Source organism: Prunus avium, chromosome 5, assembly GCF_965620075.1.
Source record: "Prunus avium chromosome 5, drPruAviu1.hap1.1, whole genome shotgun sequence".
Classification (NCBI taxonomy): domain Eukaryota; kingdom Viridiplantae; phylum Streptophyta; class Magnoliopsida; order Rosales; family Rosaceae; genus Prunus; species Prunus avium.
The window spans coordinates 14,270,496-14,408,557 of NC_142288.1; the positions used below are offsets into that span (position 1 = coordinate 14,270,496).

The 138,062-nt window shown below is 38.5% G+C and overlaps 16 protein-coding genes, 1 long non-coding RNA gene, 1 other non-coding gene and 1 pseudogene across 31 annotated transcripts; 3 read left to right on the forward strand and 16 right to left on the reverse strand.

Moving 5' to 3' along the window:
* Positions 1-349: 349 nt before the first annotated feature.
* LOC110755088 (HSP20-like chaperones superfamily protein) lies at positions 350-3,326 on the reverse strand. The gene is made up of 3 exons (XM_021956248.2): positions 3,170-3,326; positions 948-1,160; positions 350-798 (listed from the first exon to the last, which is right to left on the reverse strand). Exons 2-3 carry the CDS (start codon positions 1,114-1,116, stop codon positions 527-529), a joined length of 441 nt encoding a protein of 146 aa, XP_021811940.1. The 5' UTR covers positions 1,117-1,160; positions 3,170-3,326; the 3' UTR covers positions 350-526.
* A 7,629-nt stretch (positions 3,327-10,955) lies between these two features.
* On the reverse strand, positions 10,956-14,498 carry LOC110755087 (HSP20-like chaperones superfamily protein). 3 transcript variants are annotated; one of them, XR_015835862.1, is made up of 4 exons: positions 14,272-14,498; positions 12,010-13,006; positions 11,755-11,885; positions 11,401-11,536 (listed from the first exon to the last, which is right to left on the reverse strand). XR_015835862.1 is itself a non-coding variant. In XM_021956246.2 (3 exons), the coding sequence occupies exons 2-3, from the start codon at positions 12,953-12,955 to the stop codon at positions 11,301-11,303; spliced, it is 1,182 nt and encodes a 393-aa protein (XP_021811938.2). In that variant the 5' UTR covers positions 12,956-13,006; positions 14,272-14,493; the 3' UTR covers positions 10,956-11,300. The 3 variants fall into 3 exon arrangements, 1 of the variants encoding a protein (XP_021811938.2); XR_002526434.2 differs by having other exon boundaries at positions 11,698-11,885; XM_021956246.2 differs by lacking the exon at positions 11,755-11,885 and having other exon boundaries at positions 10,956-11,536; positions 14,272-14,493.
* A 2,133-nt stretch (positions 14,499-16,631) lies between these two features.
* TRNAM-CAU (transfer RNA methionine (anticodon CAU)) lies at positions 16,632-16,716 on the reverse strand. Its single transcript is given in 2 exon segments — positions 16,632-16,667; positions 16,679-16,716. It is a non-coding gene; the product is annotated as a tRNA-Met (tRNA).
* A 1,694-nt stretch (positions 16,717-18,410) lies between these two features.
* On the forward strand, positions 18,411-19,586 carry LOC110755096 (heavy metal-associated isoprenylated plant protein 44-like). The gene is made up of 3 exons (XM_021956258.2): positions 18,411-18,802; positions 18,944-19,016; positions 19,239-19,586. Exons 1-3 carry the CDS (start codon positions 18,797-18,799, stop codon positions 19,439-19,441), a joined length of 282 nt encoding a protein of 93 aa, XP_021811950.1. The 5' UTR covers positions 18,411-18,796; the 3' UTR covers positions 19,442-19,586.
* A 1,066-nt stretch (positions 19,587-20,652) lies between these two features.
* On the forward strand, positions 20,653-23,642 carry LOC110755095 (NAD(P)-binding Rossmann-fold superfamily protein). The gene is made up of 5 exons (XM_021956257.2): positions 20,653-20,948; positions 21,122-21,464; positions 21,861-22,138; positions 22,295-22,491; positions 22,986-23,642. The coding sequence occupies exons 1-5, from the start codon at positions 20,759-20,761 to the stop codon at positions 23,436-23,438; spliced, it is 1,461 nt and encodes a 486-aa protein (XP_021811949.2). The 5' UTR covers positions 20,653-20,758; the 3' UTR covers positions 23,439-23,642.
* Positions 23,643-24,289: 647 nt separating this feature from the next.
* LOC110755083 (AT hook motif DNA-binding family protein) lies at positions 24,290-28,412 on the reverse strand. 2 transcript variants are annotated; one of them, XM_088253589.1, is made up of 6 exons: positions 28,237-28,412; positions 26,973-27,617; positions 26,159-26,211; positions 25,815-25,946; positions 25,172-25,333; positions 24,290-24,893 (listed from the first exon to the last, which is right to left on the reverse strand). In XM_088253589.1, the coding sequence occupies exons 2-6, from the start codon at positions 27,520-27,522 to the stop codon at positions 24,660-24,662; spliced, it is 1,131 nt and encodes a 376-aa protein (XP_088109715.1). In that variant the 5' UTR covers positions 27,523-27,617; positions 28,237-28,412; the 3' UTR covers positions 24,290-24,659. The 2 variants fall into 2 exon arrangements, with proteins under 2 accessions (XP_088109715.1, XP_088109716.1); XM_088253590.1 differs by lacking the exon at positions 28,237-28,412 and adding an exon at positions 27,895-28,039.
* Positions 28,413-31,295: 2,883 nt separating this feature from the next.
* On the forward strand, positions 31,296-33,579 carry LOC110755094 (Photosystem II reaction center PsbP family protein). Of its 2 annotated transcripts, none has more exons than XM_021956255.2 (10): positions 31,296-31,451; positions 31,567-31,639; positions 31,727-31,830; positions 31,923-31,988; positions 32,082-32,159; positions 32,241-32,323; positions 32,453-32,528; positions 32,625-32,743; positions 32,914-32,958; positions 33,318-33,579. In XM_021956255.2, the coding sequence occupies exons 1-10, from the start codon at positions 31,391-31,393 to the stop codon at positions 33,342-33,344; spliced, it is 732 nt and encodes a 243-aa protein (XP_021811947.2). In that variant the 5' UTR covers positions 31,296-31,390; the 3' UTR covers positions 33,345-33,579. The 2 variants fall into 2 exon arrangements, with proteins under 2 accessions (XP_021811947.2, XP_021811948.2); XM_021956256.2 differs by having other exon boundaries at positions 32,094-32,159.
* A 606-nt stretch (positions 33,580-34,185) lies between these two features.
* Positions 34,186-38,622, reverse strand: SWI3B (switch subunit 3). 2 transcript variants are annotated; one of them, XM_088253564.1, is made up of 8 exons: positions 38,234-38,622; positions 37,781-38,104; positions 37,518-37,663; positions 36,156-36,770; positions 35,214-35,600; positions 34,821-34,959; positions 34,494-34,624; positions 34,226-34,422 (listed from the first exon to the last, which is right to left on the reverse strand). In XM_088253564.1, exons 4-8 carry the CDS (start codon positions 36,741-36,743, stop codon positions 34,411-34,413), a joined length of 1,257 nt encoding a protein of 418 aa, XP_088109690.1. In that variant the 5' UTR covers positions 36,744-36,770; positions 37,518-37,663; positions 37,781-38,104; positions 38,234-38,622; the 3' UTR covers positions 34,226-34,410. The 2 variants fall into 2 exon arrangements, with proteins under 2 accessions (XP_088109689.1, XP_088109690.1); XM_088253563.1 differs by lacking the exon at positions 38,234-38,622 and having other exon boundaries at positions 34,186-34,414; positions 37,781-37,804.
* A 4,870-nt stretch (positions 38,623-43,492) lies between these two features.
* Positions 43,493-48,890, reverse strand: LOC110755090 (RNA-binding (RRM/RBD/RNP motifs) family protein). Of its 3 annotated transcripts, XM_088253542.1 has the most exons (8): positions 47,828-48,884; positions 47,506-47,629; positions 47,098-47,227; positions 45,872-45,908; positions 45,510-45,747; positions 44,878-44,982; positions 44,645-44,741; positions 43,493-44,065 (listed from the first exon to the last, which is right to left on the reverse strand). In XM_088253542.1, exons 1-6 carry the CDS (start codon positions 48,050-48,052, stop codon positions 44,891-44,893), a joined length of 846 nt encoding a protein of 281 aa, XP_088109668.1. In that variant the 5' UTR covers positions 48,053-48,884; the 3' UTR covers positions 43,493-44,065; positions 44,645-44,741; positions 44,878-44,890. The 3 variants fall into 3 exon arrangements, with proteins under 3 accessions (XP_088109668.1, XP_088109669.1, XP_021811943.1); XM_088253543.1 differs by lacking the exon at positions 44,878-44,982 and having other exon boundaries at positions 47,828-48,889; XM_021956251.2 differs by lacking the exon at positions 43,493-44,065 and having other exon boundaries at positions 44,649-44,741; positions 44,878-44,920; positions 47,828-48,890.
* A 2,750-nt stretch (positions 48,891-51,640) lies between these two features.
* LOC110755085 (Translation elongation factor EF1B/ribosomal protein S6 family protein) lies at positions 51,641-52,733 on the reverse strand. The gene is made up of 2 exons (XM_021956243.2): positions 52,571-52,733; positions 51,641-52,484 (listed from the first exon to the last, which is right to left on the reverse strand). Exons 1-2 carry the CDS (start codon positions 52,654-52,656, stop codon positions 51,908-51,910), a joined length of 663 nt encoding a protein of 220 aa, XP_021811935.2. The 5' UTR covers positions 52,657-52,733; the 3' UTR covers positions 51,641-51,907.
* Positions 52,734-56,648: 3,915 nt separating this feature from the next.
* On the reverse strand, positions 56,649-60,160 carry LOC110755091 (uncharacterized). 3 transcript variants are annotated; one of them, XR_002526439.2, is made up of 5 exons: positions 59,884-60,160; positions 59,564-59,692; positions 59,216-59,402; positions 58,980-59,105; positions 56,649-56,846 (listed from the first exon to the last, which is right to left on the reverse strand). It is a non-coding gene; the product is annotated as an uncharacterized LOC110755091 (long non-coding RNA). The 3 variants fall into 3 exon arrangements; XR_002526440.2 differs by lacking the exon at positions 56,649-56,846 and adding an exon at positions 58,247-58,511 and having other exon boundaries at positions 59,610-59,692; XR_002526438.2 differs by lacking the exon at positions 56,649-56,846 and adding an exon at positions 58,247-58,511.
* A 6,645-nt stretch (positions 60,161-66,805) lies between these two features.
* LOC148294371 (uncharacterized) lies at positions 66,806-67,475 on the reverse strand. Its single transcript, XM_088253725.1, has 2 exons — positions 66,925-67,475; positions 66,806-66,821 (listed from the first exon to the last, which is right to left on the reverse strand). The coding sequence occupies exons 1-2, from the start codon at positions 67,473-67,475 to the stop codon at positions 66,806-66,808; spliced, it is 567 nt and encodes a 188-aa protein (XP_088109851.1).
* A 75-nt stretch (positions 67,476-67,550) lies between these two features.
* On the reverse strand, positions 67,551-69,611 carry LOC148294372 (cinnamoyl-CoA reductase 1-like). 2 transcript variants are annotated; one of them, XM_088253450.1, is made up of 6 exons: positions 69,372-69,611; positions 68,976-69,145; positions 68,561-68,743; positions 68,303-68,465; positions 68,014-68,206; positions 67,551-67,888 (listed from the first exon to the last, which is right to left on the reverse strand). In XM_088253450.1, the coding sequence occupies exons 1-6, from the start codon at positions 69,487-69,489 to the stop codon at positions 67,759-67,761; spliced, it is 957 nt and encodes a 318-aa protein (XP_088109576.1). In that variant the 5' UTR covers positions 69,490-69,611; the 3' UTR covers positions 67,551-67,758. The 2 variants fall into 2 exon arrangements, with proteins under 2 accessions (XP_088109576.1, XP_088109575.1); XM_088253449.1 differs by having other exon boundaries at positions 67,551-67,891.
* Positions 69,612-83,622: 14,011 nt separating this feature from the next.
* On the reverse strand, positions 83,623-84,292 carry LOC148294373 (uncharacterized). Its single transcript, XM_088253726.1, has 2 exons — positions 83,742-84,292; positions 83,623-83,638 (listed from the first exon to the last, which is right to left on the reverse strand). Exons 1-2 carry the CDS (start codon positions 84,290-84,292, stop codon positions 83,623-83,625), a joined length of 567 nt encoding a protein of 188 aa, XP_088109852.1.
* Positions 84,293-84,367: 75 nt separating this feature from the next.
* LOC148294374 (cinnamoyl-CoA reductase 1-like) lies at positions 84,368-86,428 on the reverse strand. Of its 2 annotated transcripts, none has more exons than XM_088253423.1 (6): positions 86,189-86,428; positions 85,793-85,962; positions 85,378-85,560; positions 85,120-85,282; positions 84,831-85,023; positions 84,368-84,705 (listed from the first exon to the last, which is right to left on the reverse strand). In XM_088253423.1, exons 1-6 carry the CDS (start codon positions 86,304-86,306, stop codon positions 84,576-84,578), a joined length of 957 nt encoding a protein of 318 aa, XP_088109549.1. In that variant the 5' UTR covers positions 86,307-86,428; the 3' UTR covers positions 84,368-84,575. The 2 variants fall into 2 exon arrangements, with proteins under 2 accessions (XP_088109549.1, XP_088109548.1); XM_088253422.1 differs by having other exon boundaries at positions 84,368-84,708.
* Positions 86,429-96,106: 9,678 nt separating this feature from the next.
* LOC110755082 (uncharacterized) lies at positions 96,107-96,776 on the reverse strand. The gene is made up of 2 exons (XM_088253727.1): positions 96,226-96,776; positions 96,107-96,122 (listed from the first exon to the last, which is right to left on the reverse strand). Exons 1-2 carry the CDS (start codon positions 96,774-96,776, stop codon positions 96,107-96,109), a joined length of 567 nt encoding a protein of 188 aa, XP_088109853.1.
* Positions 96,777-96,851: 75 nt separating this feature from the next.
* Positions 96,852-98,913, reverse strand: LOC110755086 (cinnamoyl-CoA reductase 1). 2 transcript variants are annotated; one of them, XM_021956245.2, is made up of 6 exons: positions 98,673-98,913; positions 98,277-98,446; positions 97,862-98,044; positions 97,604-97,766; positions 97,315-97,507; positions 96,852-97,189 (listed from the first exon to the last, which is right to left on the reverse strand). In XM_021956245.2, the coding sequence occupies exons 1-6, from the start codon at positions 98,788-98,790 to the stop codon at positions 97,060-97,062; spliced, it is 957 nt and encodes a 318-aa protein (XP_021811937.2). In that variant the 5' UTR covers positions 98,791-98,913; the 3' UTR covers positions 96,852-97,059. The 2 variants fall into 2 exon arrangements, with proteins under 2 accessions (XP_021811937.2, XP_021811936.2); XM_021956244.2 differs by having other exon boundaries at positions 96,852-97,192.
* A 10,161-nt stretch (positions 98,914-109,074) lies between these two features.
* LOC110755080 (cinnamoyl-CoA reductase 1-like) lies at positions 109,075-110,944 on the reverse strand (annotated as a pseudogene). Its single transcript, XR_015835726.1, has 6 exons — positions 110,771-110,944; positions 110,374-110,543; positions 109,991-110,168; positions 109,733-109,895; positions 109,440-109,632; positions 109,075-109,310 (listed from the first exon to the last, which is right to left on the reverse strand). The product of XR_015835726.1 is annotated as a cinnamoyl-CoA reductase 1-like (transcript).
* Positions 110,945-115,917: 4,973 nt separating this feature from the next.
* Positions 115,918-118,455, reverse strand: LOC110755081 (cinnamoyl-CoA reductase 1-like). Its single transcript, XM_021956239.2, has 6 exons — positions 118,119-118,455; positions 117,724-117,893; positions 116,819-117,001; positions 116,573-116,735; positions 116,283-116,475; positions 115,918-116,153 (listed from the first exon to the last, which is right to left on the reverse strand). The coding sequence occupies exons 1-6, from the start codon at positions 118,234-118,236 to the stop codon at positions 116,018-116,020; spliced, it is 963 nt and encodes a 320-aa protein (XP_021811931.2). The 5' UTR covers positions 118,237-118,455; the 3' UTR covers positions 115,918-116,017.
* Between the last annotated feature and the right edge of the window lie 19,607 nt (positions 118,456-138,062).

Sequence of the window (138,062 nt, forward strand, 5' to 3'; positions counted from 1 at the left end):
AAGCTGGCCCAGTAAATGTCATATCTTCATGATAATTCCAATTTTCTATAGCAAAATGCTATAGAATTTTGTTATATTTTCTTTTTTTATTGAATTTTGACTCGAAGCAAAATTTGGAGGGGTACCCAAAACTCAGCCCAAGTCCAAGTTTATATACACTGCTCCTCAACAAGTTTTGACAATTGCAAGCTCTTAGGTGAGGCTCTATCTCTTAACCGTTGGATCAAATTGGTTAGTCCAACGGTTCAGAGATAGGACCTCACTTGAAGGCCATACATAAGGCCCTCACTATAGAATGATAATTAAAAAGTTGCATAATGGATGATCTGGGTCAAAGCTTGACCCCAGATTTTGAGTTTGCAATTAATTCTTTGTATTAAACAATCTAGCTATTTGAACTTCATTATCCATTTATATAAAGTCTGATTTTCTCCTCAAACTGACTCTATGCATCACTGCGCCAATTAAAACACACTGCTTTTTTTCCAAACAAGACAGAACCTAAGAGAGTGCCCTTCCACTAACCTCACAGATTTGGAAACCTGCCTTCTCCGGGTAGAGGTACTTTGCCTTTCATAACCACCACTTCCAGGATTCCATCATGCCGGAAATAAGGAGAAAACAAACGGGGGTCAACAGGTCCAGGAAGACGGAAAGATATGCTAAATGCTCCTGGTGGGCATAGTTGCTGGACTCTCGAATGGTACACAGTTGACGAGTTTCTCAAAAGTCCAACACCTGTCATGATTCCTTCTATATGAACCTTTCCATCACGTTGGATATCACATTTTACCTTACCTGCTAGAGCAAAAGTTACCTACTTGGTCATTGCTATCTTTGACTACATTAACTCAGCATTTAAAAAGAGCTCCATGTGCAATAATAGCACTTCATATATACGCCAGCATGAGAGACATGCATATCCAATGAGAACTGAGGTAACTTACATTCATTCTTCCGAATACCAGGAAGTGCAACTCGAAAAAGGTAGGCAGCTTCACTCACGCCAATGTCAACAAGACCACTAGGAGGTCCAACATTACCTCCCTTTGCTGTTCCAATCAAAACAACAGCTGGATCCAGAGGTGGAAGATCAGCCACATTTTCCACTCCCATGCCACCAACTTTGCTTCTTTACCGTTGTGATCACTCAGATACACCTGTTAGTTTAATTTAAATAAGCAATTGGTGAAGCTTCATGAAGTAAGGAAAATCTATATTAATCAGCAGAATTTAAGTTCACATGTAATCTGAGATTTAGCATACTCACATGCAGTTCAAAAACAAGAAAATAAAAGCTTTTACGTAAACTAATATGAAAATACATAAAAGTTGTTCAATGTGTTAGTGTGAAACTATGAGTTACAGATTGAGTATGTTGAAATGCCTTGTGAAATTTATGTCCATTACAGCATATTATTTCTTCTTTTTGGTGTATGGCAGCTAGTAATTGGTGTCTCTCTTTTTTTCAGTTGTAGTAATTGGTGTCTTGACAGAAAATAAAAACGAAAAAGCAGACGAACAGATTTGAGGAAGAGTGAGAAAATCATGATGATGAAAGAAAGACTGAATAGAATACACATGAAAAAAGGTTTATAAAAAGGAGAAGAAGAAAACCCCGCAAAATGCAAAATACATGCCTGAGATAAATACCATAATAAATGTAAAATATTACATCCAAGCGAAACTGACATGAGATGAGAGCATCCATCATTAATCAAACAAGTCATTGGTTGCTCCACACTTCTCAAGATAAAACAGGTTTAGGAAGAACAACTTGTATCAGGATCCAACACTTTTCTGTCTTTGGGCTTAAGGCACCAGTAGGCTAACCATATGCTGCAATTTGTTTTTAGAAGAACCATACACTACTATGAAGACCATATCATTTCTCACAGCTGATACAGACATCTTTGGAAGGAGAAATAAAAAAGATTCAAGGCAAAATACAGCATTCTGCATTCTTGTAAAGAATAACTTGGACCAAAAAATTACATCAGGCACAACACCACTGCGGTAATGAAATTGGCTGCCTGTTTGACATGGTTGCTAACCTGTTTACAACAATTGATTCAAGTACCAGAACAGAATTATGATTGGAAATTTTACTGTCTCTTTGGCTCCTGTTGTTCTTTATTTGTGTTTGGTTGGGCCATATCTCACCTTGTTCAGGAAGCATGAACTATAGCACAAATCACTTTTCAATAAGCACAAAATTTCATGCTATTTTTTCATAGATACATGGAACTGATGATTTTGGAATTAGGTATTGTTTTAGGTTTTCTGATGATAAATTTGTTGAATATATACTGTTTTCTTATATATTTATAACAAACACAAGATTTATTAAGAGAAAAGACAAGATATACAAGAAGCATGGACAATTAGTTCATGAAACACCTAAACGAATAGAAGAAACGGAAAAACCCAAAGAGAAAACCTAAACCAGCAGAGAGAACACCATCCTGGAAAGCCCTCAATACAAAACTTCCCTCCAATCAAATTGAATATTTACTGTTTTCTAATAATTTTCTGAGAAAAGCTATGTCTTTGTTTCTTCCTTTAACTTCTCATCTAGGTTTTAGTTTCTTTTATGTAAAAAGTAGTTATCTTTGTTTGGTATTGTCTTTTTTTAATCCCCTTCCAGTTACACACTCATAGAGCTTTGAGGCTAAATATTATGCTTCTTTGAATATTCCCTCTTTTGGGTTTACAAGTTAAGCAAGAGAACCAAAATGGTTCCTAAAATTTAACCACAAAAGAAAAAATTCTTTGATTTCAGACTTAAGTTTCTGTATCTTCACCTCTCATGCTCCGCCACTAAACTTAATCGCAACCCAAAAGAAAAATATCCTGAGAGCTTCAAGCTTCGAGCTCTAAGAAAGATTTTCACAGTTTAAAATAACGAAAGCAACACCAAACCCTCTACTCTACTTGAGCAAATTCAAGAACCAGATAGCAAAATAATGAATCAAATAAACATTCAGTAAATGGTCAGTTTGGTTTCATGGATTTGGCAATGCATTTTGCCATCGGCCCTTACAGTGCCGAATTCGCAATTGATGGATTTCAAGCTGGAATTAAATTCCAATGCCAAAGTGCCCCATTTATCAAGAAATTCAAAATTCAAAATTTCTTCTGGATGATTGTTACAACCAAATCTGCTTACCTCAGTCCTCCTTTCCAGATAAACAGCGACCGCAACTCAAAGGTGCAAGCCCCAGTAGTTCAAACCCCCTCTCTCTCTCTCTCTCTCTCTCTCTCTCTCGCTTGCTCTGTGGAAGCTCTAATTGTAAGAAGACGATGACTATGCAGGTGGTGCACGCTCAGAAGAGGGTTTTTATATTATTTTACGCCAAAAGTCACAAATGGGTACTGTAGTTTACCGTAACCGTCATCTTAAAACATATTTAATTCTTTTCAATTTGCTAAAATTGTCATGTACCTTGTAAGTTGTAAACATAGGGATCAAAATAATCACTTACTTGTCCATATTGCTATGATTCTCTCATTTTTCTCTTCCTATACGATTATACCACAAATTGATCCTTGTAATTGTCACGTATTTTGCCTTTGTTGTTTACTTATGTTATCAATTTTAGGCCAATGTTTTTTTCTTTTCAAATTTTTAGGCATATGTTCAATGTCCATCAATTTATATAACTTGGCATCCACGTCTAGGTCACACACAAGGGTTTATAGTTTCTTTTTGTCCAATCTTAATCAGTTGGAAGTAATGCTCGTTTTCCTCCAAGTAAACCGAAAAGCTTGGTTAGAAATCCATGCATTCGATTGTACCACGAAAAAAGATAAAATAGCTACCATTTAATCAAGTAGTTAAATGTTGTTGGATTTATTTTTTTTGCAAAATCTACAAAGAATACCTAAAATAATGACAGCTCATATGGTTAAGCTACGTACATAATGTTCCTTACAAGGATGTTCTCAAATAATTATTTTACAAATTTAGTTATATACCCAATCTTAGACATAGTCTTATAAAGAAGCCCTATACCATTTAAAAACTATAAACACTTCAATTTAATAACTATTTTTTAGTTTATTTGTGTATGTAAAATACCTATATTAATACCTATATTGCCCTTGTACTATGAATTTGAGCGAGAAACATCAGATCTGCCAAAAAACCAAATCAGATTCATTTTCTCCTTTCTCGCTGGTGCTTTCTCGATGTTGGAGCAAGAGGAGCTTCCATTGAAGCTTAGTCTCAGGTCCAACTACATTCTTCATCTCTGATCTACAATTTTCAATATTTCACCTTTGATTTCTTGTTCTAAAATCATGCTTCTATTCTTCTTCTTTTTTCTTCTGATTGTTCGGAACCTTGGATGCTCCTAGCTCTACTCCTCTTTCGCCACGTCATCGTCGTCGTCGTCATTTGGTTTGGACTTGAGATTTTTTATCTTTTGCTTCAATTATGTGTTTCTCTTCGGATTTTAGTTGATTTTCGAAATGTATTTTAAGCTTTAATGATCGATTTATCTTTTGTTACTATTTCAATTATGGATCTCATTTTGGTTTACCAATGTACTTCTATGACTGAGTATGAACAATGTACTTATATGATAGAGTATTAACAATGTACTTCTATGACATAGTAGTATTAAGAATCTGGGCTCGGCTTGTTTTTAATACTCCGCAAATTTTTTTATAATAAATTGTTTGGGCTTGTTCAAAAAAATTAAGCTCGGCTTGTTTTGAGTTGGTTTGGTTTGTTCTTTCTTCATCCTTTCTTTGGTAGACATGTATTAGAAATAGCAACATGACAGTAAACTAGCAGTATTGTTACCCTAGACTAGAACATTACAGAGGTAGATATGCATTAGAAATAGAATGTCATAAGAAACTAGCAGTGTTATTACCATTGACTGAAACATTAAAACGGTAGACATGCATTAGAAATAGGATGTCATAGAAAACTAGCAGTGTTATTACCCTAGAATGGAACATCACAGGGGTAGATATGCATTAGAAATAGGATGTCATAGGATACTAGCAGTGTTATTACCCTTGACTGGAACATTACAGGGGTATGCATTAGAAATAGGATGTCTTATGAAACTAGCAGTGTTATTACCCTAGACTGGAAGTCATTAATCAACATGATAGTAAAGGCGTGAAACATTACAGTCATTAATCAACATGACGCGTTAATGAAGCTACGGTTTTTGAGACATTTTGTTTGTAATGAATTGTTTGGGTTTTTTTTTATAAGATTGGGCTGGGTTTGTTTTGGGTGCTTTTTAAGTTTTTTGTGTTGGGCTTCTTTTAAGTTGATCAGTGGCAGTCATGTAATTTATAGGAACTTCAACACCAATTTCTCATTTAGTAAATGGGTTTTGGGTGTGTTTCTAAAGTGCATTCCATATGGGTTTTTTAAATAATTTCAGCTCCTATTTTGGGTATATTAGTGAAGCACCCTAATTATTTTATGTAGTGTGGTTAAATACCTTTCTTTTTAAATATGGATGTCATCATTAAACTCGACTAAACTTTATATATAAATATGTATATATATAATTCAACCTTAATGTGTGTGTATATATATATATATATATATATATATATATATATATATATATATATCAGAGCGCTTAAGTACTCGTTAGTTAGTAAGTTAATATGTCAATAACCACTTGTTTAAGTTAACTTTAACTGTTCAATTTTTATGTCCTCGTTAAAGGGTCATCCTTGCAAATTTTATCCAAATTATCTATCATTTAGTCACTTGATTATTATCATGAATATTTTCTTGTTTATTAAATATATTGTGTTCCTTTATTTATTTGGTAACAATTAGATAGTTAAATTCTTCTTTATTTGAGTGAATTTTTGTAGGAATGATCTTTCAAGTATGACCTAAAAAGTAAGTGGTTTGGATTATGAGATAGATTGTGGTGTGGGGTACCACGTGTAGTTAACGTCGTATTAGCTTACTAACGTGTTAGGTCTTGACCGCTCTTATATATGTGTGCATACTATATTTATCGACAACGAACCTACAAATGAAGATCTATGAGGACCTCTTTAATAAAGGCTCTTGGATTAATCCAATGGCACATATAATTAGTAGTTTTAACATTCACTAGTGCTCCTTGTTTTACTCAAACAACACTTTTAATTATTCTAACCAACAAAAAGAAAAAAAGAAAAAAAAAGAGATACAAAAGGTTGTTGTCGTCCTTCCTCCCCATACAATTGTTGATGTTTGGCTCACTTAAAGATGCAGAAGGAGTGAAGGAAACATACTATCAAAAGAGTTGCAGCAATTTGACTGGGCTCTACTCCTCGAGCGGAAACTACAGTCGCTTGAGCGGCAGAGTGGTACTTCTCGCCCAGACCCAGACCCAGACCCAGGCGCTCGAGCTCCTACTGAGTGACAGTGCTTAGACTCGAGCGGACACAGGCGCTTGAGCGAGACAAGTGAATCCAGCGCGTATCCCTAGCGAATTTGGACAGATTTTCTCCTATTTTTGGAGTCCTTTAAGTTTCCTATTCCTTCCATAATTGTATTAAAGCCCTATGACATATAAATAGGCACTTTAGCGCTAAGTTATTAAAACGTGAGAAAGCTAAGGCATCAAATTGGGTTTGAGCCAAGGGTGAGGGAAAAAAGAGCTAGGGTTTGTGAGAGATCAAATGGGGTTCTTCATTGTAACCAAAAGGGTTCTTTCATATTATTGGAATTCTCGGGGATCACAAAGAGGACGTAGACACAACGCCATACCTCTATAAATTCTTGTGTTCTTTGTGTGTGTGTTTACTTTGTGGTTTCATATGTGCTTTATCTTTGTGTGGCTTGTGTGTGATAGTTGCGTACTTCATCAACAATAAGGTCTTGGAGTGTTTTCGCACAACAACATCTTCTCTCCATCATCTCCTCTCTTTCTCGCTCTTTCTTAGAAAAATCATCAAAATTTATTGCATAATAGCGTCCACAATGGACTCTCTAAACCACTTGCTTAGATAAAATTTAGGGAGGAAGTGAGAAAACCTACCTCCAGTCATCCTCCCTATCCAACTCCTAAAATAGGGAGACCTCTAGGGGCTCCTAAATCTGAGGAGAGAGAAAGGACTCCTAATGGCTCCTTATAATTACATGATACTTTACTTTACAGTCCCGATCTCTTGGACTACAGGGGTCCAAGAGATTTGTGGTTACTCACCGTTGGATGTAAATTCAACGGTTCACTCACTCTTGCACTCCTTTTAAGAAACTTTTTTGAACCATTGGATTAATATCCAACGGTAGGTGACCACAATTTCTTGGACTCCTATGGTCCAAGAGATCAAAACTGCTTTACTTTAATGCTATTTTAAGTATTTATTTCATGCTAACTTTTTTTTTATAATTATTTTATATGAAGAAGGAGCAATTATGCTAAATAAAAAAAGAACTAAATCATTAATGATTCCCTAAACTATAGAGCATGGTTGGAATTGAAATTTTATAAGGAGCTCCAAAAATAGCTTTATAGTGTTTTTAGCTAAATTTTAACTAAAAAATAAGGAGCATGATTGTGAATGCTCTAGACTAAAAATATATAAAAGCTATTTTAGGAGATCTCTATAAATTTTAACTCCAATCATACTCTCTAGTTTAGGTCCTTAGGTGAGCATGACTCATAAACAAATATCCCACTTTTAACTCCATGATCATTTGGACTAGTGGCATCTAGGCTTCACTTTGTTGGAGGAGGTTTTCTAAGTTCAAATCTTATAGACTATTGTTGGATAAAAGAAAAACCAATCACATTCTCTCTTGTACAATTTTCTATAATTGTTGAAACCACTCACATTCTCTTTTCTCACAGACACCGGTGTCATAGGGTTCGGACATGAGACCACTCATCTGCAAGTCAAGACCCTTTTTTATTGGGCTAAACCATTGATTTGGACGAAACATAAGGAGAAGTGCATAATGAATTTTTTGAAGTGTCAATAACAACTATATATATTGATGTGTCAATGACAGCTCTTTTTTTTTTCCTAACAACCAACATGACATTATCATTTTGAGGTTTACAAAATGGTTTTGTTTTGAGAGCAAATAAGTGCATATTAAATTAGGGAAAAATAATTTTGAAGAAATAGTTTTGCTCCTTAAGTGTTTTTTTATTACACCACAATCTAAAAGGAAATAAAAGTAAAGAGTTAAATTTTGCACCTCAAACCCTAGAATGCAAAATGCTGCAACATCAACTTAAAATATGCAATAAGTTATACATTGTACTCTAGAGTACAAAATCTGCAATATCAACATTAAATTCATTTCAACACAATCCAATTGCTAACTTGTTCATTAATTTTGAAAGTTCTAGATGATGTGTTGCATGTAGGCCTAGGTATGGATTGATTTGATTCGAGAAAGAACTCAATCAGTTAGTCAAACCGAACTTTCGATAGACTAAAACTCTTCAATTAACCGATACTTTATGCATGGAGTAAACTTTCGGTTTGGTTTGGTTCACTTCATATATTTTACCACTCCACATTTTTTGCTCTCTTTCTAGCTTCAATTAGGCCAATTTTGATTAGTTATCCAATGTTTTCAAGCCAAACATTGAAGTTAAAACTTAACATTACATTCAAAATATCAACTCATCGCATTTCCAATCTCATTGCCAATAAAAACCTTATTATTATATGACTTATTATCAAAATAAACATATTACGACTTATTTGTCATTATAAACTTACACATACAAAATTGATAGAAAAAAGGGAGAGGGAGGAGTGTTGGATTTTAGATGTGTGGGATAATTTGTTATGTTGCAACCCACTAATGGCTCATCATCCAACCAATTCAATGTTGACACATAGATTAATACAAAGCGGTTGGTACTCTCTCTCTCTCTCTCTAGTTTGAAGAGAGAAAAACCCTAGGAACCTACAGCAGCCGCCGCCCCCTTTGGGGGTTGGTGGCTGGCTCCCCCTCCTCCCCCGATCCCTTCTCTTCTACCATCGTCCCCTCATCCCCTCCCCTACTCCTTTCCCAGCTCTTCCCTTTTCCTTTCCTCTCTTCTTCTCCCCATCTTTCTCCCCTCTCCTCCCTCCCTTATACCCGTCCCCTCTGCTTCTCACCCGCCCTTCCTCCTTGTCCCTCCTTTCCTTTTGCTCCTTCCCTTCCTCGCAGTTTTGGGCTGGGATTGTGTGACTGGCTCTTTTGGTTTTTCGGTTTTCGTTTTTGCAGATCCGGAGTTGTCAATTTTTTGAGTTGCTTTGGGACCACTTTGCTGCCTCTGTTGGTTACTTTGCAGATCGCCGACTTTGGTTGCTGCTTTATTTCGTGTTTTTGTTTGCAGTTTCGGTGTTGATTTTAGTGCTATTTGCAGTTTCGGGTCTTTCCCCTCCCCCCTCACCCCCCCTGTTGTGTTTTGCTGGTCTACCGAGTTCTTCTCTTAGCATCTGGTGTCCCCATTTTGCTGGTCCCTTCGCTCTCTCCTTGGATGAGAGCGGGTGACGTCGTTCGAGCATACCCTGCTTGTATCGTAGGCTTCATGCCTCTTATCTATTTAGATCCCTCATATATCCACCGTTCCATCCTCCTCAGAGCTGTCCTGTGGCCGTCGTCTCTTCGGTTGCTGGTTTCCCCTTGGTGCGTCGGTGTCTACGATTCCGGTGAAGATGCGATTTCTTGGGTTGTTGCTGGTCAAAACCCAGATCCCCCCACTTCCCTTTCTAACCGACTTCATCACTTGGAGACTACGGTCAACCCAAACCGCGAGCTTTCGCGTACCCCTCGGAAGGTGTGTCGAGCCGCGACAACGTTCCGACTCTGGTGCCTGCACCACCTCCTTCCTGTTACTTGGTTACTACTCTTGTGCCTTTGGACTGCTCTGAGAGTTACTGGATTTTGGGTTAGATCTGTGTTGTGGGTCTGTATTATCTGTAATTTTTATTGTTTCAATTTGGTGTTACTACCACATGTTAGGTGTGGATTTTGTTTTACTGCTGGCTTTATGCCTGTTTAATTTTCTTTCGGACGGGATCATGATCTTCATGCTATGCCTATACCGGGGTTTTAGTTAGATATGGTCCTGTTTGGGTGCTGTTGCGTTAGTCCTTTGCGGGTGCTCCTACTTGGCCCTTTTGTTGTGTTCCTTGCCCTTTTGTGGGTTTTCAATGAATTTGCATTTCGACCAAAAAAAAAAAGACACATAGATTAATAATTAATATAAAAAAATTAATTAAGTTTGGTTCAGTACGAATTTGTAATGGTTTAGGGATTAATGTAACCAGCTCATTTAACCATTACTTTGATTCGGATTAGATTGAAAGATAATTTAATTAAAAATACTAATTTAATCAAACCAAATCAAACAATCAGTTTGCATGGGGACCCGCTACCTAACTAACATGGCAAATAAACTACTAAGAATTTAAAAAGAAAAGACAAGTAGTATTTCGTTTATTTTTCTTTTTCTTTTAATTTTTTTTTCATTTGGCATAGGTGTAAATTTGGGGAACTCAGATCTGCTGTCCTTGAAGTTACCATAGGTGTAAATTGTCACGTATCACTATACTCATGCCACCCAAGATGAAGAGTCTTCATTGGGAAAGTCTGCACTGCACTAGGACACCAAAAATGGATGAAGGATATGGCAATCCATTTTCTGAGGATTCCATGGCTATCAGTGTTGACTCCATGAATTTAGGAACTGAACGCAGTAACAACTCAAATGAAGCCTACGCTATTCTCATGGTCAATATGGTTATAGGAGCGTAATTGCATTCCCATACATGCATTATTGGGTGATTGAATATTTCTTACAGTTTCACCCAAAGTTTCCAGGTTTTCCAGCACATTTCCAACATTTCCGCCTACACTCAACAATATCGATATTTCCGTAAATTTGAGTATCGATTTTTCCGTGAAAACAGATATTTTTCATCACTGAGTATAACTAGCCACTCAAATAATGTCATGTAGAGTACTTAAAAACAAGATTTATTATTCGATAATCCGAATATGAACGAATGTTTTTGTTTTTCAAGTAATTAGACCCACCAAATACGTAGAAGCATGAAGTGTCCCGCCAAATTGTACATTTCATACCTTATGTTGATGTATGTGCAATGTGCATGCACATGCCTGAAAATGTGTGAGGGAAAGGATGGAATAGCACACTCGCTTCACCTATATCCTACCAATACTCTTTCTACAACATTTACAACATTCCTGCTAGCAGACTATGATGTTAGTGACTGGACTAGTCAGAAAATCCTACCCCTTTGTTGACCCTTGCTACATCAAGAATGTAACTCAGCAACAGATATCACTCGTCTTTTATGATAACTCCTTCAAAAATGCCATCAGGTCCAAAATTAGGTGCAAAGAGCCTTGGATCAACAGGTCCCGGAAGGCTGAACGAGAGCGTGAATGGTCCGGGTGGGCATAATTGCTGCAATTTCATTTGGAATACACGCGAACGTTTCCTTATGGGATTTCCACCACTTGTGACGCCTTGGAGATGAATCTTGCCATTAGATTCAATCTCACAATTGAATTGACCTGTTACCACAAATAAAATCAACTTGTAAATGTGAAAAACATGAACATTTAGCTGATGAAAAGAATATATGAGATATGCTTTGTGCCTAGCATGAACGTGTGAGTACAGGCTTGCACGTATACTTCATGGGTTCAAACAAATTCCCCAATACCGATCAGACCTAGAATGCGGGGAGGTGGGATAAGATACAGCTTCCAAGAGGCTTTCTTGTGTTCACCTTCTCAGGAGTGAGAATCATTAAAAAAATGCTACCTAGAATATACATCCGCCCTATATCTTGGCAGCAATGGGAACATTAACTGCATATAAACTCTGTTCCACTCGATGATGCATTGAGAGACAAGTATCCTATTCAAGGTAGAGGAGGTGCCTTAGAAACTTTAAAAACATAAAGGGGACACCAAACTATAGGCATTTTAATAGCATATGTCAGCAAGAATAAATGAAAAGATGTAACGAAAGGAGAACGTACAAAAATCCTTCCTGACCCCTGGTAGAGCAACCCGGAAGTAATATGCAGCCTTGCTAACACCAATGTCCACAACACCAACAGGTGGCCCAACTACCCCTTTCCTGGCAGTCCCAGACAAAACAACAGAAGAATCTGAAGTACATTCTTCCAAATTAGGAACAGAGATAAGGGGCATGAACACAGGTCCATCTGGTTGGCAGGTCATCCATGAAGCTCCATATTTGCTTAAATGTTTTGATGTAGTAACAACTTGGGGAAATGCTGGCTTTGATGGAGAATGAGAGAGGCACCTTCTCTTATATTTTTGCTGAAATCTTTCCGACCAATTTCCATTTCCATTGGAAAAAAATTCTGTCTTTGTGAAATTGCAATCATCATTCAAGCAATTCGTCTTACTTTCCCCATTATCCAGGTACTCGTGTTGATATCGTATGGCTTCATCTATATCAATTTTCATGTTATTTATACCAGATAAAGATTTGAACTTTTCCAGATCGTCCTCTTTCATACATGATGAAACAGGATCATCAATAAAAAGAATCCCCTTAACAATTCTGAAGCTTTCAGGGTACCATATCTGTTCATGAAGATCCAAAGGGAAAAAATTTGTGAACTGCCAACTGTCTTTCGTCAGCCCTGAACTTGGCAAAGGTAGGCTGCCCTTCAAATACTTATGCAATATTTCTGGTCTCAAAATGAGGCTAGGGTGAACATTTCTCAAGAGATAGTAATATAAACCCTCCAAAAGAGACACACTAACATATGAAGGCCCCAAATAACTTGACATATACGGAGGTGAACCTTCAGTTATCCTTTGAAATGCTGAATATTTGAGGTTATCAAACGTGACATCAGGACCCAAATAATTGCCCATTATGAAGTTCAGTAGAAAAAGCTGGTCGGCAAACGATGGATTGACTGACGTTTTAGGAAGGTCATCTTCCATGCTTCTAGCTTATTCTTTTCCAATAACAAAATTATTGACACCCACCTACACCTGTAAATTCACCTAACTTCAGTGCATAAATAAATGACTCGAAACAACATACTAAAATATATTGCTCTTCATGGTTTCAAGATAAGAAGATTCACTGCATAGAATTTTTTTTTCTTACTTCTATAAATTTTAAAAATGAAAAACTTAACTTTTAACCGGTGGGTGCGTTTACAGTGTTAGACAATGTCACTAGGTTGATACTCACATAAAGATTTAGTAATCTTGGCTAAGAAATTTAGAGATGAGGTTTTCACATCACATAAATTAATATTCAAAAATCAGATTGTGGCTAGAGAAAAAAAAAATTCTATTTCCTTCAAAATGTAAGTTTGGATACTGGGTATCATATGTAACTGATGATTTTGGAATTAGGTATTGTTTTAGGTTTTCTGATGATAAATTTGTTGAATATTTACTGTTTTCTTATATATTTATAACAAACACAAGATCTATTAAGAGAAAAGACAAGATATACAAGTAGCATGGACAATTAGTGCATGAAACACCTAAAACAACAGAAGAAACGGAAAAACCCAAAGAGAAAACCTAAACCAGCAGACAGAACACCATCCTGGAAAGCCCTCAATACAAAACTTCCCTCTAATCAAGTTGAATATTGACTGTTCCAATAATTTTCTGAGAAAAGCTATGTCTTTGTTTCTTCCTTTAACTTCTCATCTAGGTTTTAGTTTCTTTTATGTAAAAAGTAGTTATCTTTGTTTGGTATCGTCTTTTTTTATTCCCTTCCAGTTACACACTCATAGAGCTTTGAGGCTAAATATTATGCTTCTTTGAATATTCCCTCTTTTGGGTTTACAAGTTATGCAAGCGAACCAAAATGGTTGCTCAAATTTAACCACAAAAGAAAAAATTCTTTGATTTCGGACTTAAGTTTCTGTATCTTCACCTCTCATGCTCCACCACTAAACTTAATCGTAATCCAAAAGAAAAATATCCTGAGAGCTTCGAGCTCTAAGAAATATTTTCACAGTTTAAAATAACGAAAGCAACACCAAACCCTCTACTCTACTTGAGCAAATTCAAGAACCAGATAGCAAAATAATGAATCAAATAAACATTCAGTAAATGGTCAGTTTGGTTTCATGGATTTGGCAATGCATTTTGCCATCGGCCCTTACAGTGCCGAATTCACAATTGATGGATTTCAAGCTGGAATTAAATTCCAATGCCAAAGTGCCCCATTTATCAAGAAATTCAAAATTCAAAATTTCTTCTGGATGATTGTTACAACCAAATCTGCTTACCTCAGTCCTCCTTTCCAGATCAACAGCGACCGCAACTCAAAAGTGCAAGCCCTTAGTTCAACCCCACTCTCTCTCTCTCTCTCTCGCTTGCTCTGTGGAAGCTCTAATTGTAAGAAGACGATGACCATGCAGGTGGTGCAGGCTCAGAAGAGGGTTTTTATTATTTTACGCCAAAAGTCAGAAATGGGTACTGTAGTTTACCGTAACTGTCATCTTAAAACATATTTAATTCTTTTCAATTTGCTAAAATTGTCATGTACCTTTATTTATTTGGTAACAATTAGATAGTTAAATTCTTCTTTATTTGAGTGAATTTTTGTAGGAATGATCTTTCAAGTATGACCTTAAAAATAAATGATTAGGATTATGTGATAGATTGTGGTGTGGGGTACCACATGTAGTTGATGTCGTATCAGATTACTAACATGTTAGGTCTTGACCGCTCTTATATATGTGTGCATACTATATTTATCGACAAAGAACCTACAAATGAAGATCTATGAGGACCTCTTTAATAAAGGTTCTGGGTTTAATCCAATGGCACATATAATTAGTAGTCTTAACATTCACTAGTGCTCCTTGTTTTACTCAAACAACAATTTTAATTATTCTAACCAACAAAAAAAAGAAAAAAAGTGAGATACACAAAGTTGCTGTCGTCCTTCCTCCCCATACAATTGTTGATGTTTGGCTCACTTAAAGATGCGAAAGGAGTGAAGGAAACATACGGTCAAAAGAGTTGCAGTAGTTTGACTGGGCTATACTGCTCGAGCGGAAACTACAGTCGCTCGAGCGGTAAAGCGGTACTTCTCACCCAGACCTAGACTCAAGCGCTCGAGCGGCAATGCTCAAACTCAAGCGAACACATGTGCTTGAGCGGGACAAGCGAATCTAGCGCATATCCCTAGCGAATCTGGATAGATTTTCTCCTAGTTTTGGAGTCCTTTATGTTTCCTATTCCTTCCATAATTGTATTAAAGCCCTATGACATATAAATAGGCACTTTAGAGCTTAGTTATTAAAACGTGAGAAAGCTAAGACATCAAATTGGGTTTGAGCCAAGGGTGAGAGAAAAGAGAGCTTGTGAGAGATCAAATGGGGTTCTTCATTGTATCCAAAAGGGTTCTTTCATACTATTGAATTTCTCGGGGATCACCAAGAGGACTTAGGCCCAATGCCAAACCTCTATAAATTCTTGTGTTCTTTTTTTGTGTGTGTTTTACTTTGTAGGGGTCATCGACTCTTTGTGAAATCTCATGAGGTGCAAGTGTTAACAAGTCAGTTGGTGGCAAAATAAAATTTGGTTGCAAATTGTCAGAGTAGTATAAGGAGATTGAAAAAGGAGAGGGCAAAGACTTTGGAGGAGACACGACACCAGCTTGAAATAATGCAGGAAGAGAATCAAAATCTATCAAGGATGGTAAATTTTTACTCTAAGGACATGCAAGAGCATCTGGAGGCCTTGGATCGGCTGGGTAAACGTGCGTGAGGAGATCCAAGTTTTGCTAAACCTAAGAAAGGGATCTTTGGAAGCTCAAGTGATGAGCCCTAAGAAGCGGTGTAAGAAAATCCGAGAGAGGAGATCTAGAGGGCCAAACTAAAGTCTCCTATTGTGAAATCAAGAAGTGGCCCTGATGTTTTTTTTGTTGTTTAAAAAAAAAATTAAAAAAAATTAATGTAGTCTCCTGTTCCTCTTCTTTTTTTTTTCTTTTTTTTTTTTTAAATTAATAATAATGTTAAGTAAATATTTTTCTATTTATTTATTTTTCTAATTTTAACTACACAAATTAAAATGCTAATCATCCAACTATAAATACCCACAAGTGTATGAATCTATTGGAAACTAGGAATAAAGTAAACAAATTATTAACCAGGTAACTTGTTTAAGACGACCCAACACGACACGTTTATTAAATAGGTCGAGTTTGGGTTGAGTAGTCTTGACACATTTATTATCCTGACACGACACAACCCGTTGTCACGCTTAAATAAAGGGCGTTGAAGTTGGTCGTCGGCTGGAGATGGTGGTGTCGGTGGGCAGTGATGGCCGACTGCGAGTGGTGGCTAACGAGAAAGGGTTGCCGGAGGTGGATATGTGGCATTGTGATTGATTTAGAAGGAGTGACAATGTGTGAAATTTTGAGGTTTTTTAATTACATTATTGTAAAATTAGATGCTATATTTTAGTTATTAACCTTATTCAGATTAAGTGAAATTAAATTATTATCTACCACAAGAATAAACTCTCTTTTGAGTTTAAACAAAAGCTGCATTTATATTAAGGTATGAAAAACTGGGCTTTATTGCCAATTGGCCAAAGCAATTTGAGGAAACAAAAAAAATGGTACGAAAAACAGAGCTGGGGTGAGAGAGGCTCGAACTCTCGACCTCAGGATAACTCAGAAGCTATGAGACCTACGCGCTAGCCAACTGCGCCACCACCCCGGTTGGTTTTCTAATCGCTCCAAATGATATATTAACCTGTTAAGGGAACTAGTATCTTCATTTCTTCTTTTATGGACCTTGGTTTAACATTAACGATTAACCAACCAAATAAGTTATAGTAATTTGAACCAATGGACAGGACCACACCTAAGCGTCGCTTCAAGTCTTCCCTTTAAATTGTAGCATCTAATAAAAATGAAGGGTTATTTACTCAAATGGTCCTTAAATTTATACACGAATTGCATTTTGGTTCCTCAACTAAATTATTCTTTCAAATGGTCTATCAACTCTTTATTATTTGTCAAATTGATCCCACCGTCTAATTTTCTATTAGATTTAACCAAATTTTAAGGTAAATATGACTTTTCATAATTAAAAAATAAAAAAGAGTTAAAATTAATACAAAATTTGAAGAATTTGAAGAAAAAGAGAAAAAAGTGCCCCCCCTCCCCCGATTTCTTCTCCCCCATTTCCCTACAGACCCCTCCTCCTAACCCCCCCGCTCCCCAACTCGGAGAACCCATAACCCATCCCGCGACTCAGAACTAGTGTAACAAGAAATAAATTTGATTGCTCTATTTTCACTCAAGGACTCAAAAAGCTAGTGACTAAGGGCTCGTTCGGTAACGTTTTCGAAGAATGTTTTCTTAGAATATTTTCAGAGAATGAAAACAAGAAAACGAATTTGCATTTTCAAGAAATGAAAATGCGTCTGGTAGATTAATTAGAAAACATCTTCAGAAAACAAAAACAATGAAAACGTGTCTGGTAGTACAATTTGAAATAATAGTATGTGAGTTATTTTTATAAAAACGTTTCCCATGAGATACAAGTACACATGAACTTGTTTTCATTTTATGAAAACATTCTCAGTGTTTTCTATTTTTGGGGCACCGAACGTGTTTTTTCCTCATTTTTGTTCTTTGAAAATGAAAAGAACCCTTTAAAACGTTATCAAACTGGCCCTAATAATCGTATTGGTGGGGGGGGGGGGGGGGGTGGAGGGAGAGAGAGAGAGAGATTAAAAGCTTTTTATTTCATTTTTCAGTATTTATTTATTTTTAATGCATGAAATGATTAATTTACCCTCATATTTAATGACAATATTGATAGAATGTAACGGTAGACCAATTTGCCAAATAATAAAGAGTTGATGGACCATTTGAGCGGATAATTTAGTTAAGAGACCAAAATACAACTCAAGTATAAATTTAAGAATTATTTAAGTAAATAACCCTAATAATGAATAATATGGGCTAAGTAAAACTACATAGAAGAGAGAACCCAAAAATACCAAACTTGCTGGGAAGTTTTTTTCCTTGCATCAAGTTCTTTTTTCTTTTTTCTTTTTCACTCTTTTCCTTTTTCCCACCTTGCAATTTGCGATATGTACAAGTATATGCTTGGTCAATAGAACACAACACTAGAAGCAGATCGAGGGATCGCTTTTTTGTCTTTATGAACTAAAGATAGGAGGGATCGCTTTTTTGTCTTTATGAACTAAAGATAGGAGAGAATGTCCCCACCAAGCAAGATCATGCAGTAGACGGCTCAGATAATCCACTCAATGATTGCAAATTCCTAAGGAATTGACTGCATTCCCGTCAAAGAAACACAAAGGGTAAGTTGGACCGTCAAAGCCATTCATTTCAAAATGCTTGAGACTCACACACATTGCTTTGCGCAGACGGGAAGCCTAGAAGCTTGAGCTTACTCACTGTTCTGTCTCCTTATGTTAACCGTTTATTTCCTTGTTCCAGGGTATATGTCTTGTGTCTTTGAAAAAGCAAAGTATAATTAATTAAAAACAAAGCAGATCAGATCATATAATTTCTAGAAGTTTTGTCGAGGCAGAGACAGTCCCAGAAACCAAGATTGCTTTACTGTTTATTCCATCTTTTTCATGTCCCCACTCTATAACCCTCTTATATATGAGTGACTGAAAATCTCTATCTGTTTCATTCATCCATTCTTCATTGTGTTCATTTTTTTGCTCCTTTAATTCATTCCAAGCCTCTGTACATACATACACATACATACATACATCATCAGTTGATCATTTCCAGTCCAGAATTCTCTCATGGAGGTAATATTATATTGGATTCATGCATTAATATCTATTTTCTTCAAGTAATTAACCCTTTCATTTCTTGCAAGTGTAGCGGTTGTGTTTTCCCTCACAAGTTATGTTACATTGTTATATCTAATATTGTTGGTTAATTTGCAGAGTGTGGAGTTGAAGGTGGAGATGGTTGGGATACATGAGAAGCGACTTAGGAAATGCCTGTCCAAGTTGAGAGGTACCTTGTGTTGAGGAAAAAAACTTGTCTATCTCATGTTTCATATACCTTTCTCTTTTAGTGAACTGTGGTTTAAGACGAGTCAACTTCCATATAACATGTTTCATACACCTTTCTTTGTGGTATATGAAATATGCTATATATAGAAGTTGTCATGTCTTAAACTACAATTGATATATATATATATGGATGGTAATGACGGTGGTTTACAATTAATTACAGGGATAGAAAAAGTGGAAGTAGATGCATACAGTCAGAAGGTGATTGTAACAGGATGTGTACACAGGAACAAATTACTGAAAGCAATCAGGAGAGGAGGATTGAAAGCTGATTTCTGGTCTCCCCAAAATGAGCTCCTCACTGCTTATGCCAGCGCCAGTTATGGAAGCTTGAGATTCAACAACTTCAACTTCAACTTGTTCTAGAAGATATTACAACTTTCTTCTTCTTTTTTCTTTTTTCTTTTTCTTTTTTCTTTTTCTTTTTTTTTACCCATCTGAGTCACTGAGTTGTTTCATGTGTGGGACTGGGATGGCATACCAATTACCAAGGTTGTGTTTGTGATTTTCAAAATATATATATATATATTTTAACTCTCTTTTCCTTTTCTGTATTTTGCATGTCACATGGATTGTCCTTGTAATGATTAGCGGCCCTTACCATTCTTTTCATAACCAGTAGTTCATTTTGTCATCACCAAGGGAGGCTTTCCCCTTTTGTCAAGTTAGGGCTCTTGATCCTTTTCATCACAACCAACCAACAAGCTTTATTTTCTTTGACCAAAAAAACAAACAAGCTTTGTCTCCTTTTGACAAAGAACACTTGGTCCTTGATATGTAGTTTCTCACAACCAAGGGGGCCTTAGTTCTTTTCCAAGAATAAAAAACAAGTAACGATAGTAACCAAGGGGAACTCGGTCGTATTGGTCATGATCGAGTCCCCTTCATCACAAACTATGGCCATGTTCCCTTCATCACAAACTATGGCCATGTTCGTAGTGCCTTCATCTAAGTGATGGTCGTTGGTATGTGTGTGTTTCAAATGACTTGTTCAGGGCCTAATTCAAGAGAATGAGATAACACACTATTTTGCTATTTCCAACTAATCACATTACGTCATGTGAAAAAGGTATCACGTGTGAAGCAATGTAATTGGTTGGTAATAGCAAAATAGTATTACCTCTCCGTGATATACAAGTTTTCGCCTAATTGAAATTGATTATGACTATAGTGTTGCATCAAGGATGACTCGTCAAAATGGATCATAATGACAATGTTTTTGTCCAAAGTGGATCACGATGGTGCAAACATGAATAATAACGTGATGTTACCGTTCTATCCAAATACCATTTATTATACCGTTCTACTAAAACATCACTTATTTGTACCGTTCTACTGAATACAACTCATTTCACAGAGTCCGCATGTATCACAGCTCCGCTGAAATATTACTCGTTAGGATGCGTGGTGAGATCTAAAACACAGATCTGAATCTGATTAAAGAACAAAATCTGAATTTGAATTTAATGTAATTTTTCTTTTTAGGTGAATAATTAATTGAGAATTTAAAATAGACACGTGTCATGGCCACTAGTGCGTGCACCAACGGCACGACAGATCAAATTCTTGTACTTCCTTATCCACCATTTTGTTGTGACCTGACTTGTGTGTGAGAGTCTTCTTCTGAGTCGGTCTTTAAGTTCGATTCGAGTAAACAACAAGAACGAAGGAAAGCAAGAAAAGATGCACTTAAGTGAAAATGAAGGCATAGAAGGTAACACTTTTGTGGTGACGGGTGGGTTGGGGTTTGTGGGCTCCGCACTCTGCTTGGAGCTGCTTCGAAGAGGAGCTCACCAAGTCCGAGCCTTTGACCTCCGAACGACCTCCCCTTGGTCCACCAATCTCCGCCAACACGGCGTCCACTGCGTCCAAGGTTCGATCCATCTTCTCAATTGCTCATTACCCCTTTGCTACGCTTTCAAATTCATCCACTTTCTTCATTTCTTTTGCGTTTTCTCTTTCAAGTTCAATTTTTTTCACTTGGGTATATTGAATTTTTCAATATTTTTATGTAAATATTAATAATCAGTAGTAATAATCATGCAGGGGATGTTACCCATAAAAAAGATGTTGAAAAGGCTCTGCGTGGAGCAGACTGTGTGTTCCACCTTGCTTCATATGGCATGTCAGGGAAAGAAATGCTGCAGTTTGGTCGTGTTGATGAGGTCAATATAAATGGAACCTGTCATATATTAGACGCTTGTCTTGAGTTTGGGATCCAAAGGCTTGTTTATGTGAGCACATACAATGTTGTGTTTGGGGGAGAGGAGATTGTCAATGGGAATGAGGCCTTGCGCTACTTCCCCATTGATAACCATGTCGACCCGTATGGCCGTAGTAAATCAATTGCCGAGCAGTTGGTCCTCAAGTACAATGCTCGTCCCTTGAGGTAAGTACTTTTAATTGAAATTGTTCCTATGCCTTCTTTAAGTAAGCATTCCACAATATATGTTACTAGGGATATTCTAGTGTACTTGGAATTGGTGTGTCGTAGGATATGCGTGCGAGCAAACTAGTGAGGGAAAAGTGTTTGTTAATAGGGTCATTCTAGTGTACTGGGAATTTGTGTCTTAGGATACATGGGCTGGATTCGTACAAAAACTTTTGTGTATGTGAGCACAAGTGTGAGTAGTATTAAATCGTGGTATTTATACCAGCCGAAATGTGGAGTTATCTTTGTTGGTAATGACACTGGCTATTGTTTATGGGTTCTCATCCGCCATATTTAGTTTGTCTTCGCATTAATTGTATATTATTGAGATGTGGTTGTTTCTATGCTTTATAGGAAGAAGAGTGGGAAGTGCCTTTACACCTGTGCAGTTCGTCCAGCTGCTATCTATGGTCCAGGTGAAGAAAGGCACCTTCCAAGGATAGTGTCTCTGGCAAAGTTAGGCCTAGTTCCATTCAAAATTGGCGAAGCAAATGTAAAAACAGATTGGATTTATGTCGATAACCTAGTACTTGCACTGGTAATGGCAAGCATGGGACTTTTGGATGACATTCCTGGGAGAGATAAAGAAAGACATCCCATAGCTGCTGGTCAGCCATATTTTGTATCCGATGGTAACAATGCAACCCTTACTTTACCTTTTTGAATTTAGTTTCTTTTTGTTGTCATATTATTAACTGGAATTTGCTAGACACAGATTATCGAACTATTCCTTTGACATAAAGAGTAGTATCTGAAACGTAAAAGGTGAAAACCAACCTTTCTTACAGGGTCTCCAGTCAACACCTTTGAGTTCATCCGACCTCTGCTGAGAAGCTTGGATTATGACCTACCAAAGGCCTCCTTGTCTGTACCTCGTGCTCTTTCTTTAGGAAAGGTTTTTTGGGCAGTCTATACTATCTTGTATCCATGGTTAAATCGATGGTGGCTTCCTCAGCCATTGATCCTTCCTGCTGAAGTATACAAGGTTTGCTTAATCCTTCCATTTTTAAGTTTTGGCTGTATTGGAGATATGCATGTGGCAGTTCTATCTTTATCCATTCACTGTTTTCCCCTCTCAATAGAAACAAAAATTTCTGCAATGTGGAGAGTGAATATAATTACAGTTGAAGCCGGAAGGCTTTCCATCTAGCATACATGATTTCCCTTTTTTTTATCCCTGTAAATCAAGATATCCTTGATCAAAGTTCCCGATGCACTAGACCGTATTTACTTGTTTCACGCCTTGAGTGATATTGTGGCCGAGCTCTTTTATCTCACTGTTGTGGTGAGCTCCTCTATTCCGATTCACAGTTTCTCTGAGCTATATGGTTCCTCTGGGAGAGAAATCAAGCTTCAAGAAATAATTTGATTCTAATCTTCTGAGAAAAACCATCAATCATTGCATTTTTTTTATGGATATAAAGTAGAGCTTCATGTCATCTCTGTCAACATTTGTTGAATCTCTTGTATAAATTACAGGTTGGTGTTACCCATTACTTCTCTTTCCTTAAAGCAAAGGAGGAGCTTGGCTATGTCCCAATGGTGACTCCTCGAGAGGGAATGGCTGCTACGATCTCATACTGGCAGGAGAGGAAAAGGAAAACTCTGGATGGGCCTACAATATATGCATGGCTATTTTGTGTGCTTGGAATGGCCACACTATTCTGTGCTGCTTATCTGCCAGACATTGGACCTGTGCCACTCTTCAGAGCTATTAGCCTCTTCTTTCTCCGGTCAATGAGAGTAGTTAGGATGACGTTTCTCCTAGCTGCAGCAGCACATATTGGAGAGGCTGTATACGCGTGGAAGCTGGCAAAAAGGGTGGACCCTGCTAACTCAAGAGGATGGTTTTGGCAGACCTTGGCTCTTGGGTTTTTTTCATTACGTTTTCTGTTGAAGAGAGCACGGAAGGCAAGAGCTCCTCGTCACTAATGCGTGCCTGTAGTAGTGTTCATAGAATTTTATAAGATAGTGGTTTTATGCATGTTCTGTATGAGAGAACATGGTTTTATGTACGTACAATACAATACATGTGTCTGTTACAAAAGGGTTGAAGCGATGTGATTCTCACAGTTTCAAAGTTTCCAGAGATGGAAATTCATACGTTTGATTATAGTTTGGTTCCTTGCTTAAATATCCCAAGCGATTTTGGCACTCCCACTTAAATTCTAACACTCTAATTGAGTATTTTATTTTAATATTTTTATACAATTTGGAGTGCCAAAAGGTAAGGGCCTCGTCGCTCAAGTGGTTAAAGAGCAATTACCCATGCACTCCAGGTTCTAGATTTGATTCTCCCTTCCCCCAATATAACTTGTATTCAAAACCAAAAACAAAAAGGTCCCAAAAGATAAAGTGAAACATCATTTTTGTTTCTCATGGTTATGGAGAAACATAAGCAAATTTATTTAAGTGCAAAACTCAGTTGCGATAATTGCTGATTTAAGTTCTGATTTGGTATGCATTTAGAGTATCGCAGATAAATGCTAAGGGCAGACGCAGGCAACTTTTAACCGTAGATGCTTGTTGATCTCACTGCACGAAAGACTATATACTACAAAAACCAGAAACCCAGAAACAATGGCGAAGACTTTCTCTGAACTCAGCACCATAGGTGATAAACATATCCATATTTGCAACAGTAACAAATGGAGTTACATGGGCATGAACCAAGCAAGACAGGAAAAAGAGAAAAAAGAAAGCAACACCATGACCCAAAAGAAGAGATGGTTCTACAAAACAGAATGGTTAGAATCAAATTGGCACCATTTACCATCTTATCGTTAGAGAATAAGGTGAAGCTGAGCATATCTGAAGGAAGGGTCTACAAAGATTACAACAAGCCAACACATGATAAACAACTAGATCACCAACTCATCCTAATCCTACCAAGTCCTAAAAGCACAAGGCTTAATCTAATTTCTATTTCACACACACCTCTTGTTACCTGGTTGACACTTTCAGCTGCCCACATCCTATAAGGTCAAGCTGTAAAGTATTATACAGTTCTTATTCTACTAAACATACATTACACAAGGTTGAAACTACGACGGGGTGCCCTCGAGACTCCGAATAAAGTTAAAAAACACAACATTGCTGATCCTGATCTTGCCTACTACACAAATTAGTGAAAAGGCTGGAGTTATGAAAGCTTCACTTCCATGGCATGCTTGACATGCCTTGCGGGTTACTGTTATTGCAGCCTCCTGTACTCTGGTTAAGCGGACTTCCAGGTCCGCCTGAAGATTCACTGAGCGTTCCGCGTGACTGGGGGCTACTGGCCCCTGTTGGCCCACTACTCGGTGCAAGTTTCGGTGCTACAGGCTCCAATTGGTTTGCTGTCTTTGATTCTTTCCTACCATCTGCAACAAAGCTCCCCACTACTACCTGCAATGGATTTTGCAATCGTAAAATCATTGTTTCTATTACGTTCAATCATATGAAGACGCTGTATCTGGCAGTGCTAATACTGCTGATAAATTCCCTTTTCTCAAAGAAACAAATATAGGGCCTGTCCAGTGTTAACATCACAGTTCATAGACCCACACATACTGTGGAAAATCTTCTGAACTTAAACTAATAATTTTCGCATCACAAGTTAAAAATAAATAAATAAAAATGCGCACACACAAATAACTGTTTGGGAAAAGTTAAAAGAAATGTACCTGAACAGGGGAGGCAGCTGTCAGAAGACCTGCCACACCACCACCTAAAACTCGACCATCTGGGCCAGATAATGACACACTTAAGCCGCCAGTTCTACTCCGCTGGCCACTACTTTCAGATAGAAGAAATGAGCCAGAAAGTGTTAGAATTTCAAACCTCCCCTGCATATGAAAATTCATAAGAAAACAGGAATTAGCAGAGAATAATTCATAGGTAGAAAATATACATAAAATGAAGCCGACCTCCTATCGTAATTACCAAATGATTAAGTAACAAAAAGTTCATGATAATTACTCGTGTTAGGTCAAGGGAAATTTAAACTAGTAAAAGCCGCAATATGAGAAACAACAAAAATCACTACTGTAGCCCCCTAGAGTGCTTTTCTTCACAGCGTTGTGGAGTATATGTAAACTTTAGCTGTTACCAACTTCACCACCAAGCTTTTTCTTTTCTTTTGACACAATTCAATTTCAATCCTAGAAGGACTTGGAGTAACTTTTCATCCTGTCCATACTCCCAGAGGATAACTATTGAGGCCCGACATACTTTCAATACAACCGCATGAAAGAGTCAGCACATCCTATGCAACAGTTCAACTTCAATGCAAGGGAAGGCCAACAGACAGGTAGCAATCTCACAAACCTCATATGTTACAGTTCCACCAGATGTGGCCGGTTGGCGAAGAGTCACATTAGAAATGGCTCCATTTGCAGACAAGATGCAAACAGCCCTAGGACCATTCTGAGAAAATGACATTATTTTTGCCGATACATCCTGAAAGATTAAATGCAGTAAAATAAAATTTCAACACTGTAATCAACTAGAAAAATGATGAGTCAAATTCAAAAGTTGATAATATGAAACACATAAGAAGTTGGAGAATATGGAAACTGCATACTATTCAGAGTAAGAGTGCAGTGATGTTCAAACAGGGAAGAGCAGTAAAAATAAATAAAAAATTTAAAGAAAGAAGGGGAATTAGAAACCTCTCCAGCTTTTACAGTGATAACATGTGGCAAAAATCCAAACCCCGCAGATCCTACAAAGAGGAAAACAAATAAAAACATAGCACCGTTATTATTATACAGTAATTTGCAGGGGGGAAAGCAACATCAAAATTGAATTCTTGAAAAGGAAACAATAAAACAAGATCCTTGCCACTGCAAGCAGGCATCTATGAGTTATATAAGGAATCAAATAAACAATTTTGTCTTACCACTTGATGGTTGAAATAATAAGATTTAAGCATGGAAATATCATGAATAATCAAAGGTTCAATATCTTTGAGCTTACAGCATCTGATTGCAATACAAGAACCAAGGGCAGATAAGTAATTTTGAAACATAAGAATCTCAAGAGACACTGAACAGAACCTCAGTTCCAATACCCTTTTCTATTTCATAGTCATCCACGAATATATCCCTTTCTCTTAAATAAAAAACAACGACCACTTCATTTTCTGTCAGAAACCCAAATGGGTGGGAACAAGAACCTCCAATAGAGAAGATAGTAAGTAAGAAAAAAAACTAAGACAAAGTAACATAAAAATAGAACTTAGTTGATCCCGGTATGGGAATAAGTCAAAGCCACTGTTGCCTTAAAACCCAACGGCTCACTCAAACGTAGAAAAATCACCACGCGACAGACATGGGTAAACGCAAAAGAAAAACAATAGCAACATCAAAGACACAGAAGAACGCAGGTTTAAAACGCAGCCCACAAAAAATTAAAGCAAACCCAATTAGATTCAAAAGATTTGTGGAAAACCCAATTAGAATAATAAAAGGAAAGAAGCGTTACCGAAAGCATCCAATTGTTGCTTCTTGGTAGAACCAGGTGGTCTGCCTCTGGCTTTCTTGATGGAAGTGGGTGAAGCAGAACCTACAGATGGAGGAGGAGGATGAGGAGGAGGAGGAGAAAAGGCTCCACCACTGGACTGGGTTACGGTGACAGACGCAGCTGAAGGTGAGAGAGCCAATGCCATGGTGCCATCTGGCCCATACTTCCTGGGCCTCCCTCTCTTCCGCTTCATTGGCTCGCTACCCATGTTCATGTTAAGCCCAGCAGCAGCAGGAGCAGGGGCCATAACAGCAGCACCTTGTGAACCCTCGCCGGCCGCTACCGGAACAGGAGCAGAACCGCCTGCGGCGGCAGAGGCGGCGGCGGAGGACTGGTAAGTGGGTGAGTTGGCGGCGGCGACAGGCTTGTAGAGAGCAGCAGCAGCGCCGTCAGGACTGAAGTTCAAGCGCATGTTCTGTATGGCGGCCTGTGACTGCAGCGGACTCTTCTGCAGACCACCGACGCTGAACGGCTCTCTACTCGTCATCACTCCTGTCTCAGATCCCGACATCTTTTTTTTTTCTTCTTTTTTTTTTAAAAAAATTTAAAAATAATAATTATTATTTGCAGTTTTGCACTTGTACTAAAATCCCATCAAACCAGCCTCTGAAACACCATAAGAAAAAAGAAAAAAAAAAAAAAGCTCAGTACAAAGAAATTTACCATTTCTCAGATCATCACAATTTACAAACCCTAATCCATAAACAAAACTAACCAAATTTAAAATGGTATTTACAAAATGATTATTCATTTTTGTGGTATCTTAATTCTTAACCACCAGAAAAATAAAAAAGAAAAAAAGAGAAGAAGATGATGATGCTAGATTCCAAGTAAGCTCATTCTGCAACAAGTATCTAAACCCTAACTCTGACAACATACTTACCCACGAATCTGGGAGTAAAATCCAACCCCAACTGAACAACAAACCCTAATAACTGCGACGAGAATTACATTCAACTTACAGACCTGGTTTAAAAACCACCGGAAAATTTTACATTTGCTTCTTCTTTTTTTTTTCAAATTTCAGCATAGATCATGCAAAATATTTTAATATTAAAGCTTAAACCAAACAAAAATCAGCATTTTACTTCCACCAACGAACAATTTGTTTTAAAAAAATAAATCTTTTATTTTTCGGAAATTCAAAGTAAAAGAATCATAAAAGAAAATACAATGAAAATTGAGGAAAATCGTAAAATAAGCCCAAAAAATACGTTCAACTTACCAATAATTCAGGAAAATTACGCCGACGCGGAAATTCTAGGGTTCCGGAACGAAAACGCAGAGCGGCTCCGAAGCCCTTTTTCTGAGAAATGCGAGAATTCTGAATTATTAGTTATATTTTAATTAGGATATTATATTTTCTTTTTATTTCGTGCCTTTCCGTCTACGGGCGTATATTAAAAAAGCGAGTAAAAGCCAAGCCCTAATTTGCTATTTTGCATTCTTACAAAAAATATATTAATAATTTAATTTGCATTTACTCCAACGCCTTCATTGCTATTTGCTTTTTTAATTGGGTCGACTGTCGACTGTGGCTTAATATTACTCGCTGTTACAATTTTAAAATTCAAAAACAAAGTTGGTTGCCGTCTACGTGGTCCTTCAAATCAAGCGAGTACATTGCATTTGCTGCTCTCAACCCGTTTGGATAACATTTCTTTTTGTCAATCTTGTGTTTGGCCCTTTCTTCTTTTCTTCTCTTTCCTTCTCTTTTCCTAAGTCCAATCTTTCATCACAGCTCTCATGAACGTTACTTGCCCCCATCTGCACTGCACAGTGCGCTTTGTACTTTTGTTTTGTCATAAAATTAAAAGAATTTTTGCTTATTTAAAAAATTATCCAAACTAAGAGAACTTTCTAACTTCACACATAATATTAGCAACCATTTGATAACCATTTTATTTTCACTTTTATTTTCACATTTTTTGAAAAATAAAAACTGAAAACATGTTTAGTAACGGTTTTTTATTTTCATTTTTCAAGTTTCCAGTTTTTAGCTTTTCAAATATGAAAAATTGAAAATTGAAATGGTTATCAAACGGGCCCTTAATAAAATAGAGAGAATTTTTGCTAGATTATAAGCACTTGTTTAGAAGTGTTTATCTTATAACAAAAAACACTTAGTAGTGTGTCCTGAATGCTTATGTAGAAAGCATTTTTATGATCCCACCCAAAACAACAGCAAGTCCTCCTCCCCTTCTTATTGTCAGCCAAGCCAGTTTTTTAGAAGTGTAAGTTTGTGAAATCTGAATTGTTATTCTTCTTACTGTTGGAGGAAAGTTTATATACAACCAAGCTAACGTTACAATAGGAAATATATATAAAGGAATTCCTAGTCTTTAGGGATTGACAATTAATATAATTGACTGGAGAGATATAAATAGTATACATCGATTAGCTATAAATCAAGGATGCTGTCTAACACTCCTGCAAATCCGACGATGTGGAAGAGACGAGATTTGAACGAATGAATTGAAAACGATGCCTAGAAAGGCCCTTGGTGAGGATGTTAGCGAGTTGATTGGAAGAGAAAACAAATTGAACTCGGTGAGAGCCAGAAATAATGCGCTCCCGAATGAAGTGGTAATCGAGTTCAATATGTTTAGTGCGAGCATGAAACACCGGATTGGAAGCCATGTAGGTAGTGCTGAGATTGTCACACAACAATAAGGTTGGTCCAGAAGGAGGAAGCGCCAACTCATGAAGGAGATAAGAGATCCATGTAGTGTCTACACAAACATGAGCCTGAGAGCGATATTCAGCCTCAGTAGATGAGCGAGGAATTGTCGATTGTTTCTTAGCACACCAAGAAATAAGGTTGGAATCAAGAAACACACAAAAACCAGTGGTCGAACGACGGGTATCAGAACAACCAGCAGAATCAGAATCAGAGAAACCACGAAAAAGCAAGGGGGTTCGGAGATCGACAAAAGGAAAGACCAAAACCAAGAGTGCTCTTCAAATAATGAAGAATGCACTTAGCAGCAACCAAGTTAGGAGAATGAAGAGCGCTCATAAACTGAGCAATATGATGAACGGCAAAGGAAATGTTGGGTCTAGTGAAAGTGAGATATTGGAGGGAGCCCACAAGCTACCTGTACTCAATTGCATTAGAAAGCAACTCACCATCAAGAGAGGATAGTTGACAAGATGCACAAATTGGAGTACTACAAGGGTTACAATCAATCATGAAATGTCGTTTGAGAAGATCAACAATATATTTGGTTTGTGAGAGAAGGAGGCCAGAGGTGGTAGAGGTGGCTTCAAGCCCCAAGAAATAAGAGAGAGAACCCATATCAGTAAGTTCAAACTCTTGACCAAGTGTAAGAACAAATGAGGAGATTGAAGGAGATTGTGTGATCAATTCGGTAGAATAACACTTCTTAAATAGACAAGAGAATGAGATGACCCACATGTTTGAAAATAATTGAATGAAGATAGGAAAAGATAGGGAAAGATAAGGAATCCAATAAAGTGAGATGAACAAAGATGAGCAATAGTTCAGAACATGATTGAAACAAGACAAGATGAGAAATGGTTCAGAAAATAATTAAATGAAGATAGGAAAAGATAGGGAAAGATAAGGGAATCCAATAAAGTGAGATGGACAAAGTTGAGCAATGGTTCAAAACATGATTGAAATAAGATAATAGGGGATGGGAAAGGGTTCTGAAAATAATTGAAGAACACAAGTGGAGGTGGGCAAAAGTTCATAACATTATTAAATTAGAATAAAGGAATCCAATGAAGTAAAAGTAAAAATGTAAGACAATTATGACAATGGCTTCAATGAAGGGTTCGAATTATTCCGGGCACACGCAAAAGTAGCAACTCCAGGGATTGTTGTCGCTTAAAAAAAATCATGTGGTTCCATTGCTTTTAATATAAATCATGTGCTACTTGTTTTTACTTTCAAAGTCCATGAAATAAAATGTTGTTGTACTTGTTTTTATTTTTAAGTGAAGTTCTATTATGTTTTGGAATTTTAATTTTTTTAGGTTAAAATGTTAGAAAATTAAATCACGAATGTTGAAACAAAAATAATATTAAGAAAAATTAACGAGAAAAAAATTTATGGGTTAATTATTCTTAAATAATTTAATAAAGTTGCGGACTCAAATTATGAGTATGCAAGATTAGAGAAAAAAAAATTTTGAGTTCTGAAAATACATGAATAGTTGTATTTTGAAGGATGGAAATTTAAGTTTAGCCCTAGTATAGTTGGAGATGGCGTAACCATACAAAGTGACATAGTTGGAGGTTTATTTGTCTCTTGTCAAAATATCAAGAAGGTAGAAAAGAAATAATGGCCCACGACAATATAGCTGAAAAAAATGAAGTAACTAACAAGGCAGGCAGAAGGCAATCTGAAAGGCATGGTGTGCGTTGCGTCTTCGTATTCTCTGCCCCTGCTGCGACCTCTGTCGAACAACACAGGTCTTTCCGCTCACCTCAGCTCCACACCCATATGGACCCTGAATTTCCCCACTTAACTTTACTCTTGGCAGGTCAGAATTAATCAGCTAAAGTTGTTGCTTCTCTGTTTCTTCAGGCATCGCCATCTGTAGAAAAAGCTACGTGCAATGTTGCAGAAACAAAGAACCAGAACCAGAACCAGAATCATGGTATATATAAAGCATCATCACACTCAATTTCCCTTTAGGAAATATATAGCATGATTCCTTTACATCACATATCCTTTTGTTTTCCAGTTTTGGCATTCAATGTCAAGCCAAGAGAAGACAAGTTTTGCTTGGGACGACGTTTGCTGCATTTTCGTTTCCGGAACTTATTTCAAAGGCGTTGGCAGAGAATGGTAACATATAGTTGATCATCTCTCTCCCTCTCCATATTGATATTGGTAACTCAGTTGAATTTTAAGAATTTTCTTGGAGTTTGTTAATCCAGATGTGGCTGAGGGTTTTCGCATTTACACTGATGATGTGAACAAATTCAAGATATTGATTCCTCAAGGTGAATCTAATTTTCTATGTAAAATTTTGGTTTCCTTTAACCCACAAGACCTCAAGTTAATATACTGAATGCTTTAGTATTTTGGTTTTGGAGACTGGCAAGTAGGTGCTGGAGAACCAACTGGGTTTAAATCAGTAACCGCTTTCTATCCGGAAGAGGGATATAGCTCAAGTGGGTAATCTCAATCTCATTTGGACCAATCTTGTGATTTTTGGACTTGGTTATATATAATTGCTTTGTGTGCTGCTTCAGTTAGCGTTGTGATCACGGGACTTGGTCCGGATTTTACAAAGATGGAATCCTTTGGCAAAGTTGAAGCCTTTGCTGAGACTCTGGTAGGTAGTAGTAGCTAGGCGCTTCATTTCTCCCAGTTTAATTACTTCCTGCTCATTCGAAATGCGAACGAAGCTTGTTAATTTGCTCATTAATTTTGCATTAATCTTTTGTATGGTCTTCAAACATAGGTTAGCGGATTAGACAGGAGCTGGCAAAGACCAGCAGGAGTGACAGCAAAACTTATAGATTGCAAAGCATCAAAAGGTATTGGCAGGAAGCATCACTTAGTTTACCAACTTAGGAAGATTGTTCATAAAATTGTAATGATTTGAAATTGATGATGATGATGATGATGATCAGGGCTTTACTTCATCGAGTATTCGCTACAAAAACCTGGTGAAAGTGTGAAGCACCTGTTTTCAGCACTTGGGATGGCAACAAACGGCTGGTACAACAGACTATACACCGTGACCGGACAGGTAATTGCAAGTTGCCTCCACTAGAAACTATACACTAGATAGATAGATATGCAGAGAAAACTTCATTTTAATTTCTATATTTGCACTGTGTTCTGGAATCTGGATCCCTTGTTTCTTATAATGTTAGACCTGCCAACCTGCAATGCTGACATTGCAATGTTTTGCTGCAGTACGTAGAGGAAGAATCAGATCAATACAGTTCCAATATTGAGAAGGTGAGTTTAAAAGTAAAAGTATATGTTGTGCATAGACAAAATATGGGGTGCATTTTTGCTCACCACTTTAACCATAGGTGTACTCTCACCACCATTCTCAATGCTTGACACGTGTCCATAAACATAATCATGATTCCATAAATACAAAGCAAAAGTTAACTATGGTTATGTCTATGGACACGTGTCAAGCATTGAGGATGGTGGTGAGAGTACACCTATCGTTAAAGTGGTGAGCAAAAATGCTCCCCAAAATATGTAGTTTGGCAGAGGTTAGACTAGACACTTATTTAAGATGATACACCAAACTGACGACGTTTGATTCATTTACCGATAGTGCCAAGTTTTGTTTGGTTTTGCAGGCTGTCAAATCCTTCACGTTCATTTGACAAATAACCTCCAGGCTCCAGGCAGAGTTTGAAACTTTGGATTACCAGTTTTGGTTGGGTTAATTTTACACTCAATATTTTGTGGTAATCTAATGAAATACATTTCAATCAAACATCTAGCTGCCAAGAGAAGATTGCTAAATGTATACAGATTGCGTATTTGACGACGGATTTAGTTGGATATTATTGTAGCAGCACCTTCATTTGATTGGAAATTTATAGTTTTTGCTATGCATATCTGCGTTTGGAAGAGCAATAATCCTAGCTGATGCTGCTAAATACCCAGGGAACTGAAGTTGAACCTATCTAATATCGGTTTTGAGCCCCAACCGTATTTTTTTTAGGTGAGACCCGAGGGTATCCACCGCCGACAACAGTGACTAATCCCTTTCGCCGCGGGAGCTCTCCCAATGGAGGTAGACGGCTGGCCACGAAATGCGCTCCATTCCCATGGGCGGGGATCGAACCCCCAACCTCATGGTTAAGAGCCCCAACCGTATTAATTATATGAAACAACATGCATAATGTATCGAATATGATACAAAAATTTATTGCTTGGGAGCTTGACTCTATTCTTCTGTGTAATAACAGGTTCAACAAATCAAAACCCTAAACGAATGTATCCACATGCCTCGTGTTCAAAAATCAGGCAGATTTTCAAGTTGTATTCTCCTAGAAACGCCTATAAGTGCCACTCAAATATTTCCAATTGAATCAAATCCTGGTAATTAATTTGGAGGAGTCCCTATGGCAACTTGGGGGCAGCGGTTTTGTTTTCCTTTTTTGTTCTCCTTTTCTGCTTTAGAGAGGGGAGGAGAGAGAGGAAACTAGATGGACAGTGTTTTGAACCTAAAACTAGATGATTATAAACATGCATAAACTACGGAAAATCAATCTGTTTGTATATTCTTCTCCATTCCTTCAGTTTTTTGTGCACAAGTTTTATGAATTGAAAGTGTTAGCTTATCAACAAAGAGCATGTTTTTCATTTGCTCCAGTTTTTGCCGTTCTTTCTCCATCTGTAAATCTAACTCCTCAAAATGAACAATCTTCTCTTGAATCTCTTTCATCTGCAAACCTTCTGATGGTTAGAAAATAGTTTACAACTAGAGAAGAGTACCGTACTACTAACCCCAGAATTTCACATACCTGCACCTCTGTAATCCCAGAAATTGCTCTCTCCACATCCATCTCCTCCTTTTCGAGCTGTGAATTTGCATCTACAAAAGCACCTCCCAGTTCATCTAGGTTGGTGTCCCCATTGGATTCAGCATTCGCTTCTGCGTAAGAAAGCAAGCCATTATTCTACTTGGAGTTTGATGGTCACAAAATTCTCTTCACCAAGTAAATTTATAGGATTGTCCTCCCAGTGCTAGTAAATTCAATATTTTAGAAAATCCCATGACAGGTTCGGGTCCATGTGCAATAAACTAATTGAGCATTATGCTTGAGCAGAGTTTTTAAGAAGAAGCACACCATGCTGTCTTGCATTCCAAGCCCGAGATCCTAGACTCAGTCTACTTGTTTCATAATCCGCCTCACAAAGGGTTGTTACAGCAGCACAAGCAGCAGCTTTTGCAACCTCTACACCTGCCAAAGCTGACAGGAAGGCTGCCTGAAAGGAAAGAGAGATGATACAAAAATCAATGTAACCTGAATTTTGCAAAATAAAAAAATAAAAAGAAATTTCTGAGAACACATTTACGCAAGAAATGAGAAGTCACATGTATTATTAATTAAAGAAAATAAATCAAAACTTATTATATGCTCAAGGTGACCTAACGAAAATATGCTTTGTGCCTTTTCATTTTAGAACTTTACTCAGTTCACTAAGAGAAAGGCAAGGGAACTTTTTTCTACTTGTATTACCTGAGCCATTATTGGGTTGCTTGCGTCTGCATGAGGTGTGAGACGCATTCTTTTACTTGGGAATGGTGTACCATTACTCTCCATTCCAGATTCGGAATCTACAGAGTCTTTGAAATTCCCAGAATGGAAATCAGCAATAAATTCTTCACCGAAAGGAATTTTAATGAAATGAGTGATGCATTCCTTCTCACTCCGACCGACATGTTGTGCTACCTTCCTCCAATCGTCACCATAATGCATGAGAGCTTCTAGAAGATGCAAAGTATCTTTATATGCCCAATCACTCCTCGTCTCTTCATTGATCTCAACCCTCCTGAAATCTGAAGAAGTTACACCAATCTGATAATTCCCGCGAACATAGCACCTTGCACAGAGAGTCATGTCATACTGGTACCAACAAGGAATGAAAAGATCAGTCCCAGGAACCACAATGAGATAAAATGTTACATGCAATGCAACTGCCCACGCAAGGGCAGAGCTACATGTTAGCTGCCCTGGACTATAGCCCAGTGCAACCTTGATGCAAAATACTTTTTACAGCACAATATTTTAGGATATTGCAACTCTAGCCTACCAATCTATGTAGTTTCTTCATTTTTACAGCTAGCTAGTACACAAAACCCATATTTTTCTAACTTTTTTAAGCCCAAAAAATTCCAAAGTAGCAATTCCCAATGTGGCTTATCTTTATTTTTTCAATTAACAAAATATTAGCCCACCCTTTTGAAAAGTTCTGGCTCCACCCTTGTGCCCACAAGTATTGTGAAGTGTCACACATATGACTTAGAAAAGTGGGAGTGCCCAAATTTATTTATGCAATGCAGATGTGAGGACAATATGACATATTAAGGGATTGCAAGACACCTACATGACAAAATCATGCTTCAGTCAGTCTGTTAATCAGTTCACTTCTATAATAATGATATCAAAAGAATGATAGACCTTTTCAGAAACAAAGCAGGCAATGCTACAAAGAGACTTGCAACCATGGCACACTCTCTTCTTGGGGCTCTCCTTGTTGGGAGTGGAAGAGTCCTTAGGACAACCTGTGGGGGATTCAGCGACCGGAGAGGCAGCCTTGCTGTCCTTGTCCTCCCACCTAAGGGGCTTGTTGAGCGCGGAGGAGTAATTGATCAAACCCCAAACCTCAAGAAAATCAAAAACCCTGCGAATGGAGCCAACATCACCAACGAGAGTCTTACGGGCATCAGTGAAGGTGAGCTTTCGGGCAGGGTTGTCCCTGTACTGCTTGATGATGTTGTTGCGATAGTACATGTAAAGCCTAGGATTCTTGGAAGGTGAGTGAGAATCGAAGAACTCTGGGAGGAATTGAACTTCACAATGGTGGATATGGTCCCATGAGAACCACCTGGAATAGCTAGGTACATGTACGATATGAACGTCTGAGTTAGCAGGTGGTTGAGGAGGGCGTGGAGTGGCTGTAGTCTCGGGCTTGACAGAGATTGGAGAAGGATTGGGTCGGCATGGAGTGTCAGATGAGAAGTCTTGGACTACTGATTTGGTCGTCATGGGGTTACAGCCCTGAGCTTCTAAGTTCTATAAATAAAAAATGGATGTGCTGAGCTTTGAGTCATCTCTAATTGTCCATTAAGTCTTCTTATATATATTTAACTTGATATAATGTATTTAGATTTCCAACGTCCATACATAAGCAATGGTTCTAACAAAAAGGCTCGACAGAGCTGACACATTTTCTGGAAGAAGGAAGATAAAAAACTGAAAAGGAAAATACTCAAACATAGACTTCGAATTTCTTCAAAACACCCATTTCTTTTCTATAAGATCAAAACAGATGGCAAATAGCAAATCACAAAGTAGGTACCAAATTTAAAGGAAAAAATTTCACTTCATATATGTGGGTTTCTTATGATCTGCGGACCATTCAACGGGGAAAAAGTAACCACTAGCAACGAATTGACAAAACACAACCCCTGTTTTCTTTTAAACATTCAAACATTCACTGACCAAATACATAAAGGAAAGTTTCAATGCATATTGGGAACCTCATAAACCATTATCCACAAAAACGCACAGGAGCACAATAATCACACAACAACAACAACAAAATCAAACCCATACCAGAAAACCAATAAATAAACAAACAAACTGCCTCAAAATCAATCCAAAACAATAAGCCCAAAAGAAACAAGGAACAAATAAGAAAACCACAGCCCGAAAATGCCAAAAAAGAAAAGAAAAATCCTAAGCAGAAATGCCTACTCTACCAAAAAATCAAGACGTACAAAACACAAAAATGGAAAATTTAATGAGATAGGAACTTACCGTCGAATAAATGATATTTCTAATGAGAAGACTCGATGGTTTGAGAGTGAGAGCGAAGAGATGGGATGGTTAAGGTACTAGAGAGTCGATGGAGTTGAGATTGTCAGAGAGACAGAGTGAAACGTTTCAGGAGCTCAGTGAAACACCTGGAGAGGACGATGAAGAAATAACATGTTTCGATCAATTTCACAAAATAATAAGGGTAGTATCACCATTTCAGAAAACAATAGGGGTACTGTTGCCATTTCACACAAAATAATTACCCGGAGCGAGGAGCATTGCTTCCTCTTTTCTTTTTTCTTTTTTCTTTTTTTCTTTTTTTCTTTTTTTCTTTTTTTCGTGAAAAAGGAGGTTAACACCCCAAAAGCAAACTAAACAGACTCGAACCAAATCAAACGGGTTCAAGACACCCCTAACACATCATCAGCTAATAAGGAGTAAAGCCTTCCCTTGACCCAAACTAGCAGTAAAGCCTTCAACCCAATCCCTGTTATAGTTACGAAGTACCCTTCCAGTCCCAATAGTGCCACTAGAAAATCTCCAAGAGCCATCCACATTCAGTTTGAACCATCCCACTTCAGGTGGAACTGGAAAGTCAAAATTAAGGGCAAATTGGGAAATTCATGTAAACTACTTATTAGATAAATAAACTGTTTAAAGAAAAAAACCACTGACACTACCCAAAAAACAGCCACTTTATGCCCATCCCCACTTACCGAAATTTATCATCGCAACCACCCACCTCAACTCAACAGCTTCCACCTCTACGCTTATCCCTGCATCACCAAGCTCAAGCTCAGCACCACCAGGCTTAAACCCATCAAAATGAGCAAGCCCTCTTCCAACCCACCCACAGTCGAGAGATTGGCCACGATATTCCTCAAATATATATATATATATATATCTCTCTCTCAGTTTGATTACTGCATCCCTGTTTTGGGTTGGTACAATTCTATATAAAATTGAATTTTTGGAATTTTTTTTATTGAACTTCCCTTTTTCATTCTTGAATTGTTGTTGATTGGCTTCGTTCTATTTGGACATTAGTGTTTAGTTCTCAGATTAAGAGGCTGGGTTGCTAAGGTAAGGGAGGGTTGGTTTTTGGGGAGGGTCGTGTGATTTGGCTGAGAATTAGTGAGTGTAGTAACTGGGTAAAAGTCTTATTTGACCATGTGCATCACATGTGGATGGCTTGCGAGCGGTGCAATGCGATATTTAATTAAAGCACCATCATAACAATTTTTAAAGTTGAGGGACAAAAGTAAAGTAGGGCCTTATTTGATGGACCATTGCTACAATTTAGCCTAATATTTTAGGGGCAACTCCTCACTATTAAAAACACAATGATTTCTCCACTTCCAAGTATACCAACAGGTAAAACCAAAAATTGTATTCCAAGGTAGGCCTGCACAACCTTTGTTCTTATTAAGCATATTGCAGGATAACCAAGGCTGCAAATTGTTGGGGTCTTTTTGTTGAGAGCTACAATGGGCGTGTTGGACTATTGCGAAGTAGATCGGGCTCTCTTGAGCCCTTGTCTGAGTTTGCAGCACGAGACCCTAAAACACCCCAAAAAAGTTGAGACCTTAGGGAGTGCTTTGGTCTTCTTCAATGGCTCTTCAGTACATTGAAAGTTTTGATGAGAAAGATACATCAGCTACTGTTAAGCTATTGCTTGATGATAGAGGTAGAGCAGACGCTAGAAGGGGTTTGCTTGAAACATAGTGGAACAGGTGTTCCAGCAGCTGCTACTTGTTTGATTGGGCTTCTGGCAACTTGACAAATGCTTGGTCGCTCCTTTTGGATTTCTCACCAAAATGGGGATGCCATGATTTCAACTTGACGAATGCTTGGTCGCGCCTTTTGGAATAGGGTTTTTGGAGAGAGAGAGAGAGAGAGAGAGAGAGAGAGAGAGAGAGATATATATATATATATATATATATATATATATATATATATATATAATGAGAAGATGGAAGAACCAGAGCTTGAATCTGGTGCTTCTAGCAGTGGGAGAGTATGCTTGCCCCTCTGCTTAAGTTCAAGAACCCGGCCCCAAGAGTGTTTCAAAAAGCTCGTGGAGCCTTAGGAAGCACTTTGGTTCCTCTCACCAACAAGATAGACAATTGTTACAAATCAATATTATGGTTTGGCATGAGAAGCTTATGGCATGTGAGCTGAGCCTTCATGAGTTTAGCATTAGAGAGAGAGAGAGAGAGAGAGCTTGGATTTCTTATGGAAACAAAGGTTCATAGCAAGGGGAGAGGGAGATTTGGGAAGGTTTGATTAGGGAAGAGAGGAAGGGTGGCTTGAGAAGATTCTTCCAGCCGCTTGACAAAAGCTTCGTCGCGCTCTGGATGGTTTTCTAGAAGAGAAAAGAAGAATATAGGAGAACATGGCTTGGAATTGAAGGTTCTAGCAGTGAGTGAGGATGCTTGCTTGCTTTGGATGTCTCCCTTTGCTGGGTAGGAGATCCCCCCTTTTATAGGCATTGGAAGTAGGGGTGAGCATCGGGTCGAAACCAATGGTTTCTTAACAATCCAATCCAATCCAATTTTTCATTGGATTACAGATTTTACAATCCAATCCAATATAATCAAATATCAGGATCCAATCCAATCCAATCCAATATACATTGGATTGGATTGGATTGGATGATCGGTTTGTATGAAAATATAATCCCCCACCCCGCAGACCCCTCCCCTCACCTCCGCCTTTCTGTTTTTTAACCCCCGAGCCCAGCCCCCCTTGGGTTTTCTTCTCCTCCCATTCCCCATGTAACCATCACCTTCTACCCTTAGACCAATGCTCCATACCCATATCAATCCCCCACCCCACAGATCCCTCCCCCCTCCTCCTCATTCTTTTTGTTCTCTTCCCAGCCGAGACCCATCCCGTAGCCCCAGACCCAGACCCATTCCATTCCCTAGCCCTTGCCTCCAGACCCATCCCTCCCTTCCTCCCCGACGGCAGCTACAGATCCCTGCTCCCGCCCCCCACCCACGGAACCCAGCCTGCATATGCAAGAGAGGAGCAGAAAATAGAGAGCAAAACTGGAGAAATACTCCACAATTTTTCACAAAAAAACCACCAGAAGTTCCAGTTCCCAAACAATGAGATTCGAATCCACCGCATATAACAACAAAGTGAACAATGCCCTCCTCTAAGCTTGTTCAAACTTGTGGACCCTTGGTAAATAAAGCAAGCATGCTATCTAATATATTAATAACATATGGGAGTTTGTGAGCATGTTGAGCATGCTGTGTTGTCTGTAGGAAACAAATATGAGAGTTTCTGAGCATGTTTAGCATGCTGGGTATGGGTAAGGTCAATATATTAAGTTTTAATCAATAGGAACGTATGGGAGGAACAATATTATATATATATATATATATATATATTTGATTGGTTCGGTTTTGGTTGGATTTTAAAAACTTGATCCGCCATCCAAACCGATCCAATTGGATTTTCAATTTTCTGATCCAATCCAATCCGCTGATGTTGTCGAAACCAATAAAAATTGGATTGGATTGGATTGAATTGGTCGGTTTTAGCGGATTGGTTTGGATCCTGCACAGCCCTAATTGGAAGCTCTAATTTTACCAAGTAATCCTCTCCATTTTTCTTCACTCTCTTCCATTCAATCCTATTTAGTGAAACCTCCCCAATTCAAGTGCATAGGGATGGAGCCTTTTGGGTTCCAAGGTTTTCCTACGACAGGACTCCTTCATTTTGGGTGAGGCGCCTCTTGCTTTCTCCCTGGTTTTTCCTACCAAAGCTTGATAAGAAAGGAAATGGGTAAGACTGCTGGTCTAAAGGGTGTTTCATTTCTAGCAGCCTGTGGGCACGTGGGTTTGCCTTGGTTTTGACAAGATGCTGGATATTTTGACTGATGTGGGATATTTCCAAGTGTTGTGGGTTATGGCTATTGGATATTTTCTAATGTGTTTGGGCCTTTTCTTAAGGTGATGGGCTATTGGATATTTTCTAAGGTGTTGGTTCATTTTTTCTCTCTTATGCTTACCCATATGTTTGGGCTCAAGAAATGGGCATGAGTTTTGGTGCTCCCAAGCAGCCTAAAACTTCCACTCATCGGTCCATCAAATGGGCCTCATGAACACTCATGACCATCCTTACCACAACCCGCTTAGCAAGCCCTAGCCATTCGCGTGGCTTGGGCCCACTTAAGCTTGTAGCGTGACTTGGTGCCAAAATAAAGGTTTTTCGCTTGGCGTGGCAAGTTGCTTGGCGTGTTTGTGCTCGAGCTTTTCTGTATTGCAGTGGGCTATAGCCGGGCTAAATAGTGCTTGACGGGACAGTAAGCACGGGTTCATAGAACCAGTACATTTTACAAGCTTGTTACGACCTCTCTGCATGGCGAGTTGCGTGTTTGCTTAGCATGACATGTGGACCATAACTTGCGCAAGCATATACGACAAATTCTTGCATACCCAAGTCAGGCTTCTTTCCCTGTTAAGTGTTGAATTGGGCTAGAAATATATTTGGGCCAAGCCTTGGATTTTTTGGGCCTCAACACAAATCATGCTGGAAGAAATGAGGGACTTGCAAAGGAAGCAAAATAGCTCTCGATACCTCTTTAGCTTGTGGGCACTCTCTTAGGATATGAAGAACCGTCTCTCAACTACCACTACAAATGTTGCAAGAGGGATCCAAAGTAAGTCGTTTATACCTATGCTCATTAGAAAGAATTTTCCCTTAGCAAACCAACCATAAGAAGAACTTTAGTTTAGGGGGGAACTTTCAACCTCCAAAGATGTTCCCAAAAGGGGTCGCTCCAGCCATGCATAGAAACCAACAACTCATAAGCAGTTTTAACAGTAAATACCCCATTTGCCGTAGGTCGCCAAATTTGAATGTCCTGCAAATTGCTATTAAACCCAACAGGCGTACCAATCACTTTCTGGACAAGCTCATCAATAAGAGCATCACGAAGCTATGTAACAAGGGCTCCTCAGTGACCCAGTGATCCTTCCAAAACTTGATCATATCACCTTTGCCCACTCTCCATATCACACCCTGCCTAAAAAGCTTTGCCCCATACAGAATCCCCCTCCAAGTAGAAGAACACCCTTCTTTTTTCTTTTAAGGAAGGATCCATTATGGACTGGCTTTTTAAATATTTGCTCTAAAAAATATTTGCCCTAAAAAATGTTTGCACATACCCCTTGGTCCTTACAATTGAGGCGCCAACCAGTTTTAGCCAAGAGAGCTTGATTCATAGCAGTTAGTTCTCTTAAATCCCAAACCACCCTTAGTTTTAGGGCGACAAGCCAAATCCCATTGACATAAATGAATTTTCAGTTTCTTGTCATCCTCTTTTCTTTTCAACTTAACGCACCACTACAAACTTTTTTAGAACATTCGGTCCAAAAGAAAAAACTTTTTCAGAACATTCCCAAATTCGAGTCCCCCAGTTGGTGTGGACAATGAACTCACCCCCTTCTAACCAAGTTCAAGTGCCCTTCTCATATTGACCATAGCTTATATTAAAAAAAACAAAAAAACAAAAAAACAAAAAAAAACAAAAACAAAAAAAACCAATAAACTCGCCCTCTTCCCCACAAGTTCGAGGCACCTCCTAGTATAGACTATCGCTTATATTTAAAAAAATAAATTTAAACTTTCCAACTACCATGAGTGGACATCTATGCAGCTGTGCTAAGAATAAATGTTCTTAATCAATTGAGCTACAAGCCTCTTGTCCACTATCCTAACTATCCTACTCGTTAGCCCTTAATCCAACACAAGATCAAGTAGTGAAAAACACGCATATTTCTTCATCATCACAAAGCAACACTTTAGTTGCCCTTTATGTCCCAACTGCTGAATGCATGTGACTTGTGAAGAGTGAGTCCACTTGGCTTGTCTTTGTTGGACTTGGTTGTCAAAACATTGCATTTTCTCAAGTAGCACTTGTAAATATCAACATCAGCCATCTAGTTTCAGATGGAAACAAAACAAAGTGGAGAAATCTTTCCACTGATTAATAAACTCCACATCCTTCAAATCAGAAGGATCAATATCAATAGACGAGACGAGTTTTACTATATCAGTACAAAAAAATTCTCCTTTCCAAAGAAATAGAATACACCTGAAGCTTCTCTCCTTGTGAAGCCAGGCACTCGAAATTATATAAACTACAGGGGCTTTAGTTTTCAGCGGAAATCCTAGCACTATTATGCACAACATTTGAACCACATTACAATTATGGACCAACCAACACACGACACCAGAGACTATACACCCAAAATGTTGGGGCAAGACTATATAAAAGAATCATATGTTGATTCTAACATGACTTTTTACAGAGATTTTTTTATTCCTGTATGGCTGCTAGAAACCTGATTCCAGCACCCTCCAATCAATGACACCCCCCGCCACTTTTCCTGAGTAACGGAAGTAAAAAGGTTTAGATGCACCGAGGATAAACGTCCTACAGCGAAGAGCAGCAGGTTTCCTCCATCCTTCTCTGCCATCTGGAGCGACTCAGACATCTGTTTTCTCTGGTGAGCATGACTACGTATGACCTGCGGAAAACTGAATTGTATAAGACCGAGGCATAAATCTAGAAAGAAGTAAACCTTGGGATGCCAGGGCTTGCAATCATAAATCATAATCAGACTGAAGACACATCCAGATCAACAACACAAATTCAAACTGGCAAAAAGAAATTCATGCTTAGAGTTGGGTAATGAAATCCAGCATGCAAACAAAATGCTCCAACAAGAATCACTATCTTTATTATTTACAATCATTGAGTAAGCACTAGAAGAGCAATTTCATATCTAGCTAAACAACAGTGTAGAATCTTATTAGGTGAAGAACAGGAGACTACTAATGGCAATGGAAAACCACAAACATTTGCATATAGGTTACAAATTAATTAATATTACAACAACAATCTAGTAATCATTCCATTAAATTGATTTGGACGCCGATCTCCAACCTAGACCATGAAACCGCATGATCATCAGTTGGCCATCAAAGGTATCCTGAGAATATTATTAATTCAACTTGCCTTGCTCTTTCCAGAAAAAGTCTGTATAATCAGAATTTACAGAGCTCTTGCTTAACCTTACACATGTAAAGAAGATGACAAAATTTACCTCTAGAATGCAAAATAAAATTTGCAAGGCTAGATCTGAAGCCCGCCACTTAAGTAGCAGTTCTGCTGCTCTTAGTCCTGCTGCAATCTAAGGATACCTGCAAACAATATTAAGAAAACCTCAGAGCATTACCATACTAGTGGCAGGTAGATGCCTTTTTCTTTCTTTTGTTTTTCTCCGAGAAATAGATATAGAACTGACTGAACAAAATTCTATCCTGATGTGGGACTAACCTCAATCAACCCCTCACCCAGCTGTTTGCTCAGAACCACTACCCTGCATATATTGGGGAGCAGAAACTATAAAATGTGGTTGTGCCGCAACACTTGCTACCATACCTGATAAAAAATCATAGCACTTTTCCAGTTAGGTTTACCTACATGCTACATGGTGTATTGATCTAGATGAAAAATCTATCTAGCTGTCTTTATGTCTCCAGCAGGAGACTTCAAAGACTGCTTTACATTTGCTAAATTTCTGTTCTTCCATATTCTTTCTCTATTCTATAAACTTAAAAGGATATAAATCTAAGCCTTTCAGTATCTGTGTTTAGGAAGAAAAAATGCAGCCCCTTTCCTCGCTAGTATTGAATTTAATCTTTCCTTGCTAAATAAACAAATCATTCTGTTATGTTTTACTGTAGACAGGCTGAGCCATGTAGGACAAATAAAAATGGGCATAAAAAAGAACTACAATCTATCATGATCTGCCATCATTTTAGATAGTCTGATCAAGCCAGAGTGGTCAAGCCTCAGATTTTTTTAATGTCAAAAAGTATGAGCTCTACTAGGTGCATGTTGGTGGCACAAAACTCCACTAACATTATATTGAAAGAATAAAGAAAAATTTCAGGACATAAATGTACCTGTAGGATATGGTGCTTGAACTGTAGGCACTGGGGTAGTTGTAACTGCATTAACACTGGGTCCACCAAATTGGACTATCTGCTGAGCAGGCATTGCATATCCATGAACTGTAGGATAACCCTGACCACCAGGTATTGTTTGACCCAGTTGTCCATAAGGATAAAGAGCAGCATTAACCGTCCCTGGAACTCCATACATCTGAAGATATTGCTGACCCGCATAGGGGTTGTAAACACCCTACCAAAGAAATGACAACACAATTTTGGGAGCAAGTCAGCACATACAACAACATAATATCCACATTCATAAATCCAAAGAAAATACATTCACAATTGTGCTGCCACTTAAGAACATTACTGACCTGTGAATAAGTGTATTCAGGTCCATAAGTTGCATACCTGCATGTACAAAACAACCATTACAAGTTTAAATTTTAGAATTTCTATAGACAGAACATGGATGAGTTAACGTCCATCTTCATCAAAATGAAAATAAAATTATACACATGACACTGCATTACACAACATAAGACACCACTACAAATCCATTACAATGCAAGGACCAAGGTTTCGGGCTAAACTACAGGCTGAAGTGCTCCAGCACACTGAATGAGCAAACTCATGTATGAGATCAATCAATTAAATGGCAAGACTAGGAAACACAATTCTTGGTCCTCATTAAAGCCACCAATCCTAAGTCTTGCCTGTCCAATAAATATTAATCTACATATCCTCCACAACTACCAATTTCATTTCCTGCATTTACCAATCACACCATGTCACACCATCGTAGTCTAGACAAACGAACCATGATTACTAAGGGAATGACTAAGAATCTCTATTATTGAATGGCATTGCATGCTGTAATTGCCACATGCCACACAAGAAAGCATGGAAGAGAGAATAGTTGCTAAAAACAAAGTACCCAAAATAACTCAGATGTCACTAATCATTCCATGATCAACCCAATTAATATCAAACATTGAAAACATACATACCAGTCAGCTAATAGTACACAATTAAACAGAACTCTGTGGCATCATCAAATCTTATAAAAAGAACAGTAGTGGTTCTCAAAAAAACATAAGCACATGTGGGAACTGACATGCTTAAATGAAAGAAACGTACACTTAAAAAATAAAGAAAAGTTAACTATGTGCCTACCACATAATCCTACACATAGTAAAGTAGTGGTTTTAAAGGCACATAAGCGCATATGAGAAACGCCATGCTAAAACGAGAGAAATGTGCATTTAAACAAAACACAAAAAGACTTCTACTTGATGTAGATGCTGAAAATATCTCATCATCGACTCAGAGTATATTTTCCTTGATTTACTGAACAAGAAATTTGAGCAAACTTATGAAATGGTAAAAGAAGAAACTTGTCAGCAGAGCAATAACATTTAAGTATTAATGAATAGCCCAGAGCAGTACGTAATCCAACTTTGAATCGTTCCAATAACATAATATTCTCTCAACGATTATTAGATTGATTTGATACCTTAAACCCAATTAACCTGAGAAGACTCTGTATCGTAGTTTACAGATTATACAATTAAAAACAAGCTTTAAATGCACAACTCACCCATAATTAGGATACATTAGCCCTTGTTGATAGTTGTAAGGAACAGGTTGCTGGTAGCCATATCCTCCAATGTAAGCCCCTCGGGTAGCTTGCATGCTTCCAATGTATGGAGCAGCTGGTCTCGGGCGCCCTGCAAGTAAAAATTGCAAAGTACAATAAGCATATTTCAGTACTAGGAGAAAGGCTAGGCTAATATGCACAAAAATAACCGTTAGAAGTGAAATGATGGAATCACTCATGAGCATAGTTCTATTTTCTTCAAATCCGTGGAGGATTTTTCTGCTCAAAATAAATAGTGCAAATACAATCATCACCCAACACAATGAAGTTTCAACTGAGCAAGAAATGGGAAACTACAAAGCGGGAACTTTTGGATAGTTATCCATCCAACAGACTGGGAAACCATACCATAATGCATAGGTGGCCTCGGCCGCCTGAGTGAAGCCAGATTACAATTTGCCCGCCTGCCATCGATAATTGGAGTTGGATCGGCACAGGCTCGTGCAGCAGCCTCTGGTTCTCGGAAAGTCACCTAAACCCTCCATGTAAATACAAACAGAAACCAAGTCATTTCTAAAGTCAGACAGAACACATCCTTGATTCTTCATACAAAAGGCGATTAGATTGCATGTGCTTCGCAGCTAACTCAAACTCATATTCATTTAGAAAAAACGAATAAAAATGAAGAATCATACAAACCCAAAAACTGAAAACAATAATAAATACTCACAAAGCCATAGCCTTTGGATCGGCCTGTGTTCTTATCGGAAATAACAACGGCCTCGAGAATCTCTCCGAACTGCTCGAAATAGCGGCGCATAGTGTCGCTGTGCGTCTCCCAGGCGAGCCCCCCAACAAAGACCTTGGTGTAGGTCGTGTCACCAAAAGGGGAATTCTGGAACTGGAACCCAGATGGGCCGGAACTGGAACTCGACCCAGAACTCGGATACGCCATGAATGACAGTTGTTTTTAGCCAAACAGAGTAGAACCCAGATAGCCAGATAGCGGCAGAGGAAGACTCGGAAAGGAAAGAAGGAGAAGAAAAGACGACAGAAATAGAGAGGCTAGTAGAGTTGATAGCAGTAGGAGATGGTAAAGCCGACCCAATAGATAGAGGAAGGCAATAGTTAAAAGAAAAACCCTAGCAAAAACCCTAGATTTGGTGGGAGATATACTGGGGATCCATTGAATTTTGGTAGGAGATTCGTGGGAACAGGGGATGGTCAATTTTGGCAGGAAATAAATAAGGAGGCACACAGTGATTTGATTAAATTAAACCCCCAATAAACCAAATAAGAAAATTAATAAAAAAGGGAAGAAAATTATGAAGAAAAAGAAAGTTGGTTTAAAAAAGAAAAGAAAAACCCCAGATGGGCCATGAGGAGGGGCTAGGTCGGTGCTAGTGGTGGGATTGGATGGAACATATAGAGCATGGACTGGCTGGCTCTCTATACGGAATAAAAAGGAAAAGCGATATCACAGAGAGAGAGAGAGAGAGAGAGAGAGAGAGAGAGAGAGATGTTTGGATTGGGAGGTTGGTGATGGTAAAAACTTGCTAGTAGTAGCGGAGGTGAAGTAGAAGTGGTTTCCTTTTCTCTTTCCTCATCGCAGTTTCTACTTGTTGTTGTGAGTGTGACCTTGTTGACGACGGAAAGGAAAATGAAGAGAAATTGAAGAGGAAGGACAAACAAGGACTCATCATAATCACTCAAGGGAAAAGCGTAATCATTTCCACTCGAAGAGAAACAAAACAAACAACAATGACCAAGACTATTTGCCTTTTTATTTCTTGAAATTTTAATAAGAAGAAAAGTATGAGACTTTTCCCATTGTATTCTATTCTTTTGGGGTTGGAGAGTTCTCAGAGACAAAGACGACAACTCGGGTCGGGAGTTTGCGGCTGTGGGACCCACCTTCAACCCCCCCTCTAAAACCTAGTTTAGTTTAGTTTAGTTTAGTTTAGTTTAGTTTGTTGGCGTCAACTATACTTACGGTATGACGCCAACGCGGAACCAACACGGGAACACGAGGCCTTTCCTTTGGAGTTTGGACTCTCGGATTCTTCTTTTGTCACGAATTTTGAGTCTCGAATGTTCTTGTCACTTTCTCAATAAAATTAAAATAAAATAAAATCATAACTTAGTTCAATTTTCTTTTGTCACTTTTATCAACTTTAATGTAATGAAAATTACCTACATATATTAACCCAAAATTCATTCACTTCCTTGTTCAAAGGGAAACGGTGTTTCACTACATATGTGGCTTCTTATGCATTGTGATTAGGGTTGGGCAGCCGAACCGAATTGCACTTAGATGGCAAATGAATTTTGTCGAGACCACTTCAACCGAAAGAGTCAGTTCATCAAGAAATCGGCTCAATTTTGTCGATTTCACCGAGAAACCAAAGACAAAGAACAAGGAAGAAAGAGAGAGCATGAGACGAATATGGAGGAGAGAGAAGATGTGAGCTCTTAAATATATTTTCTTATACAATAATAACACAATTAAACTTCTTAATAAAGTGCTATGGCGTTGGCATTATAAGATAGAGGTGAGGGGCTTGAGTCCTCATGCGTCTAACTTCTACTAATATTTAGCATTTTAAAAGCATCAATTTGGTTCAGGTGAACCGGTGATCGGATATTTATGAATTGCGAACTCAAGGCCGATTCGGTTACAAATTTATTTTATAAAAATCTAATCAAAACAAGCTGATTGGTTTTGGTTGGCTTGCTAATATTTAGCATTTTAAAAGCATTAGTTTGATTAAGATGAACTAGTGGTTTGGATATTTGCGAACAACGAATCATGAGCCAATTCGGTTTAGTTTCCCACTAAAAGTTTTGTAAAAAATCAAATCAAATCAAATCAAGCTGATCAATTTGGTTTGGTCAATTTTAAAGTGAAACGGTACAATCTTTAGTTTTTTAAACCTTTTGTGCTTCTTGTTGTTGGTAGACTAGTCTATATTTGAATTAATCATTTTACGGTTAATGTGGTTCTGTATATGCATTATCGCCTTTCTTTCCAAAAATAATAATAAAGACAATAAGAATTCCACATCTATATAAAGGCGGGAGATTCTTCATTACAGAGTATCAAAATGCGAACTTGTTACAGAGTTTCGTTTTTAATCGACTGATTATTTCTATGGTGCAGATTTTAAAAAAAACATTATGTCTCACACTCTCCGTCTCCCTCCTCCCTCTCTTCCTCCATTCTCATTTCTTCCCCCATCTGTGTTGCTGAAATTTTCCTTCCTTTTATATTTATTTTTTTCCTTCCATCTCCCTTCCTTCTTTCGCACTCTCTGTCTCCTTCCTCCCTTTCTTCCTCCATTCTCATTTCTTCTCCCATCTGTGTGGCTGAAGTTTTTTTTTTTTTTTTTTTTCCCGTACATCTCCTCTCTTCTCCCATTTCTTGCGGTAGCTCCTCCTCTCTCTCCCTCTGATTTCCCTTCTCTTTGTCCTTCCCTATTCTTCTCTCCTCTCCACAGTTGTTTGCTTTCTTCTGGGATTGGAGAGTTTGTTGGGGGTTTGGATTTTGACTGTGGGGCTTTGGGTGTTTCTGGTGGGGAGCATTTGGGTTGCTATATTTTCCTTCTTATTCCTTCCTCTTCCATTCCACCATTTTGGGTTGTTGCTCTGGTTCTTTCGTTTGGACGTTCCTCCCCCCCCCCCCCTCCCCTCCCTTTTTTTTTTTTTTTTTTTTCTGTTCTATTGTTTTTCCTAAAAAAAAAGAAGACCAATTCCTTACTCAAAACCATAAATTAGTCATATATCAATGCAGAAGAACTCAGCCAAAACCATTATGAACAAAATAACAGAATGAAAAGTTATGCTATTGCCATAGATGAAAGCAACAGGGAAGAGAGTGTTGTGGAGGGAGAAGCATGGGTGACTAGAGATGGAGAAGAGTGGGAGCTAGTAGGAAAAAAATAAAAAATAAAAAAGACGGAAAATTTCACCCGCATAGATGGGGGAGGAAATGAGAATGGAGGAAGGAGACTGAGAGTGCGAGAGAGGGGAGGGAGATGAAAGGAAAAAAATAAAAATAAAAAGGAAAATTTCAGTAACACAGATGGGGGAAGAAATGAGAATGGAGGAAGAGAAAGAAAATTATTTATCCAGTGCCCTTGTACTGGGTTTTCTATTGAGAGACTCGTGTGTTTGGTTATGGAGGAGAACCAAACCAACTTGACGCATTTTTGGCTCAATTGTATCTTGTTTTTCATCAAAACTTAAATCATTATGAACCACATCTAAATCCATGATCATAATTCGAACGTAAAAGATAAAAACAAAGTTAATCAAAATCAAATAGAACCTAACACAAAACCAATTATATAATCCAAACACAAAGCTTAATGCTAACACTGTATCAGAATAAACCATACGAATGATGCAGCAACCTAACACACAACCACTTTCTCAAAATTTGACTTCATTGGTAAACAAAGAGTGGTGGTGGCTTCCCGCTTCCCGCTTCCCCCTTCCCCCCATGGCAGCACCCCAGTTCGAACCCCAAGGTCCAACTCCAATGTAACCACAAAGAGATTGAAATTATTTTTTGACAGAAGCATTCATATTTTAGTCAACACACTAACTGGAAATTGGAAAAAAAAAAAATTACACAAGTCAAAATAGCAGAGGCCAAAAACTGAAAACACTAATTAAAAGCATATATCATCATATAAAGATCAAAAGTAAATTCCCTCACGAAAATTCCTTCCTTCCTTCCTTCCTACCACAAGTCCAAGTCCAAGTCGAATCAATAATTATGAAATCAACAACGAGCACTGCAGTAGATTTAAATTTTGTTGAAGGCAACAATGTCACAGCTCTGGATATACTCGTTGCGTGGCTCAGCAGTAAGCTGCTCCTCAATGAGGTCATCGACAGAGACGAGGTCATCGACAATGGTGAGCATGATCTGCAACTTCTTGATCCCGTAACCAACTGCAACCAATTTTGATGCTCCCCAGAAGAGACCCTCCATCTCCACACTGCGAACAGCCTCTTCGAGCTTCTTCATGTCGGTTTCATCATCCCAAGGCTTGACATCCAGAAGAACAGAGGATTTGCCGCTCTCCTTCTTCTTGGTAGATGCCTTTTTGGCTGCCTCTCTCTCTGCTTCTGCCTTCTTGTCCTCCTCGGTTTCATCACCGAAGAGATCCAAGTCATCGTCGTCATCTCCTCCGGCTGCAGCAGGAGCAGCAGGAGCAAAAGCCTTGCCGCTTCCGATTCTGACTCCGACTGCCTTGCCAGGGAAGTTTGCGGTGAGTTGGGATGAAACGCTGTCGTACCACTTGCTCACATTCGCAAAGGAATCGGGCTTCCCCAACACCGCCGCGTACACCTTTATGTCATCCAGAGTAAGCTGGTCTCTGGTAGGGTTTTGAATTATTCATCAATTTTAGTATCTACACCAAAAACAAGAACAAAACGAAGGAAAAGAAGAAGAAGAAATTACCCGGAGATGTAAGATTTTCCGGCGAGGAAGTCGTCGAGGGACTTGAGGCCGGCTTCGGTGTAGAGATCTGAGAATGTAATGGCCATTGCGAGAGAGGGTTGTAGTGAGGCGGCCAGAGGCTTAAAGTAGTGAGAGATATTATGCGAAGAGGGCGATCTGAATCATCATCGTCTCCTATTTATATTATTATATCATTGGACAAACCCTAGATGGGTATGAACGGCATATTGGGATAAGATTCGTTTTTCTCTTCGTATCTCCTGCCCAGCGACCCGGCCCGGCCCTTTTCCCTATTCTATTTGCTTTGGGTAAAATTATCCAGTATATGACAAGGAATAGGAGGAAAAATTATTTTGTTAAAAAAGGGGGAAATATACGAAAATAGACTCATCGCAAATGCTTAATAAATGCAAGAATCAATTACAAATATTCATTAGAAAGGGTTTTTAATCGCAATGCTCAGTGAACTTATATCCGAGTTTTCTTTTGTCATCTAACTAATTTTCATATAGTTTTGGTCCTCCAACTCTCTCATTCTTGCCAATTCATTTTCTCCATCACATTTTATGCAAATTTTAATCATGTGAATGACATGTGACGTACTTTCTTCGAGTAAATTTGACTTTTGAATTTGGGGATTTTGAGAATTTTGATGAATTATGCTTTTTTTTTTTTTTTTTTTTTGGTGAAAAGTGAATTATGCTTTCAATTTGAAGGAAATGGGACAACTTTCAAATTTTGGGAAGTGGGTAGTAGAGAGCTAGGTAGGCCGTTTTAGAAGATGTTTGTGCCAAAAAATTGGAAGTATTACCTAGGGGTGGAATCGGTTTGGTAACTGAATCGATGGGCCAGTACCGATGACCAATCAAGAGTAGTCGATTTAATGAAAATTGAAACCACTGCCAACTGATTAGTAGTCGATTCTCCAAATGTCGGTAATACCGCAAGTAACGGTCAGGTTGGTTCAGTGGTTGGCCTACTGAAACAAACAAATTGGGTTTTTTTGACCAAATTTTTTTAGCCCACTTCATATTTTCTGGGCTGCAATTTGGGATTTGAATGCAGTTCTTAAGTCTAGTTTTGTTGAGCAATGTTTTAAGGACTATTTTTGGACAGTTGTAGTTGGGCAAACATGATAAAATGAGAAATTGAAGCCTGAAAGCTAAAACTACAATTAAACATGCTCAAAACATAAATTGAAGCCTAAAACTAAACATCCAAATCCAAAGTACAACATAGTTAACTTAAGTTACAACCCAACAAAAAAAGAAGTTTGAATTAGTTTACAACCCAAAATAAAGTAGAAGTTTTAATTAGTTTACAACCCAAACAAAAGTAGGCACTTCACTTGAGCATTACAAATGTGATGGAGTTGAAGGAGGCAAAATGCTTGTTGAAGTAGAAACTTGAGCATTACCACCTTGAGCCTTAGCAGCCACTACATGAAAAAATAAATAAGAATATGTACATATTAGTAGAAGCATTAAACCATCAAAGTATCAATAAAATCTAAAGATAAATAATTGAAATACTTACTTGGTTGAATTTCTTTAAGTTCCTTATAAAAGCAATTTCCTAATCCGTTGGTTCCTTGTATAAGTTAAATTCGTCCGCCCTAAGCCAATCATGAGTACACACTAATGCCTCTACCATTTTTGGAGTCAAGGAACTTCTAAAAAAGTCAAATATAAGGATATATGGTAAATTTCTGAGATATATTTCTTCTTGCAAAGGAGGTGTATATATAGTGTACAATGCCTTCTTACCCAAGGAAAAGATAAAAACTAATCCTAACAGAACAGGTAATACAATATTTACAAGAATCCTTATATTAATTTCCTACCTAAAATAGGACTCACGCCAACATAAAAGGATCCACAATCCTTTTGCCTAGGCTAAAGGCATTCTCACTAGCAACCGTAGAGGAAGGGATTGCAAATATGTCCTTGGCAACCTTGGAAAGGATTGGACATCTTGATTGATTCCCTTTCCACCAATCCAAAATGTTGAAGTTTTTGTTCCTTGGGTTTTCAAATGGATCGGCAAAGTATTTATCAACTTCATTAGATATCTCCATTTGTTGTTCCTCCTTCCTTTGAAGCAACATCTCCCTCAATATTTGACAATGAGCGTCATCACCATCAAGCTCATCTTCCAAACCGTCATCATCCCCCTCATCTAGTGTTTGTAGAGGACCCAAGTTACCAACCCCTCTACTCATTATACAAAGTGAGCAAGGTACTTTGGACTTCATCCCCAATAGCTTCAACCTTTGAAGCTTCGACTCCAAGATTATGGAAGCTAATCTTGAGCAAGGCAAGCTTTCATCTAGGGTCTAACACATTCCCTATAAACACAAGTTTGTTGACACCCTTAAAGCTACCCCAATACTTATCCCACTTGAGCTTCATTGAAGAAGCCACCTTTTGCAAAGTTTCATCCCCTCATCTTTAATTTTTCTTTCAATCTCAACTTGTAACTCAACCAATTCGATAAACATGATATTGGATGTACAAGTTTTGGTGGCACTAAGCTTTAGGGTGGTTTCACAAATTTTTTTAAGAAAATGCACAAAGGCTCGTGCATTCTCCCAATCCGACTCAGTTGGTGGCCCAACTCTCTTCACAAGGTTTTTTTCCCATCCTTCTAAAGCTCATTAAAGTAAGCAACAAATGGAGCATTCTCATCCGCCATCCTAGTAAACACATTTTTATACTTAAATGCACCATCAAGCATCTTATAAGTGGCATTCCACCTTGTTGCCACATCCAAAGGAATGTTTGCCATCGTATCCAGGCTCTCTAAAATGGCAAAATTCCTAAACTTATCCAACCTTCATAGTGAAGAATGTATGTACTTCACACAATTTCTAATCCCCTCAATTGAGCTAGAAAGCTCCTTCAACCCATCCTTAACAACCAAATTAAGAATGTGACAAGCACACCTCACATGCAAATATTTGCCATCAAGCATAAGAGTGTTCAATGACTTAAACCTCTTGGCCATATACTCCACCGCCCCATTATTTGCACTAGCACTATCAACCGTAATGCTAAACACCTTCTTTATCCCTCAACTATTCAAACAAGCATCTAAACACATCCCAATGTCATCACTCTTGTGACTTGTGATCTTAACGAAATTTATTATCCTCTTATGCAACTTCCATTCATGATCTATGAAATGGGCGATGACTATTATGTAGTTGATGTTTTGGATAGAGGTCCAAGTATCGGTTGTGATACTTACTCTTTGATCACTTTATCACACTCATAATCTTAGTCTTCTCGACTAAGAACAAATCCCACACTCCCTTATCAACCTTCTTCCTATTATGGATCATGAATCATGAATCTAGGTTGAAAATCATGGATAAAATCCATAAACCCCGTCCCCTCCACCGCCCTAAAAGGGATCTCATCCTTGATGATGTACTTTACACACTTCATTTTCGATCTTGCTTGATTGAAGCTGTGAGGCACCAAAGTACACTACTACAAAAAACGAAATAGACGACGGAGATTTACCGTCGTTGTGATGCTTTGAAAACCGTCGTTAAATCGACCGTCATCTTTTGGGAGTATCAAACTACGACGGCTTTTCCCCGTCGTTGTTTACCTGTAAAGACGACGGTTTTTAATAAAACCGTCGTTGTTCTGATGTAAAGACGACAGTTTTTGTTAAAAACCGTCGTTAGTTATGGGGTAAAGACGACGGTTTATAAAAAACCGTCGTCATTTATGGGTAAAGACGACGGTTTATAAAAAACCGTCATCATTTATGAGTAAAGACGTCAGTATTTTGTTAAAAACCGTCGTTGATTGTATATAAAAACAACGGTATTGTGTTAAAAAGGGTCATTGATTATATGTACAGACGACGATTTTTCCAATAAAGCCATCGTTTTATTATTTTTATATTTGTCGTCTAATAAGTACCCAAGCTATTACATTGTATTTTTTGTTTCCTATGGATCTATACAACGTTTTTAACTAGAAACCAATTATAATGCTTTATTAATGAATATATACAACCAAAAATTATTTCTTTCATTAAACTTGAAAATTCAATAGTTATTACATAGTTAACCAAACTTTATTCTATTACATACATACTTCCTACCTATAATTAGAAATAAAGGAGTTCACAAATTCTACTAATTTGATATGAACTTCATCAATTTGTTCTTGGGTTGACTTAGCTCTGCCTTCTTGCACATTTTTCTAAGTTGTTGTATTCCCCTCCCTTGTAACAATATCAGCAACAACGGGTCCTTCTACAAGACTTACAAAATTAACATCAAAGTCCACAAACACAAATCTTATCCAAATATAATTCATTGATTCTAATCACTTGCAAATAGATTACTATCTCACCACAAAAGAAACACCATAAACACAAACTGAATAAACCAAAGGAACAAACTCAGTGACTTCAATGGCCCTGTTTGGTGGGCTGGACTGGACCAGACTTTTTCAATTAAAATGGACTATATCCTAGCTGTTGTTTGGTGGGCCTAAATGCACACTGGGACTGGTTGGACTTCATATTTTGATCGGACAATAATCCAGTGAATGAGGGTTTTGTAAACCCAAGCGGAACCATGGGTTTTGAAGCCTGTGCCTCCGGCTTTCACTGCGTACGAGCACCTCAATCTTCTCATGGTCTCTTTTTCTTCTTTTGATTCTCCCCTGTGACTTCAACACCTCTTTGTGCCATTCTGAAGGTAGATTTATTTCCTCAATACATCTATGGAGTTGTGATTCTTTTTTTGGATTCTCTCTTCTCTCCTCTCCTCTCAACTCTCAACTCTCATCTCTCATCTCTCATCTCAGATTTCTCTCTAAATTTTTTATTTAAATGTTAAATATTGAGATGTTTTGATTATTGCCATCACTTTTTTCTGGGTTAGAGGTCGAGATCTATGGTTTTTTTTTTGTTTTTTGTTTTCCTGAATGTTGTCTTTCACCCTTTGGATTCTTTTCATTTTGTTTTGAATTACCTTTGTTTTGCTAGACTACAATTTTGTTTCTCATGTCTCCTATCTCCTATCTCTGCCTACGAGAGGCCATGGATCAAAGGCTTCGAGAATTCAAATAAGAATTTTGTGTTTTTTTAAATATAAATATTGGTTCTGTAATTCATTGTCTCTTTTCTTTACGATGATGGGTTTTGTATTTTATTTATTTATTTGATCAAAGATGATAGGTTCTGTTTGTTTCTAAATTGCAGTTCCTATTGTAGTTTTTTTTCTCCGACTGTTCATGACCCAATCTCTTTTTTTTATTATAAATTTTTTGTAACTCAATAATCTTTTTTATGATGTTAAATAATCTAATAAACAGTAAATTAATTTTGAAATTAAAAAAAAATGAAGTCCAATGTTGTCCAGTGTGGCCTTGTACCAAACAATGGACTGGACTTAAGTCTAATCCAGTCTCGTGCTCTACCAAACAACTCAATAGCACTTGAAGTCTAGCCCAATCCAAACTAGTCCAGTCTAACACTTCAAGCCCAATCCTAACCAGTCCAGTACAGCCTACCAAACGGGGCCTGTAATTATTATAAGATTGTCATGCTACTAAAGTGACTAAACAGGGAACCAGGTGTTAACTATAGGTATCTCCAATTCTCCAACCCAAGCAATATAGGATAGAGACTAAGTGGGAAATCTAATTACAAAGAGTGGATAAGGAATCCACAAGCTGGTATGAATTATTGTTCAGTGGCAGTTTATGTAGATGAGAACTAAAACACATTATGTCAACGTCTAAGTTGATTTACAGATCTCCTTTTGATATATAGCACTTGACAATCATCTCATTTTGTTGGGCATCACGTCCACTGATAACCAAATAGTTCTCACTGCTGATAAACCAGTTAAAATTTTCAAACCAGTGAACCTTGCGCATATATGTGAAATGATAGCAACAGTTTTTTCCTGCATATTATTTGAAACAAAATGTAATTAACTGGAAAACAATTTGTCATTGGCATGTGCTGAAAGTGCTAAATCAACTTCCACCTAGAAGAAAGGCAATGGAAGTAGAATCTAAGATGAAGACTCATTGTTTGTACAGAATATGCGGAAAAAAAAAAATAGAAGCTTCAATTTCAATTGGATAACGATGGTGTGACATGATCGCAACCCCTTTGTCATCATCCCTATTTAAATGAGAATTGACCACCTAATTAATATTTCAACTTAAGAAAAGGAAAACAAAAGAATCAGAAGTTTTTGGGTTTCTCTTATTGAACAATTGAGCAATGTTTCTAATCAATATATAAGACTAGAAGAAGAGTATGATCATACAGCCGCAAGTAGACTTATTACTCATAAAATGCCAAGTTGATGTGCAAGAATGTGAGCATTACTAAAATGGCAGAGAAATGGATGTAAATCACTAACCTATGGCGAGCGAAGAAGAGTCATGACCATAAAATCGGAATCTGCGAGAATAACATTTCCTTGGGCATATAGCTTCAATTTGACATAGTAGGTGTTAGCACCTAGCCCAAATTGAAAGAGAACAATCTGCAAAGGAGCACAAAAATCAGAGAAAAAACCCAAAACGTTCAGAAAGTTATTGAGAAAATCCATGTATGAAAAAAGAACCCAATTGGCAGGGATGTTATAAATCATACCATATCATATCCAAGCTTTAGTACATCCTCAAGCCTTCTTGTGCGTATATGCTTCGTCAATTTCAGTGTAAACCCAGAAACCAATATGAATTTCAAAACTTCGTTCTTTCTTTTTTCGCATTATCTATAAATTGTAAAAGAACCCAATGAATCATAAGCATACCGAACATATGCAGTCGTGTGGAATCTGAAATATGGAATAGAAGCATATTTTAACCCCAATTTCTGGAAAACAGAGTAGGATGAACATCTATATAGAAATAATAGATAAATAAATAAGAGAGTAACGAAGATAATGTATGTGAAAAATATTATATTGAAAGTAATAAAGAAATACTAAAAACTTACAAAAACCAAACGCAGAGACGTTAAAAAATATTAGTTTTGCATAAACCTTCTAACTCTGGGCAACGACTAATTCGATGTCATCTCTGTACAGACCAACTCTGGCTACTAAGCTGCCAATCCTTTCAAATCCTTCACCACACAACATCAAATCAAGACCATTTGGCAAACACCAAAAAAATTTCCACAGCCCAAATAAATCGAAACCCTAACTCTAGAATACCTCTCTCTATTCTCCATATGGAATTGGGAATCAGAGAGAGAGAGAGAGAGAGAGAGAGAGAGAGAGGAGGGGGGGGGGGGGGGGGGGTGAGGAGACTAACCTTGAAGATGTTCAACGAAACCTGCGACAGAACTCTAAGACACGAAGGGAGATGGCGAGCTCAGAGAGCTCGGTGACATGGAGAGCATGAGGGAGATGGTGACGATGGCGAGCACGGTGACCTGAACGACGCGACAGAGATGGTGATCTCGACGAGTTCGGTGTCCTGGACAGCGCAAGGTAGATGGTGCTTCATAAACGTGAGAGCGAGAGTTGAGAGAGAGAGGGTTCATGAGCGTACAGAGAGAGAGAGAGCGAGGTTTTCTCAAAAGCTCCTCTCCCGTGCACTTAATATTTGTTTAGTGCCTCTTAAAAATACGACGGTTCTAATAGGGTACAGTCGTCATTTTTAAAATCAACCCAACGAATGGGTGTATTAGCTACCTTACCACGACGTTTTTATAATACAAGTCATTTTTCAAAACATCACGACAGTTTTTATATAAACTGTTGTGTATTGGGTGTTGTAGTTTAACATAATTGTAGTACTGGTACTACTTATTGCCCTCTTTGTGCCAATACCGATTGGTTTGCATCATATTTTCCATAGATAGGAGATAGCTTGCATTTCCTTTCTAAGTGGGTTTTCAACCCGGTTGTACCATTTTTCTTGGGATCCGCTAGCATCTCCGCTTTGCAATAATTGCAAACCCCAATTATTCTCTCAACCCCCATATGATTTGTTTGTTATGTTCAATTTTTTCAAGTTGAAATTGCTGACTTTCTTATGTTGGTAAAAAGGGGCCTGAAGCCCATTGAAACTTTTGCTAATTGGTGTGTGATTTATTCCTTGTGCTTGCTGAACTCTTGGGAAATAATTGTGTTGCTGTGTAGGTAGATTTCTGGGTTTTGAGCCTTTTTCAGGGGAGACTGCCGATTTTCTGGTAAAAGTCAAACCCTAAAGCCGTTTTTGGGTTTAGGGCAAAGAGGGTATTTTGGTCATTTGTACCCGACACCTGCCAGGTGTTGGACACGAACAGGGTTCGACACGGATTCCAAAGTGGAATTTGGGTAGAGTCCTTTCATAACCAACCAAAACAACTCCTAAAAAGTTCATGGGAATTATTAAATTAAAACAAACTAAGAAACAAGACCACCACTCCACATCCTTTTGGGCAACCTAAAAAGATTCATAGCGCCATACCGACTAAACCCATAGTTCTGCACCGGCAAAACCCCAACTTGACGCAATCTGACATCATCCCCGCCTCGTAGCTCCAAATCTAAATTGAAGGTTGACAACTGGAGCCAAATCCTTGAATGCGTGGGCCAAAAGACAACAACTATTTAATGGTGACGCCAACGTTTCACGGTTACTGCTTCTACATCACAAAACAAAACAAAACAAAAAAACAAAAAATCCAAAGGGAAAAGGAAGGGAAGGAGAGGAAATGGGATGAGAGGAGAAGAAAAGGTATGGAGTAGGAAAGGTGGCAGGCGACCCCCAAAAGGGGCGACGGCTAGGTATTTTTCTTTAGGGTTTTCTCACCACGTAACTCTAATTAAACAAAAAAGAGATGAAATGAAACCAAACGATTTCACAAGGAATAAGATTAAATAAATTTTAAAATATAAATTCATGATATAAATGAGAGCAGAGCTTGCTAAGAATGCTGATGACGATCATGTAGAAAAGGAGGTTTTATGAGAGGAAATATAGCGAGTGCGCAGAACACCACGAGCTAGTAGTTCCCGTACAAAGTGATAATCAATCTCAATGTGGCGAGTCCGAGCGTGAAAAATGGGATTGGCTGTCATGTGAAGAGCAGAAATGTTGTCAACAAAGAGACACGGAGGAGAGCGAAGTGGAATCCCAAGTTCATGAAATAAGTAACAAAACCAACGAAGTTCAGCAGTTGTGGTGGCAAGGGCCCTATATTCAGCTTCAGTACTAGAACGGGAGACAGTGGATTGCTTCTTGGCGGTCCACGTGAGAAGATTGGGACCAAGAAAAATACATGCTCCAATCGTAGATCAACGATCATCAACGGACCCGGCCCAGTCAGCATCAGAATAGCCACGAAGAAGACAATCACTAGACTTATGAAACTTAAGACCATGCTCAATAGTACCTTTAATGTAGCGATAAATACGTTTGACGGCTTGAAGATGACTGGTGCGGGGATTATGCATAAATTGGCACACTTGGTTGATTGCAAATGCGATATCCGGCCGGGATAAAGTAAGGTACTGAAGACCACCAACCATACTTCGATAAATTGTGGCATATGGCAGTGGGTCACCATCTGTAGACGAAAGATGAGTGGCAGAAGCTAAAGGAGTGGGACTGGGCTTACATGACTCCATGTTGCATTTTTTAAAAAGGTCAACGGCATATCTAGTTTGAGACAAGTAAATATTCTCGGATGTGCGATGAATCTCCATGCCTAGAAAAAAAACTCAGATTGCCCATTCGTCGACTGTCAAACTCAGAGCACAAGTTGCCAATGAAAGAAACAACACTTTGAGCATCAGATCCTGTCACAATAATATCATCAACATAAACTAAAACATAAACAGAGTGATGGTGAGCGTGTCTGATAAATAAAGAAGCATCAGAATGGCTATGAAAGAACTTCTGCCCAATTAAATAAGAGGTGAGTCGTTGGAACCAAGCACGGGGAGCTTGTTTGAGACCATAGAGCGCCTTATGAAGTTTGCAAACATGATTTGGGGGAAGAGGATCTGCAAACCCAGGTGGTTGCTTCATGTATACTTCCTCCTGTAAAAAACCATTCAAGAAGGCATTCCAAACATCCAATTGTTGGAGAGGCCAATTATGTGACAAAGCCAAACACAAATTGGTGTGAATGGTTGCTAGCTTCACTACAGGACTGAAGGTTTCATCATAATCCAATCCTTCTTTTTGATTGAATCCCTTAGCAACAAGTCGAGCCTTATGTCATTCTATGGAACCATAAGCTTTTCGTTTAATTTTGAACACCCACTTACAACCCACAAGATTCATGGATTGTGTAGCGGGAATAAGAGACCAAGTGTGGTTACGAATAAGAGCATCATACTCATCTTGCATGGTAGATTGCCATTGTGGGTATTTGGCTGCATGGGTATAATTCGTTGGTTCAAAGGTGTGTGGGGAAGCAATGCTTGCAGTGAGGGCATGAGGTAATGGGTGGTTAGTGGATCCATAGACAAGTTTATTAACACTTTTGTATCTAGTAGGTGGTGGTGATGGGCTGTCTGTAGTGTTTGATGTCGGAGAGGCATCAAGAGATTGCATAGGTATCGGGTGAAGTGGTGAGTGAGTGGACTGGTCTGAAACAGTGGGCCGAACGGGAGCAGGTCCATTAGATGTAGAAGTATGTCTGGACTCATCCACATAACTAGGTGTATTGGATGGATTTGGCTCAACACCTTGGTGGTTGGCAGCAGCCTTGGGCTCATCAGCAGGTGGCATTAAATTGGGCTCAGTCTGTGCTGACGATAGGCTTGGTGCATGTAGTGCTGGAAATTGATTAAATGTGGTAGATCCAATGGAGTTGGGCCATGGATTGTGCTGGTCATGGTACGGAAAATTGGTCTCATTGAAGGTCACATGGCGAGAAATATAGACCCGACCAGAAATCACATATAAACAACGATAACCTTTGTAGTGATCATCATATCCAATAAATACACATTTAATTGATTTAAATGATAATTTGTTGGTGTTGTAAGGAACCATATGAGGGAAACAGACACACCCAAAACTTTTAAGAAAGCAATAATCAGGCGGACGTTGAAGAAGCTTCTCATAGGGTGACATGTGTCCAAGTGTTGAGGAGGGCAATCTATTGATGAGAAAAACTGCCGTAGAGAAAGCTTCTAACCAAAAACTTTTTGGAAGATAGGACTGAGCCAACAAGCATAACCCCATTTCAACAATATGCCTATGCTTTCTTTCTACAACACCATTTTGTTGGGGTGTGTAGGGGCATGAAATTTGATGAGTTATCCCATGATCACTTAAAAAATTCATGAATACCCGACTTGTGAATTCTCCACCGCCGTCTATTTGTAATCCCTTTATCTTGCAGTTGAACCGATTTTCAATAATTCGTTTAAATGTGACAAACTTGGCAAAGCAATCAGATTTCCTCACAAGTGGATAGAACCATACGAATCGAGTGTGATCATCGACAATGAATAAGTAATATCGATAACCAAAATTTGAGGCAATTGGTGCTGGCCCTCACAAGTCAAGATGTAACAAATCAAACGGATGCAAGGCATGTGAGCTTCTGTATTGAAAAGGAAGCTTACAGGACTTTCCCATAGGGCAAACATGACAAACTTTATTATTAGCAACATTACCATTAGGAGGTAAATGATATTTATTCAAAAGAGTTTGAAAAATTGGGTGAGAGGGATGTCCAAGGCGAGCATGCCACACGTCTTGTGTCGTCCTTTACTCGTAGAACACGATTTTGTTGGTAACATTTGGCGCTGCATTGAGATGATATAATCCACCAGAACTATTGCCAGTAAGAAGTACCTTCCCCGTCTTGTTGTCCTTGACACGAAAACCATTAGCATTCATTTCAAAGAAGCAATCATTATCCCGACAAAATCGACGAATGCTAATAAGATTTTTCCTTATAGCAGGAACACATAATACTTCATTGAGTGCTAAACATGTATGTGTAGTGGGTAGACCAGTTTTTCCAACATGTGTGATAGCCAAATGATTTCCATTACCAACAATAATCGTGTCTGTACTTGTATATGGCTGAGCATACGGAAGGGCAGAGAGATTTGCTGTCATGTGGTGAGTAGCCCCTGAATCTAGACACCACCTTGTATTATCATTGGGATTGGCTTTTGTGGCTTCTGCTGTATATGCATAATTCCCACGTTCAGGACAATCTCGCGAGACATGTCCCTGTTTATTACAAAACTGACAAATAACATCAAAGCCAGGTATGGGTGTCGGCAAGAGAGGTGGTTTGCCATCAGATAATGGACCACGTGTGATGAATTGAGGTTGCTCATTATGATGACTGAAACTAGGTCGGCTGTGAGTGTAGTTGGCCCGACTATTTTGTCCAAAATTTTGTCTGCTTTCATAATTTGGGTTCCAACCCATGGATCGTTGGGAAGTGTCACGAAATGGTTGTGCTCCCTCTCGGCTGCCATGGTCAAGCCTGGACTGCCAGCCTTGGTTTTGATTGTCACAACTGTGATTCCAGCCGTTGCTATCTCGGTTCCAATTCCGGCCTCGCCCACGCCCCCTTCCTGAACTCTTGTGCCCTTGTGATCTAGGACCTTGATTGTGATTGTCATCGGTTGAAACGTGATCGGTGGACATAGCGACACCGGTTGAGGAGAATTTATCAAAAATAGCCAAAACTTGATCCTTAATTTCAAAAATGTCATTTTTTGTAAAATATTTCAAATATAGCAAAAACCTCACATAAATAGACACAAATGCCCTCAAATTTAAAACCCGTATAAACCTAAAAAATAAACCTTATTAAATAAAATTTTGGAATATTTTTAACCCACGTTTGTATAGAAGAACAGAAGTTGAAATATATCATCCTATTTATTGATATTAGTCAATTTAAACTTAGTCCCAATCCAAGCATCACCAAACACCGGATAAGTGTTATTCAACTTAAGCCAATTCAAGCCAAGACAATTTCTGAGCATAGTTCATGCCAAGACAATCTTCCGAAACAAACGAGGCTGAAGGGACCAACCTGGCAAATGACTGAAAGACTCGTTGCCGGATCAATTGCGCAAGTCTGTCCGAATGACACCATTATTTTGTCTTCTCTGATGGACCAATCCGCCAAGTGTTCCCCACACGTATAAATGCTGCACTGGCTTCTCAAAGAAGCTAATAAGTTTCAAAATTGGCAGCCCATCCCACACATCACGTTGCCTTTCAAAAGCCACACAAACATATTTGTTCAATTTGAGTGACAAAGTCAAAAGAATTTTCCACATAAAAGAATTGATTTGTAGGCCAAAGAAAAATCTGAGTGACAAAGTCAAAAGAATTTTCCACATAAAAGAATTGATTTGTAGGCCAAAGAAAAATCAAATCATGATATCAGTATTCCCAACTTTTTCGACTAAAAAATTTATATTCTTATTGCTGAGCTTAGTTGGTTGGATTTTTGCTTTTTGTTGTATTGTTGTGCCCTTTTGTGGTTTCTTAATAAAATTTAGGGTTTGTCCAATATAAGTCCCTACAATTTCTACTTCCTAGACATATAATTCTATAAATCTATGTGCAAAACCCAATTTTATACTTAAATGACCAGTAAGATATAAGCGGTTATAGTATTCCTATGTTTTTACATCGCTATCATCAGACTTTATATTTTATTTATAATATATTCCAAGCATTTCATTAACTGCCATAATTGTAATTAAAACTCCCTATTAATACCTAAAATGCAAATTAAATATAAAAGGGAATTAAAAACCATAAGGAAGTTTAAAGTGTAGTAATATGTAGACAGAGAAAACTTTTATCTTGATGTGAATGGAAAAAGTCTGGCTTATTATGCTTCACAATTCAGATTCACTGTATAAAATTTTCTATTTGATTCAACAAAAAAAAAAAAAAACAATTGTTGTTTTTCAATTGTTTTTGGATGTCTACCCTACATGTAATATAATATAGTAAGAACAATAGACGAAGAAGAAACTAAATGAAGAACCAAGGAAGAACTGCACTTATAGGGTAGCAATACGTCTGCAAACGTATGTACAAAGATTCCCAATCTAATAGGGTTTTATTTTTTAGGTTTATGTGGGTTTTAAATTTGAGGGCATTTGTGTCTATTTAGGTGAGTTTTTTGCTATATTTGAAATATTTTACAAAAACTGACATTTTTAAAATTGGGGGTCAAGTTTTGGTTATTTTTTATAAATTCTCCCGGTTGAGAGAGACGTGGAGTTCATCCGTTTTAATAGTTGTTCTTCCTGTACAACCAGATCAAAAAATTCATCAAAGGTAAGTTTGGGCCTGAGATGAAGTGATGTAATGAACTCTTTATATTCATGTTCGATTCCATCCGAGATGTACTCAATGAATTCTTCATCCGACATTGTTGTACCGGCTGCTGTGAGGGAGTCAAAGAGTGATTTGGCGTGCATCAGATAGTTGGCAACGGGTTTGTCTGAGTTTCTTTTGAGAGTGCGGATTTGATCCCGCAAGGTACGAAGATAAGTCTTGGATAATGGAGAAAGCCTTCGCTCAAGTAGATCCCAGGCTTCGTGAGCCGTTGTGCATGGGATGAGAAGAGTTTTGATAGTTGAGGATGCAGTTGCTTTAATCCAACTCAGGACCAACTTGTCCTTTGAGTAGGCTGGATTTGGTGTTCCATCAGCGTGCTTCTTCGGAGGACGGGTATCATATGCGATGACATCTTCTAGATCATGAAGTTCTAGGACATCCATAAACTGAGATCTCCAAGAAAGGTAATTATTTTTGTCCATTGGTGTGGTGAAAAGATGAGAGATGTTGAATGAAGTTGGGATCGGAGGCATGTTGCCAGGAAAAGTTGTATTTGTGGTTGATTTGTCGTGATGAGAGTTAACAGAAGAAGATAAAGGAGTGTCTTCAGGGTTGGTCATAGGTTAGGATCGATTTGAGCGCTAGCTACTGCTAGGCTCTGATACCATGTAGAAAAGGAGGTTTGAGGTGAGAGAGAAGTAACAAGTAATTTATGATAGGCTAAAATAAAGGTCCATAAGTGGTATGTAAATAACAGCAAATCATGGTCATGACGCCTTGAATCATGGCTAGACAATGGCTGTCCTTCAGTGTTCTCTTCAGATCATACACTTATTAAGCGAAATTATTATCTTCATTGTGCATATGATGATAGGGAAGATACAATAAACATGTGAACTTTTTCTAGTCCACAATTCCAGCCTTCCGGTAGCTTTCAATGGAATCAATAAGAGTTTCATCCACAGGCCGGAAAGTCCAACCCAACCTCTGCAATTTTTCCGAACTCAAGTGCTCTTCCTCTGTGTGGGTAAGGCTGCTAATACCAATACAAGGGCAAGGCATCTCAGTAAACATCAACATGGATGGTTAAGGCGCACAAACTGAAAGATGAAGAAAAAGACCAACTAAACTAATTATTGGAGGGTAAGAAAAACTTACTTGTTGGGATAGTTGTAGTTAGGATATGCAGGCCTCAAGTACTTCTCCACCACCTCCACTGCACCCATCTCGTGCGATGTGCATATGTATCTCTCTCCGGCCTCAGACTTGTTGTATACAAGAAGCAGTGCTTCTGCTAAATCACGAACATCCACGAAAGTCCAGTAATTGTATTCCAATGACTCAAGCCCACCTACACAGACTCTCAGACTTGCAATCTCAATTTATATATGCATATAAATTGATTTGAAACAAATGTCATATGCTATAGCTAAGTAGATATAGATACCTTTTACAGTCGCAACTAGCAGAGAGCTACTTGTATTCAACGTGGATTGTAAAATTGGCCCCAAAACATTAGAAGGACAAACAGTTACAACCTCAAGTTCATTTCTTTTTCCAAACTCCAAAGCCTGGCTTTCTGCTTCTGTTTTTGAAAGATAGTACCATTTCTGGAACACAAAATTAATGGTCTGGCTTCAGCATAAAGTCAAAATGGAAAGTAAAGTCCTTCTTCCCCCAAATATAAGTCAAAATGGACAATTACCTTGGTCGTTTTCATATATTCAGGAACAGACCAACAGGTCTCGTCCTTGACTTGACCCTTAGGCCAGTCAGGGTTCATAACAATAGCAGCTATGGAGGACACAACAACAACTCTCTTCACTTTGGCTTCGACGCAAGCCTTAAGTACATTAAGCGTTCCCTTAAAAGCCGGTTCAAGAAGCTCCTGCACAACATTTATGTATATATTTATTTATTTCAAAACATATATATCCATCTGAGAGAACAAATTTTGAATTATTATCTCCGCTGATCTGAAGCACCCTGCCGAAGCAGGACAGCTTGAACTATATTAATTAATAAAAACAGCATAATTTATATATTTTGAGGTCTAAATAAATATAACAAGGGATTTATATTGTAAGAAAATTGATTAATGTTATATAATATATTCTTGCCTGATCAGGATCTGTAACACTAAGAACAGCAGGACTGGCAACATGAAAGACTCCACTGCATCCTTCAACAGCCAAACGCAGAGAATCGTAGTCCAACAAATCTGCCTTGAAAAGTTTCAAGTTCTCTGATGCTTTCTCAAGCTTGTTCAAGTGAGCATACTTGCTCGCCCCTACACATCAATACATTTAGTTTTCATTTATTTTTTGACAAGGTATGCAATTTACCTATAAAATCTACGTTAAACCCACAATAATTTTATATAATATGTGCTGATATTTTTCCAATCATAACTATTAATGAATTAATATGACTGAGGAAAAATAAAATAAAACCAAGTAAGAGAAGAGATAAGAGAAGAGAAGAGAAGAGAGACAGAGAGTGATGAGCTGAGTGACCTGGCTGTCTGACTGTTCCATGAACAACATAGTCCTTTGAGAGAAGAAGGTTGACGACCCAAGAGGCTACAAATCCTCCAGCCCCAGTCACGCATACTTTTTCTTTCTCACCCGCCATCTATAATCAATGTATTATTAGCTGCTATGTCTTCTTGTTTCCCTTCATTCAATCTATCTATCTATGTACAACTACTTAATGCTGTTTTTTCCTTCTGAATTGCTTTTTTGCCTCGTTGACTCCGCACACTGGTTTTACATTTATAAATATTCTTGCAAGAGTCTACACCACACAAATTTAGATAAGGATAATGCTAGCAACCTTCTTTTTTGAGCCTTCTCCGGTTCTCTCATGACATATGTCAATTTCTTTACACTTAAAACAATGCCATTATTATATCAAACAATCTAACTTTTGTTTTTCATATTTATCCTTATTTGATGTATTGACTTGACTTTAATTTATTAATTTTTTTTTATAGCTTTCTTACTACTTAGTAAAAAATTATTATATTAATTTATTAAATATTAAAAAAAAATCGTGAAAAACCTATCTCAAGTTGTCCCCATCTTCTTCCCTAAAGCCCAGCACCTCCATCTCCCCCACCATCTCCTTAGCGCAACCCATCCACACCCCACCCTCTCCTCACCACCTCCCCATACTCTCTTCCGTCTCTCTCCCTCTTTTTCTCTCTTCCCCCAATCTTTCTTCAAACAAAACCTAGCCCATGCAAGTTTTGGCTACGGTAAGAACACCCTCAAGGCCATGGTAAGCATTGGCCATTATACTAAATTTGGGTTTGACGACCATCACCAAGCACCAACAACAACAACAACCCAGCCCAAATTTAAAAATCTCACCTTAAAGTTACAAACTTTAATTTGAGAAATAAACAAAATGATTTTTATTTTTTGTTTTTGTGGGAGATGTCATGTTGTTTCGGGTGTGAAGTCTGGCTCACTCAAAATGACGAGAGTGAGGGTTAGATTTGGGGTTGCAAGTCTGTGATTATTCGAAGAGAGAGAAAGTTGTAAAAAAAGATTGAAAGAATTGAAGTAAATATTAAAGTCAATACATAAAATAAGGATAAATATGGAAAACAAAAGGTAGGTTGTTTGATATATTAATGACATTATTTTAAGTATAAAGAAAATGACACATGTCATAAGGAAAAGGGATAAGTTTGGCCAATTTAACTCTTGTGTTTGTATTTGTTAGTCAATGTGATCCCTTTCATCCCAATTCCGTTAAATATTAAAAAAAACATTTAAAATTAATTTTAAAAAGCTGTAATTGATTGTAAAATATTCAAATTCAATATATAAATGGAATTTTAAAAATAAAATAAAAAAATTTCTCCTCCCCCAATTTTACACTAAGACTATAACCACCTCCAAACTCAAAACCAAACTCGCCACCACCACTCCATTCCCAACACCACCTAAACCACAACCGCTTTCTCTCTCCGGCTACAGCAAAAGTCTGCGACATAAATACCAAAACCATGCTTACTACAGATTCCATAATTGTAAGAGGATCTGGGTTGCTAGGTGCGTCTAGGTTGCGTGATGGTGGCTGAGAAGCAAGAGGATATGTTCTAGTCATTGAGCGATTGGGGTCGCTTGAGGGTGTGGTGTTTTTGGGCAGTTAATGGATCAGAGAGGAGAGAGATGAGGGAGAGAGTATGAGAAAATCCAAAGCAGAAGAGAGATGAAAGTTGAAAGAATGAAAGAGAGGCATTCGATTGACTCAAGAACCTTTTTTGTTTTCTACAATACTCAACAACATGGGAGCCTGAAGCCCATTGAAACTTTTGCTAATTGGTGTGTGGTTTATTCCTTGTGCTTGCTGAACTCTTGGGAAATAATTGTGTTGTTGTGTAGGTAGATTTTGTTGGAGTTGGCTCGACTAAATGAAGGAAATAAGGAAGTAGCCCAGCATGCAGGCGTTCGAGCGGAACCTGCATGCGCTCGAGCGGGTCGCGATTTCCTAGGTCAGTTTTTGGCCTATTTTTGGGAGGTTTTTTAGTTTCCTATTCCTTGTATGATCGTGCTAAAGGCCTATACATATAAATAGGTACTTTAGACTAGGGTTTAGTAGAGATTTAAGATATACAAACCTAGGGTGAGAGAAAAAGAGATCTAGAGAGAGAGAGAGAGAGAGAGAGATCAAAGGGAGTTCTTTATTGTAACCAAAGGGATTTTTCTCATACTAGTGAATTTTCTCGGGGATCACCGGAGAGGACGTAGGCACAACGCTGAACCTCTATAAATTCTTGTGTGTTCTTGTGTGTGTTTACTATTGTCGTTTCGTGTGCAATTTATCTTTGTGTAGCTTGTGTTGTGATTGTTGCGTAGTCCATCAACGACAAGGTCTTGGAAGTGTTTTCGCACAACAAGTGGTATCAGAGTCGCGGTTGTGGCGGGCGTTGGTTTATGCCCAAGTGCTCTTATAACTTTAAGAGCGGCGGTGTGTTGAAGATGGCAGGTGACAAGGACGAAGAATGTTCTGGTACTAAGTCACAATGGGTATCAAGCACAAAGGTGGAGTTAAAGCCATTCACCGGCAAGGAGAACTTCACGCTTTGGCAAAGAAGAATGAAGCATGTTCTTAAGCAGCAGGGTCTCAACAAAGTTTTGGAAGACAAGGAAAAGAAGCTGGTAACCATGACAGATGCAGAGTGGGATGACCTAGACGAGCTTGCTAGAGGATCCATCGAACAACATCTAACCGATAAGGTGTTGTGTAATGCGATGGAAGACACCGCAAAGCAAACATGGGAAAAGCTAGAAGAGATGTTTGCGTCAAAATCATTGTCCAACAAGCTTTTCTTGAAGAAAGAGCTTCACTCTCTTAAGATGGAGGAGGGCACAAGCATGATGGAGCACGTGAGCGCCTTTAATAGGTGTATTACTGACTTGCAGAGAATGGATGAGGTTTATAAGTCGGAAGACAAGGCCGTGATGTTGTTGACATCTCTGCCACCTTCTTATAAACACTTTCGCACGACGCTTATGTTCGGGAAGGGAACCTTGAAGTATGAAAAGGTCATGCAAGACATCTTGATGCATGACAGAATGGTTCAACGCTCCAGTGGAGTCTCTCAAAGTGAAGGTCTTGTGGTCAAGTTCGGAGAGAGAGGTATATCGAGCAAGCATGAGGGCAAGAAGAGCAATAAGGGAAGGTCAAAATCCAAGGTGAAAGATGGTTGTTTCGAGTGTGGGTCAAAGGATCATTGGAAGAAGAATTGCCCTACATGGCGAGAGAAGAGAAACAAAGGGAAGAAGTCGGATGAAGCCGGGGTCGCGGAAGAGAGCGACGGTGAGCTTTTACTTACTAATAGAATTGTTAATACTGATGCACTTGCTATTACTTCCAGGGTTTCTGCTTCTGATTGGATTTTGGATTCCGAGTGCTCGTATCACATGTGTTCAAACAAGTCTTGGTTTGACACATATGAGATGGACAATGGCGGCGAAGTTATGATGGGGGACGGCTCAGTTTGTAGAGTCGAAGGAACATGTACAATCAAGGTGAAGATGCATGATGGCATGGTTAGAACATTGGGTATGGTTAGGTATATACCTAAGCTGAAGAAGAATCTCATCTCCCTGGGTACTTTTGACAAGAATGGTTATTCGTACAAGTGTATGGGAGGAAAGCTCATAGTTTCGAAGGGTTCACTCGTGATTATGAAATGGGAGATTCAACCTAACTGCCCTGTATCGACTATGTGGTATAACAGTGACCGGTGGAGCAGCTATATCTACCAAGAAGAACTTAGAAGATGATACTTAGCTTTGGCATTTGAGGCTAGGGCACATGAGTGAGCGAGCCATGCAAGAGTTGCACAAACGGAAGCCTCTAAAGGGCGTGCACAGTTGCAAACTTAAGTTCTGCAAGTATTGTACCATGGGGAAGCAGTCGAAAGTGACATTCAAGCTGCAAGACAAGGAAAAGATGAGCACGAGAGTGCTTGACTATATTCACTCGGATGTGTGGGGGCCCGCGCCAGTTAAGTTATTGGGTGGATCTCGCTACTATGTTACTTTCTTGGATGATTTTTCTAGGAAGGTTTGGGTCTATTTCATGAAGGAGAAATCCGAGGTCTTCACAAAATTCAAGGTGTGGAAGGAAGAAGTAGAGAACCTGACAGGAAGGAAGATCAAGGTCCTTAGGAGTGACAATTGAGGGGAATATAAAGATAGCAACCAATCCATCATGTTACCACAGTTCTGGAAATCCGGATTTGGCCAGCTTTTACCTCCCTTGTGTCATCTTAACTTCTTGTTACCATAACTCTTGGTAACAAGGAATTACATTTGTAAAATAGATATTTTCTGAGCTTTTGGCATCTTTGTGAAGTCAAAGCTCCATCATGGCAAGGGGACAATGGGCTAAGGCTTTATCAAAGGTGGTAGTTTTATATTAAAAGGTAAAAGCTGGAAAGGAGGAGAGAGGGAGGAGAAGTCAAAATTGCAATCTGATATTGGGAGCCTTTTGATCGTGGGAAATCAGGCTATTCCACATTCTACACAACTTGAGAGCAGCTTTTGGGGAGCTAAGAGCAAGGAAGGAGAAGGAGGTGCAGCCAAGGAAGAAAGGAGAAGACTTCCACCATTGAAGACTTCAAGCTTTCATCATTTCCAAATCTGTAAACTCCTTCTAGTTATATTTCGAGTTTGTATTTGGAATAAGTATGAGCAACTAAACTCCATAGCTAGGGCTTAGTTGAAGCCCTAAACATGATTACCTTATTGTTTTGATGCTTGAGTGTATGAATTTCTAGATGTTGTTGATGAACCCCATTCACTAATTGAATTTTATGATATGTGTTTGCTTCCTTTGCTTAATCACCTTAGGTTGTATGCATGTAGCTAAAGTTGAGAAGTTGTGTAAGATAACCAAGAACACAATTTCTAATTAGCAACAAATGATTGAACTTGTTTAAGTGAGCATCATGTGAATTGGTTTCTTGACAACAATTGATGAATTCCAATTCACCAAATTAATCTATCCTTGATGTGTGTTTTCCTTGATTGATTACCTTTGAAAGCATGCTTCTTGAGGTTGTTGGGATTATATGTATCTTCATGTTTTCCTAAGCAATAGATGGATGGAGTAAGAACCATCCATGTGAATTGGTTTCTTGAATACCTAATGTAAACACCATGCTATTAGGGTTCTTGTGATGTTCATATTCTCTTTGAACTTAATGGGTTTTCCTTGCAATCGAATCGAAGTACGAACCATACCTAGGTTCGGTTATGAGGAGGGCACAAGTATTGTAGCACGAACCATGCACTTTACGTATATTAGAGAGAATCAATGCGTCTTGAGCCACGACCCATGGTCTTGATTGCGAACATCTTCATCAATACATTTAGAGTTCATCACTTGAGTATCCATGAACATGGGTAGAATTGTTTAGGGTGGATTCCGAAACCCTAGTGTTTGTTACATTTTAATTTCACATTTTGATAATTCATCTCTGCCATTCACATTTAAATTCAAAGTCCATTTACTTTCATGCAATAGAAATAGGTCACTTGAACCAAATCAAAAAACCCCCCCAATGTGTGTGTGAGTTGCGTGTTTGACACGTTTTGTGTCTTTGTCACTGAATTTTGTTTGTTTCCGTAATTGTTTTGGACTTTTGGTCCGCGTTGTGTTCTTGAATTTTCTGTGCTGATTCCAACCGTATAAAGAACGTGAATTTTGGATAAACGGTTGGAAAGTTATAGGTCAAAAACTGGACAGAGGTCGAAACTGAAAAACAGAGAAACGAATCTGTCCAAATGGTGATAAACGGGTGATAGAAAGTGCTGTTTGTGTTTTTCTTTGTTTTCTTGTGTTGTTTCATTTCTTTTATCTTCCTTACTTCATTTTTAGTTTCCAATTTGTATTGTGTTTGTGTGTTGTGTAAAATTAGTGTTCTTTACGTACTCAAATTAGAACTTATAGGAAACCGACAAGTTCTTCGTGGGATCGACCCCGTACTTACATAATCTATACTTCATTAGATTCGTGCACTTGCGGGTATTTTTAATTGGTTGTTTGCACATTAATTTGTGTCCTTTTAGGAATGCAACAGGAAGCAATGCTTGCAGTGAGGGCATGAGGTAATGGGTGGTTAGTGGATCCATAGACAAGTTTATTAACACTTTTGTATCTAGTAGGTGGTGGTGATGGGCTGTCTGTAGTGTTTGATGTCGGAGAGGCATCAAGAGATTGCATAGGTATCGGGTGAAGTGGTGAGTGAGTGGACTGGTCTGAAACAGTGGGCCGAACGGGAGCAGGTCCATTAGATGTAGAAGTATGTCTGGACTCATCCACATAACTAGGTGTATTGGATGGATTTGGCTCAACACCTTGGTGGTTGGCAGCAGCCTTGGGCTCATCAGCAGGTGGCATTAAATTGGGCTCAGTCTGTGCTGACGATAGGCTTGGTGCATGTAGTGCTGGAAATTGATTAAATGTGGTAGATCCAATGGAGTTGGGCCATGGATTGTGCTGGTCATGGTACGGAAAATTGGTCTCATTGAAGGTCACATGGCGAGAAATATAGACCCGACCAGAAATCACATATAAACAACGATAACCTTTGTAGTGATCATCATATCCAATAAATACACATTTAATTGATTTAAATGATAATTTGTTGGTGTTGTAAGGAACCATATGAGGGAAACAGACACACCCAAAACTTTTAAGAAAGCAATAATCAGGCGGACGTTGAAGAAGCTTCTCATAGGGTGACATGTGTGTTGGAAATTTGACTCACATTAAGGTTGCAAGTGATGGAGGCAGCGACCGGTCGCAAGGTTTGGGCGACCGGTCGTTTTGAAGCAGGTTCAATGTCTGAATCGAAAATGACGAGCGACCGGTCGCCAGCTATTTGCGACCGGTCGCCCTAGCACAGATTCAATGTGTTTCGACTCTGCCCAAAAGCGACCGGTCGCCAGTTCCTGGCGACCGGTCGCCCAAATCGTGCTGTGACGTTTTCTTACGTGTTTTCAACTGTGTTTTCGAGGGCTATCGCTTTCCACAAGATTTCAGAGGCTTAGTGGGTCACTTCTGAGGTAAAAGAGGGTTGACTACCTGCTGGATAGTTGGGAGAGCACTCATTGCCAATTGTTTGTCTTGCTTTGAAAGATTCACTCTCTATTTTCTGGTGTAGTGGAAGGTGGCTGAAGTGGGAGTTGTTTACTTGCATGATCTGATCTTTAGTCTAAGTGGGAGACTAAAGGAAGGAACGTGGATGACAAGATGGTGCCTTATCTTGTGTCCATTGGCTTGTGTAGGTAATGGGATGAAGTAAGATAACACAAGGGAGAAAACAAGTTGAATAAGAGGAAGTGGCTGAAGCAGGAACTAAATGTGTGGTTAATCTCAAGGTGGTCAAGTAGCTGGAAGCTATTGTGTTCAAAGGAGGTTAACTCACCAAGGGAGAACGTGAGGGAGAGCAATCAGTTCAAGTTAGGAGCTGAGTTGGGGTCTTGAGAGTCTAGACACCAAGGAGGGAAACACCAAGGGTTGTGAGAGTGTTCACAAGTGCATCAAAGTGTTGAGCAAGGGGTGTGAGAGAAAAGAGAGCTTGGGGAGAGAATAGAGTTCTAAGGGGGTTTTTCTGTGTAAAACCAAAGTTGTAACTTATTCTTTCATGAAGTGAATTTCTCAAGGGGATCACCAAGAGGATGTAGGCAATTGCTGAACCTCTATAAATTCTTGTGTCACTTTGTGCTTGGTTGTTGTCTCAAGTGTGTGTGTGTGTGATTCATCCATCATTGTGTGTGTCACAAAGTCCATCAACAACAAGATCATTAGGGGAGTGAGTGAAAGTGTTTGTCCATTTTTCACAACAAGTGGTATCAGAGCTGTGTTGGAGCAGCAAGTGCTAGTGTGTTGAAGATGGCAAGTGACAAGGAAGCTGAAGGTGGAAGTAGCTCTATGCATCAGAGGCTACCACAATCTGTCAGCATGAAGGTGGAGTTGAAGCCTTTCACAGGGAAGGAGAACTTCACACTTTGGCAAAGGAGGATGAAGTCAGCCCTTACACAACAAAATCTCAGTGTTGTCTTGGAAGGCAAAGAGAAGAAGCCGGTTACCATGACAGATGCGGAGTGGGGTGTGCTAGATGAGTTGGCTAGAGGAGCCATCGAGAACTTCATCTCCGATGAGGTGCTCATCAACGTGATGAAGGACACAGCGAAGCAAACATGGGAGAAGCTCGAAGAGATGTTTGCAGGGAAGTCGCTGTCCAACAAGCTCTTCCTCAAGGAGGAACTCCTAAATCTTCGGATGGCGGAGGAAGGTAATCTAATGGAGCATTTGAGCAGCTTCAATAGATGTGTTGCTGACTTGCAAAGAATGGATGTGTTGTATAATACGGAGGATAAGGCACTCATGTTTCTAACATCCTTGCCTCCGTCTTATAAGCACTTCCGAACTACACTTATGTTCGGGAAGAGTACTTTGAATTTTGAGGAGGTGGTGCAAGATGTGATGACGCATCACAGGATGTCTCAACGTTCGGAGGAGAACTCTCAAGAAGCTGGCTTGTTCGCAGGGAGGCGTTCAAGCAAGCAAGAAGGCAAGGGCAGCAAAAGGAATACTAAGTCCAAGGACAATGAAGGGTGCTTCGAGTGTGGATCTATGGATCATTGGAGACGAGATTGTCCGGTATGGAAGGAGAAGCTGAACAAGATGAAGAAAGCTGGAAGTTCAGTCCACGTGTGTGATGAGGACACATGTGATGAACTCTTGACGGTTACGGAGGAGAGTAACGGGGAAGTCATGGCAAGTTCTTCGTGTAAGAATTCTTCTTCAAGTTGGATTTTAGATTCCGGGTGCTCATATCATGTGTGTGCAAATAAGTTGATGTTTGACACATATGAGGATAAGGATGCATGCAAGATTATGTTGGGAGACAAAACTACATGTGCAGTTTTGGGCATAGGGACTGTGAAGATCAAGTTGCAAGGTGGTGAAGTTTGGACTCTTAGTGAGGTAAGGTTTGTACCTGCACTAAGAACGAATCTAGTCTCTCTTGGTTCTTTGGATAGAGAAGGTTGCTCTTACAAGGCCAAAGGAGGGAAGTTCATGGTCACACAAGGTTCTGTGGTGGTTATGAGGGGGGAGATTCAACCAAACAACACATACAAGCTCTTGGGTGGTGCAGAGATTTGTACCAAGGAAGAGCAAGCAACAAATCTTAAAGTCAAGGAGCCGGTCCAACATGATGTAGCTGCAAGTGTGCTCAAGAGATGTTGGGCAAGGAAGGTTAGTCAAGGTTGTATGACTAACGGTTCATCATCAAAGGTGCTTGATTTCAAAGCTGCAGAAAGTGAAGTCAAGATAAGAAATGATGGGGAGGATGTTGTTGAAGAGAAGCTTCTTGCCAAGGTGGTCATGGAAGGGACTCCATTTGAGGTGGAGCTTGACACAAGGGCTGAAGAAGGAGGGCAACAACAACAAACTCACAAAGGGGTTCTACTTGAGGTGGAGTCATCATCAATTGCAAGGTCCGGGCCCAAGGAATCCATCAAACCTTCCCTAGGTTTTGGATGGATGGACCAAGAAGATCCAACCACATTTCGGAGTGCTATAGGGAGCATGAAGCGGGAAAGTTGGAGAAGTGCATTGATGAAAAGAAATGTGTTCTTAAATCCAAGAGCAAGAGGTGCTAAATGGGGATTTAGTGAACAAAGGTTTGGTATGTGGTTTGCATATCAAGGGAAGTCCAAGATTCAAGGTTCCAAGGAGGCAAGGAGCAATGAATTTGGCAAGGGGGAACTCTTTTCTGCACAAGAGGTCCATGTTACTCAAGTTTAGGCTTGGGTGGAGCACCTTCCACCAAAGGTGCATTGAGGCAAGAGGTGTATTGCCATGGTGGAGCTCTTGGAAATTACTAGAACGGTTTCTAAGAGGTTGAAGAGGTTCTAGAAGTCAACAATGGTTCACGGGGTGATTAATGGTTCGCCAAGGTAGAGATTGTTGGAAATTTGACTCACATTAAGGTTGCAAGTGATGGAGGCAGCGACCGGTCGCAAGGTTTGGGCGACCGGTCGTTTTGAAGCAGGTTCAATGTCTGAATCGAAAATGACGAGCGACCGGTCGCCAGCTATTTGCGACCGGTCGCCCTAGCACAGATTCAATGTGTTTCGACTCTGCCCAAAAGCGACCGGTCGCCAGTTCCTGGCGACCGGTCGCCCAAATCGTGCTGTGACGTTTTCTTACGTGTTTTCAACTGTGTTTTCGAGGGCTATCGCTTTCCACAAGATTTCAGAGGCTTAGTGGGTCACTTCTGAGGTAAAAGAGGGTTGACTACCTGCTGGATAGTTGGGAGAGCACTCATTGCCAATTGTTTGTCTTGCTTTGAAAGATTCACTCTCTATTTTCTGGTGTAGTGGAAGGTGGCTGAAGTGGGAGTTGTTTACTTGCATGATCTGATCTTTAGTCTAAGTGGGAGACTAAAGGAAGGAACGTGGATGACAAGATGGTGCCTTATCTTGTGTCCATTGGCTTGTGTAGGTAATGGGATGAAGTAAGATAACACAAGGGAGAAAACAAGTTGAATAAGAGGAAGTGGCTGAAGCAGGAACTAAATGTGTGGTTAATCTCAAGGTGGTCAAGTAGCTGGAAGCTATTGTGTTCAAAGGAGGTTAACTCACCAAGGGAGAACGTGAGGGAGAGCAATCAGTTCAAGTTAGGAGCTGAGTTGGGGTCTTGAGAGTCTAGACACCAAGGAGGGAAACACCAAGGGTTGTGAGAGTGTTCACAAGTGCATCAAAGTGTTGAGCAAGGGGTGTGAGAGAAAAGAGAGCTTGGGGAGAGAATAGAGTTCTAAGGGGGTTTTTCTGTGTAAAACCAAAGTTGTAACTTATTCTTTCATGAAGTGAATTTCTCAAGGGGATCACCAAGAGGATGTAGGCAATTGCTGAACCTCTATAAATTCTTGTGTCACTTTGTGCTTGGTTGTTGTCTCAAGTGTGTGTGTGTGTGATTCATCCATCATTGTGTGTGTCACAAAGTCCATCAACAACAAGATCATTAGGGGAGTGAGTGAAAGTGTTTGTCCATTTTTCACAACAATGTGTCCAAGTGTTGAGGAGGGCAATCTATTGATGAGAAAAACTGCCGTAGAGAAAGCTTCTAACCAAAAACTTTTTGGAAGATAGGACTGAGCCAACAAGCATAACCCCATTTCAACAATATGCCTATGCTTTCTTTCTACAACACCATTTTGTTGGGGTGTGTAGGGGCATGAAATTTGATGAGTTATCCCATGATCACTTAAAAAATTCATGAATACCCGACTTGTGAATTCTCCACCGCCGTCTATTTGTAATCCCTTTATCTTGCAGTTGAACCGATTTTCAATAATTCGTTTAAATGTGACAAACTTGGCAAAGCAATCAGATTTCCTCACAAGTGGATAGAACCATACGAATCGAGTGTGATCATCGACAATGAATAAGTAATATCGATAACCAAAATTTGAGGCAATTGGTGCTGGCCCTCACAAGTCAAGATGTAACAAATCAAACGGATGCAAGGCATGTGAGCTTCTGTATTGAAAAGGAAGCTTACAGGACTTTCCCATAGGGCAAACATGACAAACTTTATTATTAGCAACATTACCATTAGGAGGTAAATGATATTTATTCAAAAGAGTTTGAAAAATTGGGTGAGAGGGATGTCCAAGGCGAGCATGCCACACGTCTTGTGTCGTCCTTTACCCGTAGAACACGATTTTGTTGGTAACATTTGGCGCTGCATTGAGATGATATAATCCACCAGAACTATTGCCAGTAAGAAGTACCTTCCCCGTCTTGTTGTCCTTGACACGAAAACCATTAGCATTCATTTCAAAGAAGCAATCATTATCCCGATAAAATCGACGAATGCTAATAAGATTTTTCCTTATAGCAGGAACACATAATACTTCATTGAGTGCTAAACATGTATGTGTAGTGGGTAGACCAGTTTTTCCAACATGTGTGATAGCCAAATGATTTCCATTACCAACAATAATCGTGTCTGTACTTGTATATGGCTGAGCATACGGAAGGGCAGAGAGATTTGCTGTCATGTGGTGAGTAGCCCCTGAATCTAGACACCAACTTGTATTATCATTGGGATTGGCTTTTGTGGCTTCTGCTGTATATGCATAATTCCCACGTTCAGGACAATCTCGCGAGACATGTCCCTGTTTATTACAAAACTGACAAATAACATCAAAGCCAGGTATGGGTGTCGGCAAGAGAGGTGGTTTGCCATCAGATAATGGACCACGTGTGATGAATTGAGGTTGCTCATTATGATGACTGAAACTAGGTCGGCTGTGAGTGTAGTTGGCCCGACTATTTTGTCCAAAATTTTGTCTGCTTTCATAATTTGGGTTCCAACCCATGGATCGTTGGGAAGTGTCACGAAATGGTTGTGCTCCCTCTCGGCTGCCATGGTCAAGCCTGGACTGCCAGCCTTGGTTTTGATTGTCACAACTGTGATTCCAGCCGTTGCTATCTCGGTTCCAATTCCGGCCTCGCCCACGCCCCCTTCCTGAACTCTTGTGCCCTTGTGATCTAGGACCTTGATTGTGATTGTCATCGGTTGAAACGTGATCGGTGGACATAGCGACACCGGTTGAGGAGAATTTATCAAAAATAGCCAAAACTTGATCCTTAATTTCAAAAATGTCATTTTTTGTAAAATATTTCAAATATAGCAAAAACCTCACATAAATAGACACAAATGCCCTCAAATTTAAAACCCGTATAAACCTAAAAAATAAACCTTATTAAATAAAATTTTGGAATATTTTTAACCCACGTTTGTATAGAAGAACAGAAGTTGAAATATATCATCCTATTTATTGATATTAGTCAATTTAAACTTAGTCCCAATCCAAGCATCACCAAACACCGGATAAGTGTTATTCAACTTAAGCCAATTCAAGCCAAGACAATTTCTGAGCATAGTTCATGCCAAGACAATCTTCCGAAACAAACGAGGCTGAAGGGACCAACCTGGCAAATGACTGAAAGACTCGTTGCCGGATCAATTGCGCAAGTCTGTCCGAATGACACCATTATTTTGTCTTCTCTGATGGACCAATCCGCCAAGTGTTCCCCACACGTATAAATGCTGCACTGGCTTCTCAAAGAAGCTAATAAGTTTCAAAATTGGCAGCCCATCCCACACATCACGTTGCCTTTCAAAAGCCACACAAACATATTTGTTCAATTTGAGTGACAAAGTCAAAAGAATTTTCCACATAAAAGAATTGATTTGTAGGCCAAAGAAAAATCTGAGTGACAAAGTCAAAAGAATTTTCCACATAAAAGAATTGATTTGTAGGCCAAAGAAAAATCAAATCATGATATCAGTATTCCCAACTTTTTCGACTAAAAAATTTATATTCTTATTGCTGAGCTTAGTTGGTTGGATTTTTGCTTTTTGTTGTATTGTTGTGCCCTTTTGTGGTTTCTTAATAAAATTTAGGGTTTGTCCAATATAAGTCCCTACAATTTCTACTTCCTAGACATATAATTCTATAAATCTATGTGCAAAACCCAATTTTATACTTAAATGACCAGTAAGATATAAGCGGTTATAGTATTCCTATGTTTTTACATCGCTATCATCAGACTTTATATTTTATTTATAATATATTCCAAGCATTTCATTAACTGCCATAATTGTAATTAAAACTCCCTATTAATACCTAAAATGCAAATTAAATATAAAAGGGAATTAAAAACCATAAGGAAGTTTAAAGTGTAGTAATATGTAGACAGAGAAAACTTTTATCTTGATGTGAATGGAAAAAGTCTGGCTTATTATGCTTCACAATTCAGATTCACTGTATAAAATTTTCTATTTGATTCAACAAAAAAAAAAAAAAAACAATTGTTGTTTTTCAATTGTTTTTGGATGTCTACCCTACATGTAATATAATATAGTAAGAACAATAGACGAAGAAGAAACTAAATGAAGAACCAAGGAAGAACTGCACTTATAGGGTAGCAATACGTCTGCAAACGTATGTGCAAAGATTCCCAATCTAATAGGGTTTTATTTTTTAGGTTTATGTGGGTTTTAAATTTGAGGGCATTTGTGTCTATTTAGGTGAGTTTTTTGCTATATTTGAAATATTTTACAAAAACTGACATTTTTAAAATTGGGAGTCAAGTTTTGGTTATTTTTTATAAATTCTCCCGGTTGAGAGAGACGTGGAGTTCATCCGTTTTAATAGTTGTTCTTCCTGTACAACCAGATCAAAAAATTCATCAAAGGTAAGTTTGGGCCTGAGATGAAGTGATGTAATGAACTCTTTATATTCATGTTCGATTCCATCCGAGATGTACTCAATGAATTCTTCATCCGACATTGTTGTACCGGCTGCTGTGAGGGAGTCAAAGAGTGATTTGGCGTGCATCAGATAGTTGGCAACGGGTTTGTCTGAGTTTCTTTTGAGAGTGCGGATTTGATCCCGCAAGGTACGAAGATAAGTCTTGGATAATGGAGAAAGCCTTCGCTCAAGTAGATCCCAGGCTTCGTGAGCCGTTGTGCATGGGATGAGAAGAGTTTTGATAGTTGAGGATGCAGTTGCTTTAATCCAACTCAGGACCAACTTGTCCTTTGAGTAGGCTGGATTTGGTGTTCCATCAGCGTGCTTCTTCGGAGGACGGGTATCATATGCGATGACATCTTCTAGATCATGAAGTTCTAGGACATCCATAAACTGAGATCTCCAAGAAAGGTAATTATTTTTGTCCATTGGTGTGGTGAAAAGATGAGAGATGTTGAATGAAGTTGGGATCGGAGGCATGTTGCCAGGAAAAGTTGTATTTGTGGTTGATTTGTCGTGATGAGAGTTAACAGAAGAAGATAAAGGAGTGTCTTCAGGGTTGGTCATAGGTTAGGATCGATTTGAGCGCTAGCTACTGCTAGGCTCTGATACCATGTAGAAAAGGAGGTTTGAGGTGAGAGAGAAGTAACAAGTAATTTATGATAGGCTAAAATAAAGGTCCATAAGTGGTATGTAAATAACAGCAAATCATGGTCATGACGCCTTGAATCATGGCTAGACAATGGCTGTCCTTCAGTGTTCTCTTCAGATCATACACTTATTAAGCGAAATTATTATCTTCATTGTGCATATGATGATAGGGAAGATACAATAAACATGTGAACTTTTTCTAGTCCACAATTCCAGCCTTCCGGTAGCTTTCAATGGAATCAATAAGAGTTTCATCCACAGGCCGGAAAGTCCAACCCAACCTCTGCAATTTTTCCGAACTCAAGTGCTCTTCCTCTGTGTGGGTAAGGCTGCTAATACCAATACAAGGGCAAGGCATCTCAGTAAACATCAACATGGATGGTTAAGGCGCACAAACTGAAAGATGAAGAAAAAGACCAACTAAACTAATTATTGGAGGGTAAGAAAAACTTACTTGTTGGGATAGTTGTAGTTAGGATATGCAGGCCTCAAGTACTTCTCCACCACCTCCACTGCACCCATCTCGTGCGATGTGCATATGTATCTCTCTCCGGCCTCAGACTTGTTGTATACAAGAAGCAGTGCTTCTGCTAAATCACGAACATCCACGAAAGTCCAGTAATTGTATTCCAATGACTCAAGCCCACCTACACAGACTCTCAGACTTGCAATCTCAATTTATATATGCATATAAATTGATTTGAAACAAATGTCATATGCTATAGCTAAGTAGATATAGATACCTTTTACAGTCGCAACTAGCAGAGAGCTACTTGTATTCAACGTGGATTGTAAAATTGGCCCCAAAACATTAGAAGGACAAACAGTTACAACCTCAAGTTCATTTCTTTTTCCAAACTCCAAAGCCTGGCTTTCTGCTTCTGTTTTTGAAAGATAGTACCATTTCTGGAACACAAAATTAATGGTCTGGCTTCAGCATAAAGTCAAAATGGAAAGTAAAGTCCTTCTTCCCCCAAATATAAGTCAAAATGGACAATTACCTTGGTCGTTTTCATATATTCAGGAACAGACCAACAGGTCTCGTCCTTGACTTGACCCTTAGGCCAGTCAGGGTTCATAACAATAGCAGCTATGGAGGACACAACAACAACTCTCTTCACTTTGGCTTCGACGCAAGCCTTAAGTACATTAAGCGTTCCCTTAAAAGCCGGTTCAAGAAGCTCCTGCACAACATTTATGTATATATTTATTTATTTCAAAACATATATATCCATCTGAGAGAACAAATTTTGAATTATTATCTCCGCTGATCTGAAGCACCCTGCCGAAGCAGGACAGCTTGAACTATATTAATTAATAAAAACAGCATAATTTATATATTTTGAGGTCTAAATAAATATAACAAGGGATTTATATTGTAAGAAAATTGATTAATGTTATATAATATATTCTTGCCTGATCAGGATCTGTAACACTAAGAACAGCAGGACTGGCAACATGAAAGACTCCACTGCATCCTTCAACAGCCAAACGCAGAGAATCGTAGTCCAACAAATCTGCCTTGAAAAGTTTCAAGTTCTCTGATGCTTTCTCAAGCTTGTTCAAGTGAGCATACTTGCTCGCCCCTACACATCAATACATTTAGTTTTCATTTATTTTTTGACAAGGTATGCAATTTACCTATAAAATCTACGTTAAACCCACAATAATTTTATATAATATGTGCTGATATTTTTCCAATCATAACTATTAATGAATTAATATGACTGAGGAAAAATAAAATAAAACCAAGTAAGAGAAGAGATAAGAGAAGAGAAGAGAAGAGAGACAGAGAGTGATGAGCTGAGTGACCTGGCTGTCTGACTGTTCCATGAACAACATAGTCCTTTGAGAGAAGAAGGTTGACGACCCAAGAGGCTACAAATCCTCCAGCCCCAGTCACGCATACTTTTTCTTTCTCACCCGCCATCTATAATCAATGTATTATTAGCTGCTATGTCTTCTTGTTTCCCTTCATTCAATCTATCTATCTATGTACAACTACTTAATGCTGTTTTTTCCTTCTGAATTGCTTTTTTGCCTCGTTGACTCCGCACACTGGTTTTACATTTATAAATATTCTTGCAAGAGTCTACACCACACAAATTTAGATAAGGATAATGCTAGCAACCTTCTTTTTTGAGCCTTCTCCGGTTCTCTCATGACATATGTCAATTTCTTTACACTTAAAACAATGCCATTATTATATCAAACAATCTAACTTTTGTTTTTCATATTTATCCTTATTTGATGTATTGACTTGACTTTAATTTATTAATTTTTTTTTATAGCTTTCTTACTACTTAGTAAAAAATTATTATATTAATTTATTAAATATTAAAAAAAAATCGTGAAAAACCTATCTCAAGTTGTCCCCATCTTCTTCCCTAAAGCCCAGCACCTCCATCTCCCCCACCATCTCCTTAGCGCAACCCATCCACACCCCACCCTCTCCTCACCACCTCCCCATACTCTCTTCCGTCTCTCTCCCTCTTTTTCTCTCTTCCCCCAATCTTTCTTCAAACAAAACCTAGCCCATGCAAGTTTTGGCTACGGTAAGAACACCCTCAAGGCCATGGTAAGCATTGGCCATTATACTAAATTTGGGTTTGACGACCATCACCAAGCACCAACAACAACAACAACCCAGCCCAAATTTAAAAATCTCACCTTAAAGTTACAAACTTTAATTTGAGAAATAAACAAAATGATTTTTATTTTTTGTTTTTGTGGGAGATGTCATGTTGTTTCGGGTGTGAAGTCTGGCTCACTCAAAATGACGAGAGTGAGGGTTAGATTTGGGGTTGCAAGTCTGTGATTATTCGAAGAGAGAGAAAGTTGTAAAAAAAGATTGAAAGAATTGAAGTAAATATTAAAGTCAATACATAAAATAAGGATAAATATGGAAAACAAAAGGTAGGTTGTTTGATATATTAATGACATTATTTTAAGTATAAAGAAAATGACACATGTCATAAGGAAAAGGGATAAGTTTGGCCAATTTAACTCTTGTGTTTGTATTTGTTAGTCAATGTGATCCCTTTCATCCCAATTCCGTTAAATATTAAAAAAAACATTTAAAATTAATTTTAAAAAGCTGTAATTGATTGTAAAATATTCAAATTCAATATATAAATGGAATTTTAAAAATAAAATAAAAAAATTTCTCCTCCCCCAATTTTACACTAAGACTATAACCACCTCCAAACTCAAAACCAAACTCGCCACCACCACTCCATTCCCAACACCACCTAAACCACAACCGCTTTCTCTCTCCGGCTACAGCAAAAGTCTGCGACATAAATACCAAAACCATGCTTACTACAGATTCCATAATTGTAAGAGGATCTGGGTTGCTAGGTGCGTCTAGGTTGCGTGATGGTGGCTGAGAAGCAAGAGGATATGTTCTAGTCATTGAGCGATTGGGGTCGCTTGAGGGTGTGGTGTTTTTGGGCAGTTAATGGATCAGAGAGGAGAGAGATGAGGGAGAGAGTATGAGAAAATCCAAAGCAGAAGAGAGATGAAAGTTGAAAGAATGAAAGAGAGGCATTCGATTGACTCAAGAACCTTTTTTGTTTTCTACAATACTCAACAACATGGGAGCCTGAAGCCCATTGAAACTTTTGCTAATTGGTGTGTGGTTTATTCCTTGTGCTTGCTGAACTCTTGGGAAATAATTGTGTTGTTGTGTAGGTAGATTTTGTTGGAGTTGGCTCGACTAAATGAAGGAAATAAGGAAGTAGCCCAGCATGCAGGCGCTCGAGCGGAACCTGCATGCGCTCGAGCGGGTCGCGATTTCCTAGGTCAGTTTTTGGCCTATTTTTGGGAGGTTTTTTAGTTTCCTATTCCTTGTATGATCGTGCTAAAGGCCTATACATATAAATAGGTACTTTAGACTAGGGTTTAGTAGAGATTTAAGATATACAAACCTAGGGTGAGAGAAAAAGAGATCTAGAGAGAGAGAGAGAGAGAGAGAGATCAAAGGGAGTTCTTTATTGTAACCAAAGGGATTTTTCTCATACTAGTGAATTTTCTCGGGGATCACCGGAGAGGACGTAGGCACAACGCTGAACCTCTATAAATTCTTGTGTGTTCTTGTGTGTGTTTACTATTGTCGTTTCGTGTGCAATTTATCTTTGTGTAGCTTGTGTTGTGATTGTTGCGTAGTCCATCAACGACAAGGTCTTGGAAGTGTTTTCGCACAACAAGTGGTATCAGAGTCGCGGTTGTGGCGGGCGTTGGTTTATGCCCAAGTGCTCTTATAACTTTAAGAGCGGCGGTGTGTTGAAGATGGCAGGTGACAAGGACGAAGAATGTTCTGGTACTAAGTCACAATGGGTATCAAGCACAAAGGTGGAGTTAAAGCCATTCACCGGCAAGGAGAACTTCACGCTTTGGCAAAGAAGAATGAAGCATGTTCTTAAGCAGCAGGGTCTCAACAAAGTTTTGGAAGACAAGGAAAAGAAGCTGGTAACCATGACAGATGCAGAGTGGGATGACCTAGACGAGCTTGCTAGAGGATCCATCGAACAACATCTAACCGATAAGGTGTTGTGTAATGCGATGGAAGACACCGCAAAGCAAACATGGGAAAAGCTAGAAGAGATGTTTGCGTCAAAATCATTGTCCAACAAGCTTTTCTTGAAGAAAGAGCTTCACTCTCTTAAGATGGAGGAGGGCACAAGCATGATGGAGCACGTGAGCGCCTTTAATAGGTGTATTACTGACTTGCAGAGAATGGATGAGGTTTATAAGTCGGAAGACAAGGCCGTGATGTTGTTGACATCCCTGCCACCTTCTTATAAACACTTTCGCACGACGCTTATGTTCGGGAAGGGAACCTTGAAGTATGAAAAGGTCATGCAAGACATCTTGATGCATGACAGAATGGTTCAACGCTCCAGTGGAGTCTCTCAAAGTGAAGGTCTTGTGGTCAAGTTCGGAGAGAGAGGTATATCGAGCAAGCATGAGGGCAAGAAGAGCAATAAGGGAAGGTCAAAATCCAAGGTGAAAGATGGTTGTTTCGAGTGTGGGTCAAAGGATCATTGGAAGAAGAATTGCCCTACATGGCGAGAGAAGAGAAACAAAGGGAAGAAGTCGGATGAAGCCGGGGTCGCGGAAGAGAGCGACGGTGAGCTTTTACTTACTAATAGAATTGTTAATACTGATGCACTTGCTATTACTTCCAGGGTTTCTGCTTCTGATTGGATTTTGGATTCCGAGTGCTCGTATCACATGTGTTCAAACAAGTCTTGGTTTGACACATATGAGATGGACAATGGCGGCGAAGTTATGATGGGGGACGGCTCAGTTTGTAGAGTCGAAGGAACATGTACAATCAAGGTGAAGATGCATGATGGCATGGTTAGAACATTGGGTATGGTTAGGTATATACCTAAGCTGAAGAAGAATCTCATCTCCCTGGGTACTTTTGACAAGAATGGTTATTCGTACAAGTGTATGGGAGGAAAGCTCATAGTTTCGAAGGGTTCACTCGTGATTATGAAATGGGAGATTCAACCTAACTGCCCTGTATCGACTATGTGGTATAACAGTGACCGGTGGAGCAGCTATATCTACCAAGAAGAACTTAGAAGATGATACTTAGCTTTGGCATTTGAGGCTAGGGCACATGAGTGAGCGAGCCATGCAAGAGTTGCACAAACGGAAGCCTCTAAAGGGCGTGCACAGTTGCAAACTTAAGTTCTGCAAGTATTGTACCATGGGGAAGCAGTCGAAAGTGACATTCAAGCTGCAAGACAAGGAAAAGATGAGCACGAGAGTGCTTGACTATATTCACTCGGATGTGTGGGGGCCCGCGCCAGTTAAGTTATTGGGTGGATCTCGCTACTATGTTACTTTCTTGGATGATTTTTCTAGGAAGGTTTGGGTCTATTTCATGAAGGAGAAATCCGAGGTCTTCACAAAATTCAAGGTGTGGAAGGAAGAAGTAGAGAACCTGACAGGAAGGAAGATCAAGGTCCTTAGGAGTGACAATTGAGGGGAATATAAAGATAGCAACCAATCCATCATGTTACCACAGTTCTGGAAATCCGGATTTGGCCAGCTTTTACCTCCCTTGTGTCATCTTAACTTCTTGTTACCATAACTCTTGGTAACAAGGAATTACATTTGTAAAATAGATATTTTCTGAGCTTTTGGCATCTTTGTGAAGTCAAAGCTCCATCATGGCAAGGGGACAATGGGCTAAGGCTTTATCAAAGGTGGTAGTTTTATATTAAAAGGTAAAAGCTGGAAAGGAGGAGAGAGGGAGGAGAAGTCAAAATTGCAATCTGATATTGGGAGCCTTTTGATCGTGGGAAATCAGGCTATTCCACATTCTACACAACTTGAGAGCAGCTTTTGGGGAGCTAAGAGCAAGGAAGGAGAAGGAGGTGCAGCCAAGGAAGAAAGGAGAAGACTTCCACCATTGAAGACTTCAAGCTTTCATCATTTCCAAATCTGTAAACTCCTTCTAGTTATATTTCGAGTTTGTATTTGGAATAAGTATGAGCAACTAAACTCCATAGCTAGGGCTTAGTTGAAGCCCTAAACATGATTACCTTATTGTTTTGATGCTTGAGTGTATGAATTTCTAGATGTTGTTGATGAACCCCATTCACTAATTGAATTTTATGATATGTGTTTGCTTCCTTTGCTTAATCACCTTAGGTTGTATGCATGTAGCTAAAGTTGAGAAGTTGTGTAAGATAACCAAGAACACAATTTCTAATTAGCAACAAATGATTGAACTTGTTTAAGTGAGCATCATGTGAATTGGTTTCTTGACAACAATTGATGAATTCCAATTCACCAAATTAATCTATCCTTGATGTGTGTTTTCCTTGATTGATTACCTTTGAAAGCATGCTTCTTGAGGTTGTTGGGATTATATGTATCTTCATGTTTTCCTAAGCAATAGATGGATGGAGTAAGAACCATCCATGTGAATTGGTTTCTTGAATACCTAATGTAAACACCATGCTATTAGGGTTCTTGTGATGTTCATATTCTCTTTGAACTTAATGGGTTTTCCTTGCAATCGAATCGAAGTACGAACCATACCTAGGTTCGGTTATGAGGAGGGCACAAGTATTGTAGCACGAACCATGCACTTTACGTATATTAGAGAGAATCAATGCGTCTTGAGCCACGACCCATGGTCTTGATTGCGAACATCTTCATCAATACATTTAGAGTTCATCACTTGAGTATCCATGAACATGGGTAGAATTGTTTAGGGTGGATTCCGAAACCCTAGTGTTTGTTACATTTTAATTTCACATTTTGATAATTCATCTCTGCCATTCACATTTAAATTCAAAGTCCATTTACTTTCATGCAATAGAAATAGGTCACTTGAACCAAATCAAAAAACCCCCCCAATGTGTGTGTGAGTTGCGTGTTTGACACGTTTTGTGTCTTTGTCACTGAATTTTGTTTGTTTCCGTAATTGTTTTGGACTTTTGGTCCGCGTTGTGTTCTTGAATTTTCTGTGCTGATTCCAACCGTATAAAGAACGTGAATTTTGGATAAACGGTTGGAAAGTTATAGGTCAAAAACTGGACAGAGGTCGAAACTGAAAAACAGAGAAACGAATCTGTCCAAATGGTGATAAACGGGTGATAGAAAGTGCTGTTTGTGTTTTTCTTTGTTTTCTTGTGTTGTTTCATTTCTTTTATCTTCCTTACTTCATTTTTAGTTTCCAATTTGTATTGTGTTTGTGTGTTGTGTAAAATTAGTGTTCTTTACGTACTCAAATTAGAACTTATAGGAAACCGACAAGTTCTTCGTGGGATCGACCCCGTACTTACATAATCTATACTTCATTAGATTCGTGCACTTGCGGGTATTTTTAATTGGTTGTTTGCACATTAATTTGTGTCCTTTTAGGAATGCAACAGGAAGCAATGCTTGCAGTGAGGGCATGAGGTAATGGGTGGTTAGTGGATCCATAGACAAGTTTATTAACACTTTTGTATCTAGTAGGTGGTGGTGATGGGCTGTCTGTAGTGTTTGATGTCGGAGAGGCATCAAGAGATTGCATAGGTATCGGGTGAAGTGGTGAGTGAGTGGACTGGTCTGAAACAGTGGGCCGAACGGGAGCAGGTCCATTAGATGTAGAAGTATGTCTGGACTCATCCACATAACTAGGTGTATTGGATGGATTTGGCTCAACACCTTGGTGGTTGGCAGCAGCCTTGGGCTCATCAGCAGGTGGCATTAAATTGGGCTCAGTCTGTGCTGACGATAGGCTTGGTGCATGTAGTGCTGGAAATTGATTAAATGTGGTAGATCCAATGGAGTTGGGCCATGGATTGTGCTGGTCATGGTACGGAAAATTGGTCTCATTGAAGGTCACATGGCGAGAAATATAGACCCGACCAGAAATCACATATAAACAACGATAACCTTTGTAGTGATCATCATATCCAATAAATACACATTTAATTGATTTAAATGATAATTTGTTGGTGTTGTAAGGAACCATATGAGGGAAACAGACACACCCAAAACTTTTAAGAAAGCAATAATCAGGCGGACGTTGAAGAAGCTTCTCATAGGGTGACATGTGTCCAAGTGTTGAGGAGGGCAATCTATTGATGAGAAAAACTGCCGTAGAGAAAGCTTCTAACCAAAAACTTTTTGGAAGATAGGACTGAGCCAACAAGCATAACCCCATTTCAACAATATGCCTATGCTTTCTTTCTACAACACCATTTTGTTGGGGTGTGTAGGGGCATGAAATTTGATGAGTTATCCCATGATCACTTAAAAAATTCATGAATACCCGACTTGTGAATTCTCCACCGCCGTCTATTTGTAATCCCTTTATCTTGCAGTTGAACCGATTTTCAATAATTCGTTTAAATGTGACAAACTTGGCAAAGCAATCAGATTTCCTCACAAGTGGATAGAACCATACGAATCGAGTGTGATCATCGACAATGAATAAGTAATATCGATAACCAAAATTTGAGGCAATTGGTGCTGGCCCTCACAAGTCAAGATGTAACAAATCAAACGGATGCAAGGCATGTGAGCTTCTGTATTGAAAAGGAAGCTTACAGGACTTTCCCATAGGGCAAACATGACAAACTTTATTATTAGCAACATTACCATTAGGAGGTAAATGATATTTATTCAAAAGAGTTTGAAAAATTGGGTGAGAGGGATGTCCAAGGCGAGCATGCCACACGTCTTGTGTCGTCCTTTACCCGTAGAACACGATTTTGTTGGTAACATTTGGCGCTGCATTGAGATGATATAATCCACCAGAACTATTGCCAGTAAGAAGTACCTTCCCCGTCTTGTTGTCCTTGACACGAAAACCATTAGCATTCATTTCAAAGAAGCAATCATTATCCCGATAAAATCGACGAATGCTAATAAGATTTTTCCTTATAGCAGGAACACATAATACTTCATTGAGTGCTAAACATGTATGTGTAGTGGGTAGACCAGTTTTTCCAACATGTGTGATAGCCAAATGATTTCCATTACCAACAATAATCGTGTCTGTACTTGTATATGGCTGAGCATACGGAAGGGCAGAGAGATTTGCTGTCATGTGGTGAGTAGCCCCTGAATCTAGACACCAACTTGTATTATCATTGGGATTGGCTTTTGTGGCTTCTGCTGTATATGCATAATTCCCACGTTCAGGACAATCTCGCGAGACATGTCCCTGTTTATTACAAAACTGACAAATAACATCAAAGCCAGGTATGGGTGTCGGCAAGAGAGGTGGTTTGCCATCAGATAATGGACCACGTGTGATGAATTGAGGTTGCTCATTATGATGACTGAAACTAGGTCGGCTGTGAGTGTAGTTGGCCCGACTATTTTGTCCAAAATTTTGTCTGCTTTCATAATTTGGGTTCCAACCCATGGATCGTTGGGAAGTGTCACGAAATGGTTGTGCTCCCTCTCGGCTGCCATGGTCAAGCCTGGACTGCCAGCCTTGGTTTTGATTGTCACAACTGTGATTCCAGCCGTTGCTATCTCGGTTCCAATTCCGGCCTCGCCCACGCCCCCTTCCTGAACTCTTGTGCCCTTGTGATCTAGGACCTTGATTGTGATTGTCATCGGTTGAAACGTGATCGGTGGACATAGCGACACCGGTTGAGGAGAATTTATCAAAAATAGCCAAAACTTGATCCTTAATTTCAAAAATGTCATTTTTTGTAAAATATTTCAAATATAGCAAAAACCTCACATAAATAGACACAAATGCCCTCAAATTTAAAACCCGTATAAACCTAAAAAATAAACCTTATTAAATAAAATTTTGGAATATTTTTAACCCACGTTTGTATAGAAGAACAGAAGTTGAAATATATCATCCTATTTATTGATATTAGTCAATTTAAACTTAGTCCCAATCCAAGCATCACCAAACACCGGATAAGTGTTATTCAACTTAAGCCAATTCAAGCCAAGACAATTTCTGAGCATAGTTCATGCCAAGACAATCTTCCGAAACAAACGAGGCTGAAGGGACCAACCTGGCAAATGACTGAAAGACTCGTTGCCGGATCAATTGCGCAAGTCTGTCCGAATGACACCATTATTTTGTCTTCTCTGATGGACCAATCCGCCAAGTGTTCCCCACACGTATAAATGCTGCACTGGCTTCTCAAAGAAGCTAATAAGTTTCAAAATTGGCAGCCCATCCCACACATCACGTTGCCTTTCAAAAGCCACACAAACATATTTGTTCAATTTGAGTGACAAAGTCAAAAGAATTTTCCACATAAAAGAATTGATTTGTAGGCCAAAGAAAAATCTGAGTGACAAAGTCAAAAGAATTTTCCACATAAAAGAATTGATTTGTAGGCCAAAGAAAAATCAAATCATGATATCAGTATTCCCAACTTTTTCGACTAAAAAATTTATATTCTTATTGCTGAGCTTAGTTGGTTGGATTTTTGCTTTTTGTTGTATTGTTGTGCCCTTTTGTGGTTTCTTAATAAAATTTAGGGTTTGTCCAATATAAGTCCCTACAATTTCTACTTCCTAGACATATAATTCTATAAATCTATGTGCAAAACCCAATTTTATACTTAAATGACCAGTAAGATATAAGCGGTTATAGTATTCCTATGTTTTTACATCGCTATCATCAGACTTTATATTTTATTTATAATATATTCCAAGCATTTCATTAACTGCCATAATTGTAATTAAAACTCCCTATTAATACCTAAAATGCAAATTAAATATAAAAGGGAATTAAAAACCATAAGGAAGTTTAAAGTGTAGTAATATGTAGACAGAGAAAACTTTTATCTTGATGTGAATGGAAAAAGTCTGGCTTATTATGCTTCACAATTCAGATTCACTGTATAAAATTTTCTATTTGATTCAACAAAAAAAAAAAAAAAACAATTGTTGTTTTTCAATTGTTTTTGGATGTCTACCCTACATGTAATATAATATAGTAAGAACAATAGACGAAGAAGAAACTAAATGAAGAACCAAGGAAGAACTGCACTTATAGGGTAGCAATACGTCTGCAAACGTATGTGCAAAGATTCCCAATCTAATAGGGTTTTATTTTTTAGGTTTATGTGGGTTTTAAATTTGAGGGCATTTGTGTCTATTTAGGTGAGTTTTTTGCTATATTTGAAATATTTTACAAAAACTGACATTTTTAAAATTGGGAGTCAAGTTTTGGTTATTTTTTATAAATTCTCCCGGTTGAGAGAGACGTGGAGTTCATCCGTTTTAATAGTTGTTCTTCCTGTACAACCAGATCAAAAAATTCATCAAAGGTAAGTTTGGGCCTGAGATGAAGTGATGTAATGAACTCTTTATATTCATGTTCGATTCCATCCGAGATGTACTCAATGAATTCTTCATCCGACATTGTTGTACCGGCTGCTGTGAGGGAGTCAAAGAGTGATTTGGCGTGCATCAGATAGTTGGCAACGGGTTTGTCTGAGTTTCTTTTGAGAGTGCGGATTTGATCCCGCAAGGTACGAAGATAAGTCTTGGATAATGGAGAAAGCCTTCGCTCAAGTAGATCCCAGGCTTCGTGAGCCGTTGTGCATGGGATGAGAAGAGTTTTGATAGTTGAGGATGCAGTTGCTTTAATCCAACTCAGGACCAACTTGTCCTTTGAGTAGGCTGGATTTGGTGTTCCATCAGCGTGCTTCTTCGGAGGACGGGTATCATATGCGATGACATCTTCTAGATCATGAAGTTCTAGGACATCCATAAACTGAGATCTCCAAGAAAGGTAATTATTTTTGTCCATTGGTGTGGTGAAAAGATGAGAGATGTTGAATGAAGTTGGGATCGGAGGCATGTTGCCAGGAAAAGTTGTATTTGTGGTTGATTTGTCGTGATGAGAGTTAACAGAAGAAGATAAAGGAGTGTCTTCAGGGTTGGTCATAGGTTAGGATCGATTTGAGCGCTAGCTACTGCTAGGCTCTGATACCATGTAGAAAAGGAGGTTTGAGGTGAGAGAGAAGTAACAAGTAATTTATGATAGGCTAAAATAAAGGTCCATAAGTGGTATGTAAATAACAGCAAATCATGGTCATGACGCCTTGAATCATGGCTAGACAATGGCTGTCCTTCAGTGTTCTCTTCAGATCATACACTTATTAAGCGAAATTATTATCTTCATTGTGCATATGATGATAGGGAAGATACAATAAACATGTGAACTTTTTCTAGTCCACAATTCCAGCCTTCCGGTAGCTTTCAATGGAATCAATAAGAGTTTCATCCACAGGCCGGAAAGTCCAACCCAACCTCTGCAATTTTTCCGAACTCAAGTGCTCTTCCTCTGTGTGGGTAAGGCTGCTAATACCAATACAAGGGCAAGGCATCTCAGTAAACATCAACATGGATGGTTAAGGCGCACAAACTGAAAGATGAAGAAAAAGACCAACTAAACTAATTATTGGAGGGTAAGAAAAACTTACTTGTTGGGATAGTTGTAGTTAGGATATGCAGGCCTCAAGTACTTCTCCACCACCTCCACTGCACCCATCTCGTGCGATGTGCATATGTATCTCTCTCCGGCCTCAGACTTGTTGTATACAAGAAGCAGTGCTTCTGCTAAATCACGAACATCCACGAAAGTCCAGTAATTGTATTCCAATGACTCAAGCCCACCTACACAGACTCTCAGACTTGCAATCTCAATTTATATATGCATATAAATTGATTTGAAACAAATGTCATATGCTATAGCTAAGTAGATATAGATACCTTTTACAGTCGCAACTAGCAGAGAGCTACTTGTATTCAACGTGGATTGTAAAATTGGCCCCAAAACATTAGAAGGACAAACAGTTACAACCTCAAGTTCATTTCTTTTTCCAAACTCCAAAGCCTGGCTTTCTGCTTCTGTTTTTGAAAGATAGTACCATTTCTGGAACACAAAATTAATGGTCTGGCTTCAGCATAAAGTCAAAATGGAAAGTAAAGTCCTTCTTCCCCCAAATATAAGTCAAAATGGACAATTACCTTGGTCGTTTTCATATATTCAGGAACAGACCAACAGGTCTCGTCCTTGACTTGACCCTTAGGCCAGTCAGGGTTCATAACAATAGCAGCTATGGAGGACACAACAACAACTCTCTTCACTTTGGCTTCGACGCAAGCCTTAAGTACATTAAGCGTTCCCTTAACAGCCGGTTCAAGAAGCTCCTGCACAACATTTATGTATATATTTATTTATTTCAAAACATATATATCCATCTGAGAGAACAAATTTTGAATTATTATCTCCGCTGATCTGAAGCACCCTGCCGAAGCAGGACAGCTTGAACTATATTAATTAATAAAAACAGCATAATTTATATATTTTGAGGTCTAAATAAATATAACAAGGGATTTATATTGTAAGAAAATTGATTAATGTTATATAATATATTCTTGCCTGATCAGGATCTGTAACACTAAGAACAGCAGGACTGGCAACATGAAAGACTCCACTGCATCCTTCAACAGCCAAACGCAGAGAATCGTAGTCCAACAAATCTGCCTTGAAAAGTTTCAAGTTCTCTGATGCTTTCTCAAGCTTGTTCAAGTGAGCATACTTGCTCGCCCCTACACATCAATACATTTAGTTTTCATTTATTTTTTGACAAGGTATGCAATTTACCTATAAAATCTACGTTAAACCCACAATAATTTTATATAATATGTGCTGATATTTTTCCAATCATAACTATTAATGAATTAATATGACTGAGGAAAAATAAAATAAAACCAAGTAAGAGAAGAGATAAGAGAAGAGAAGAGAAGAGAGACAGAGAGTGATGAGCTGAGTGACCTGGCTGTCTGACTGTTCCATGAACAACATAGTCCTTTGAGAGAAGAAGGTTGACGACCCAAGAGGCTACAAATCCTCCAGCCCCAGTCACGCATACTTTTTCTTTCTCACCCGCCATCTATAATCAATGTATTATTAGCTGCTATGTCTTCTTGTTTCCCTTCATTCAATCTATCTATCTATGTACAACTACTTAATGCTGTTTTTTCCTTCTGAATTGCTTTTTTGCCTCGTTGACTCCGCACACTGGTTTTACATTTATAAATATTCTTGCAAGAGTCTACACCACACAAATTTAGATAAGGATAATGCTAGCAACCTTCTCTTTTGAGCCTTCTCCGGTTCTCTCATGACATATGTCAATTTCTTTACACTTAAAACAATGCCATTATTATATCAAACAATCTAACTTTTGTTTTTCATATTTATCCTTATTTGATGTATTGACTTGACTTTAATTTATTAATTTTTTTTTTATAGCTTTCTTACTACTTAGTAAAAAATTATTATATTAATTTATTAAATATTAAAAAAAAATCGTGAAAAACCTATCTCAAGTTGTCCCCACCTTCTTCCCTAAAGCCCAGCACCTCCATCTCCCCCACCATCTCCTTAGCGCAACCCATCCACACCCCACCCTCTCCTCACCACCTCCCCATACTCTCTTCCGTCTCTCTCCCTCTTTTTCTCTCTTCCCCCAATCTTTCTTCAAACAAAACCTAGACCGTGCAAGTTTTGGCTACGGTAAGAACACCCTCAAGGCCATGGTAAGCATTGGCCATTATACTAAATTTGGGTTTGACGACCATCACCAAGCACCAACAACAACAACAACCCAACCCAAATTTAAAAATCTCACCTTAAAGTTACAAACTTTAATTTGAGAAATAAACAAAATCATTTTGATTTTTTGTTTTTGTGGGAGATGTCATGTTGTTTCGGGTGTGAAGTCTGGCTCACTCAAAATGACGAGAGTGAGGGTTAGATTTGGGGTTGCAAGTCTGTGATTATTCGAAGAGAGAGAAAGTTGTAAAAAAAGATTGAAAGAATTGAAGTAAACATTAAAGTCAATACATAAAATAAGGATAAATATGGAAAACAAAAGGTAGGTTGTTTGATATATTAATGACATTATTTTAAGTATAAAGAAAATGACACATGTCATAAGGGAAAGGGATAAGGTTCAGAAGAGAAGAGAAAAAGTTGCTAGCATTTTCCTTTTGATAAATGGAGTTTTCAAAAAAGTCTAATTCCTTTAATTTTGTTTTCTTTTGAATTCCTTAAAAAAAAATTTATTGGCTTAAATGTCAAAATGGTCTATGTGTTTTACTTCATCCGTCAATTGAGGCCCTGTATTATCAATTTGGCCAATTTAACTCTTGTGTTTGTATTTGTTAGTCAATGTGATCCCTTTCATCCCAATTCTGTTAAATATTAAAAAAAACATTTAAAATTAATTTTAAAAAGCTGTAATTGATTGTAAAATATTCAAATTCAATCTATAAATGGAATTTTAAAAATAATTTTTTTTTTCTCCTCCCCCAATTTTACACTAAGACTATAACCACCTCCAAACTCAAAACCAAACTCGCCACCACCACTCCATTCCCAACACCACCTAAACCACGACCGCTTTCTCTCTCTGGCTACAGCAAAAGTCTGCGACATAAATACCAAAACCATGCTTACTACAGATTCCATAATTGTAAGAGGATCTGGGTTGCTAGGTGCGTCTAGGTTGCGTGATGGTGGCTGAGAAGCAAGAGGATATGTTGTAGTCATTGAGCGATTGGGGTCGCTTGAGGGTGTGGTGTTTTTGGGCAGTTAATGGATCAGAGAGGAGAGAGATGAGGGAGAGAGTATGAGAAAATCCAAAGCAGAAGAGAAATGAAAGTTGAAAGAATGAAAGAGAGGCATTCGATTGACTCAAGAACCTTTTTTGTTTTCTACAATACTCAACAACATGGGAGCTTGAAGCCCATTGAAACTTTTGCTAATTGGTGTGTGGTTTATTCCTTGTGCTTGCTGAACTCTTGGGAAATAATTGTGTTGTTGTGTAGGTAGATTTTGTTGGAGTTGGCTCGACTAAATGAAGGAAAGAAGGAAGTAGCCCAGCATGCAGGCGCTCGAGCGGAATGATCGGTTCATAATTGTATATTATTTCTTACCCTTCTAGCTTATGATTTGGTTATGTTTTTGAGTTAAACTTGTGCTTTTAATCCTTTTTGTGTTTATCTTTCAGTTAATTGAGCTTTAGGTAACAATGATGGCTTTGGAGAACATAATTCATGCAATTCAAGCATGTTAAGGCCTAATTTGGATGAATTGATGAAGAGCTTAAAGACAAATTCATTATGGCTACAGCCCCCTGCCAGTCCAGTTCCGTAGGTCATATTGCAAGCTTTGTTTCAGCAACCTACATAGCTCGGATGAGGCCACATTCTTCATGAAAGTTGCTCCAATTGGTGTGTACTATAACATATCCAAAATTTAGCCCCATTGGATAAATCTGGAGTCCGTTACCTAGCAAACACAGAACCATGCTCAGGATGGATCTTATCAGCGCGGAAAATGAGTTAGCAATTTGTTTCGGCCTTAACTTCTTCCTCCGACCTTGGATTGGCCCAAATAACATATGGCTGGAAAGAAGACATTCTGAACTTCAATTTAGAGTGCTTAAAGTCCTAATTTGATTCAGATAAGCCCAAGTTGTAAGCCCTTGAAGTTGCTGGTCATGCTGACCTCAGCATGTGCTGGTTGGATGCTTGGTCATGGTGAGCTAGGTATGAGCTATCATTTCTGGTTGGAAGCTTGGTCATGGTGACATGAAGATGAGCTAGGGCTGCTGGTGGGATTTAGTGGTGAAGTGCATCAACCAATTCAAGATTTTCTAATACAAGTGCATCACCCATTTCAGATTTTCTAATACAAGTGCATCAACCATTTCAGATTTTATAATTCAACTGTTGTATGCATTAGTCTTATTGAATTCTGATTTTCACTTCCCCTAGGCCTATAAATAGGGAAGTTCTCTAAGCTTGTAATAACACCCCAAGGGGGGGGAGCTCTCAAACACTTCTCTAGAGCTCCCTTCCCTTCTCTCCCTCAAATTCTCTTAGTTTCCCTTTGTAGTTCTCAATTGTTGTAATAAGATCATTCTATTAAATTTTCTTTGTACTAAATATCAAACACTTTTCCTTTCTCTTCTTCTAATTCTCTAAAGCTTTCAAACACATGTTCTTCCAAAATCCTCAAAGTTCTCAAACATCTCTCTACTTCCCTTCTCTTCCAAAAGTCTCCATGTCTCAAACACTTCACAAACACATTTCTCTTCCTTCCCTAAGTTCTCAAATTCTCCAAGTTCACAAACATCCTCCAAGTTCTCAACCACTCTCTTCCAAATTCTCAAAGTTCCTAAACACTCTCTTCCAAAATCCACAAAGCTCTCAAAACACCTCTCTACTTTCTTCTCCAAATCCTCCAAGTTCTCAAACACTCTCTTCCAAATTCCCCATGTCTTAAACACATTCCCTTCCAAAATCCTCAAAGCTCTCAAACACATGTTCTTCCAAAATTCTCTAAAGTTCCCAAACACTTTCTTCTCCCTCCTCAAAGTTCTCAAACACTTCCTTTCTTCCTCAAAGTTCTCTTAGTTTCCTTAATGTTTTCTTAGTTGTAATTTATTTTTCTTTGTTATGTAAATTCTTTTCTTAAGTTTTCAAGTTGAATTAGTTTCCAAGTTTCAATTATGGTTTTTGTTCTTATTCATTATGCTTATAAGTTAATATGCTAGTTTGAATGATTGATCACCATTTAGGCTTGCATGTTAGCTATCTTGGTTTGAATTAAGAGTATACACCATGTTTTAATTCGAATTGAACTATGAATAGGAAGAGTATGTATGGACATTCGACAACAGGGATTAGATACATACTTGGTTGTTTAAAATGTTCTTCTATGCTTAATGGGTTCCTAATGCTTAATTTTAGGTTAGACAACAAATGATCAAATTAGGGAATTAGGAACACAAGGTTATGACCACACACCATGGCTTAATCATACTTTAGCTAGAATCAATCCATTAATCTAAATTGAACTTGGGAACTTATTTGCTTGAGTTACTTATTTCTTTCTTCCTTGTTTTATGTTCTTTGTTTTTGTTTCTATTTTGTGTAGGGAAACTAAATTGGATCATTCAATCACCAATCCCTGTGGAATCGACCTCGCACTTACATATGCTATACTACCAACGGTTCGTGCACTTGCGAGTATCATAAGTTGAGGATGCAGCTTAATCCATTTTGGTGGAGCTAAATCTACGCAACACGGAACCTGCATGCGCTCGAGCGGCAGAGGCATCTTGGCACAGGCGCTCGAGCGGGTCGCGATTTCCTAGGTCAGTTTTTGGCCTATTTTTGGGAGGTTTTTTAGTTTCCTATTCCTTGTATGATCGTGCTAAAAGCCTATACATATAAATAGGTACTTTAGACTAGGGTTTAGTAGAGATTCAAGATATACAAACCTAGGGTGAGAGAAAAAGAGATCTAGAGAGAGAGAGAGAGAGAGAGAGAGAGAGAGAGAGAGAGAGAGAGATCAAAGGGAGTTCTTTATTGTAACCAAAGGGATTTTTCTCATACTAGTGAATTTTCTCGGGGATCACCGGAGAGGACGTAGGCACAATGCTGAACCTCTATAAATTCTTGTGTGTTCTTGTGTGTGTTTACTATTGTTGTTTCGTGTGCAATTTATCTTTGTGTAGCTTGTGTTGTGATTGTTGCGTAGTCAATCAACGACAAGGTCTTGGAAGTGTTTTCGCACAACAAGTGGTATCAGAGTCGCGGTTGTGGAGGGCGTTGGTTTATGCCCAAGTGCTCTTATAACTTTAAGAGCGGCGGTGTGTTGACGATGGCAGGTGACAAGGACGAAGAATGTTCTGGTACTAAGTCACAATGGGTATCAAGCACAAAGGTGGAGTTAAAGCCATTCACCGGCAAGGAGAACTTCACGCTTTGGCAAAGAAGAATGAAGCATGTTCTTAAGCAGCAGGGTCTCAACAAAGTTTTGGAAGGCAAGGAAAAGAAGCTGGTAACCATGACAGATGCAGAGTGGGATGACCTAGACGAGCTTGCTAGAGGATCCATCGAACAACATCTAACCGATAAGGTGTTGTGTAATGCGATGGAAGACACCGCAAAGCAAACATGGGAAAAGCTAGAAGAGATGTTTGCATCAAAATCATTGTCCAACAAGCTTTTCTTGAAGAAAGAGCTTCACTCTCTTAAGATGGAGGAGGGCACAAGCATGATGGAGCACGTGAGCGCCTTTAATAGGTGTATTGCTGACTTGCAGAGAATGGATGAGGTTTATAAGTCGGAAGACAAGGCCGTGATGTTGTTGACATCCCTGCCACCTTCTTATAAACACTTTCACACGACGCTTATGTTCGGGAAGGGAACCTTGAAGTATGAAAAGGTCATGCAAGACATCTTGATGCATGACAGAATGGTTCAACGCTCCAGTGGAGTCTCTCAAAGTGAAGGTCTTGTGGTCAAGTTCAGAGAGAGGTATATCGAGCAAGCATGAGGGCAAGAAGAGCAATAAGGGAAGGTCAAAATCCAAGGTGAAAGATGGTTGTTTCGAGTGTGGTCAAAGGATCATTGGAAGAAGAATTGCCCTACATGGCGAGAGAAGAGAAACAAAGGGAAGAAGTCGGATGAAGCCGGGGTCGCGGAAGAGAGCGACGGTGAGCTTTTACTTACTAATAGAATTGTTAATACTGATGCACTTGCTATTACTTCCAGGGTTTCTGCTTCTGATTGGATTTTGGATTCCGGGTGCTCGTATCACATGTGTTCAAACAAGTCTTGGTTTGACACATATGAGATGGACAATGGCGGCGAAGTTATGATGGGGGACGGCTCAGTTTGTAGAGTCGAAGGAACATGTACAATCAAGGTGAAGATGCATGATGGCATGGTTAGAACATTGGGTATGGTTAGGTACATACCTAAGCTGAAGAAGAATCTCATCTCCCTGGGTACTTTTGACAAGAATGGTTATTCGTACAAGTGTATGGGAGGAAAGCTCATAGTTTCGAAGGGTTCACTCGTGATTATGAAAGGGGAGATTCAACCTAACTGCCTGTATCGACTATGTGGTACAACAGTGACCGGTGGAGCAGCTATATCTACCAAGAAGAACTTAGAAGATGATACTTAGCTTTGGCATTTGAGGCTAGGGCACATGAGTGAGCGAGCCATGCAAGAGTTGCACAAACGGAAGCCTCTAAAGGGCGTGCACAGTTGCAAACTTAAGTTCTGCAAGTATTGTACCATGGGGAAGCAGTCGAAAGTGACATTCAAGCTGCAAGACAAGGAAAAGATGAGCACGAGAGTGCTTGACTATATTCACTCGGATGTGTGGGGGCCCGCGCCAGTTAAGTTATTGGGTGGAGCTCGCTACTATGTTACTTTCTTGGATGATTTTTCTAGGAAGGTTTAGGTCTATTTCATGAAGGAGAAATCCGAGGTCTTCACAAAATTCAAGGTGTGGAAGGAAGAAGTAGAGAACCTGACAGGAAGGAAGATCAAGGTCCTTAGGAGCGACAATTGAGGGGAATATAAAGATAGCAAATTTCTGGAGTTTTGCAAGAGCGAAGGTATCAAGAGGCATTTTACCGTGAAGAAGACGCCCCAACAGAATGGAGCCGTAGAGAGGATGAACAGAACTCTCATGGAGCGTGAGAGTTGCATGAGGATTCATGCAGGCTTGCCCGAGGCATTTTGGGCCAAGGCGGTTAACCACGCATCCTATTTGATTAACCGGTCACCATCAAAGTATCTTGATTTCAAGTGTGCGGAAGAGGTATGGTCTAACAAGTCTATTGAGTATTCTATTTTGAAAGTATTTGAATGCAGTGCCTATGCTCTTATACCTAGTGATGAGAGAACCAAGTTGAAGCCAGAGTCTCTTGAATGCATATTCCTCGGGTTTGAGAGTGGTGTGAAGGGTTTCAAGTTATTGAATCCAGTGAACCGGAAGAAGAAACTCAGTAAAGACGTTGTCTTTGACGAGAAGACTATGCCTATGATTAAAGTCAAGAAACCAGAGGTGAAGGAGAATGTTGTTGGGACAGAAACAACCGTTACAGAATCATCTAGTAGAGTGTTCGGGGGTACTCCGAGTTTGCAGCCAATTGGAGACGTCCATGAAGCAGTGGAGTCCAACACTGAGGTGGAGGAATTGGGCAACAACAACAGACTCAAGATGAAGAAGAAGAAGAGACTCAAGATCAGGTGGAGCCGCCATCCATAGCAAGGTCAAGGCCCAAGAGAACCATCAAACCTCCTCAACGGTTTGGATGGGAGACGGACGTAGTTCACTATGCTCTAAACATAAGTGAAGGAGACCCAACTACGTTCCAAGAAGCAGTTGAGAGTGCGGAACGGGAAAGTTGGATGAGTGCTATGATGGATGAGATGGAATCTCTACATCGGAACTTCGTTTGGGAGTTGGTCCCTAAACCCAAAGACAGAAAGGTGATTGGCTGCAAGTGGGTGTTTAGGAAGAAGGAAGGAATATGTGAGAAGGAGCCAACTAGATTTAAAGCTCGTCTAGTGGCTAAGGGATACTTACAGAAGGAAGGAATTGATTATGATGAGATTTTTTCCCTGGTTGTAAAGCCTACTTCTATACGGTTATTGCTCTCCATAGCGGCACAGTTGGACATGGAGGTGGAGCAAATGGATGTGAAGACAACTTTTCTCCATGGAGACTTAGAGGAAGATATCTACATGAGTCAACCTCAAGGGTTCGTTGAAGCAAATAAGGGAAATCTGGTTTGCAGGTTGAAGAAGTCTTTGTATGGGCTCAAGCAATCTCCAAGACAGTGGTACAAGTGCTTTGACACTTATATGCTGCGGATTGGGTATAAAAGATGTGAGTCGAATTGCTGTGTGTATTCTCATGTGTTCAAGGATGGAAATATCCTTTTGTTACTACTTTATTTGGATGATATGCTAATTGTGTGTCAAGATGTGTCAAAGGTTCAAGAGTTGAAGATCCAACTTGGGAAGGAGTTTGACATGAAGGATCTTGGACCCGCACAAAAGATCATAGGAATGGAAATAAGGAGAGACCGAGATGAGGGCAAGTTGTGGCTGTCACAAAGCAAGTACATAGCTAAGGTACTTGAAAGATTCAATATGTTGGATTGCAAGCTCGTGTCTACTCCTTTGGCGGAGTACTTTAGGCTAAGTGCCCAAGAGAGTCCTTCTAGTGACAAAGAGAAAGATGAGATGAGTAAGGTTCCGTATGCAAGCGCAGTAGGGTGTCTCATGTACGCAATGGTTTGCACACGCCCGACTTGGCTCAAGCTGTGAGTGTAGTTTCAAGATACATGGAAAATCCGGGCAAACAACACTGGAATGCGGTGAAGTGGATTTTCAGGTATTTGAAGGGCACCAAGAGGTTTGGGATTTTGTTTGAAAGACAACAAAGAAAGGCATGTGTGTTGGGATATGTGGATTCAGATTATGCGGGATACTTAGACAAGAGAAGGTCCACCACAGGGTCTGTTTTCGTTTGTGGTGGAGGACCGATTGGCTGGAGAGCGGTGCTACAATCAGTCACTGCATTGTCTACTAATGAAGCGGAGTATATGGCACTAACAGAGACTTATAAGGAAGCATTATGATTGCAAAGATTGGCACAAGAGTTTGGGATAGCTCAAGACCTAGTGGTGATTAAGTGTGACAGTCAAAGTGCTATATGTTTGGCCAAGAACCAAGTGTATCATGGAAGATCCAAACATATTCATGTACGGTACCACCGGATAAGGGATTGGGTGAACGATGGGGACATTGCGATAGAGAAGGATCATACAGATGAGAACGCTTCAGATTGCTTGACCAAGCCAGTAACAGCTGAGAAGTTCAGACAATGTTTAAGCTTGCTCAATCTTGTTACATGTTGAAGATTGAGGTGGAGCTCTTGGGAGTTACTAGAACGATTTCCAAGAGATTGAAGATGTTCTAGGGATCAATGGTTTTCACAAAGGTGTTTAGGCTCGCCAAGGTGGAGATTGTTGGAGTTGGCTCGACTAAACGAAGGAAAGAAGGAAGCAGCCCAACTTGCAGGGGCTCGAGCGGAACCTGCAGGCGCTCGAGTAGCAGAGGCATCTTGGCATAGGCGCTTGAGCGGGCCTGCGGCGCTCGAGCAGGTCGCGATTTCCTGTTTTAAAACAGGTCGGTTTTTGGCCTATTTTTGGGAGGTTTTTTAGTTTCATATTCCTTGTATGATTGTGCTAAAGGCCTATACATATAAATAGGTACTTTAGACTAGGGTTTAGTAGAGATTCAAGATATACAAACCTAGGGTGAGAGAAAAAGAGATCTAGAGAGAGAGAGAGAGATCAAAGGGAGTTCTTTATTGTAACCAAAGGGATTTTTCTCATACTAGTGAATTTTCTCGGGGATCACCAGAGAGGACGTAGGCACGACGCCGAACCTCTATAAATTCTTGTGTGTTCTTGTGTGTGTTTACTATTGTGGTTTCGTGTGCAATTTATCTTTGCATAGCTTGTGTTGTGATTGTTGTGTAGTCCATAAACGACAAGGTCTTGGAAGTGTTTTCGCACAACAGATTTCTGGGTTTTGAGCCTTTTTCTGGGGAGACTCTGCTGGTTTTCCGGTAGAAGTCAAACCTTAAAGCTGTTTTTAGGTTTAGGGCAAAGAGGGTATTTTGGGTCATTCGTGCCCGACACCAGCCAGGTGTTGGACACGAACAAGGTTCGACACGAATTCCAAAGTGGAATTTGAGTCGGGTCCTTTCATAACCAACCAATCCAACTCCTAAAAGTTTCATGGGAATTATTAGACTAAAACAAACTAAGAAACAAGACCACCGCTCCACATCCTCTTGGGCAACCCGAAGATCGACATAGCGTCGTTCCGGTTAAACTCATAGTGCTGCACCGGCTGAACTCGAACCCGACGCAACTCGACATCATCCCCACCTCGTAGCTCCGAATCTAAATAGAGGGCTGACAACTGGAGCCAAATGCTTGCATGTGTGGGCCAAAAGACAACAACTATTTAATGGTGATGCCAACATTTCACGGCGACTGCTTCTACATCACAAAACAAAACAAAAAAACAAAAATCCAGAGGGAAAAGGAAGGGAAGGAGAGGAAATGGGATGAGAGGAGAAGAAAGAGTAAGGAGCAGGAAGGGTGGCATGCAACCCCAAAAGGGACGACGGCTAGAGATTTTTCTTTAGGGTTTTCTCACCACGTAACTCTAATTAAACAGAAAAAGAGATGAAATGAAACCAAACAATTTCACAAGGATTAAGATTAAATAAATTTTAAAATATAATTTCATGATATAAATGAGAGCAGAGCTTGCTAAGAATGCTGATGACGATCATACTTATTAAGCGAAATTATGATCTTCATTGTGCATATGATGATAGGGAAGATACAATAAACATGTGAACTTTTTCTAGTCCACAATTCCAGCCGTCCGGTAGCTTTCAATGGAATCAATAAGAGTTTCATCCACAGGCCGGAAAGTCCAACCCAACCTCTGCAATTTTTCCGAACTGTAGTGCTCTTTTTCTTCCTCTGTGTGGGTAAGGCTGCCAATACCAATACAAGGGCAAGGCATCTCAGTAAACATCAACATGGATGGTTAAGGCGCACAAACTGAAAGATGAAGAAACAAAGAGACCAACTAAACTAATTATTGGAGGGTAAGAAAAACTTACTTGTTGGGATAGTTGTAGTTAGGATATGCAGGCCTCAAGTACTTCTCCACCACCTCCTCTGCACCGATCTCGTGCGATGTGCATATGTATCTCTCTCCGGCCTCAGACTTGTTGTATACAAGAAGCAGTGCTTCTGCTAAATCACGAACATCCACGAGCGTCCAGTAATAGTATTTGAATGACTCAAGCTCACCTACACAGACTCTCAGACTTGTAATCTCAATTTATATATGCATATAAATTGATTTGAAACAACTACCATATGCTATATATAGCTAAGTAGATATAGATACCTTTTACAGTCCCAACTAGCAGAGAGCTACTTAAATTCAACGTGGATTGCAAAATTGGCCCCAAAACGACAGAAGGACAAACAGTTACAACCTCAAGTTCATTTCTTTTTCCAAACTCCAAGGCCTGGCTTTCTGCTTCTGTTTTTGAAAGATAGTACCATTTCTGGAACACAAAATTAATGGTCTGGCTTCAGCATAAAGTCAAAATGGAAAGTAAAGTCCTTCTTCCATCAAATATAAGTCAAAATGGACAATTACCTTGGTCGTTTTAATATATTCAGGAACAGACCAACAGGTCTCGTCCTTGACTTGACCCTTAGGCCAGTCAGGGTTCATAACAATAGCAGCTATGGAGGACACAACAACAACTCTTCACTTTGGCTTCGACGCAAGCCTTAAGTACATTAAGCGTTCCCTTTACAGCTGGTTCAAGAACCTGCAACATTTATATATATATATTTATTTCAAAATATATCCATCTGAGAGAACAAATCTTTAATTATTCTGTGGAAGGAGCTGGGCAGCTTGAACTATAATAATTAATAAAAACAGCATAACTTATTTATTTTGAGGTCTAAATAAATATAACAAGGGATTTATATTGTAAGAAAATTAATTAATGTAATATAATATATTCTTGCCTGATCAGGATCTGTAACACTAAGAACAACAGGACTGGCAACATGGAAGACTCCACTGCATCCTTCAACAGCCGAACGCAGAGAATCGTAGTCCAACAAATCTGCCTTGAAAAGTTTCAAGTTCTCTGATGCTTTCTCAAGCTTGTTCAAGTGAGCATACTTGCTCGCCCCTACACATCAATACATTTTTTTTTCCTTTTTTTTTTTTTTGAGAAGGCATGCAATTTACCTATAAAAATCTACACTAAACCCACAATAATTTTATATAATATATATGCTGATATTTTTCCAATCATAACTATTAATTAATTAATATGACTGAAGAGGAAAAATAAAATAAAACCAAGTAAGAGAAGAGAAGAGAAGAGAAGAGGGTGGGAGTGATGAGTTGAGTGACCTGGCTGTCTGACTGTTCCATGAACAACATAGTCCTTTGAGAGAAGAAGGTTGACTACCCAAGAGGCTGCAAATCCTCCAGCCCCAATCACGCATACTTTCTCTTTCTCAACCGCCATCTATAATCTACGTATTATTAGCTGCCATGTCTTCTCGTTTACTCCGCACTCTGGTTACGTTTATAAATATTCTTGCAAGAGTCTGCACCACACAAATTTCGATAAATGGAGTTTTCAAAAAAGTCTTAATTCCTTTAATTTTGTTTTCTTTTGAATTCCTTTTTTTTTCTTGACTTAAATGTCAAAATGGTCTATGTGTTTTACTTCACAATTGAGTCCATGAATTATCAATTTGGCACATTTGGCTGTTATATTTGTATTTGTTAGACAATGTGATCCCTTCCATCCAAATTCCGTTAAATATTAAAAAAAACATTTAAAATTAATTTTAAAAAGCAGTAATTGATTGTAAAATATTCAAATTCAATCTATAAATGGAATTTTTAAATAAATAAAAAAATTTCTCCTCCCTCAATTTTACACTCAGACTACAACCACCTCAAAACTCAAAACCAAACTCACCACCACCACTCCAATCCCAACACCACCTAAATGTTGAGATTTATTTAATTATGTTTATTTAAGTTTTTAATTAACTAATGCTAACCTGGTAACATAGAGACCAAGTCAAGCTAGAGTCCTAGCATGTAGAGGATGTGGTTGAGTCTGCTCACCACGATCACAATTTGCTTCCGTTGTTTAGAGTTGTTATCTTCACAAAATCTGCACTAGTTGTGTTAGTGGTTATAGTGGAGTTAGAGTTTGTTTTTTCTTTGCTTCTATTTAAGATGTAAACTTGTTCTGTTTTAATATAAGAGAATCTTCAGCTTTCAGTATACAAAGCATCCTTTACGTTTTGGTTTTAGTTACCAACATCTGGTATTAGAGCTCTTCTTGGACTTGATAAAGAAACACTCGAGTAAAGAGTGAAGGAGAGAGTCTTGCACCAACAAGAAACTATGGCAACTAAAAAAGTCACTGAGAGTTTTGTTCAACCTACAATTCCATGGTTTGATGGTCATTATGGTCACTGGAGTATGCTGATGGAGAACTTCCCAAGATCAAAGAGTATTGGCACCTCGTGGAATCAGGGATTGACTCACCAGCATGAGTCACGTTGACTGAACAACAGCAAAAGAGATTTGATGAACAGAAGCTGAAGGACTTAAAGGTAAAAAATTATCTATTTCAGGCAATCGATCGATGTATTCTAGAGACCATACTCGAGAAGGTGACCTCCAAACAGATATGGGACTCCATGAAGAAGAAATATGAAGGCTCAAAGAGAGTGAAGCATGCACTGCTTCAAACTCTAACGAGGGACTTTGAAACCCTCCAAATGAAATCAGGAGAGTCAATAACTGATTTCTTTGCTAGAACATTGGGGATAGCAAAGATGATGAGATCAAATGGTGGCACCATGGAAGAAGTAAAAGTTGTGGAGAAGATATTGAGATCATTGACTCCTAAATTTGACTAAGTTGTTTGCTCAATTGAGGAGTCAAAAGAATGTTGCTGAGATGCGAATTGATGAATTGTAAAGCTCTTTGCTAGTGCATGAGCAAAGGCTTAACCATACCATTATTGCCAGTGATGAGCAAACAGCACTAAAGGCTTCTACTTTCTCTGAGTCCTCAAGCTCTAGAGGAGGAAGAGGTCGTGGAAGAGGTGGACGAGGTCGAGGAAGAGGTGGTTGAGGCAATCGAGATGGTGGAAGGTTTGGGAATAGAGATGATAGCAAATCATCTCATGTCCCCAAGAAAGATGATGACTCTCAAGGAAAAGGAGGAGGCCACTATGACAAGTCCAAAATTGAGTGTTACATATGTGGAAACTTTGGTCACTACAAGAGTGAGTGTTACACGAAGCTGCCAAAAGAGAAAGGAGAAAAATCCAACTTTGCTGAGAAAAATGAGGAAGAGACACTTTTGATGGCCTTTCATGCATTGGAGGAGTATGATCAAGAAACACGGTACGTGGATACTGGCTGTAGCAATCACATGAGTGGATGTAAGTCTTCCTTTATTAATTTAGATGAAAGCTTTCGTTCAATTGTGAGCTTTGGGGATAAATCAACTGTGTGTTTGTGCCTGATAAATCACGGCCATAAGCTGGCCGAAGGAGCCCCTTCTCTCGGCCCTGGCACTTGTTCGTAAAAAACTGAAACGCAGCGTTTCGCCAGGGTATTTCGCCTTCCTAAAAATAAAAGAGGAAATGCTAAGGCATGATCATCTCGGCCTCAAGCGCAGACCGAGGCCGAGGCCGAACAAAATTGCGGCCAAGGCATTAAAGGCAAATCATCACGTGACAGCAGGGTCCCAGGCTTCATTTAATGAAGTAGTGCCTGTTTAATGCAGCAAACCCATTGGCCACAAAGAAGCATTTAATGCATGAGGGAAGGCGGGAAGTGACTGAAGTCAGGATTTGGTGATGAGGATCAGAGTGATTAGACGTGGACATTCTCACAAGAATTCTGACAGCCTGAGATATTGGTTCACCAGCTATCCAGGCCATAAATGCGTCTCCACGGCTAGAAGCTCAGAACCCACGATCAAGAGCGGCGGCCGAGATTCACCGGGATTTCTGGGGTCACACCACCATACTTCACGATCCCAAATGTCGATTGGACTGCCCACTTGCGCTAATCAGACTCCACTATGCGTAAATTCAGCCTCGATTACTCATCCAGGGACTCTTCCTATAAATACAAGACTCGAGCTACATTCAAAGGGTTCAACACCAAAACAAAGCCTCCCACGGAGCAACTTATTTTTCCTGTAATGCACTTTCAATATCTTTACTTGCTTTCCTAGGAGTAGTGGTAGATTGTAAGGAAAATCCATTCATCAATATATCATACGACCCTTGATTTTCAAGGCGCCGGAGCACCATCCTTGTTGTTCGTTCACTCACCCCATATATCATACGACCGTCGCTTCCTGAGCAGCGCGCCGGAGCACCGCCCAAAACCCACCACCAACACCATCACTCGACGGCCTTGTAGTTCAGGCCGTGAACCCAACAGCCGAGACCAGTTCCTTTCTCGGCTACAATCGTTTGACCAGGAAGACAGATCAAACAGGCGCACCACTTATCCATCCAACACTCATCAACACATCGACGCACGGTAGACCGTGCTGGCACGCTCGCGCACAAACCTCACCGCACCCAAAAGCAGGAAACCCCGTGTTAACGCACATCCCCTCAGCCCGGAACTCCAGGCCATGAGATTTGCGTGGCAGACACTGTGAGTGATGGGAAAGGGAGATATTCAAATCAAGACTTAAAATAACTCTGTTGAAACCATTGCAAATGTTTTTTTTATTCCTGACTTGAAAACAAGTTTATTAAGTGCTAGTCAGTTACAAGACAAAGGCTACAGGATTACAATTTTTAAATGAGAATGCGAAGTGTATGATCCAAAAAGAGGCTCTATTGCTGTGGTAAAAATGTCCTCAAACAGGTTGTTCCCTTTGAAGATCAAGACAATTCAGGCTTCCTTGCTTACAATTGAAGATGATTCATGGAGATGACATTACAGATATGGTCATTTGAACTTTAATGGTTTGAGAACACTTCACCAAAAGGAGATGGTCACGGGCTTACCTGAAATAACTCCTCCATCAAAGGTTTGTGAAGAATGTATCATTGGGAAACATCAAAGAGATTCATTTCCAGGTGGCAAGGCAGTGAGGGCTCAATCAGTTTGGAGTTAGTTCACTCAGATCTATGTGGACCAATTAATCCAATCCCGAATGGTAACAAGAAGTATTTCATCTCTTTCATTGATGATTTTAGTAGAAAGACATGGGTATATTTTTTGCAGGAAAAGTCAGAAGCATTTGATGCATTCAAAAGCTTCAAAGCCCTAGCTGAGAATGAAACTGACAAGAAGATTAAAACACTTAGAACAAATAGAGGAGGGGAGTTTTGCTCAAAGGAGTTTGATTTGTTTTGCAGAGAAAAGGGCATAAAGAGACATCTCACCACTACTTACACACCACAACAGAATGGTGTAAGTGAGAGGAAGAATCGAACCATTCTTAATATGGTTCGAAGTTTGCTAGTTAAAGAGAAGGTTCCAAAAAGGTTTTGGCCTGAAGCTGTACTATGGTCAGTTCATATTCTTAATAGAAGTCCCACATTTTTTATTAAGAATATGACTCCTCAAGAAGCTTGGAGTGGAAGGAAGCCCTCGGTTGATCATTTTAAAGTGTTTGGGTGCATTGCATATGCACACATCCCCGATGAGAAAAGAAAGAAGCTGGATGATAAGAGTGAAAAGTGTATTTTTCTTGGTGTAAGTGAATCCTCAAAAGCTTACAGGTTGTACAATCCAGTGACAAGGAAGATAGTGATAAGCAGGGACGTAAAATTTGATGAAGAAACTATGTGGAATTGGAATGTTGAAAGCTCAGTCCAGAAGCCACTCGTATATGATGATGTCTCGGATGGTGAGGAAGAAGAAGTACTTGCAACTCAAATTCAAGAATCACCTCAACCTGTGGCTCAACCTCAACAACAATCAGAAGAAGAAAGAGATTACAATTTGAGGGATGAAAACACAAGGAAGAAGCCAGCATGGATGATGGATTATGATGTAAATTTTACAAGTTCCGATGATGATAATGGTCATTTTGCTTTATTTGTAGACAGTGATCCAATCGCAGATGATGAGGCTGTTAAAGTAGAGAAATGGAGGGAAGCAATGGACAATGAAATCAAGTCCATTGAGAAGAATCACACTTGGGAGTTGACAGACTTACCTAAGGAAAAGAAAACAATTGGTGTTAAATGAATTTTCAAGACAAAGTTGAATGAAAAGGGTGAAATTGACAAGCACAAAGCTCGTCTAGTAGCAAAAGATTACAAGCAAAAGCATTGCATTGATTACAAGGAAGTGTTTGCCCCAGTTGCAAGACAAGATACAATCAGGTTGGTGGTTTCACTTGCAGCTCATGTAACTCTAATTAAACCAAAAAAAAAAAAAAAAAAAAAAAAGAAGATGAAATGAAACCAAACGATTTCACAAGGAATAAGATTAAATAAATTTTAAAATATAATTTCATGATATAAATGAGAGCAGAGCTTGCTAAGAATGCTGATGACGATCATACTTATTAAGCGAAATTATTATCCTCATTGTGCATATGATGATAGGGAAGATACAATAAACATGTGAACTTTTTCTAGTCCACAATTCCAGCCGTCCGGTAGCTTTCAACGGAATCAATAAGAGTTTCATTCACAGGCCGGAAAGTCCAACCCAACCTCTGCAATTTTTTCGAACTCAAGTGCTCTTTTTCTTCCTCTGTGTGGGTAAGGCTGCCAATACCAATACAAGGGCAATGTGTCTCAGTAAACATCAACATGGATGGTTAAGGCGCACAAACTGAAAGATGAAGAAAAAGAGAGACCAACTAAACTAATTATTGGAGGGTAAGAAAAACTTACTTGTTGGGATAGTTGTAGTTAGGATATGCAGGCCTCAAGTACTTCTCCACCACCTCCTCTGCACCGATCTCGTGCGATGTGCATATGTATCTCTCTCCGGCCTCAGACTTGTTGTATACAAGAAGCAGTGCTTCTGCTAAATCACGAACATCCACGAGCGTCCAGTAATTGTATTCCAATGACTCAAGCCCACCTACATAGACTCTCAGACTTGCAATTCCCAATTTATATATGCATATAAATTGATTTGAAACAACTATCATATGCTATAGCTAAGTAGATATAGATACCTTTTATAGTCCCAACTAGCAGAGAGCTACTTAAATTCAACGTGGATTGCAAAATTGGCCCCAGAACGACAGAAGGACAAACAGTTACAACCTCAAGTTCATTTCTTTTTCCAAACTCCAAAGCCTGGCTTTCTGCTTCTGTTTTTGAAAGATAGTACCATTTCTGGAACACAAAATTAATGGTCTGGCTTCAGCATAAAAGTAAGGTCCTTCTTCCACCAAATATAAGTCAAAATGGACAATTACCTTCATCGTTTTAATATATTCAGGAACAGACCAACATGTCTCGTCCTTGACTTGACCCTTGGGCCAGTCAGGGTTCATAACAATAGCAGCTATGGAGGACACAACAACAACTCTCTTCACCTTGGCTTCGACGCAAGCCTTAAGTACATTAAGCGTTCCCTTTACAGCTGGTTCAAGAAGCTCCTGCACAGCATTTATATATATTTATTTCAAAAGATATCCATGTGAGAGAACAAATTTTTAAGGCCAAAAGTCACTTTTGGTACCTATAGTTTGGCATTTCAACCACTTTTAACCATGTAGTTTCAATTTTGTCAATTTTGCCATTGTAGGTTCGTATTTGTAGCAATTCAAGGACATGTTAGTATTTTTGTCAATTTCTTTAACGATGCAAGGGGCAATTTCGTCAACCCAAAACCCTTAAGCTTAAAAGCTTGTTTGAAATTCTCCCCTTTTCATATTAGGGCTCAAAATTCAACCACTAATCCCAATTTTTGAAGAACCCTAAACCAAATGACCAATTTCAAGCCCTAATATGAAATTGTGGGTGTTTCAAACGAGCTTTTATGCTCAAGGATTTTGGGTTGACAAAATTGCCCCTTGCATTGTCGAAGAAATTGACAGGAATATTAACTTGTCCTTGAATTGCTACAAATATAAAACTACAGGGTCAAAATTGATGGAATTGAAACTACAGGGTCAAAAATGGTTGAAGTGCCAAACTACAGGAACCAAAAGTGAGTTTTAGCCAATTTTTAATTAATCTATGGAAGAAGCAGGGCAGCTTGAACTATAATAATTAATAAAAACAGCATAACTTATATATTTTGAGGTCTGAATAAATATAACAAGGGATTTATACTGTAAGAAAATTAATTAATGTAATATATATAATACATTCTTGCCTGATCAGGATCTGTAACACTAAGAACAGCAGGACTGGCAACATGGAAGACTCCACTGCATCCTTCAACAGCCGAACGCAGAGAATCGTAGTCCAACAAATCTGCCTTGAAAAGTTTCAAGTTCTCTGATGCTTTCTCAAGCTTGTTCAAGTGAGCATACTTGCTCTCCCCTACACATCAATACATTTATTTTTCATTTATTTTTGAGAAGGCATGCAATCTACCTATAAAAATCTACGCTAAACCCACAATAATTTTATATGATATATATGCTGATATTTTTCCAATCATAACTATTAATTAATTAATATGACTGAAGAGGAAAAATAAAATAAAACCAAGTAAGAGAAGAGAAGAGAAGAGAAGAAGAGAGTGGGAGTGATGAGTTGAGTGACCTGGCTGTCTGACTGTTCCATGAACAACATAGTCCTTTGAGAGAAGAAGGTTGACTACCCAAGAGGCTGCAAATCCTCCAGCCCCAGTCACGCATACTTTCTCTTTCTCACCCGCCATCTATAATCTACGTATTATTAGCTGCTATGTCTTCTTGTTTCCCTTCATTCTATCTATCTATCTATATATAATTACTTAATGCTGTGTTTTCGTTCTGAAGTGCTTTTTTGCCTCGTTTACTCCGCACCCTGGTTTTACATTTATACATATTCATGCAAGAGTCTACACCATACAAATTTAGATGAATGGAGCCTTCACAATTGTCTAATGCCTTTAATTTTGTCTGAATTGCTTTTTTGCCTCGTTTACTCCGCACACTGGTTTTACATTTATAAATACTCATGCAAGAGTCTACACCATACAAATTTAGATGAATGGAGTTTTCACAATTGTCTAAGGGCTAGTTTGGCATTGCAATGCTTTAAAAAAAAAAATACTTCTGTTGTGCTGCGAAAATAATCAGTTGTGAAAAAAAGCAGTTAGACGTTTGGTAAACTGTATTTGAAAAAATTGTTGTGAGTAGTCAAAGTGTTTGGTAAATTTTTATCATAAGTGCTTTTAGTATGTATAATGATCAAAAAGAGCATGATGATGAAACTATTTGTTTTTTTCTTCATTCTTTTTCTACTTTAAAAAAAATAAAACAAACTTCACTACATAATTTTTTTTTTTAATTTACTCTTTTTTATCAAAAATTGTAATCTACAATTAGTACACATATATTAACATAAATTATAAATTAATATTGTAACAAAAGTAGTTCTAAATATTGTTATATTAATAATAACAATGTGTTTTGAGGGCTTCAGAGAGAGTTAGCATAACAAATATACAAAAATTGTTCAATTTTAACATGTCCAAATAGATCACTACAATATAAAAGAAGCTAATTAGATCCATTCATTAAACTTGTAGCGATGCTATTTCTCAATACTTCCATTTCTTGTGTTCCATTATCATGAAGACTATAAAGTTCTTGTTGTACATCAACATCCTCACCTAAGATATCATTTAAAGCATCAAAATGTCTATCACATTGGGCATGCCTCATGATATTTCAACCATATGTCAGTTTATGAGTTCCCCACCACAATAACCAGCATGCTACAATCACTTTTGATAAAGCCCACTGACACAAAACATATAAATAAAAGGAAGAACTTGAAACCATGACCACATAAAAATAAAAGCTTTATTTACCAATAAAAAATCTTCTAACACAATAAATCCACCGATACTAAAAAAAACATAATAATAAGGAAGAACTTGAAACTATGACCACTAAAAAATAAAAGCTTTATTTACCAAAAATCTTCCAACACAATAATGGACGACAACTTAGATGGAACAGCAGTTTCAAAGAACAAGAGCTTTTTTTTTTTTTTTTTTCATTCTTGAGAAAAGAGAAGTCCACAGATCTGACGCTTTTCTTGTCTTGTAACTATGAGAACTAAAACTAAAGTCCCAAGGAATTATGTTTGAGCTTGAAGACAATGATGGGTATATTTTATATTATATATTTAACCCCATTCTTAGTATATTTTGGTTAATATTTTGGAAGAATTTTGATACTTTGAATTATATTTCCAATATAGGACTTTCGACTTCCTTTGGAGCAAAACATAATCAAATGAACAAATTTTGAAGTAATTCCAGTTGGAGGACGTTCGTGAGTCACTTAGCTTGATCATATTGAAATTTCATATTTTTCTACCAAGCGGTTATTTTCTGGCAATAGAATAAAGGAGTAGTGCATGGTGCTGGAATAGTGACGTTTTGGGCTTTTATTTCGTTTTGGAGCCCAAAATGACCTCGGATAGGTTTGTGGCCTTTTGGAGAAGTGTTCAGAATGTTTTTATCTTTAAAACAAGCTATCTTGGGCTTGATTTGGAGGAGATTTGAGGCCAAAACGTGGCTGGGCGGTTTAAATGCAGATTCTCCTAGTTCAATTTGGACTTCCTAGTATTGCTTTATTTTAATTAGTTTTCTTGTGGGGATAGGAAAGCTAGAAGATTGGCTTGCATTCAAGAATCCCAAACTTCCCTCTTATGTGCGATTGACCTCTAGCCCAAGAAAGTGCTTGAGTTGTCTCGGTTCTTTCATATGAAAACAAACTGACAAATTCTCCTTCGTTTGGTGAATTTCTTCCTTGTCATCACCAGTGATGATTAGATTATCCATGTATACCAGTACAACAGCTAATTTTCCTCCATTAGATTTGACGAATAATCTGGAATTTGCACGTGTCTTTGAATAACCACTTTGAGAGAGAAATTCAGCAATCTTACTGTACCATGCTCTTGGCGCTTACTTCAATTCGTAAAGTGCATTTTTCAGCTTGTACACATACTCAAGATAAACGTTGTTCTCAAAACCCATTGGTTGAATCATGTAGATTTCTCGATCCAACTCCCCATACATAAATGCATTCTTCACATCCATCTGGTACAAGTTCTTATCTTTGTTGGCCGCAAGTGCAAGTAGGCGGTATTTAAGTTGGTTTTCACGGCAATATTGGGGACCTCTTTTTGGCTTTTGAATGTGACATTGTGGAGCGCAATTGCTAGGAGACAAACCCAGTACAAAACTAGGAGCAAAACTCTCTCTCTCTCTCTCTCTCTCTCTCTCTCTCTCTCTCTCCCGTGTCTTCCCCCTAAAGCCCCAAGAACACAAAGCCCCCAATCTCGTAGAAACAAAAAAAAACCTAATTTCATAACATATATAAACCCAAAAATCATAAATGTAATGAAAAGATGAACTCACTGATGAGTAGCTGATTGTTGTTAGCAATTAACTTCCTTGATTGAGACTGGAATTTTGAGATGCAGGGGGAGGAAGAATAAGAAATGTGAGAATAGCAGTTTGACTTCGAGAGTGAAGGTATGAGAGAGAGTGAAGGTCCAACGAGCGACATCTATTTTGTTGAGAGGGTCAAAACGTTGTTATTTTGTAAAATATTTAGGGGCATTATAGGAATAATGAAACTTTCATTAATCAAATAATCGGCTCTTTTTTTAAGCAGTTTTTGAAAGCTGGCTTATGGCCACTTTGAGAAATCGCTTTTTATAAGGGAAGTTTTTAAAATAAGCTAGTTTTTTAGGGTTTACCAAACACTTTTAGTTGGACAAATTTTATTTTAAGTTGCTTTTTAAAAAAAAATTTAAGCAACCCCAAACACCACCTAATTCCTTTAATTTTGTCTTAATTGCTTTTTTGCCTCGTTTACTCCGCACACTGGTTTTACATTTTATAAATATTTATGCAAGAGTCTACACCATATAAAGGTAGTGTATCCAATTCTAACTTTTAAAGACTTATTTTAAGTGTGTGACTTTCTTAGAGTTGACAGATTCTTAATGACTTTTACATACTTTATAAAGTTAAGTGACAAACTTTAATATACTTTTGTCATAGAGTTTTACATACTTATTTTTATATTTATTTTATAAATAGTATTTATATTTTAATATGTATCATAAAGTAGTATAACCACATACGAAATTGCTTCTCATATTTATGTTTTGTATATGTTGAATTAACCAATCGGCATACATGGAATGTAACAAAAAATTAAGAAAAAAAATGGATATAATTGTGTAAAAGCAAATAATATTTTTCCTTAACATAAATGTAATAACATATTTGTATGCAAACATAGCATATGAGAAAATCAATGTAATAAAATATTTGTATGCAAACATAGTTTCGTGATGAAGTATTGACAAGCTTCAGGATGCAAGCATAAGGAAAAGAATAGAAGAAATATTCATCAACAGAAGGAAAGTAAAACGTGTGGACGAGAAAAGAGGAAAAACATTCAAGATTTTTTACTAACTTGAAGGAAGTAGATGATAAGATGGGATACCAAAGTGGAGCCTTAACCATGAAGAGAACAGATCTATGTACTTGCTGCTTTTTTTTTGGTTGGTAAAGCTCTACTTGCAGCTTGATATAATGAAGGGAAGAAAAAATTGGAGACCTTTTTTTTCTTTCTCTTTTTAGCTTTCCAATAGTTTTACTCATAAAGTCTTGTGTAAATTAGCAAGACTTTTGGTAGTAAGAATTAGCTTTAAAAGTATTGAAAAGTCATTTTTTTAACAAAGTTTTCAAAAGTCATTAACTTTTTGGATACCACAAAACTTCTAAATATTCTTTAAAAATCACAATTGAATACCACTAAACTTTTAAAGACTATTTAAAAGTCACAATTGAATACCTTCAGACTCTTTGAAAGTCATTAAAAGTTAGAATTGGATACACCCCCAGATAAATGGAGTTTTCACAATTGTCTAATTCCTTTAATTTTGTTTTATTTTGAATTCCTTTTAAAAAAAAAATTCTTGGCTTTAATGTCAAAATGGTCTATGTGTTTTACTTCGTCGGTCAATTGAGTCCATGTATTATCAATTTGGCTGATTTGGTCTTGTATTTGTATTTGTTAGACAATGTGATCGCTTCCATCCAAATTCCGTTAAATATAAAATAAAAAAAACATTTAAAATTAATTTTAAAAAGCTGTAATTGATTTTAAAATATTCAAATTCAATCTATAAATGGAATTAAAAATAAAATAAAAAATTCTCCTCCCCCAATTTTACACTCAGACTACAACTACCTCCAAACTCAGAACCAAACTCGCCACCACCACTCCAATCCCAACACCACCTAAACCACAACCACTTTCTCTCTCCGGCTACAGCAAAAGTCTGCAACATTCATACCAAAACCACGCTTACTACAGATTCCATAGCCGTAAGAGGATCTGGGTTGCAGGTGCATCTAGGTTGCGTGATGGTGGCTGAGAAGGAAGAGGATATGTTGTAGTCATTGAGCGATTGGGGTCGCTTTAGGGTGTGGTGTTTTTAGGCAGTCAATGGATCAGAGAGGAGAGAGATGAGGGATAGAGTATGAGAAAATCCAAAGCAAAAGAGAGATGAAAATTGCAAGAATGAAAGAGAGGCATTCGATTGACTCAAGAACCTTTTTTGTTTGCTACAATACTCAACAACATTGGAGGAGTAGAGGTTGTGTGAGTTTTAATTATTATTTGAATTTGAATATTTTAAAATTAGCTTTTCTTTTTTATTATATATTTTTAATATATATTTAACGAAATTTGGACGGAATGGATGACATTGGCTAACTGATACAAACACAAGGACCAACTTGACCAAATGGATAACTTGAGGACTAAATTGGCCGATGGGCTAAAACACATGGATCATTTTAACATTTAAGCTTTTGTTTTTATTTTTATAACTTGACAAGTGTCGAAATTCCATTTGTTGTGAGGAGGATCTCCTCCTAAATTTTAAGGAGCCAAGTCATGCTCCCAAATTAACATTATACATACTCATGCAAGAATACAAATAATGGCTGCAATGAAGAGGAGATGGCTTTGGCCTGAGTTTAACTTTCAAAATCCTTACGGTTGGCTTAGGAGAAGTAAAGGGACTGAACTGCTCAGATCAAGGGTAGTCCGCCTCATCGTGAAGGCAGACCAGGGAAGCTTGCCTATTCAGTGCTTGCGAGTCAAGACAAGAGGGATAGGTAGACACGTGGATGAAAAGATTTGAAGGTCAACAAAAACTAACAATATAGATAAATCCGACGACATAATATTAGTCTATATCAGCCTCTCTATATAAGAGCATCTCCAATGGACATTTTACATATGAAAAACAAATTTAGAGCTCCAATGGGTCGGGATATTGAGGATGTAAATTTACATCTCGCCGGAAAGTGTAGAAAAATTCATAGGTCTACACTATTTTTTACATCTCCATTTGTTGGTCACAAATAATAAAAAATTGAATGCGGGGCCTAAGATTTTACATTTTCTTACCTAGCAAAATGGTTTTACATCTTGAAATATTCCAATCAAGATACCACTAGAGATGTAAAAGTGCCATTTACATCCTCATTTTTACATCTTTGCATTGGAGATGCTCTAAATACCAAATTTTATAGAGTCTATTGACCAATATGCACTTACGGCCCAATCAACAAGACATAAAATTGATTATCCACAAATGCAATTAACCGTAAAACATATAGACCATGTTGTTGTGTGTTTAATGTTCTGGTTTTTTTTTTTAGTACAAGTGAAGCAACAGTCTAAACTACAGGGAGTGGGATTTCACACACATACCCAACTATGATGTGAGAATTCAAATATGAGACATTTGGTCTATAAGTCAAGGCCCTTTTCCCCTAGACTAGACCCCGTTAGCTTAATGTTCTGATTCTAGAACTACATAGATAGCATCTCCAAATTTGACTAGTAAACCTCCAAATAAATAAACAATTTAATGAATAAACCCACCATAAACAATAAGATAACTAATGATATAGCGACGGCTAGGATGAGTGGATAAGAAGAGACAACAGAGTAACTATTAGTCCTACGTGGAATTGGTACTACTACTCTTCCTGTATCAGTAAACTGAATTCCCTTTGCCGAATAGGAGGCTCATGCCAAGGCATTCACACAATCGTTGTCCCTATTTTAAATTTTTTGTTATGGCTGAGAGAATTGTATTGTCCTTACTACCCCTATTCTTATTTAATCCACAAAACCAAGGACTTGGCCTTCGGTTGTAGCTAAGCAAATTGAGCTTTCTTTGTCATTCATTGTTAGCATTAACATGAACCAAAGATTCTGATTGAAAGTGTCCGAAGGATTGTGCCGTATCACCATTCATTATTTACTAATTAAGAACCCTTAATTTAATTATTGTAAAGGCCTGGGCCATTAATTTATTTAATTGGTCTGGAGACTGAATCAAACTTGCACCAAATTAGACATGATCGAGACCCATATGTGATGGCCAAGAGGGAAGGGCTAGACAAAGACCCTTTTCAAGCCAATCCAAACAATAAACACCTAATCTAATTGGTACACTACTACAAAAAGGGCAAAAGACGACCAGAAAAAGACGACGGTAGAACAAAAAACCGTCGTGGATAAGTGACTTAAACAACTAAAAAATGGAGATACTGTTGAGAATTTTTTTATAACGACGCACACAAATAAAAAAGCGTCGTCTTATTAAAAAGCTTTTCTTCAGAGTTAAAATCTGACAAAAAAATAACGACAGCAGGTATGACAAGCGTCGTCTTTTAAAAATCAAGTGTCCTTTTTTTGGTAAAGACATGGTTGTTTTGAAAGAACTGTCGTCTATTATAAGTAAAGACGACTGTTTTTTTATAAAAAGGGTCGTCTATTATGAAGTAAAGACGACCCTCTTTATATGAAAATGGTCGTCTATTATATGTAAAGACGACGGTTTTTATATAAAAAGGGTCGTCTATTATATTTAAAGACGACGGTTTTTTTATAAAAAGGGTCGTCTATTATATGTAAAGACGACGGTTTTTTTTATAAAAAGGGTCGTCTATTATGAAGTAAAGATGACGGTTTTTTTTTAAAAAGGGTCGTCTATTATGAAGTAAAGATGACGGTTTTTTTTAAAAAGGGTCGTCTATTATGAAGTAAAGATGACGGTTTTTTTTAAAAAGGGTCGTCTATTATATGAAAAGATGACGGTTTGTTTTTAAAAAGGGTCGTCTATTGTGAAGTAAAGATGACGGTTTTTTAAAAACAAGATTTAACGGTTATTTCAACTCTGATTTTGATGATTTTTTACAGCTACACTCCTTGACCCTATATGAATACAATGACTGCATTCGATCGTCAATTTAAAATATTTACACTAGTGGATACCACAAAATCTTATGTTATATTTAATGAAAGTATAAATAAACTCTTAATTGTTAGTGAATATATTGTTTTGATGGCATACGCATTCTACGAAATTAGTTTCAACGATCCAACCGTCAAATTTGTTTGTTTACACTTCGAGATCATATATGCCAAAAATCGGAAAAAAAAAAAATCAGAGATCAAGTAACGGGACAAAACATTTCGACGGTTATAAACGAAAAATCAAGATTTAACGGTTATTTCAACTCTGATTTTGATGATTTTTTACAGCTACACTCCTTGACCCTATATGAATACAATGACTGCATTCGATCATCAATTTAAAATATTTACACTAGTGGATACCATAAAATCTTATGTTATATTTAATGAAAGTATAAATAAACTCTTAATTGTTAGTGAATATATTGTTTTGATGGCATACGCATTCTACGAAACTAGTTTCAACGATCCAACCGTCAAACTTGTTTGTTTACACATCGAGATCATATATGCCAAAAATCGGAAAAAAAATAAATCAGAGATCAAGTAACGGGACAAAACATTTCGACGGTTATAAACGAAAAATCAAGATTTAACGGTTATTTCAACTCTGATTTTGATGATTTTTCACAGCTACACTCCTTGACCCTATATGAATACAATGACTGCATTCGATCGTCAATTTAAAATATTTACACTAGTGGATACCACAAAATCTTATGTTATATTTAATAAAAGTATAAATAAACTCTTGATTGTTAGTGAATATATTGTTTTGATGGCATACGCATTCTATGAAACTAGTTTCAACGATCCAACCGTCAAATTTGTTTGTTTACACTTCGAGATCATATACGCCAAAAATCGGAAAAAATAAACATTCAGAGATTAAGTAATAGGACAAAACTTTTCGACGGTTATAAACGAAAAATCACGATTTAACGGTTATTTCAACTCTGATTTTGATGATTTTTTACAGCTACACTCCTTGACCCTATATGAATACAGAACCAATTCGATCGTCAATTTAAAATATTTACACTAGTGGATACCACAAAATCTTATGTTATATTTAATAAAAGTATAAATAAACTCTTAATTGTTAGTGAATATCTTGTTTTGATGGCATACGCATTCTACAAAACTAATTTCAACGATCCAACCGTCAAACTTGTTTGTTTACACATCGAGATCATATACGCCAAAAATTGGAAAAAAAAAATAAATCAGAGATCAAGTAACGGGACAAAACATTTCGACGGTTATAAACGAAAAATCAAGATTTAACGGTTATTTTAACTCCAATTTTGATGATTTTTTACAGCTACACTCCTTGACCCTATATGAATACAATGACTCAATTTGATCTTCAATTTAAAATATTTACACTAGTGGATACCACAAAATCTTATGTTGTATTTAATGAAAGTATAAATAAAAAAGGGTCGTCTATTGTGAAGTAAAGATGACGGTTTTTAAAATAAAAGGGTCGTCTATTATGAAGTAAAGATGACGCTTTTAAAAAAAAAAGGTCGTCTATTGTGAAGTAAAGATGACGGTTTTTTAAAAAAAGGGTCGTCTATTATGAAGTAAAGACGACCCTTTTTATATGAAAATAGTCGTCTATTATGAAGTAAAGACGACCCTTTTTATATAAAAAGGGTCGTCTATTATATGTAAAGACGACTCTTTTTATATGAAAATGGTCGTCTATTATGAAGTAAAGACGACCCTTTTTATATAATAAGGGTCGTCTATTATGAAGTAAAGACGAACCTTTTTATATGAAAATGGTCGTCTATTATGAAGTAAAGACGACCCTTTTTATAAAAAGGGTCGTCTATTATATGTTAAGATGAAGGTTTTTTTTATAAAAGCGTCGTCTTTTAAAACACGCTAAAAAATGGCCGCTTAAGTGAATTCGCGCTCGACAAATTTTGAAATTTTCACCCGTCTTTGAAAACCTTATCTCTCATTAACAAGCGTCGTCTTTTAAAACACGCTAAAAAAAGGCTACTTAAGTGAATTCGCGCTCAACAAATTTTCAGATTTTCCCCCGTCTCTGAAAACCTTATCTCTCCCTCCTTGAAACCTTCATGCACTCTCTAAAACACCCTCATGAAAATCTCTACAAAATCATCAAAAAATCGATATCAATGAAGGAGTTGAGAGATTGAGGTCTTCGCAGATCCATAAGATGTAGAGGGAGGTTCTGTATTTGAGAATCAAAGCTGGTTGAAAGGTTTGATTTGAAAGATCTCGACCTTCACTTTCTTCAAAGAAGATCTCGCTCTCAGGCACTCAACTCGCTCATCAAACTCAACGACTCGATCTAGAAAGACTTATGGAAATCGGTCTATATATATATATATATATATATATATATATATATATATATATATGTTTGTTCATGTATTGTGCTAATTTCGTGGGATTTAAGTGAGTTTCTCATTTGGGTTTTTTTATAAATATGCACAGCCGTCCCACAAGGCCTTCGTAATCAAGAAGAAGCTGACGAAGAAGATGAGGCAAAACATACCCATCCCTCACTAGATCCGTTTGTTTTTGGACCGACAACATCATCAGGTCCAAAATACTTTTTGTTTTTGTTGTTTACTTTAATTATTTTGGAATTTCATTGTTAATTTTCTGAATCTCTGATTTTTCATTTGTTATGGTGCCACCACAAGAACAGGTTATGGTGCCACCACAAGAACAGGTACTTTGCCAATTATGTCAATTGTGTTCTGCTGTCATTCTAGAGCTGCATAGATCTTTTTGCTAAGGTTACTGCTAAACAAGTTTATGTTTAAGAGTATTGGGGTCTCTTTCGTGCAGGTCTTTCCTTTTCCGACACCAACAACTTGGAAAATGTGCAAGAAGGCAGAGCTAAGTCAACCCAAGAACAAATTGATGAAGTTAAAATCAAATTAGTAGAATTTGTGAGCTCCGTTATTTCTAATTATAGGTAGGAAGTATGTATGTAATAGAATAAAGATTGGTTGACTATGTAATAACTATTGACTCTTCAAAAAACTAAAGATAATAAAACGATTTTATTGGAAAAACCGTCATCTGTACATGACCTCTTTTAACACCATAACGTCTTTTTATATACAATCAACGACGGTTTTACTAAAAAATCGTTGTCTTAGAGTTAATAGACGACAATATTTCAAGAAATCGTTGTCTTCACATTTAATAGATGATGGCTTTTTAACAAAACCGACGTCTTTGGATATAATAAAACATAGTTCTTTACTTAATAATAGACGATCCTTTTTATAAAAACACCGTCGTCTTTATATATAATAGACGTCCCTTTTTATATGAAAAGGGTCGTCTTTACTTCATAATAGACGACCATTTTCATATAAAAAGGGTCGTCTTTACTTCATAATAGACGACCCTTTTTATATAAAAAACCGTCGTCTTTACATATAATAGACGACGGTTTTTATATAAAAAGGGTCGTCTTTACTTCATAATAGACGACGGTGTTGAGTAAAAGCGTCGTCTATTTACATATAATAGACGACGGTTTTGAGTAAAAGCGTCGTCTTTACAAATAATAGACGACGAGGATTTACCGTCGTGGTTTTATGCATCAAAAGATGTCGCTCGATTTCACGACGGTTGAAAAACCGAATACACGACAGTTGATTACCGTCGTCTATTTCAATTTTTGTAGTAGTGGTAATTAACACCCATCCTGTTGTGAAATTATTGCAAGCGCACAATTCGCACAAGTAATATAGAAATAAGTAGAGTGTCATTCCCACGAAGACTGTAATTTCCTATTAATTAGAATTACCAATTATGATTAATTCAAAAGTTTATTTGAACAGTTGATTAAGAAGATTGATTGATTTAAGTAAACTAAAACAATTATGAAAAATAGCAATTTAATTAATGATAGAAAATCAAGATGATGAGACACTAGAGCATCCGATTTCACCATAACCAATTCCACGTAATTCTTATAGCCAATTAACCCTAATTACTACCCATGTTGACAGTTGGTTTCTCCTAATTCATTCGATATCCCCTCTCGGTCTCAACCAAAAGTATTCTTAATTAACAACCCATTCTCTCTCGAGCAACAGATTTAGAAAATCAAGAACCCATTAAGTTTTATGAGAACCTGCAAGAAAAATGCATGAGTCATGTTAGTCCCTCTCGGGCACTCATTCAAGACATGGTATTTATTACGAGAATCAAACACCAAATATCTCCTCTCGGTCTCTGCTTGGATCATCAAATCAATTAAATATTGGCCAGATATTCAAAGCATTAAGAACAGTAACAAATACTCAACATGGAATAGTAATAAGAAATTAATAGAACTATAAAAATTAAGTATTCATGGTTAGGCTACATCGTAGCCCTAGCAAGGAAAATTAGTTCATGACAAAAGAAAAGATAAACAAGAGAATTGTTGTCATAAAACTGATTTGGCAGATGGATTTGATCTCTAGATTCTCCACAGCAACACCTTCGTAAGCTCCAAAAGCACTGGGACAGCAAACTCTTGGCTCTCGCTCTGATATATTTATTGGTGTATGAAAGTTGTATATGGGAAGATGATGATATGAAGAGATCCTCGTAGAGGGAGCTTAGGGTGATCTTATATAGTGTAAAACAATTAAACCCTACTCTTAAAAGGTCTGGAAAAACTCTCCTAAAGCAAAACAAAATCCCAAACAATTAAGGAAACCAACTAGGAAAGAATCCTTCTTTGACTTGGAAACACGTCAGCCAACTTACATGCACGTTTTGGGGTCGTTCCACTTCCTAGAAAATTCTGGAAAAATATGAGAAACATAGCTTTATCTCTAAGCTTTCCAAGCATATATTACACGCCACTAGGAAAAATCGGAAAGGTCTTCAAATCTTCAATCTTCCACAGCAGTGCAGTTCTGACGGGATTTCAACTTAGGCTGTCTTGACTTGCAAGTCTGGAGCATTTGGCTTAGTAGAAAATTATGAAACTTTGATACAATGATCTTCAATGTCTTAGCTTTCTTCTCCAATTGGCCTTGCGCTAAAATTTATTCGAAAAGTCGATTTTCAATCAAAATCCTTCCAAGAGTGCAGACTAGCTGAAAATAAGGAAAGTAAGGTAATAATGCTCTTTTTAATTTACTTTCCCTACAAAAACCAAATAAACGAGGTATAAAAATATAGGAAATAATACACTTATCACATCCCATAGACAAATCTCTCAATGGATTATGCCAACTCGAACAAGTCAATAGTAACTATCAAAAAAGATAACAAACAGAAAAGATTACATAAAAGATGAAGTATAATAACAGTCATTAGCTAAAGACATAAATGGGTGGACTCCACCAAGCTAATTGCAACTAGCCAAACTTTCCTCTTTGTAAGATGGGTTCAGAATAGGACATTATCTTATCTTAAATCACTTTATGTGGTCTTCCAATCACAGAAAGCTTGTATCGATTAGGAGCATGACTAAAGCCTATCTAATAAACCTTGTATAAGTGCAGTTTCAATGGAATACAAGGACTGTGAAAGGCTCTGAATGAATGAAGAATTATGGCTCATACAATATGGCCAATATATGGCTAAATTTTGTTTGTTCATGACTAAGTCATCTTGTCCAAAATGCCCAAATGAACAACTTCAATGTCCAAGCAAAGTATTCATGACAGATGCAGCAAATGTTTACACCAGCAGTGGCAAGTCCTCGTTGTTTGGGCAAGAAAATCTCTTTTAATGCTAGCCTCCCCTTCATGAAATTTGTTCATTTGGATGTCTACTACAACATATCCAAAATTCGCAGAATTTCGATAAGTATTGAGTCTTCAAGACATAAAATACTGAAGCATATTTTCCAGCCCGATTGAGCTACAGTACCAGCCCGATGAGCCAAAATGAGAAATTTACAGAACTCAAATGAATTGGCTTGCTTCATGAAAGTTGTTTATCTAGATGGTTCCTATAACATATCCAACATTGGCCTTTTTTGGATAAGTATTGAATCCTCAGAGAAGCAAATACCAGATGACTACAACAGTAAAATTTGTTCGTCTATGTGTCTAGTATCTTGTGTCCAAATGGGGTGGCATTTAGACAAGTATTGAATGCTCACGGAATTAGACACTGAAGTCTGGTCGAAGGCAATGTCTGTGACAACCAGTCACTTGCAGTCATGCCAAATCGTATTTTCCATTCCTCAAAATGGATACGAGTTCTTCATGACAATTGTTTCTAGGTGTGTGTAGAAAAATATATCCAAATTTAGTAGCTTTTGGATAAATATAGCCTACTCGGGTTGTCACATATCAAAACAGGTTTGGAAAAGAAGTTAAATGACCTAGTGGCCAACTTTTGTTAAGTCAATGCAGGTGCATGAGTTAGCTTGAAGATCTAGGCTTATTAAAAAATGAATGATAAAATAAGCTTGCTAATGGAGTGAAACAAAGTTTGTCTTGGAAGATATTTTGAATTGCCTATGGAGCTTCACCTAGGAAACAACACCAGGGCAACTTTTCTGGTTTTGCTTGCATTTTTAGCAACCCACTCACCAAAATCAATGGTAAGTAGGTACTTCTCATTGGTTGTTGGTCCCAACACTCAACCCACCTCATTTTATCTATAAATAGAAGGATAAGTGATCAACAATCTGCTAAAATATGAATATGGTTTGAATGTATTAGGTTAATTTTATTCTTCTCCATAAGGAGGTATATATAAGAGTTTACATGAGTGCTTTACAAGGAATTAGATACAGTAAAAAATTAGGAAAGTATCTCCTAATTATACAATGATTTATCAATTATATAAAATAGGGAAGTAAATCCCTTAATTAATCAAGGAAATAAATATCCTTGATTAATTAGGAGACTCACGTCAACACTCCTCCTCAAGTTGGTGCATATACGTCACCAATGCCCAACTTGGTAAGTGAGTCATGAAATACTCTTCAACAAACAGCTTCGGTTAAGATATCTGCCAATTGATCTTCTGATCTTACGAATGGTAGGCGGATGATCTTCTTCTCAATTTTTTCTTTGATAAAATGTCTATCCATCTCAACATGTTTAGTTCGATCATGTTGAACTGGATTATGGGCAATATCGATGGTTGACTTGTTATCACAATATAACTCCATTGGCTTTTCTAGCTTGAAACCCAATTATGTCAATAATCTTCTGATCCATAGTAATTCACAAACTCCATGAGCCATTCTTCGATACTCTGCTTCAGCATTAGACTGAGAAACCACATTTTGTTTCTTACTCCGCCAAGTGGCTAGGTTACCTCCCACAAAAGTGAAGTAACTTGAAGTAGAGCGTCTGTCAGTAACGGAGCCAGCCCAATTAGCATCTGTATATCCAACAACTTTGAGATCTCTATTTTTTGAGAACATTAATCCTTTCCCAGGTGCTGACTTTAAGTATCTTAAGATCCGATCAACTGCATTCCTATGGGACACACTAGGTGAATGCATAAATTGACTAACCACACTCACAACATATGCAATATCTGGTTTTGTGTGGGCTAAATATATCAACCTTCCAACAAGGCATTGGTATTGTTCCTTATTGGTTGGTTCTTGATCCATGTATTCACATAACTTATGATTCATCTCGATGGGTGTATCAGCAGGTTTGCATCCAAGCATTCCTGTTTCAGTGAGCAGATCTAATATATACTTCCTTTGAGACAGAAATATACCAGTTGTGGACCTGGCTACTTCAATTCCTAGAAAGTATTTCAGATCACCTAAATCCTTCATCTCAAATTCCTAAGACAAATACTTCTGCAGTTTCAGTTGCTCTCCTATGTCATTTCCAGTTACGATTATGTCATTCACATAAACAATCAATGTAGTAAGTCTTCTTCCATCACGCTTCAAGAACAAAGTGTGATCTGCATTACTCTGTATATATCCAAAATTCTTCATGGATTTAGTGAATCTGCCAAATCATGCCCTGGGGGATTACTTTAACCCATACAATGACTTTATGAGCTTGCAAACTTGATTCTCCGTGTCACGAGCTAAGTTACATCATGGTGGTAAGTCCATATATACTTCTTCTTTCAAGTCTTCATGTAAGAATGCATTTTTTACATCAAACTGATGTAATGGCCAATCGAGATTTACTGCTAGAGACAGAAGGACTTTGATAGTTTTAATCTTGGTTATTAGGGCAAAGGTCTCTTGGTAGTCTATCCTATATCTTTGTGTGTACCCCTTCACCACCAATCTAGATTTATATCTTTCAATGGATCTATCTACTTTGCATTTCACAATATAAATCCACCTGCATCCCACTGTATTCTTTCTATGAGGTAATGGCATGAGTTCCCATGTGCCATTCTTCTGGAGAGCTCGCATTTGTTCATTCATGGCTTCTTTTCATTTTGGGTCTTCTAGTGCTTCAGTTACACTGTTGGGAATAGGTATGTCGGCCAACTGCTTCACAAAGTGTACCCGTGTCTCTGATAATCTACTAATGGATACATAATTGTTGCTGGGATATTTCCCTTTTGCATTAAGATTTGCTTCGTAGTGAACTGGAGATTTTTCACGGTTCTTCCGTTTTGGAATCTGATATGCAAGCTCTGTGACTTCTGAAATTAAATCTGTTGGCGCTAAATCTTGAATAGATAGAGATGAGTGCAACTTACAAATGGGATGGACGATCGAGAGATCGATTGAATATTGGATGCCGATTCTTCCTGTCCTTGGATGCTGATCCTGAATAGAAAGAAGTCGAGACTCGTAAGGTCTATGGAACCGGTGTGGAACCAGCCTAAGACCCTCCGATGCTGAAGTAAGTTTGTTGTTTTAAGAGCTCTTGTTGTTGACCATATAGAAGTATAAAAGTCAAGTTGAAAAGTCTTACCCCTGTATTGTAGTGGGAGGGGCATATTTATAGAGGGCATTTAGTATGCTCTTAGTGCTCATTTTCGATGTGGGACTCGTGGGAGGGCCCTATGAGGTTGACACGAGTCCTTAGATATTTCAGGCGGGTGCTTCGAGGTTGATTCTGCAGAATCGGTAGGGGATACCGATTGTAGGTTGTGTCCGGCTTGTAATGATCTTTTGCTGCTTTGAGACAATATCATCAGTAGCATATGCCGATTGTCCGAGGCCTTGGGTGCTTGGGCGAGTTTATGAGATCCACGTGTCGTTGTACGAGTGGAGGGTCAGATATGGTACAAACAAAATCATCATGGGATATTTAATTAATGTTATCAGGTTCAGGAAAAGATGTTACCTGAATAACGTCCTAGGTGATTGGTGTGGTACTGGAGCTGAAGAATTCTCTGGAGCGGGCAAAAACTCCTCAATTTTCTCCTCCTGAGTTTGAGAGCAGGGAGACGACTGGTTGCGGTCCTCTAGTGATCGGTCGTTTTGAAGCAGATCAGGCGTAGACGGATTTCCGGGGAGCGACCGGTCGCTTTTAACCTTCGACCGGTCGCTTTCAGGCAGATTCTCTTGCGACCGATCTCTTGCATCCTGCGACCGGTCGTTTTCAGTCTGTGACGATTCTGAAGGAAAAAGTTCTGAAATTTGAGAAGTGTTGGCATCGCGATCCTCCTCCTGTACGGCTGAAAAATATATGTAGTGTTTCCGGAACACAACATCCATAGAAGTATAGACTTTCTGACTATGAGGATGATAACAGCGGTACCCTTTTTGATGATGTGCATAACCAATGAAAACACACTTTTCGGCGTAGGGATACAATTTGCTGTGTTAGTAATCATGTAAGTGGACAAAGACCACACAACCAAAAATCCGAGGTTCCAGATTTTGGGTATGAGGTATTTGGATATGGTGGTGGAGTGTTTGAAGGGGGGTTTGGAAATTTAGGATACTGGAGGGAATCCGATTGATAATGTATGCAGCAGAGAGGACGACGTCCCCCCAAAAGGGCCTAGGCATATTGGCACAAAAAAGAGAGGCATAAACTACTTCCAATAAGTCTATATTCTTTCGTTCAGCCACACCATTCTGGTGGGGAGTGTAAGAGCATGAGCGTTGATAGATGATGCCATGATCTTGAAAGAACTGATTAAGATCATGGTTGAGAAATTCTCTGCCATTGTCGGAACGAAGAACCTGAATTCTAGTATGAAATTGTGTCTCCACCATTTGATAGAACTATTGAAACTTGGAACTAACTTCCCCTTTTGTTTTGAGAAGGGAAACCCAGGTCATGTGTGTGCAATCATCAATAAATGTAACAAACCATCTAGCTCCCCCTGGAGTGGTAATTTTAGCAGGGCCCTAAGCATCAAAATAAACAAGAGAAAAGGGAACCAAACTTTTATTTGAACTTAAGGGAAAAGGAACACGATGGCTCTTGGCCAGTTCACAAATGTCACACTTAAAACTGGAATTATCTAAATTGGAAAATAAGGAAGGAAATAGCTTATGTAAATATCCAAACGAAACATGTCCAAGACGGCGATGCCATAACCATACTTTTGAAGTTTGCTTCTCAACACTCGCACCCCCAATTTTGTAAGCTTGACTGCGGCTAGCTTCACTGTCAGATGCCAAGTCCATATAGTAGAGTTTGCCCCTCCTAGTACCACAACCAATCGTCTTGCTACTGAGAATGTCCTGAAAAACACAATGAGTAAGCCAAAAGGTTACAGTGCAATTCAAAACCGTAGTAATTTGGGCAACATACAAGAGATTATGATGTAAGGATGAAACAATCAACACAGAATCCAAAGTGAGGGAGTCAGAGAGAGAGAGGGAACCCTCCCCAATTACTGGAGAGGAGGTATCATTAGCATTAGACACCACCGATTGAGAAGACGGTGTATGAGAGGTAATTTGTCTAGGATAAATGTCATGTGATTAGTGGCTCCAGTGTCAATGACCCATGTGTGTTTCTTTGAAGAACTATGCAAAACATAACCTTGGGTACCTGTTGTGGCTACAGTGGCAGAGGCGGGACGGTGCAGTTGGAATAGCAGGACTTATAGGATTTGAGGCGGAAGATGTGTTGAGTGATTTGCTCCTATTCTTGCAGGGAGCTTTGGAGTGGTCCCACCAATCCGGGTACCCAATCAATTCGTAACAGCCAACACGAGTATGTTTGCTTCCACCACAGTGAGTGCATTTGTCCTCCAGACGAGAGATTGTGACTTGAGTATGAGAAGTGCCACTGGTAGAGGGCGGAGGGCCCTGTGGACGTTGAGTGGCCATGACCGCAGTTTCTGGAGTACTGGGCATGGTCAGTCGTTGTTGAGCTTTGCGACGTACATATGCAAAGGTTTGGTTAAAGTCTAGTTTGGGATCTTTGCGCAGGATTTCCCTCTGGACTTGATCAAATTGAGGGTCGAGCCCGGCAAGAAAAAGGTGAACACGAAGATGATCTAGTTCTGTCTAACGTTCAGTCACGTCGGCGTCGCAGTGCATGTGATTTAGAGTGCGGTGATCAATCTCCCGAAAGATGATCTGTAGCTGACTGTAGTATTTGTGGACAGGTGCATCATTCTGTTTAATGGTGAACGCCCGTTTGTTGAGATCAAAAAGGAAAGTTTCATCCCTACCATCAAAGTAGGTTTTCTTCACAGCATCCCAGATTTCTTTGGCGGTACTTAAACGGATGAAACGACTCATCAGGTCAGGAGACATGGAGTCGATGAGCCACCCTTTAACTCGAAAGTTCTCCGTACACCATTTGCTGTAGGTGGAGGAGAGCTTAGAAGGTTGCAGGGCGTCGCCGGTTAGGTACCCCAATTTTTCGCGGGCAGCAATTCGCATCTCCATGACTTGAGGCCATAAAGCATAATTAGTCTCTGTCAAGATGATGTTGGAAGGAAATGGAGTGTTGTCACTATGAATAGTAACAATTTGGGAGGATGGTAGAGTGGAGTCGGTGGCTTTGGAAGATGAGACAATATCCATGGCAGCGGAAGGATTTAAGAATAAGAGAAAAGTATGTGTTTAGGGTTTTGTGATAAGAGGATATGAGGATTTGGGTATGAAGATCTAAATCTGAAGCTGTAAATATGAGGAATTTGATTTAGGGTTTGGGTGTGAAGAAATTTGATATGAGATTTAAAGACAACTGATGATCGATTGCTCTGATACCATGCTAAAATATGAATATGGTTTGAATGTATTAGGTTAACTTTATTCTTCTCCATAAAGAGGTATATATAAGAGTTTACA

Excerpts from the sequence above, each read along its gene's own strand:
- LOC110755088 (XM_021956248.2), bottom strand. The coding sequence starts at position 1,116 with ATGGGAGTGGAAAATGTGGCTGATCTTCCACCTCTGGATCCAGCTGTT. Across the intron at positions 799-947 it reads TGGTATTCGGAAGAATGAAT|GTAAGGTAAAATGTGATATC; the intron begins GTAAGTTACCTC and ends TTGCTCTAGCAG.
- LOC110755087 (XM_021956246.2), bottom strand. The coding sequence starts at position 12,955 with ATGGAAGATGACCTTCCTAAAACGTCAGTCAATCCATCGTTTGCCGAC. Across the intron at positions 11,537-12,009 it reads AGGGGTCAGGAAGGATTTTT|GTCAATTCAATTGTGAGATT; the intron begins GTACGTTCTCCT and ends TTGTGGTAACAG.
- LOC110755096 (XM_021956258.2), top strand. Across the intron at positions 19,017-19,238 it reads ATGCCTGTCCAAGTTGAGAG|GGATAGAAAAAGTGGAAGTA; the intron begins GTACCTTGTGTT and ends AATTAATTACAG.
- LOC110755095 (XM_021956257.2), top strand. The coding sequence starts at position 20,759 with ATGCACTTAAGTGAAAATGAAGGCATAGAAGGTAACACTTTTGTGGTG. Across the intron at positions 21,465-21,860 it reads TACAATGCTCGTCCCTTGAG|GAAGAAGAGTGGGAAGTGCC; the intron begins GTAAGTACTTTT and ends TATGCTTTATAG. Across the intron at positions 22,139-22,294 it reads GCCATATTTTGTATCCGATG|GGTCTCCAGTCAACACCTTT; the intron begins GTAACAATGCAA and ends CCTTTCTTACAG.
- LOC110755083 (XM_088253589.1), bottom strand. The coding sequence starts at position 27,522 with ATGTCGGGATCTGAGACAGGAGTGATGACGAGTAGAGAGCCGTTCAGC. Across the intron at positions 25,334-25,814 it reads GTGGAACTGTAACATATGAG|GGGAGGTTTGAAATTCTAAC; the intron begins GTTTGTGAGATT and ends TTTCATATGCAG. Across the intron at positions 24,894-25,171 it reads CAGCTGCCTCCCCTGTTCAG|GTAGTAGTGGGGAGCTTTGT; the intron begins GTACATTTCTTT and ends AATCCATTGCAG.
- LOC110755094 (XM_021956255.2), top strand. The coding sequence starts at position 31,391 with ATGGTGTGCGTTGCGTCTTCGTATTCTCTGCCCCTGCTGCGACCTCTG. Across the intron at positions 31,452-31,566 it reads ACCTCTGTCGAACAACACAG|GCATCGCCATCTGTAGAAAA; the intron begins GTCTTTCCGCTC and ends CTGTTTCTTCAG. Across the intron at positions 32,744-32,913 it reads TATACACCGTGACCGGACAG|TACGTAGAGGAAGAATCAGA; the intron begins GTAATTGCAAGT and ends GTTTTGCTGCAG.
- SWI3B (XM_088253563.1), bottom strand. The coding sequence starts at position 36,743 with ATGACGACCAAATCAGTAGTCCAAGACTTCTCATCTGACACTCCATGC. Across the intron at positions 34,625-34,820 it reads TTGGAATGCAAGACAGCATG|AAGCGAATGCTGAATCCAAT; the intron begins GTGTGCTTCTTC and ends TTTCTTACGCAG. Across the intron at positions 34,415-34,493 it reads CTGGGATTACAGAGGTGCAG|ATGAAAGAGATTCAAGAGAA; the intron begins GTATGTGAAATT and ends GAAGGTTTGCAG.
- LOC110755090 (XM_088253542.1), bottom strand. The coding sequence starts at position 48,052 with ATGGCGTATCCGAGTTCTGGGTCGAGTTCCAGTTCCGGCCCATCTGGG. Across the intron at positions 45,748-45,871 it reads CTGAATACACTTATTCACAG|GGTGTTTACAACCCCTATGC; the intron begins GTCAGTAATGTT and ends TTTCTTTGGTAG. Across the intron at positions 44,983-45,509 it reads TCAAGCACCATATCCTACAG|GTATGGTAGCAAGTGTTGCG; the intron begins GTACATTTATGT and ends ATTTTTTATCAG.
- LOC110755085 (XM_021956243.2), bottom strand. The coding sequence starts at position 52,656 with ATGGCCATTACATTCTCAGATCTCTACACCGAAGCCGGCCTCAAGTCC. Across the intron at positions 52,485-52,570 it reads GGAAAATCTTACATCTCCGG|AGACCAGCTTACTCTGGATG; the intron begins GTAATTTCTTCT and ends AAACCCTACCAG.
- LOC148294371 (XM_088253725.1), bottom strand. The coding sequence starts at position 67,475 with ATGACCAACCCTGAAGACACTCCTTTATCTTCTTCTGTTAACTCTCAT.
- LOC148294372 (XM_088253449.1), bottom strand. The coding sequence starts at position 69,489 with ATGGCGGGTGAGAAAGAAAAAGTATGCGTGACTGGGGCTGGAGGATTT. Across the intron at positions 69,146-69,371 it reads TGGAACAGTCAGACAGCCAG|GGGCGAGCAAGTATGCTCAC; the intron begins GTCACTCAGCTC and ends ATTGATGTGTAG. Across the intron at positions 68,744-68,975 it reads GTGTTACAGATCCTGATCAG|GAGCTTCTTGAACCGGCTTT; the intron begins GCAAGAATATAT and ends AATGTTGTGCAG.
- LOC148294373 (XM_088253726.1), bottom strand. The coding sequence starts at position 84,292 with ATGACCAACCCTGAAGACACTCCTTTATCTTCTTCTGTTAACTCTCAT.
- LOC148294374 (XM_088253422.1), bottom strand. The coding sequence starts at position 86,306 with ATGGCGGGTGAGAAAGAAAAAGTATGCGTGACTGGGGCTGGAGGATTT. Across the intron at positions 85,561-85,792 it reads GTGTTACAGATCCTGATCAG|GAGCTTCTTGAACCGGCTTT; the intron begins GCAAGAATATAT and ends AATGTTGTGCAG. Across the intron at positions 84,709-84,830 it reads AACTACAACTATCCCAACAA|CAGCCTTACCCACACAGAGG; the intron begins GTAAGTTTTTCT and ends TATTGGTATTAG.
- LOC110755082 (XM_088253727.1), bottom strand. The coding sequence starts at position 96,776 with ATGACCAACCCTGAAGACACTCCTTTATCTTCTTCTGTTAACTCTCAT.
- LOC110755086 (XM_021956244.2), bottom strand. The coding sequence starts at position 98,790 with ATGGCGGGTGAGAAAGAAAAAGTATGCGTGACTGGGGCTGGAGGATTT. Across the intron at positions 98,045-98,276 it reads GTGTTACAGATCCTGATCAG|GAGCTTCTTGAACCGGCTGT; the intron begins GCAAGAATATAT and ends AATGTTGTGCAG. Across the intron at positions 97,508-97,603 it reads GCTAGTTGCGACTGTAAAAG|GTGGGCTTGAGTCATTGGAA; the intron begins GTATCTATATCT and ends GAGTCTGTGTAG.
- LOC110755081 (XM_021956239.2), bottom strand. The coding sequence starts at position 118,236 with ATGGCGGGTGAGAAAGAGAAAGTATGCGTGACTGGGGCTGGAGGATTT. Across the intron at positions 117,002-117,723 it reads GTGTTACAGATCCTGATCAG|GAGCTTCTTGAACCAGCTGT; the intron begins GCAAGAATGTAT and ends AATGCTGTGCAG. Across the intron at positions 116,736-116,818 it reads AATATATTAAAACGATGAAG|AAATGGTACTATCTTTCAAA; the intron begins GTAATTGTCCAT and ends TTTGTGTTCCAG.